The following is a 144,179-nucleotide window of genomic DNA, read 5'->3' as shown; positions in this document are numbered from 1 at the left end:
TCAGCATCCACACATCTGTGGCAGGCCACCTCATTAGCTCCCAGAAGTAAAATATCTCAGCCTTTTCATCGCCCTTTGCATCAGCATTAGTCACTACCACTTCCAGCTACCACAGCCTACTTACTGGGCCCACAAACATGTAGAAAACTCCTACCTCAGACTCTTACGAACACCCAGAGTATCCACAGATCTCTCCATCTGTCTCATTTCTTTCCATTGTCAAAGCTAAATAGTATCTCATTGCTTTTCACTCACATCAGGTGTCTTAATGGGACTCCCTGCCTCTGAAGTGATATAAGCCCTTTATGATCTACCCTTTTAGCTGGGATGGCCTCATCTCTAAGCTCTCTTACTGCAGCAAAATCAAACCTTGTTCTATTCTCAAAGCCCTTTGATGCTGTCCTTCTGCCTGGAATTACCCTTCACCACCTTTGTCTGCCTCATTCTTTAAGGTTTAGCTCCAGAGCAGAGTGCCCACTGCAGCATTGGCAGGCAAGATGCCAAGTGGTTGATTGGATATCTGAGATTCCAAAAAGATGATGAATAAATGCATGAATGGATGGCCTTTTGACAGCTACACTTCAAATGCAGCTTGTTCTACTCTTTCTTTACTCATCAGAACACACTTCCCCCGAAGCACTCTGGGAGCTCAGCAGCTCCCTTCAGAGAACAGGTCTCTGGGCAGTAGCGGAGGGCAGAAGGTCTATAAGCAGTTGCTGGGCAGAGTGCCCCCCACGCCAGAAGGCAGACGGTGTCCTGTGAGGAAACAGCCCGGCTCTCTACTCACATCACCAGAACTCTTCCAGATTCTAGTTTACTTCCTTGAGAAAGAAAGATAGATGTTTCTGCCATTTGTCACTTCCAGATATTTAACAAAATACTGAAGTTAGAGTTCAGTCATTTTTTCAGCACAATCCATGTGAGGTCTCATAGGTTGTGCAGTCTGAGACCCAAGGTCTGGGTGTAGCTGGTAAAAGTTGGAGAAAGAGATGTTTCGGTGAAGAGCAGTGTATTGTTCAGTGGTTAAAAATGTGGTCTTTTCAGTAAGAGAAGGATTCTAGTTCTGCTCCTGTCACTTACCAGGTGGGTGATCATGGATGTACAAGTAGCAGGTGTCTTTGAGCTTATTTTTCTCATCTGTAAATCAAAAACTACCTCTCGTTATGCTTTGGCTATAGGATGGAGTCTATCCCTCTTGAAACTCCTACTTTTCTTGACATAGCCCTTGAGCATCTGTACTGTTTTTTCTTCTATACCCTCAGTCCCATGAACAGGAGTGCTGGTGTGTGATCTGCATTCCTGTCAGGGTCCTTTCCCAAAAAGGGTGAATATTTGGTCCCATTCATCTCTGTATGATGGAGATGTGGTCTCTCCTCCCACCTAACTAAGGATAATTTTGTCTTTGCCTACTCAGATTTTCCCTTTTCCATATCCCCCAGAAAGAATTTAGGCTTTACTGGCCAAGTTATAAAATGCATATGATAACACTTGGAAACATGAGTAGAGAGAAACAGGCCCTGAACTGTAGGAAGAAACTGGGCACCAGGAAGAGTTTGGAGGCAATTCAACAAATGAGATGTCCTGGGGCATCTTCTATCTGCTGAAAAGAGACAAAAAGATTTAGAAGGGCTTGAGGAGTTATAAATTTGTTCCCATTAATATTCCTTAATTTCTTTCATAAGCAAAAAAGTATAATTTGATTTTAATTAAGGACTGTGTTTTAACCTGTGTTTCAGTACATAAACTGAGCTATATACAGCCCCAAAATGTATCTGGGCTACACCCATACCTTCAGAGCATAGGATGGTATCTGACACATACCAGGTATTTCAACCAGTGATTGATATGACTCCCTGGTCCCTGGCGGCGGGGGATATGTTTTAATGCCATTTCTTGTTGTCTGAACCCCATCATTGCAGCCACACTGATGGTGTAGAAAGGTGCAGAAAGTTGGAAGGACATGCTCAATTTGATCATAAATAACTTTAGGGGTGTATTTTCAGTTCTCAGTAATCTGCCAGAGCTGTCTTTCTACTCCGTGACAGTGACCTCCCCAGCCACAGTTTATATCAATGAAGACAATCAGATTCTCTCTCTTTGGAGTTTGGAATTGGGACTAATGCATTCACCTCAGCCTGGGCCATTTAGCTCAGACAAAGCAGGAGAAACCTGTCTGTAGAGAGAGAAAGAAAGAATGAAGAAATGAAAGAAGGAGCAGTAAGGAGGCCCGTGTACCAGGTGCTCTGAAATTGCTTTCCAATAAATGTCCATTTTGGCAGAAGCTAGTCTGAGATGGTTTTCTCTTATCTGCAACAAAATAACCTTGACAGAGGCAAAGACATTAGGTGTCTTGAGTTACAGTACTGAACACTGCTGTTTGTTCCGTCAGCCTTGTCCCTATAGCCTTGAGAAGTACAGGAAAACATGGGGAAGCACCACAGACTCTCATGCCTCACAGACAGCTCAAGTGCCTCCTGCCTTAACTCAGTCAATCTTGCCTGGCAGATGTGGGGGAGGAGGTAAGAGTGCTCACCGCTTCCATCTCCTCTTAATGCCAGTGAAAAGAAAAACACCTTCTTACAAACAGCAAGCCAGCAGAAAAAAACAGAGGAGCAAGTAATGCTTTTTCCAGGCAGCTGACAAACACATTTGACAAGTGTTTAAGATAACCAGACACAAAATAAGACCTAAGTCAGCACTTGCCTGGCCCTCAGGGAAACTGAACCCAAAGATGCAAATGCATAGGTGTTGAAGAGAAAGCTTTCTTGGGAATCAATAAAAGAAGCCTGTGTTATCTGATGGGCATTTTTTCAAAGTCAAGAAAACAATCCAGTTTTTCCTAATACATTTTTTTTCTTTTCTTTTCTTTTTATTAAGGTATCATTAATATACACTCTTATGAAGGTTTCATAAGAAAAACAATGTGGTTATTACATTCACCCTTATTATCGAGTACCCCCGCATACCCTGTTGCAGTCACTGTCTATCAGTGTAGTAAGATGCCACAGAGTCCCTATTTGTCTTGTCTGAGCTACACTGTCTTCCCCGTGACCCCATACACACCATGTGCACCAATCATGATGCCCTACAATCCCCTTCTCCTTCCTTCCCCACCAGCCCTCCCCGACCCCTCCCCTTTGGTAACCACTAGTCCCTTCTTGGAGTCTGTGAGTCTGCCACTATTTTGTTCCTTCAGCCTAATACATTTTTATTCTTACCTGATATCAAAAGAAAAAACACTGCCCACTCATAACTCTGCACACCCATGGTCTGTTACCCTTAAAGGCCTGGGAAGTGAAAACACAATACACAGAATGGGAGGAAATATTTGCAAGTTAGGGGACTTCTATCTAGAATATGCAAAGAACATTTACAACTCAAGAATTTAAAAAATGAAACGGCCCAGTTGAAAAAAAGATGAACAAAAGATCTGAATAGACATTTCTCCAAAGAGGGTATACAATTGACCAACAAACACATGAAAAGATGCTCAACATCATTAGCCACCAAGGACATGAATATCAAACCACAATGAGATACCACTTCATACTCAATATGAAGTGGCTAAAATAAAAGACAGACAGTAACAATTGCTGCAAAGATATTGAGAAATGGGACCTCATACCTTGCTGGTGGGAATATAAAATGGTACAACCATTTTGGAAAAACTATACAGGCCCAAATAGGGGATTAGTAAAATATTCTGTAATTAGTAAAACTGTTCTACAAATTACTTTGCAGCCTGTAATGTAGAACAGAACTGGAGAAATGTTCCCACGTACAGACGTCCTGAAGCAGGCTGGCCAGAGGGCCATGATCAGAGGGGTTCTGAGGCCTTCTCTGGGTTGGAGCGCTGCCATAATTTATGGCTTACATTCCAGCCCTGTGGTAGAAGGACCCATAGTGATATGGAAAGATGCTATATTTTTGTCAACTAAAATTGTATGAATATATACATTAACAAAGACGAAAAGACCCCTTGTGGTGATGCAATAAGAAAGGCCCTTCGCCTTTTTTATTTTCTTCCCCAAAATCCATACCCAAATCTGTTTGTGATAAAAACATCAGACAAACCCAAACTGATGGACATCTTACAAAACCCCTGGTTAATATTCTTCCAAAGTGTCAAGGTCATGAAAAAGAAGGAACAATTGAGAAATTTTCATAGGTTTGAGAAGAATAAGGACACATAAAAACTGAATACAACATAGTATACTGGCTGTGGTCCTGTGACCAAAGAAGAACATTAATGGACAAACTGATAAAACCCAAATAAAATCTGTAGTTTAGTTAATAGTACCTCAGCAGTATAAATTCCTTACTTTTGACAAACGTACCATGGCTAGTACATTAGTACCAAGATGTTAATGTTACAGGAAGCTGGGTGAAGGGTAAATGGGAACTATTTGTAGGTTTTTTCTTTTAATGATCAAAAAGTGATCAGATTGAAAAAACAGAAAATGATGTATCTATAGGAAAATGCTAATGGATGTAAGTAAGTGTTGAGGTAGGGCAGGGACATGGGACAAGTGTCATGATTAATTTTTTCTGTCTATGAAGAAAAATGCTGAGATATAAATAGCATAGCAAGATGAGGAGGGACTCCATCTTGAGGCTAACATTTCATTTTAAAACCCAGGGACTTAGGAGGTAAGATTTCTAAACAAATTTTATGGTAATTAGTCAACAGTCAACCCCACTACTTGCAGGGCAAGTAGTCCTAAACAATATGTCCCTACTGCTTGAGGGTAACCACTATCTTGGAGAAGAACAGGGTCAAAAAATTCCTTGCGTTAAGTTTATCTTACAGAATATCTAGAGGACTAACTATGGATGATGACATAATGTCTTTCACTGGAGATGGACATCATGAGACCACAAGTGAAGCCTACACCCCTGGCCCTTTGCCCAATTCTTGAAACCCTTAAAAGACAGAATCCTAAGCCTTTAAGTTCACCTCCTTTCTGAGGTTGCCCACACTCCCCTTTCTTCAAGTACTTTGCCTTAAATAAAGAATTCTCAATGCTCAACTTACTGCATTTTTTCTCTGTGCATTTCCAAGCCACTTAGGAGGTTAACATTCAATTTTCTAGACTTAGCATTAGTCTTCACTCTCTTTGTTCTACTTCAGACAAGTAGGGAAGAGCTGCTAAGATCTCTGATTTGGTCTTCCAAGTTCCCATCTCCTGGGTGACCTGGACAGGACTGCAACTGTATGATCATGCTCTTTAGTAGCCTGCCAGAAAATCTCCTTTCTTTGCCTTTGGGAAGTTCTCAGAACATAATCTCACTCTATCCAGTGGCCCGCAGCTCCCCCAAATCCTGGAGTTGTAGGGCCTTAGTTCCCATTCTATGCATATTCAAGCAGATACTGGATGCCAGGTGACCCTGGCCTTAGGAGTTGGCAAGAGATCTGCCCTATGCCAAGCAGGAGTTCAATAAGCTTCCCTTTCCTCCCTCTGTTCTTCCTTGCTCTCTGCTGCCTACATGGCTGCTGCCATTTGCTGCTACTCTCACTTTAATTAATTCTTTCCTTATCTACACTCTTCTGACCGGTTAAAGTGAAGAACCCTCCCCTATCCAGGCAGAGCTTCCACCCCTGTCCAGATGGAGGTTTCACCTAGAGCACAGGGAGAGACCTTCCCAGACACAGATGCCCGACAACAGTGTGAGGTAGGAATAGCTGAATTTACTTTTGTTCCCTGTATTTCTCAACTTCCCTCCATGAATATATAGATATGTCTTTGTTATAATTGTTTTAAAAAGTAAACCTTATTTAAAAATCATATGGAGAAGAAATGACCTAAGCTTTGGTTTTGAATCAGAGAAGGGCTTTGAGGCCAGAAGATTGCACACATTGTTACCCTGTCTGGAGCTGAAAAGGAAATGAGATGCAGTACTGGGGAGAAAGCAGAGAGCTTTCCAGGAAAGTGGAACATTGTAATGCAAAGTGCGTTTAGGCTCTGACTGCACAGGAGGATACAAAGGGCCTCAGAACTTTTGGCAGTGAGAGCATTCCCTGCGTGAGCAAGAAAAGCATCTCAGCTGGGTCAGCCACTTCTCTGTGTCCTCCCTGCAGACAGCCAGGAGGCAGGACAAGTCTTCCAGGCTCAGGTGGCCTGTTGCCAATCACTGAAACAGGAGGAGCAGAAACATGTTCTGTCCTGCCCAGAGCAGGGCAAATGGGAAGGAGGGTGGGAGTCGGGGCAGGATGGCACTCTGCCTGCTGGGGACAATGACATGCCAGCTTCCATAACAGTGATAAGTACAGCATACACAGCAGCAAGCATAAGAAGCATGTCTGCCCTTACACAGCAGGGAAATATGTGGGTGAGTTTAGAAGCAATTAGACCATGGAAGGCACACTCAGTTGGCAAAGCACAAGTAGTTAAGCTTCTCCACCTTCCAAAGGTGTTGATAAGTTCATTAGACCAAGGGGAAGCTTTACACAACCAGTCACCTCCAATGTTTAATCAGAGAGGGAACAGATGGATTCGATTTCCTGGCAGTCATCCAGGAACTTGTAGCAAGGAGATTTGGCAAAATGTAGCATTTTAGTCTTGGTGAGAGTGATGTTGAGTCATTGCTTGGTTCAATTAATGCATGAACATTCTTAAAGCCAGTGTTTATTGAGCACCTATTATGTACTACATTACAACAATCCCACAGGGTCCTCCAGAGGCAAGCTACGAGATGGAGAGAGACAGACGACAGTGGAGTTCTAGAAGAAATGGACTCTGTCGAAGGAACATTACAGCAAAAAGCATGCTGAGTTTCTGGCTTGGAGAGAGCTTAAGGCAAACCAACAGCATCAAATTAATATGGCCTCAGTTTTTCCAGATTCATTAATCTCATCTCTTAAAAGGAAAAAAAAAATTATAGCAAAAGAAGAGGTCTTTTCAGAGTCAAAAGGAAAATTCAGATGATTTCACTGTAGCTTCAGAGCCTTCTCTTACTGCTATGGAATCATGGACTAAGGGCAAAGTCAAAGACAGAAGCTTTGTTGACTGTAGTGACTATTTAGGATGCTTGAAAGCGAATATCAGCCAAATTTAGGTGGCAGAGCCCCCGAGAGTCATGAGACTTGGAGTAAGCTTTCTCCCTTCCCCGAGTCCCAGCTTCCTCTTCCATATAAAGGGGTTATAGTACCTACCTCATTGGGTCACTGCAAGGATGAAACAGAGGACGTTTACAATTTATACATTTAGCACTTGACTGGCACATATTAGAACTTAACAAATGTTAGATATTAATTTAATACTGGAGCACCATGACATGTTGAAATGTTAAATTCCATATCATAAACTATATAAATAATTTTGCCAATTGAAAATAGGACCATCTTACAGGTATTGAGGAATTTTCACCTCATAAAACCGATATGTTATTAAATACTTTCTTGAATTTTAAAAAATTCATATTCCTTTAGCATTTGTGTATTTGTTTATCTGCCAGCTGACAAGCAGGATCAGCTAACAAAGGTGTATTAAAACTTGTTGAAAAGGAAACTGAGCAAGTTCATTTTACCCAATGACTTATAATTTCTTTATGACATGGGACACAGCCACCATTACTGAACATACTCCTTCAGGACTCTGTCTTCAGTGTCCTTTGGAAGCATACATAATCTGAGAGCCACGAGCTTGAACAGATTATTTATAACCACTTTCTTGGATTTTAAAGAGAGCCAATTAGGATTTGTAGTAAGGATATGAAAATCCCCATTTTTTGCCAACTTTTCTGGGAATACAGTAAATCTGTGAATTGCCAGAACTCAAGAAAAACAGTGTAAATGTTCCAGGCTGATGAGCTCAGAAGCAAGACAGAAGTTTCTGCTGTATAGAGGCCCACATCGTTTATCTAATCAAATGACAGGACACTTTTGAGAGTGAGGGGCCTATTATAGTCATTCCCGGACAGCAGACACACACCCAGCTTGCCCCAGGCAAACCAGGACATGTGGTCACTCTCCTCCACAGGCAGTTGAGCTCCCTGGATTCTGGCAGCAGGCACACACGTGCTTGTCTACCCAGCCTTCTCCATGTAGTTGGTGGGGCTAAAGGTGTGGGGGAGTCTCTACGTACAGGAGGATAGCACAGAAGTTGGGAATGCTAGCGCAGATCAAGACTACACCCAGCCCGCACTTCAACTGAAGCAACTGACCCTTCAGAGCAAGTGCTGTACTTTTCCAGAAGAAACTAGAGTTTGGGGGTAAATAACAGAGGAGGTCTCCAAAGTCTTCCTCCCACAATTACTGTAATGATAGAATCCATTTTATGAGCCAGTCCCTAAATGGCATTCCTGTAGCAGGTGCAGTGGCCAGTGGCTGGGGACGCAGAGAAGAATAAGGTGCCATAAATGGGAGAGATGCTGCTTTCCACCCATAACTGCAGTTTAGAGTGACCAGTCCCAGACCAGAGGCAGTAGATAAGCAACAGTATGGGGGGCATGGAAGAGAGAGGAGATGATTCCACTCAGGAAGGCAAGGGACCTTTTGCTGAGGACAGCATGCCTGCACTGAGCCTGGGCAGGACACCAGCAGGCAGAGACAATGAGGGGACAGTGCTGACAGAGAGAGTGGGGCATACAGGCTCAAGGCCATACCATGAGGAGCAATTTAGAGAACACAGTTAATGCATTCAAGGTGATACAGGCAGTGTAGTTTAGGAAAAGAGCCAGGCCCTGGGTGAGTCAAGAAAAGCTGAGGCCAGTTCTTGTGGCCAGCTGGCAGAACAGGTTCATTGAAAACAAACCAGCTAGATTTTAGGAAAACAATTGATGGCAAAACAGAATTCAGTTTTTAACCTGTTCAAACCAACTAGATTCAGGATGGGGAACAAAGGTAACCTACAGTTACTCCAAAGCTCATTATGTGCTCATTAGCATACTAAAAATTACATCCCTTGAGGCCATGAGAGTTCTGAGGCTGACCATATCAGAGCAAAAAGGGCGTAGTCTCTTTCCCCTGAAATCCCTTCTCTATCCCCAAAACACCACAACTATCCCAATGAGTATTCAACCCCCTGCTTAAATACCAGCTGTAAGAACACCCAACCCAAACCTCATGGCACTGCTCACCTCTCCAGCGTGCCTGCACTCCCTTCTTGAGTGTGTACTTTCATTTAATGAATGGTTGCTCACCTCTGAGCATGCCCGCGTTCTTCCATGAGTGTGTGCTTTTACTTCACTGACCTACTCTTTGCTTGCACCTGCTCTCAGTTAGAGTCAAGAACCCTCTCCCAGGTTGAGGTCTTACCTAGCCAGCAGCGAGGCCCCTGGACAGGACAGCCCAGCAACAAAGGGAAGAGCTGTGTAGGAGAACCAAGATTCGGGGCATATGCTGACCTGTGCCCAGTAACTGTGGGGATTGGAGCAAGAATACAAATGACAGTCCCTAGCCCTTGGCCCACCCCAGTCCCCCACCTCCCATCTGTGATACTGCACTGCAGTTCTGTGAATGCAACCTTGGGAAAACTGAGTAAAGGATATAGGGACCTCTCTCTATGATTTCTCTCTTTCTCTGTATTATTTCTTTCAATTGCATGTGAATCTATAATTATATCAAAATAAAAAAATATTTTTTAAAAGGGCCACATTTGTTATGATTTCACTTATATGGCATTCTTGGAACAAGAACAAAAACAAAAACAAAAAAAATGGGACAGAAAAAGATCTCTGGCAGGAGCTAGGAGTGGAGTTGACTTGTGGTTAACTGACTATAAGGGGACAGCAGGAAATTTTTTTGGAGTGACAGACTGTTCTAGATCTTGATTGTGGTGGTAGTCCTGTCACTACATGTGATTATCAAAACTCAGAACTATACACTAAAAAGAATGAAGTATACTGTATGTAAAGTATAACTCCATATGGCTGTTTTAAAAAAAAATCATGTGCCCAAAGCAGTGATTTTCCCCATCTTTTTAGCCTCTGGAACTTCTCTTGAATGGAACTCTTACATGGATTTTTTAATCTGCAAATAATATAAAATTGGAGTTTGTACTTGAATTGAGTAGGGGATGCTCCGCTGAATCCTTTGCCCACCATCTCGGGCCCCAACTCCCTAGGAGGACTTGAAGACCACTGCTCTAAGTCACAAGAGGTAAGCTTGTCAAATCCCTGGCTCTGTGAGTACTGGGCCTGACGGGTGACAGGAGGAAATGGCCCCAGTTCGTGAGCTGGGTTACCTAGTCAGCCACATGTAAACTCTGAAGGTGGCTCCACCCTCCAGTGTGTGAGGCTGAAGTGAGGGGCCTTCACCATGAGCTTAGAGCAGTGCAGCCTGGTGCCCAAAAGGATGTGGAGGGAGCAGCATTATTAAAAGCCCAGTGGTCATATTAAGAGGAGGCCCAGAGGCACTTAACTGAAAATCAAGGGACCCCAAGCAAGGCTGCCCTGGTGATCATGGCAGGGAAGGCCGTGTGAGTGAGTCCAGGGAAAGCAAGCTAGAGTCACTGCAAGGGGGACAACCCCTGCCAGCTGCCCACACCCACCTGCTGTCCATCTGTCCCTCACTCTAAATGGCCCTTACATTAAAGGAACCTTAGGGGGAATTGCTTATCTCCCAGTTTCTTTAGAAGCAAGAAGCTCTCTTGAGGCACCTACATTTTTTGCTCCATCCTAAAGAGAATCTCCCAAAAAGTGGATTCTTGCAAGTGCTTCTTGGATTTGTTCTATCACCACCAAGCCTATACCTTCTGGATGACCCCGGTGAATCCTACATCCTCTTAGTTACTCCAGATGTCACCTTTAGAGTCTCCTTCTCTTGGGTGCTTTTTCCCTGTATTAGTTTTAGGTGCTGGAAATGTGAGTTTGGTGTTGACAAGAGGTTTCCAAAGAATTGCCTTTCTATAGTCAAAGGGCAGAGAATTGGCCACTCAATTCTAACAATCAGAGATTTGAGGGTGGGACCACCTTCCATTGCCAGACTCAAAGCTTCCCCGGATCCCTTCTGTCCCTGGTAGACCTGGCTGCAAAGGAATGTGTTTGGAGACTGAAGTTCCAGATCACCATGGTGATAAAGACGTGCTACTTGCATAGTACAGGTTGTCTGATATATTTAGCAACAGCAGTTAGAAGACTACAGATGCATTACTGGCTGGTATGAGCATCCTAAAGAAGATGCTGTCTCCAGAAAAGAGCCTGGATGAGATTTTGGTGAGGTCTGAAGGCCTCCTTGTGGCTTAGTCCAGTCTTTCCAACAAGCCTGCTTTGCAGGAGACAGAATGGCTGAGCAAGCCTCTGTGGACCCAGAACCAAAAGTCTGATAGGCAGGCCTCATCATATGGAAGCTGGAGTGGATATTAATTTAGGAGTTCTCATGTATTAGGCACTATGCCATGGTATGCACACCTCCATTGGGTCCTCATAACAACACCAAAATGTAGGTCTTATTGTCCCTGTTTTACAGATAAGATCTAGGGCTCAGAGAGGGTAAGCACAATGCCTGGTATATGGCAAAGCTGAGATAAGAATGCATCTGTCTTACTTAAAGATCTAACTGTACCCTCTCCAACTCTCTTTTTTAAATCTGCAAAGTGGATATAACAAAAGTTTTGAACTTACCATGCTTCTTGGTAAGTTCAAAAACTTACGAGTAGACAAGAGACAGAGGTGGATGGGGCTGGCTGTGGCTGCTGATACTTAGGGGGATGGAAGAGACAGAGGAGGGAGGAACTGAGGCCAGATGGCTGAGCTCCAGGCATCAAAGGACATGGAGATTTCCCAGGCCAGAGGTGAGCAAACCCTCGTGCTCTGATGAGCTGGCCCAGACAGGCCGACAGAATAGTTGAGTCCAGAAGTAAAACAGAGCCCTTAGGAATCTACTGTATGGTTTCCTTTACCACATGGAATTTCACATCTGTGGAAAGAAAGTGAATTTTCCCAGCAGTGGTGCTAGAACAACAAGCTAGCTATAAAAAATGACAAAATATCTGAAACTGAGGGATTACCCTAGGCACTTCACTTTACACCCATCATTTTATTTATTTCTGACTTCACACCCACCAAATCCATTCTGTGGTCATTCCCATTTTACAGAAGAAGGAACCAGAACAAAGAGGGTGTAACTTGACAAAAGTCATCCAGTTTATATCGACACTCAGTTGTCCTTGGGTTCCCAAAGCCAGGCTCTTAGCCACTGTTATAAAATATGGCTGGAGAACCATATTTTATTAAAATAAGTATCTCCTTCCTCACATCAGCATAAACACCCAGAGGAGAGAAAGTTAAACCATTTAAGTTTCAGAGGAAACCACGGGTGAATATTTTTATAATCTTCAAGTGGGAAAGATCTTGCAAGAGTGACATGAAAGCTAGAAACCACAAAGGAAAAGACTGATAAATCGGACTACAAAAAAGTTTAAACTTCTGTCAACAATAGAAAAGCATAATGAAGGCAAGGAATTAACTACAACCTGAGAAAGCACACATCACATATTACAGACAAAGTTCTAATATGCTAAATAAATAATAAGTTCTTACAAATCAATATGAAAGAAACAAACCAAGAGTGAAAAGGACATAGATATTTTGTGAAACAGGAAATATAGTATACAATATGAAAATATGTATAATTCACTAATTAAAAAATTACAATTAAAACAATGACATTTTCATCTATAAGAATGGTAAATATTTTTAAGTGACTAATACCTGATGTTGATGAGGGTGTGGGCAACAGCTATTCGTGTCCACTCATATACCACTAATGGGCAGCTTGGCAATATCCTAAAATGTATATTCTTCAATGCAGAAGTCTTGCTTTTAGGAATATATGCTGCAAAAATTTTTTGACAATTTCATCAAGATATATGTGCTAGGGTTTTTAACTGAAGCAGTTTGAATAGTGAAAACCCAGAAATAATCCAAAAATCAATAAATTAACAATATTATTATAAATTAATTAATCCATGAAATGGAATGATGAGTAATTTGTAAACTGACATTGAAAATGACCAAGATGCACTATTTGCTTAAAAAAAATTACAGAAAAGTACTTATAGTATGCTCTCATTTCTGCTGAAAATCTTGTATTGATAATATTTTAAAATTATATGTAAATATAAGTAATCAGAAGACTGTTTCTGGTGATTATCTCAGGGGAACTTACAAGAGACTTTCACATTCTATGTAATTCAGCTCTGCATGTTCAAAATGTTTTGAAGTAGTAGTTATAGTTGCAATAATAAATAATAATAGAGATATAAATACTATGGATTACTAATAGCCTACTAACATCTCACTAACACCTCTGTGCCATGATTGGAAGACTAGGCGTTACTTCTTAAAGAGATGAAGCTCTTACTGGTAATTGTATTTTCAATTAAAATCATAAATAATTATTAACTAAGACATTTAAAAAAACTCAATACTTCAACCAATTAAGTAATTAATTTTAAAGCAGTGAAACTAAATTTTTGAAACGGTGAAATTTTTCTTTGTTGAGTTGTTTAGACTTTTTATAATAGAATGTTTATTAAGCAGATTGTTTATCAGCACTTAATCAAGCTTTTCTTTCCCTGAGGCCAGCCCTAGCTCCCAAACTGCAGTCATCCTGCAGGTCTGAAGCAGAAATAAAGATCCTCTTGAGGTTCAAGCCAAGATTTGGAACACAGTGATGACTGTCTGCAGGGAACCCTGAAACTGCTCCATATCTGAACAAGACACAGTGGTTAGGATATTCCAAAGTGGGGGTGCCAGTCCAAGAGGCAAATATGCACAGGAAACAGCAAACACTGATTCTGTGACCCTTAAGCTCTTCATCAGCATCAAGTGAAAAGGGCCTATGCTAAGAGAATAATCATGAGGATGCAAAGAAGGGTGTAGGTACCAGAGATACTTAAACAATGGAATAGTTTCCCAGCTTTCAATTCCCAGAAGCACGTTAATGAGACTAGGGATCCTAAGAACTACCAATTCTGCTCCATGATCCAAGTTCCCATTTGTTCTCCCTGCAACAGGATGAAAGTATTATCTTAGCAGTTGTATAATGGGGAGGCCTCAGGAAAATTTTTCCATGGGGCCTAAGGCTCCCTCACACTGCCTGCTATTTAACTGTTTTTTCCTTGTTTTGAAAACAGCTAAGATTAACAGTCTATGCCAGCCAGAGGGAGTGATGGGTAGTAATCATATTTTGATTATTTGCTAGACACTAGGAACCACAAAAGGCTTTACATTTCTTTAAGGTGAAATTCACATGTCATACACTTAACTACTTTCAAATGTGCAATTCAGTGTCATTTAGCACTTTCACTATGTTGAACAACCACCACCTCTCTGTAGTTTCAAAACTTTTTCATCACCCCAAAACACCCCACTAGCCACTCCCCATTGCCCTTCCCCATCTCTCCTGGGAGCCATTAATCTGATTTCTGTCTCTATGGATTTGCCTATTCAGGATATATCTTATAAAAACAACACACAATGGAAAAATTATATGCTAATAAATTGGATAACCTAGAAGAAATGGACAACTTTCTAGGAAAATACAACCTCCCAAGACTGACCCAGGAAGAAACAGAAAATCTGAACAGACCAATTACCAGCAAAGAAATTGAATTGATAATTTTAAAAAAACTGCACAAGTACAAAACCCCTAGACCAGATGGCTTCACTGCTGAATAATATCAAAGACTTAGAGAAAACCTAATACCCATCCTCCTTAAGGTTTTCCTAAAAGTAGAAGATGAGTTTCCAAACTTATTCTATGAAGCCAGCTCCAAACTCATTCTATAAGGCCAGCATTACTCTAATACCAAAACCAGGCAAAGACACCACAAAAAAAGAAAATTATAGACCAATATCCCTGATGAGCATAGACGCAAAAATACTCAACAAAATATTAGCAAACCAAATTCAAAAATACATCAGAAAGATCATCCATTATGATCAAGTAGTATTTATTCCAGGGTTGCAGGGATGGTACAATATTCTAAAATCCATCAACATTATATACTACATCAACATCTCCATAGATGCTGAAAAAACATTTGACAAAATTCAACATCCATTCATGATAAAAACTCTCAACAAAATGGGTATACAGGACAAGTGCCTCAACATAATAAAGGCCATATATGACAAACCCACAGCCAACATCATACTTAACAGTGAAAAGATGAAAGTTTTATTTCTAAGACCAGGAACAAGACAAGGATGCCCACCCTCCCACTTTTATTCAGCATAGTACTGAAGGTCCTAGCCATGGCAATCAGATAACACAAAGAAATAAAAGGCATCCAGATTGGCAAGGAAGAAGTTAAATTGTCACTGTTTGCAGATGACATGATATTGTACACAAAAAAACCTAAAGAATCCACCCTAAAACTACTAGAACTGATAACTGAATTCAGCAAAGTTGCAGGATACAAAATTAATACACAGAAATCTGTTGCATTCCTATATACTAACAATGAACTGGAAGAAAGAGAAATCAGAAAAATAATTCCATTTACAATTGCATCAGGAAAAATAAAATGCCTAGGAATAAACCTAACTAAGGAGGCGAAAAATCTATACCCTGAAAACTACAAAACACTCATGAGAGAAATTAAAGAAGACACCAACAAATGACCATCCTGCCTAAAGCAAACTACAAATTCAATGCAATCTCTACCAAAATACCAACAGTATTCTTCAACAAACTAGAACAAATAGTTCTATAATTCATATGGAACCACAAAAGACCCCAAATAGCCAAAACGATCCTCAGAAGGAAGAGTAAAGCTGGGGGTATTATGCCCCCCAACTTCAAGCTTTACTACAAAGCCACAGTAATCAAAACAATTTGGTACTGGTACAGGAACAGACCCAAAGGTCAATGGAACAGACTAGAGAGCCCAGATAAAAACCCACACACATATGGCCAATTAACATATGATAAAAGAGCCATGGATATACAATGGGGAAATGTCAGCCTCTTCAACAAATGGTGTTGGCAAAACTGGACAACTACATGTAAGAGAATGAAACAGGATTATTGTCTAACTGCATACACAAAAGTAAATTCAAAATGGATCAAAGACCTGAATGTAAGTCATGAAACCATAAAACTCTCAGAAGCACAGACAAAAATCTCTTGAATATAAGCATGAGCAACTTTTTCCTGAACATATCTCCTCAGACACAGGAAACAAAAGCAAAAATGAACAGACAGGACTACATAAAACTGAAAAGCTTCTGTACAGCAAAGGACACCATCAGCAGAACAAAAAGGCATTCTACACTATGGAAGAAAATATTCATAAATGACATATCTGATAAGGGGTTAACATCCAAAATATATAAAGAGCTCACAAGCTTCAACACCCAAAAAGCAAATAACCCAATTAAAAAATGGGTGGAGGATCTTCTCCAAAGAAATTCAGATGGCCAAGAGGAACATGAAAAGATGCTCCACATCACTAAACATTAGGGAAATACAAATTAAAACCACAGTCAGATATCACCTCACACCAGTTAGTATGGCCAAAATCCAAAAGACAAGGAACAACAAATGCTGGTGAGGATGTGGAAAAAGGGGAACCCTCCTACACTGACCTGGGAAATTCCACCCCTAGGAATTTACCCAAAGAAAGCAAGATCCCTGATTCAGAAAGACATATGCACCCCTATGTTTATGACAGCACTATTTACAATAGCCAAGATATGGAAGTAACCTCAGTGTCCATCAGTAGATGAATGGATAAAGAAGATGTGGTACATATACACAATGGAATATTATTCAGCCATAAGAAGAAAACAAATCCTACCATCTGCAACAACATGGTTGGAGCTAGAGGGTATTATGCTCAGTGAAATTAGCCAGGCAGAGAAAGACAAGTATCAAATGATTTCACTCATTTGTGGAGTATAACAACAAAGCAAAACTGAAGGAATAAAACAGCAGCAGACTTGCAGACTTCAAGAAGGGACTAGCGGTTACCAAAGGGAAAGGATTGGGGCAGGTGGGTAAGAAGGGAGGGAGAAGAGGATTAAGGGGCATTAGGATTAGCATACATAATGTAAGGGGTGGACACAGGGAAGGCAGTATAGCACAGAGAAGACTAGTAATGACTCCATATCATCTTACTATGCTGATGGACAGTGACTGTGATGCGGTGTGGGGGAGAACTTGATAATATGCATGAATGTTGTAACACAATGTTGCTCATGTGAAACCTTCATAAGATTGTATATCCATGATACTTAATAATAATAATAAAAAGAATCACACAATGTTACCTTTTGTGTCTGGCTTCTTTCACTGAGGGTCATTCAAATTAAGGTGGACATCAGTGCTGCATTTCTTTTTTTTGAGATATAATTGGCATATTATATCAGTTTCAAGTGTACAACATAATGATTTGCCATATATATGTATGGTAAAATGACCATCACAGCCTAGATAACATCCATCACCATGCAGTATTTTTTGTCTTGTGATGAGAACTTTTAAGATCTACTCTCTTAGCAACTTCCAAATGTACAATACAATAATATAGTCACCACACCTGCATTCCTTTATGGCTGAGTAAGATTCCATTGTATAGATAAACTACAGTTTGTTTATCCATTCATTCACTGATGGCACATTATTACTAACTCATTCAATCGTCTTTACAATACTGTAAGGACATTTTGTTTGTTTTTACAGAACAGGAGGTTGAGGCACAGAGCAGTGAGGTCACTTTCCCAGCATCTCACATGGAGGATGAGGTGGTTCAGGGACTGGAACCCAAGGGATTTGTGTGCCGCCAGAGCTATGCTTCCCCACAAAAAAGCTGTCTCTGTTGAGGTCAGAAAGTGAGACTCTAAAGACACATGCAGAAAGTTTTTAAGAAGGTGAGTGAAGCTGTTGTAAATATTGGTTATTTGTTTCTGAGAAGGAGAGAAGCAAATAGAGAGAGCAGAGGGAAGGGCAAGCAGTCAGCAAGGGAGAAAGGGCTGGGGCTAGGGGTGCTGTGGTTGGAGAAAGTGCCTGGGTACAGATGGGGATTTCCCAGGGTAGTGGCCAAAGCTCAGCTCCACGCAACCACTTGTTTTCACTGTTGCATTGTAGGAACTGAGAATGCAGGAGAAAGCACTGGGCCCCTGGTTCGGGTCAAAGGAACTGCAGAGATGATGAACAGACACAAGAGCAGAGAGAACAAAATTAAACAAAGAAACTAATTCAGTGGGAAGTTGATCATGAAAAAAATTCCAGGAATTCAGAGGAATCTTGCCAAGGCTTGATGTCTACAATCTATAGGAGAAGGTTTGAATAAATTTTAGCTGTATCTCAAGAGGTCCTGAGGCTCCACTCCAATTGGCATTTGGGTTATACTATATAACTAAACACATACCTTTCCGGTGAGGAGCTGCCTGGCACATCTTTTCACGAGGCACTATTCAGATGACATCTGCTACCTCATAAATATATCATATGTTAGGCCCCCTTCCACCATCTGGTGGGGATAATGGAGTTGGCGTTAACTTAGCCAAGTCTGTAAGGAAGCTGTGGAACCAGGGCTGATGGAGAAAAATCTCACAACTCCTGTGGTAGAGGCCACCAAAACCCACAGAGCCCAAAGAACCAGAGACGAAGTCCGTTAGCCACAGTAAGTCCAAGGCAGTCACCAAAACCAGGCCACCAACCAGATATTTAAAGGCAGAGTATGGATTCAGGAGTCTTTGAGCCTCCTGGGAAGTACTGTCAATGCAGAAGCAGGCCTGGGAACCCCCTGGAACAGACACGGCTCTGAGCAGGGGACTGGCCATGTTCAAACAGTCAAGCAGTGATGAGTGAATTATTAAAACTGAACCAAAAACAACTAAACCACAATCATTAATACTGCCATAGACTAACTCCTGGCTCATTCATATGGACCATTAGCCACCCCTGGTGCATACTGTCAGAAACAATCATCTTTCTAGACTGCCAAGATTTAAGACTGGAGCTACTTCAGCATCTTCTGCCAGAATGGGGGATCTGAATAATAATAATAACAATTGACATTCATAGATAACAGCCGGTGATTTCAGTCCCCTTATCTTACCCAATGCTTGCAGAAGGTAATGCTTGTAACATTTACACAATTTTTTAATCTTTTCTCCTTTCTTCTACATTGATGGCTATGTTAAGCAGACTAACCAAAACAAAGAGATAGAAAGAGGGCAGAAAAATAATCATTCAAACAGGATAACCAGCTGCCAAGTAACCAATAGTTACCTGTCCTGGGTAGTGTTAAGACCCTTTATGTTTGTTTCTAAGCCACATGCCGTGATTTAAGTAGGACATTGTTGATATCAGACCCAGCAGTAATGGAACTCATGTTCTTAAACTACACATCCAGAAGAGGTAGAAAAAATAAACTATTCTTTATTTTTTGTATATATACTTCCTTATGATACATTTATTTAAAACTTCCATTATAAAAATCTTAAAGGAATGAAAAACTATTAATGATCAATTCATCAACTGTAGCATGGAACAACCACTACTGACATGATCTACTATTACAGAACAGGGCAGAGCGTGACCTTTTGGAACATTCAGATCCCTTTGCTGAGTACCTGGAGTCAGAAAGAGAAAGGAAACGTGCCAGACAGATGCTGTTTCCTTCCGTGTCTGTGTCTCCTGCCCCCATGATTTGATATAAAAGTCCCAAGCCCTAAGATGAAATCCCAGCACTAGTGGGATCAGAGCTGGGACTTAAAGCTTTCAACTTCACAGCAGGAGTAATTTAGCAGCACCTTGAACTTGCTTGGGGCATAGAACTGAACATTTACAGAATGGGGAAAACGCAAAGCATGTCACTTATTTGGTTTCACTGTCTGGTTTGATCTTTTCATCATCCCTGTAAAGCAGGCAGATCTGTTATATTATCCCTGTTCTACAAAGGAGTACTGAAGCTTACAAAGTTTCCAGTAATTAGTTCGAGCACACAGCCTAAATTCAGAACCATGATTTAAATCTAAGTTTTGTAATTGCAAGTCCAATGTTATACCTATGGCCTTTCTTCCTGATTTGCTCTTGTCCCAAAAAGGACTAAAGGTGGCCGGCCCCCTGTCAGATGTCATCTCACCATTTTTCCCCTGCTACCCTGACTCTTTGCCTAACTGTGAATTTCTGGGTTTTCTTTAAACCTATTTTTAAAAAATTGTTTTTAATTGTGGTAAAATACACAGGACTTAAAATTTACCACCTTAATCATCTTAGGCATATGCTTGGGTGGTATTAAGTACACTGCATTGCGGTGTGATCAGTCTCCAGAAATCTTTTCATCTTGTAAAACACTTTTAATTGATCAGTGGATTTTAAATAAGAACAACCCAAAAATGCTGGGCGTTTGACTTGTCATCTCTCCTTTCCACAAAATGAATGTTGGAAATCATTATTTTCATATTCATATGGCAAAAATCCCTGGTCTAAACTGTCCCCTCTGGACAGCTCTAATGGCTTCTTGAGTGGCCTCTGCCTCCAGGCCCCACTGTCCCAGTCCACCCTGCTGGGTCCAGTTCCTACAGTCCTGTCTTAAGCACATTGGTTCCTGGGCCAAAAACTTCAATGAATCATCATATTCTGTGGAACAATGTCTATGCAGCTTGAGTTAGTGTCTATGTATCTTTATAAAGTGACTCCAATGTTGCCACTACTGCTCTTGCTGCTGTGCCAGGGAACTGGATGGCTGTGGTGCCCCAGAACCAGACTGCTGTGGTGCCATGACACTGGATGGCTGCAGTGCCACAGAACCGGGAACCGGACAGCTGTGGTGCCACAGAATCAGATGGCTGTGGTGCTGCCACAGAACCAGACTGCTGTGGTGCCATGGAACCGGATGGCTGCAGTGCCAGGGAACTGGACGGTTGTGGTGCCATGGAACTGGTGCTTGGGACTGGACGGCTGAGGTGCCATGACACAGGACTGTTGTGGTGCCACAGAACTGGATTTTGTCTATAGCTACTAATGCCTGCTGCCACGAACAAGTCCTTGCTATGTGCTAAACCCTGTAGGAAGACACTTAGCATTCTCATTTCATCCTCTTATCAAATTTAAGAGTTGCAGCTGTCAAAATCATTTCACAGGTCAAAAAATTAAGATGCAGGGAAGTCAAGTCCTTTACTCAAGGCTTCATCACCAGTTACATAGTACAGTTGGTCTGGGCTTCTCTTTAAGCCCAGCTCCTGTCATAAAATGGGGCACTCATGTTTTTATCAGCTGCTTTATTCAGATCATTCCAGGAGGGCACCCCTTACTCTCAAAGGAGAAGCCAGTTCCAAAACCAGACTCACTGGGAGTGCAAGTATCTTCTAATAGCCTAGAACAGATATAAATTGGTAAAGGTATTAGAAACCTATACAGACAAACAGAAAAGTCACATACTCTGTTGCCCAGATGCTCTACAACTAAAAAGATCAGTGGTTGCCAGAAGTTGGGACGGTTGGTGGGGACGGATGAACAGGTGGAGCACAGTTGTTAGGGCAGCGGAAATACTCTGTGTAATACTGTAAAGATGGATACATGCCACTGTGCATTTGCTGAAACCCAGAGAATGCACAACACCAAGAGGGAACTGTAACGTAAACTATGGACAATTGGGTGATGATCAGTGTAGGTTCATCAGCTGTAACAAGTGTTCCCCTCTGGTGGGGATGTGCAAATGTGGGAGGCTGTGCATGCATGGGGGTAGCGGTATCTGGGAACTCTCTGTACCTTCTCCTTAATTTTTTAGAGTAAACCTTAAATTACTCTAAAAAAATAGTTAATAATAATTTTCAAAAAACTGTATAGGTACAAAAGAACAGCAATTAGGTCTGAGAACTGGAATTATTGTTTGCATTTTCTTCTTTGTAATTGGGGGAATAGTCCAAAATAACAATCATTTATTTCTTTTTAAAAAATTTATTTAGTAATAGTCAGGGTATTAGACTGCCTGTTGACCTGATGCCTAGAGTAGCATCAGCCCTGCACCAGGTGGGCTTACTAATAAACAACTAGGAGAGTAAGCCTAGGTGACACCATGGCCAGGGGGCAGTGACCCCTGGGACTAACCATGGGAGCCCTCAGCAAAGTACCTAATCAGGCCCCTCTCTGCAGTGAGCCCCACCTACTGCCCTATTTGCTCAGAATTTCCACTGCTGCAAGGTCCTGGCAATGGGTCACCAGGGAGGAATCCAGTCATTATGGCCAGCACTAAAAATAGAGTTCTAGGGGCTGACACTCTCAGGACCAAGATCATAAGCCTTATTACAGCTTTAAGGGACCTTAAATGTCTGGTTCCAGCTGACATTTTGGACTTGGTTTCTGCAACTCTCCATCACAGAGCCTCCAGAAAGAACATTTCCTCCTCACTGCCCTGAACTCTCATGCACTTTCCTCCTTCTGCACATTTTCCAAACTTTCCTTTCCTGTCCTCTGCTCTAAAAATATCCTTTCTTTGTTTCAAGCCTATGGATGATGGTTTATGAAACATGATAGTGTTGATGCAACTGCTCTAAACTTGGGTATAACAGCAGTAATAGCAATGATAATAGCTACCATTTATTTAGCACTCACTATGTGTTAACTAATGGAATCCTTACAGCTCATCTGTGAGCAGGTACTAGTATTCTTTTTAACAGATAAGGTATTAAAGGCTCAGTGAGGTTAGGTAACTTGTCCAAGGTCCTATTGTCAATAAATGGTGGAAACAAACTTCGAACCCAGGTATGTCTGTGCAACTCACAAAGCTCTTCTATAGCCATGACTGTATTTAATCCTCTCTAAATCTGTGAGGATGGCTGGGCAGGTATGATTACCCCCATAATACAGGTGATGAAACAGAGTCTCAGATTGCCAGTAAGTGATCACGGGGGATTGAGTATAACAATCCAAGTCCTTTCAGCTGAACATTGATTATGCTAATGGACTTGTCATGGCTGCCTTAATCTGGATTCAGATCAATCCAGGATTCAGAATTTCACGCACTCACAAAAGTGCTATTCTGCATTCACCAGTGTTCAGAGGAAGCACCGGTGGAAAAGACACCCTGTGAATAGAATATCAGATATGTGTGCTATATGTGAATATATAAAATAGTCTCACGGAAAAGCATCTGCCAAAAAGCCAGGATTAAAGAAGAGTTTTAAGACTAAATTTGAGGAGAAATGAACAATTTTGCTCCTTTTTCTAAAAAAACAAACAAGCAAAACCTACCCAGGTCCTATGGATGGGGAAAGAAGTATCCCTGTCATAAGGTGTGCCTTTTGACCCATTATCTGGAACTAAAACTGCATCCAGGAGGAGCCCTGTGTTCCAGAGTGGATATGCTGATAAGCCAGGGAACAGTGATTACTTAGTTTGAATGGCTTGTCCCCTGCTCCTACTAGTTTGAATCCTTGTTCTGGAACATCATACAAAATATTTCTTCCTTATAAAACACTCCTGGGCCATGAATTTGTTGTTTTGGACTCCCAAGACAGATCCAATCATGTAGTTCACCTCTTCCCTACATTTCTGTACAAATATATTCAGCTCATTGTTTACTCAGACTTGGCAACTTTTAGGCAATGTCTCAAGGGAGGCATCAGGTGGCCTGAGAGTGGAATGAATGTTCAGGAAACCCTCAGGGCCGGTCACTTGTCTGATTTCACCTGTCCCCAGTGGCCCTGGGCTCAGCCAGGCCCCTGTGGCCTGCTCCAGGCTTGGCAGAGAGGGAGAATACTGCAGGACTGTGGATCCCACATGACGAACTGCCCTGAAAAGATCACTAGAAATAGTTTCTTTACATACACACTAACCTCTTGAAATTATTTTCTTAGAAGACATGGCATTCTTCTTAGGAGATGGCATTTATGAAAGAGTATATTACTATACTTTTTTGGTTTATTTTGTTTTCATACATAGGAGTTGACTGAATTCAAGAACTGACACCTTTTTCACTGGTGCTCCGGATACAGATGGTGAATTTAGTCCAGACACGTATTCCACACTTCTTAAGGCAATGCATGCCTTAAATTTGGGTGAATTGAACCATATTTTAAAATGCACCTATTAAGTTTGATAGTTAAAGGAATTTTACTATGAATTATTTTTGAACTAGGGACTCTTTCTTAAATAATTAGCAACTCAGTTTTTTTTTGTCACAACCTTACCGAGATATAATTCACATACTTACAATTCACCCATTTAAAATGTACAATTCAAGGGTTTTTAGCATATTCACAGAATTGTGCCACCATCAATACAATTAACTTAAGAACACTTCGAAAAGAAACCCATATACTTTAGCTATCACTGTCTTCTCATCTGCCATTCCTACCCGGGCATCCACCTCCCAGACCTAGGCAACTACTGAGCTACTTTCTCTCTATATAGAGTTACATCTTCTGGGTATAGAATAATACAATACACTGATCTTTTGTGACTGGCTTCTTTCATTTAGCATAATGTTTTCAAGGTTCATCCATATTGTAGCTTACGTCAGTACTTCATTTCTATTTATAACAAAATTCCACTGAATGAATATATTTTGTTATCTATCAGCTGATGGACTTTTGGGTTCTTTCTGCCTTTGGCTATTATGACTAATTCCACTATAAACATGCATCATCAAATTTTTGGGTGAACATATATATGGATATATACCTAGGAGTGGATTATTGCATGAAATGTTTAACTTCTGGAAGGACTGCCAGGCTATTTTCTGAAGTGGATGCACCATTTTACATTCTTACCAGCAGTGTATGAGAGTTTTGCTTTCTCCACATCCTCACCAACACTTGTTATTATCCAGCTTCTTAATAATAGCCATCCTAGTGGTATGAATTGGTATCTGGTTGTGGTTTTGATTTATATTTCCCTGATGGCTAGTGATGTTGAGCATCTTTTCCTGTGCTTACTATGTATTTGTATATTTTCTTTGGACAAATGTCTATTAAGATTCTTTGTCCATTTTTAAATTGAATTATTTATCTTTTTATTATTAAGCTGTAAGAGTTCTTATGCTTCCAGCTGGCCAAGTTCCTTATCAGATATATGATTTGCAATGATTTTTTTCCATTCTGTGGGTTGTCTTTTTACTTTCTGGATAGCGTACTTTAAAACACAAACATTTAAAATTTTGATGAAGTTCAACTTATTTTTTCTTTTATTGTTTATGCTTTTGGTGTCATATCTAAGAAACCATTGCCAAATCCAAGGTCATGATTTATTCCTAAGTTTTCTTCTAAGACTCTTCTGGTTTTAGCTCTTACATTTAGGTCTTTGATCCATTTTGAGTTAGAGATCAAAGTTCATTCTTTTGCATGTGGATATCCAATTGTTCCAACACTATTTGTTGAAAAGACTATTCTTCCTTTTGTTTTCATACATAGGAGTTGACTGAATTCAAGAACTGACACCTTTTTCACTGGTGCTCTGGATACAGATGGTGAATTTAGTCCAGACACGTATCCCACACTTCCCTACATTTCTGTACATATCACACATCCTTGGTCCCCATTGAATTGTTTTGTCAGTTGTTAAAACACAATTAAATGTAAATGCGAAGGTTTACTTCTGGTTTCTCATTTCAGTCATCTATATGGCTATCGTTATGCCAGTACCCATCTCTATATCCACTGTCTGTCTTTGTCTCTGGTTTTCAAGTTCCTTTATTATTTCAGCAGGACACTTGGTGTTAGCCGGGCATGAAAATTGCTGAATCTTTCAAGGACTTAGAAAGCTTATTCTTTCCACTTGGTCAGTAATGTCACCAGCAGTGCCTCTTTTGGGTTGGTTACCTGCTGTAATGCCTCCCACTTTGAGTTCCTGTCACTGAGATCAAAATGGGCTCAAAGCTTCAACTGTGCTGGGAGGGGAGCAGAGGAGCCCAACCTAGGTAGTCGGGGGTGGGGTGCTGCCTTTGGCCTGTTTCCCTTGCTTCCCCACACCTTTCCTCCAGGGAGCGGGTGGAAATACAGGTCTTGGGGGCCACCTGGATTTCTTGGGGTTTTTCAAATGTCCAAATACCCAAAGCTTTTCGAGCCTGTGCATGGCCTTAGGACCCAGCATGAGAAAGCAGGAAGCCCCCACTCCCATGCAGCCTGCCAGGGAACCACCTCGGACCCCTGCATTCCCAGACCCCATCTGGGTGGTATCAGCGGTTTGCTAGGCCGAGGCTCTCTTCCACTGTGCTTGGGACTTGCTGAGCTCCAGCAATTATAAAATTCATGATCCTGAGACCATCTCCTGTGGCTCATGAAGTCTGAAAAGCAGACCCATTAGCTATGGAATGGAAAATAGTTTTTTCTGCCTAAAAGAGTTATTACCAGTAGATTCATATATGGCTTGTTTGTGCTTCTGCTCCTCTCTTTAATCAGCTGGCATTCTGCTGCAGAGAGACTGGCTAAGTATTATTTGAATGGATGTGACATTAACATTTCCCTATATCGATAAGAATGCTTCAAAAGTAGGATTTTCCATAGGTGCAAAATATTACATTGTCTGGTTATATCATAATTAACTTAACCATTTCCTCCAGAAAGAGACTGGGATGTCCTAGGGGAACATAGGCATTAAGTTCCTAATGTATGTCTTCAGACAAAGCTGTGTTCCCAGCACTGGTGATTAGCAATACAGTCACACCCCATCCCTCCAAAAAGGACAACCACAGACAATTCCCATCACTTAAGGCTCAGCAGCCAGGACATGGCCAGGATGGTCCAGAGTGTGGCCCGGCCCTCAGTTCTGTTTCTTCAATAAAACCCACAAAGCCTGATTGGCTTTGGGCCATAGAAAAAGAGTTTTCCCAATGGGGTGTGTTAGGATTCAATGCTTTTAGTAGAACAACTTACTTTTAATATTAATCTTGAAAGAAATAAAAGAGGAAATTCCTGCAGGCCACAGGCTGTTCATGTTTATATGGGAACCTGAGAAATGGCCAGGTGACCCCACATGAATCGACCCAGGTCCCAGTGTATGAATGCATTCAATACTGGACACTCAAAATGGACAGTAGGGCAGACACAGGCTTGGAATGCTCTCTGTGCACCCAGAGAACTCCCTAAAACCTGATGGCATTGCCTACAGGTTTGGTAGCATCTATGACAGAACCTCCAGGGACAAAGCCCATCGTTTGTGCCTGTCTCTCATCTCTGGTCGGCCTCTGCAGAGGCATTTTCCCAGCCTCAGCACTCAGGCATCAACGCCAGGGCATGTGGTCTTAACTTGTCCTTTTTTTTACTTATGGATTCCCGCTTGTCCCCATACCCATCTTCCTTGCTGGTGTGCAACATATCCTTGAATGTATGAGTGTCCTTATAAATACACAGATTATTGTGTGTTCACATGTATTTTAATTAATATGAATGCTATTCGGCTTTAGAGCCAATTCTATTTCTTACCTTTCTCCCTCAGCCCTAGGCTGTTGCTGTGTGTGTGTATGTTTTGTTGGTCCTCAAGTTTCTATCATTTGATGTCAAGAAAACCAAAACCACCAGATAAAAAACACACTTCAGCAATTTTGTCTGGTGCTGACTTGCAAATGTTATCCATGCTATCTTTGTATTTCATTCACAAGGAATCACTCTCTTCAAGATGCAAATAATGTCATATTTTCCCCCTCTGATTTATTATAAACCAACCACTAAGACCAGGAGGTATTTAAAATCAGACATTTTAGAACTTCTCGTTCGGATCCCACAAAATCTCTGGTGGCGGAGGTGTCACACAGCCCTGAAAAGGTCCTCCAGGAGCCCAGGTCAGAGTGGCTGCCCCATATGAGTAGCGCTGTGGCCTTGCCCCATATCACACATTCCTTGGCCTCTGCCCTCCATCTGGCCGCCCAGCCAACAAGGGTTCCTTCAGGACAACTTGACACCCTCCTCACTTGGCCTGCCCAGGGCCCTCCACACAGGCCCTACAGCGCCCTGCAGCCATCTCCCCTAAGGTGGACTCACGGCTTACTCTTCCCAGTCCCCGGGAGACAGACGGCAGGCTCAGACCATTGTCCCCTTTTCAAGCCTCCAAAACACAACATTCATTCTGCCTCTTTGTGCTATGACACGGCATCAATCTTAAACCCACAAAGGTTTTCTGGATACAAGGAAGGTCAAGAACTTCAGAATAGTAAATTCTGGTGCTCTCTCTGGGAGAAGAAAAATGCCTTTCATTTTTTTCCTAATCAGCCATAAGCCCACTCTGTCCCCAGCCCACAAGGATGAGCAGAATTATGTAAACAAGACATCCACAAAATTAAACCAACAGAATTTCTCAGTCTCTCCCCCAGCATCCTGCTACACAGATATTTATTGAGCACTTACTGTGTTCTGGATGCTTTGCCAGGCAAGACAGAAGGAATTTCATTTTATCTTCACAATGATGCTGTGAGGTAGAGAGATAATAGTCTCCATTCTTCAAAGGGGGAATATGAGCCTTAAAAAAAGAAGTCAGGGGACTTGCTCAGGGTCAAGTAGCAGAGCCAGAACTGGCACCTATATGATGCATGTGGTTGAGATTTGTGTAAATACTCAGGACTTTTATAACCCAGTGCTTTTAAACTGCATACCATCTGCAAAGCCTTCCTTTGGTTGAAGCTAAGGATGACTCAGTTAGCAAGCTTGGCCTTGCTGGATTATTCTAGCATATTTTGCCTGCCTCTCACCAGGGATATGTTCAAAGCTCAAGAAATTCATCCTGTCCTTCTTGTGCTGCACTGGCCCCATGGCCCTCCTGGGGATGAGCAGGGCCATGCTCTTTCAGGAAAGGTTGACAAAATGTTTAGCTATAAGGAAACCAGTATCCTACTTCTCCCTTCCCTCACTTGCAGGTGTTGTTTCTCTTTAGTGATAGAACCAGCTAGCTAAGGAAGGCCCTGGAACTTGACACCCAAGACTGGGTACCACAGACCGCTTGCACCCCCCCTCCCCCCACCACATACAGCCAGGAGAGGCCCAGGTGCCGTGAGGCCTGCTGGTGGGTTTGACTTTGAGTTTATGGGTTCTCACTTCTTTTTTGGCCCAGCTAGTTTGTTGCTCTGCCCACCTACCCATAGCCCCTTGGCTGTGTTAAGCTGTAGAAGCAGGAATCATCACTTATTATCCACATTTCCATTTCTGAAAAATTAATTCCAAAGGATGTACTTATGAATCCATTTGTAAAGGTTCAACATTGGCACATTTCTTCAAAATAGGAATGCCAGTGACCATGAGCCAACTGCCTTGAATACGGGAAAAATGTTGCACATCAACTGACCCTTTTAGTATAAGAGTTCCCTAATCTGTAGGTGGAAAAGAGATTGTTCCAGATGGACAGATGGAGAAACTGAGGCAAAGAAAGAATGAAAGACTTACTTCTCACAAGAGAGTTTGAGAGCAGAACTTGGTCTCATGCTTTTTCCCTCCAGACCAAAATTTTCTGCCTGTTGGAATAGGCCCCACACTAAGTTCATGGCCCTTTTACTTTCTGAAATCCCCAGGAACTAGCACTGCTGCCACTGCTGATGCCAGGGAGGCTTATACTCTGTGGAAGGAACCTGACCACTGGGGCAGTGCTGTCCCCAGCGCCCAGTGGGAGCTATGTTCCCAGCTCTCCCAAGGCAGGCACTTGCCCCACCCTACCTCCACCCCACTGCATCTTCTTCAGAGAAATGGGCAGGGCACAGGATGGGGGCAGAGGTCTCCACCCACATGCCTGTTCCCACAACCAGACCACTGCCAGGCAATGTCAGCAGGCTTTTCAAGTGGCCAAAATTACCCAACGAGGGCCCACTGTGTAGCATGACAACTCCAGGAGGAACACATGAGTGTCTGTCAAACCCTTTTCCCAGAGAGGATCCCAGGTCCACTGAGAACATGATCAAGTCACCAGGGATGCCTAATCCTGTTGCCCCACTTCCAGCTGGTCAGGCTGATATCCTAAGGAAAAGATAGTGTCTCCCCATCCCTAGCCACCAGGGAACTGATGCCCTGTTGTCCTTGATCACTGCACATAATGAGTACTGCTAGAGTGATCATCCTTCCCTATACGCCATCCTGAACCTTAGCTTCCCCCTGACCCAGGAACGTTCCTCCTAAGCATTTCTACCAGGCTCTCAGGCTGCCACACATACACTGTACAGTGAACAAACTTCCCTAGTGCAGGCTGAAGTTTCTCTCCACTTCTTGTTCTTCCTGCTTTTCCCAGGCCCGGCCTCCCTCTAGTGTTCAGGCCCCCCATGAGAGTGAGAAGCTGGTGGGAGAAGACCCACTATCAGGAAGGCTGAGCAGGGCTAGAACATGATGTGTAAAGGCTATAAACCCTTAAAGACTAGCACCCTCCCACTAGCCATCCATCTGATTCAAAATAAAAACAAAGTAAAAGTTTAAACAGGTACAACATAAATAATCCAGGAATCCAATGAAACCATGGTTTCCCATGATAAGTAATTTGGTATCTTTTTTTTTTGAAATATCAAACTTCAAATTTTTCCTCTCCCCAGTTTTTGGAGACACAAATGGAAGTCTGATGTGTCTACTGTGCAATGCACACAGGGTGAGGTGGGAGGGAGCTGAGGCAGAGTGTCAGAGGGATGGCCCAGAGGGCTTGGAGCCTCTGAGGTACAACAGGAGTGGGTGGCCACAGTGGTGGGATGGGAAGGGAGAGCTCAAGCTTTCAGAGGGGCAGGGCATGGGGAGGGGCTGATGCGGAGGGGAAGGTCCCTGGGGATGAGGTAGCCATGGTGGCCTCAGCTATACCTGAGGAGGAGAAAAGGCCTGCCTCCTGTTGTGCTAACCTGGGCTTTGAACCTGCTGCACTGGGTTCTAAAGCAGTCACTGTCACTCTGTGTCTCGGGGAAGCTTGGGGCCAGCATAACTAAAGCCCAGACAGACCCAGACCAAATTCAGATCCTTAGAGGAAAGGAAAGGAAGAAGTGATGACTCACAAAAAGGTGCTCCCAGGGAGATGTGTGGCTGCTGGCTGCTTAGAGGGAGGCTGTGCATCGTGATCTTTCATGGGTTTGCAGTCAGCTCAGATCCTACACCACTCCAGATTCGAGTTAAGTTACTCCATTGCCCCTGGCCTCAGGGAGGTAGAGAGTTAAAGTAAACTCAAATTTTTCTTTTTTTTCCCACTATTTAAAAAATTATGGCAAAAATAAATATAAATATTAAATTTCCCTTTTTATGTGTGCAATTCAATAACATTAATTATATTCACAACTTGCAGCCATCACCACAATCCATTTTCAAATTTTTTCAAACCCCCAAACAGAAACTCTATGCCCATCAAGCAATAACTTTCCAGTTTCTCTCCCCCAGGACCTAGTAAACTCTATTCTACTTTCTGTTGCTATCAATTTGATTATGCTAGACATTTCATGTCAAGTGGAATCCTGCATTTGTCCTTTTGTGTGGCTTTCTGCACTTAGCATAATGTTCATTTAATTGTATCAGGTGTCAGAATTTCCTTTTTAAGGCTGAATAATAGTCTGTGTGTATATACCAAATTTTGTTTATCCATTCATCTATCCATGGACACTTGGGTTGCTCCCACCTTTTGGCTATTGTAAACAATGCTGCTATGAACACAGATGTGCACATATCTGCTGGAATCCTTGCTTTTGCTTCTTTTGGGTATATTCCCAGAAATGTACTTGCTGGGTCTTATGGTAATCCTATTTTAACTTTTTGAGGAATCGCCAAATTGTTAATGTTTTCTTTATGTTTGTTTGTAATGTTCTCTTTCAAAAAATCTTAGTCACTTTTGTAGCATTCTTAAAACTCTTTACTACATTAAAAAAAAAAAAAGAGTAAGTCCTAAAGTATATCTGAAACAAAATAAGATCTGACTGTTGAGTGACATGTAATCCAGGGATGGCCGGAGCTCAGGAAAGCCGCCTCCAGGGGTCACAGCCTGCAGGAGGATGCTGCCACCTTCTGTCCCAACGACCATCGCCTGTGCTGCTCACGTTTGAATGGCGGCCCGTGGGAGTTAAGGCAGGAGCTGTGCCCTCAGATCTGAGCCCCAGCTTCACCTCGAGACCGGGGCTGGAGGGGGAAGGGGCTGGATGCGCGCTGGGCAGCGGCCCTGGGGAAGATGGCCTTCACCAATACCAGTGGGGCCAGTGATGGGGCCACCACTTTCCGCTCCCTTACTCCTCCAAACCCTTTGGGAGGTGGCAGTGGGATCCCCAGTCTTACCTGTCTGCAAGCTGGAGTCCCAGCACAGGGCTGGGGTAACCTAGCGTGGAGCGGTCCTGTGCTGCCTAGGACGTGGGAGGGGCGGAGCCTGAGGGTCTCGGCCATTACCCGACCTTCGGATGGTAACAAATGTTGACCACGCCCATTTTTCTAAGATTGCAGTCCTGCACCAAGAGTTCCCTTCAACGGGCTCGATGCCTATTTCTCTTAAAGGACTCGGGCTCCTGTAAGGAGCAAGAGGCACCTGTGCACAGGCAGGGCATGTGCGCCCATTACCTCCAACAGTCGCATGTGTTAAGACCCCGGTCTCAGAGAAGGTAGGATGACATGACTGAACGCATGGGAAAGAATGAGTCTGCCCCATATGGCAGAGAGTGGACGCTAGACTCTGCTGACAGCCTCGTCACGGATTCTATCCAGTCAGTCCACAGGGTTTATTGACACCAAAGAGATCCAGGCCCAGGGAAGATGAGGGGATCCCCTTTAAGTTTATATGAAGGAAAATACAAGCCCCAACAGCCAGAATTGGGGGCTTTGGGTCACAATGCAAAATGCAATGTAAGTAAATATGAATACATAAATATGTATTTGAATATAAGGTAGCAGAGAATGTTTTATTTAAAAGCTCAATTTCATCAGATTTTGACTACTGTAGTATTTTAAGAGAATTTCCTTGTTTCTAGTAAATACATACCTAGGTATTTAATATGGGGAGCATGAGGCTGCAATAACTAAAAAATGGTTCAGGAAAAAAGTGTTTTTTGCCAAAATTTAAAGTTAGAAAAAAGTTCATTAAAATCAATAAATGGGAAGGGGATATTTGACAACCTTTTGGTGGTACCAGTAGAAAGCCTGCAGAGAGAGAAAGAGGGTCAGAGGGCCAAGCTCAAGGGCTGTCTGAATATAGGGAAGAAGGTTGTAGGCTAGGCAGAGCTCACAACAGCCAACCACCGAGGACAGCCCACCCATTAGCCTGGAGCTGGAGCATGAGATATGGGTGACTTGGGCTGATTCAAAGGCCCAGGCTGGCTACAGAACTGGCACCTCATTTATCTATAATCCTCATTTATCCATAAACTTGTTGCCCCAAGTTTCCATAAACAAGTTTCCTCTGCAGGGGGCAGGGGGTGCTGTCTGACTCATAGTGGTTCTCTCAGTGACCACCCACCACACTGGGCCTATTGCAGTTCTTGCCTGAGGTTTTTCAAACTCTCAGGCAGCGGGAGAGATGCCAGTCTCTTCTCTGGTCAAGAGACTGAAAATAGGTAAGCCTGGACTTAACTGAAGCTGTGGGGACATCTGGCTTGAGTGGGGAAGGGGCAGGGTGATTCTGCATGGTGCCACCAGAAACTGTGACAGTGGCTTAAGAACCTAAAAGCCACCGACCGATTGTCTAGCTTTGTTCCCATTGATACACAAGCCTATAGAAACTCTTGGGTATTTGGACAAGATGTGTACAGAATGTTCATTCACTGCAGGGTAATTTTTAAATGAACTATATTAACCAAAAAATGGGTAAAATGTTGTGATAGCAGCCTCCTGGTTCTTCAGCTCTTACACAGACACCTCCCAAACTGAACAGGGATGAGCTGCATAAGCAATAAATATATTGTGGAAATGATATTGTGTGACTTTGAAGGCGAGGTCATAAACGACATTGCGGCTTGCGATTTGCCCTCTCTTGGATCACTTGTTCTGGGAAAATGCTACCATGTCACAAGGACACTCAAGCAGTCCTACAGAGGTCCATGTAGCAAGGAACTGAGGCTTCTTGACATCAATTTACCAGTGATCTGAGTTAGCCATCTTGAAAGCAGGCCCTCCAGCCCATCAAGACTTCAGGTAACTGTAGCCCTAAACCACCATCTTTAATGCCATCACCCAGCTAATCCCTGACTTGCAGTAACTAAGATAACAAATGTTAATATTGCAGTTTAAATGTTATTGTTACTAAGGTCAGGGGGCATTTATTGCTTTGCATGCAGCAATGGATAACAAACACAAATTTTATAGAATTATACAGTAAAATCTTGGTCTACTTTTTAAAAAGGGTTAAAATGGCCATGCTATACACTGATGGACAGTGACTGTAATGGGGTGTGCAGGGGGGACTTGGTGAAGGGGGGAGCCTAGTAAACATAATGTTCTTCATGTAATTGTAGATTAATGATAACAAAAAATGGTAAATAGCATAAAGGATGCAAAAAAAAATGTCCATGCTATAGAATTCTACTGAGCTTTAACTGAGGGTCTATGTGAACTCTATGTATTGGGCACATAGCAGGTACTCAAGAGGGGCTTGTTGGTGCACTTTTCATTTTTTGTTCCCTTCCCTCATGTTTCCAAGTAAATTTTTTCTCCCCTGATAAATGGGTATTCTTCCCAGTTAGAATATTGTAAAAATGTTCACATTTGGTAGGATGAGTCCATCAGTTCTCTCAGTACAAATTGGACAGAAAGCCATCTCCTCTTCAGGAGCCACAGCGGGGCTAATCCCACCTGAAAGGAGAGATCACAGGAGGTAAGTTTGCCTCAGTGGCCTCTTCCCCATCTTCTAAGCAGCTATGAGGGATGAGGTCCAGTCAAACACCAGTGAAGTAGAGGTTAGGGAGAGAAAATGCCAGCTCGAGTACCTGGTCCCTACCCAGCAACCTGAAGGTCTAAGAAGGAGTTTATTTTCGGGTATCAGTGAAAGAACTGTGTTGCTGAAATGTTAATTACAATACTGGAAAAGTAAGCCACACTAAGCCACAGTCTTGTATAATCACATAGGATATTTATCCCTAGGGAAAAAACCTGACAGCTGCCCCAACTACCACCCAGGTAAAATACATATATTCCTTGACCTCTGAAAAGGGGAAAAGGTTCACATTAACACCAGCATCTGTGACATGGCACCCAATACTTTACCCACCATTTGCCAAGTTGCTTAAATTACTGGCTTATCCAAGACACAAGGAACTTTCTGTGCCTGCAGTGATTGGAGCATATATTTAAATATGAAAGAGACCAGTGAAATTCAAAATACAATGGAATTAAATGAGGAAAGAACAGTTGTAAGCCCCAGCTACACCAAGTTAGTTCAGTACTCCACACTTGGATGAGAGGCAGCCCCTTACCCATGAGAATTCAGTGGTCTTGTTTTCTTATAAATATCCAGTAACACTGCTCTTTGCACACCTGAAAGCTAGGAAGCAATCAGGGTCAACTCTAAAGAGGGAGAGAACAAAAAAATCGACATTTGTTAGCAGTGTCTTACCATCCTATTAGCCCCCATCTCATGCCACATCTTCTCAGAGGTGTCAACTACTCTTTGCTCCTCCCACAGGATTTCAGAAAACCTGAATGGCATTAGATTTCAGCAGGTCCACCATCACTGAATGTCAAACAGTGGTTCTGTGTGGCCAGCTGGGTTTCAGGCTACCCTTTGAGAGTCTGGCACAAAACAAGCTCTCCTTTCACTTGACCCTCCTTTGCTAATACTAGGCTGTTTGGCTGGGCCCAGCACCCCACGAGGCAAACGGTAATGCCAAGAATAGTCTTCATTCTTCCTGTGAAGCTTTGAAGGGCTTCTGAAGAACACAGGATATTGGCAGCCCCTATTTTCTGCTGAAAACGGCTGCCAATAAACTTTGAACATTCTATGGATTAATCTCAGATCAGGGGAACAGAGTTGCTTGAAAAGCAGCAATGCTTCCATCAGAGAGGAGATACTCTGATAAATCTTCTCAGCATTACATGTAAAGAATATTTTATAACTCCTATTACTAGCATTGTAAAAAAAAAACAACACCCCACTCTTTACCAAATTACCTTATTTCCATGGCATACCCTGTTGTTGAAACATACTTCATTCAGTAACTCCCAAAGGCTCTGTGTCACAGGATAGGGACCTATCATGGCACCATGCAGACTTAACTGAAAATGAGCCATCACCTAAAACGGGAAAAAACAAATGCTCTTGGTCTGCTATGGCTCCAACATTACCACTATCATCAACATTCAGGGATAATTTCTCAAGGTCCAGACACCGTCACAAGTGCAATCAGAATGTTATCTTCACTCTGAACCATCCAGGGAGGTAAGGGACTAATTCATAGCTGCAGAAACAAATGTTTACAACAGGAAAAGTAACAGGCCCCATTCACAGAGCCGAGATTTGAACATAGATGATTCATGGGCAGTTTTCTAGTACACACCAGGTAGTCATTCAGCCTAAGACAGGAGCACACAGACCCTGGTGTCACCAAGACTGGTTCAAACTCCAGCTCTGCCAGCTATTACCTATCTATTGGGTAAGTCACTAAACTATCTCCAAACCTTTTTCCACATCTGTAAAGGATGATGTTGGTATATATTAAGGAGTAAAAGAAGATAATGCACACTATGTAGCTTACTGTGTGGAACATAGCTAAGTGTTCAATAGTTGTTATTACAAAAGGGGCAAGGAAAATTTCTGTCAGGATACCTGAAAGATCTCTATTGCTTTTCAAATACATACATTTAAAATACAAAGTACACACACCTTTGTTTATATTTGCAAGCTTTCTATCAGGAAGGATTTCAATTTACTGTAGTAGCAGACAATTTTTTCTTTCACATCAAGTAGGATACCACAGTAGTCTTCACTAAGACTTCTTGGGGCTTCAACAAAACTGAGTATTAACAATCTACATACTGCAGATATCAACGGCTTCCAAAGTGGGCCTTGCTAGGTACCGCCATGGAGCTTGAGTGCTAAATATTTGCACATTTTTATTTCATCATGTTCACAATAACTAGTCCACATACACAATTTATGAATCTGTGGATACATGCTCAAATGGAGATGGTGAATGAACACTTTGCCTCTGCTGAATTATCAGGCCATCTTACCCTCTTTCTTTTTTCTCACCAGACCACCACATTCCTAGGTCAGTTTCTCCAAGACAATAAAAGGCATGAAAAGTATGGGGAGCCAAAATGTGCAGGTGGTAGAGTGACACCAAGCTAATGAGTCTGAAAAGCGGTATCATTTCCTCAGTTTTCAACATCAAAACCTGGGCTACACAGAAATAAGCCCAATTCATTATCGACTCCCCCAGTTATTTATGAACTTAATAACAATTACATCTCATTCCACCAGGTGGCAGTAAAGCTCTACCACACAATACCCAAACTGTTCTCCGGATTATTTACTTGGTCAGTCCTGCTTAATTAGAAAGATAGGGGTTAATGAGTTACTTCAGTTATATAATGTCTCTAACAATGATGACTAGGCATTGCCCTTTTTGTTATTTACAAACTGGCCTTTCCCTTATGCCTTCCTGAATGGAATGATACATGCATTGCGAAGGATCACATAGGTCTCAGAAAATCCACAGGCCATATAGCAAAAACTGCCCTCAATATGACTGAAGAGCCTGGTGCCAACAATCAAAAGACCTAGCAAAGTTGGACAGATCCCGTATCAGACTCAAGTAAAACCTTAGGCATAGCATGGATAAAGACTTGTGAAAGTTTTAATGAGGGTGGTAGAATAAAGGTGACTTACAAACTTGTAACAATATAAAGAATTTTCAAACAGTAACTACGAGAACCTGTTTCTAGCAGTAGTAGTTCAACAGTTAGGCAGGCAGTCTATACCAACTTTGTCATTTTGCATTACCCAAATTCAAGAGGTTGTTCTTAACTCCTTAAAACCAAACCTTTCTGGTTAGAGGAGTTAGCCCACTCTCAACACGAGAACCAAAACAAACCAAAAATCCTTCCATATTTACTTAATAGCTATTCTTGAATGTCTGATTCTGGTCTTACAATAGCCAATTTATTTCTAATAAGCCGTTTGTACCATATTATATTCTCCACTAGCAGAGAGGCATTTTAGGATTAACAAAACTTTTCCAACACAATTTGGCCATCAAATACAGATAAATGTTTACTGCAGTATTCTAAATTCTATTTTTAATGCCCAGTGGGATCAGCTTTAAAAATAGTACCTTGGGGTGAACTTTTAATACGTAAACTCACGATTCTATAATGTGAATAATCTTCCTATTATATGTCTTGGTCTATTTTTGAAGAGCAATAAGGATAGTTTAAGCATACAGATTTGTTTAAATAATTCTGTCTCTATAGAAAAAATATTGGCTAATCAGAATTATCAGTTATTTCCTTCTGCTTGTATCATTAATTTTAAAAAGTAACAAATATGGTGATGTTTTTTAAGGTAATAAACTGGGTTTATTTTTAAATGCCTTAAAAAATGTCATTTGGCCCTAGTAAAAAGAAATTAAACAACCCTCTTTCCAGTTAAAAAATGTCAGTTTCCACAGGGACTTGAGAATTTAATTAATGTAAATGAGTTGGGATGTGTTCTCAGAGAAATGACATAGTAATGAGTATGGAGATACTGTATCTCATAAATTAGAAAGCCAGACATACACATTTTAAATGAATCAAACATACAAGAGGAAGGATAAGAGTTACTACAATGGAGGAGGCAAATTCAAGTAAAAAAGTTTCTTTCCAAACATATTTTAGTCTTCTATGTCAACTGTAGAATATTTAAGGCTCCACACTCCATTTACATCACAACATTGTTTATTATGTGAATTTTTTACAATACAAACAAAAAAATACAGAAATGCATATATGAATACAGCTAAATGCAGAATGGTGACTTTTTTTTTCCTTTTTGAGGTCATGATTCCCAATTCTAGTAAAATAAAGAGACTGCACATAGGTAGAAATAGGTTGGTCGTTAGCTTCACAATTTTGCCTAGAAATGAACTATAAATGCATTTTCCCCCTGCTACTTACCATGAAGTGTAAAAAGGGAATTAAAGGAAAGTTTTCTTTTTGGTTCCTAACATATGAAAGATGCTATATTCTATTTTAGCAGGACCAATATATGGAAAATACCTAAATTAAATGTTATTACAAAAATGAAGGAGTAATGAGATTCTGACTAAAGAGGGTACTAAATGAGAATATATATTTAAAGAATCCAAAACAAACACACAAACAAAAGGTTGTTATAAAAAAGCTCTAGGTGCATTGTAAGCATATAGGGTTTTTTTTCCATGTGTATTTTCAAACAATGGAAGTGTCAAAAAATAGGGTCAACTGTGTTAGACTAAATTACATTATTGTAAACGCTGCATTGAATGGAACCTTTATATTTTATTTATTATAGAGAAGCATAGTTTGCATCATATTATGGCAATTTATCCTCAATGAAAACCTTCCAGAGTCCTTTTATTTTGGAATATCCTGTAAACAATCAAACCACCAGAACATGATTGTACAACAGTAAAATGTTTTCTTGCATTAAATTGAAGATATCTGTTTAATAAAAAAGAAAAGAGAATGTAGGAAAGGTACTTAGAGCTGTTAGTTTCTAAGTACACAACACCCTAGACAATTCAAGGCATCTTAATCTCCATCAAGAATAAAAAATAATAATTTTGTCATGCTGTTAAATCCATCATTAAGGATTAAACTGGTGCAGATTGGTCAAATGGATCCAACAAACACTGATGTCCAAGCTGGCATACTGGCAACTAATACATAACTGGTGGTCAATTGAGGGTTTAAAAGATCTTCCCCTTCTTCTTGTTCTTTTCCAAGGTCCTAAATGATTAAAGAAAAGTAATCAAAAAGAATAACCACATTATAAACATTATAGATAACATATGGTAACAATAGCTAACCCAACTACAACTGGGTTGGATTTTTCAAATACTTTTTTTCACTTAAAAATTTTTAAGATTTAGAAATAATGAGGACAATGCTAATCTATAATTAGTATTTTCTTAGACAATCACATATTTGACAAAATTATAGGACAAGCAGTTTTTTGTCATGTTTTTACATGACAAAAATCCCTTTTTAATATATGAGAACAATTCCTCCCAAATGAAACTGTACAAATTAAAAAAGATCAAGTGACACCAAATATGGTATATATCCTTTTCTCCTACTGCCACTGCATTCTGAAATGCATCTGCTTTTACAAATCTATTTTCCTCTTCCTTGGGGAAAATGTTAATAGGACAGCACTACAGAACAAATGTCTAATCTTGAAAATGTTTAACAGTGAGGGTAAATTGTAGAATCCTTACTGGGATACAACTTTGAAGTTTTAAATGGACTCATAAAGACAAGACAAAAACCAACGTACAAATATTACTAAGTTTTATGTAAATTAAGAGTAATTGATTAACTATATTAAGAATTAGATATCCCACATTTTATCTTAAGGATTTTATCCTAAAGAAATAATTCAACACAATTAAAACATACTCCTAAATGTATGAAAGATCTTTATAGCAGGGTACTCCATGCTTGCCAAAAGCTGAACACAACCATTATGTCCAACAGTGGGGTGGGGGCAGAGGATAAGCATTTGATTATGGTGAGTCAACTGGGGAGACTGTAATAAGACTAAATTATAATTATGAAGGTTGTTAGGCCATGGAAAATGTTTGTAATGAGAAAAAAACATTGTTTTAGTAGATAGACGGCATCCATCCATATCACCTATATAAAAAAATATTCATCCATGAAAATGTCTGTGCTTAGAATGCATAATGGGTGATGTCTTATGTTATTTTAATGTCTTTAAAATAAATAGGAAAACAATTCTTTAAAATGTTAATACACACATTTCTTGGGAACCTGATACTAGTTACCTTGAAGAGTTCTGTTGTTCTAAAATACGTTGTTGGGCTTCCCAGTTTGCTTTCTCATCTTCAAATTGACGACGTTTTTCCTCTAATTCTTTGTGCTGGGCTTCCAAATTCTTTTTCATTTGCTCATGGCGCCTTTGGAGCTAAATCACATAATGATATATAAAATAAAACTACTTAGGAAATAAGGAGTTAAAGTACCTTTCATCCAGGTATCCTATGTTAAAATTATAAGCACTGAGCTCTTGTGCTGTAAATTCAGAGTACCACCTGGAAAGCACTGTTGAGGATTCTTCTTCCTCTTGTACAACTTGCCATCCAAACAGCCAAGTAACTCAAGAGAGTAATTTGGGAAATGGAAAAAAAAGTGCAACAAGTTTACAGTTGCGTAGCACTTTCTAATAGATATATCCTATCTCATCTCATTGTTCATTACTCGCAAACATGTAGGACGCTAGGTGAGGAAGTCACCATGTCTACCACTGTGTAGATGAGCAAACAGTTGTGGAGATTAAGTCACTTGCCCAAGTTCACTAACCAGAAAGGAGCAGAACCAGAATTTGAACCTGTCTTCTAATTCCAAGTTCAGAGAGCTGAGATAAATGGAAAAGAAGTAACTGGAAAAGAACCTAAAAGTTCAAGATCACAGTAAAGTCCCCTGCTTCTTACAAAGCAGTGGTTCTCAAATGTTAGTCAATACAAATCACCTAGAAAGCTTATTAAAAACAGAGATTCCTGGATTTCACCCTGACATACTGAATTAGAATCTCTGGGTGTTAAGTCTAGAAATCTGCATTCTCAACAAGCCTGTCTTTCTAATGTAAGTGTGGTTTTTCCTACACTGAGAATTAACGCTTAAAAAATACTGGCTGAAAGGTGGGAAACACTCCTACAAAGTAACCTGCAGAAACAAAGAGCTTATCTAATGGTTAACTAAAAAAATTTCATTTAGATACTAGTCAATCTATTTTGAAGAAAACAGTCATCCAAATTTTAAAAAATCAGTTTACATCTAACTGCACTGAATACCTAAGAATCATTCAAAATCTTCAGATGTCCAGGAATTATCTTCTATTAAAGACACTACATCAGTGAGTTAGCATATTGAATTTGGATTATAATTTTGTATATAATTTGTTTTATTTTGTAAACGCACAAAAAGTGACTTTATATTCATTCCTACTACAAATAGTTCAAGCAATTCCTACAAAACAAAACTGTCTTAGATATGTTTAAGCAAACAAGTTACTCAGAAAATAGAACACAGGTAAATGCCTCTAGCTATCAAAAAAACCCCAAGGGAATTATACACTCACAATTCAGCATAGTTACCTCTGGGAACTAGAGAAAGGTACACATATACACTAGAGGAGAGGCACACTGGGCCTCAAATGAGTTAATGATGTCTTATTTTTTAAGCTGGGCAGTAGGTTCACTAGTGTTCTTCATTTTTCATCTAGATTTCTGATATATGTAAGTATCTTTTGTGTTAACTGCATGTAGGTAGAAAGTACAGGTCACAAACCTTCACTCTCAAGAAACCCTTGGGGTTAGAAGTGCTTCAAAGTTCAGAATTTTTCAAAATGTAGAAAGGCAATACTACTTAGAAAGGTACATACAATATCTGTAATACATCTGGGCTGTCTAAGGTAGCAAGTATAAACACACTACTATTTATTTGCAGTATAATATATAAATAATCACATCAAGTGGAATAAAACTATTAGTTCTATGTCTGGTTTTGCAGTTTTTAGAGCTGTTTAGGATTTGAAATTGTGGATACATGAATGTGGACTTGTCTGGTGATTAAGAACAAATTTAGAGTTAAGTAGGTTCACATAATGGCTTACAATTATGCAGCACTGACCAAGTTAATTTATCCCTTCTTTCATACAAAAAGGGGAGATGTACAGTAATATCTGCCTCAGTTTGGTGTGAGCTAAACATAATACATGAGAGATGCTTAGTGCTGTGCCTGATGCCCTGTGCTGCTGCATACTAGCAGCTGTGCCCCCAAAATTCACTGGTACAAAATGAACTTGAAAAGAAACTATATTAAACAAGGTTCAATTGGTTTCTTCACCTATATTTTTATACACTTATATGGCTTAGAGTATTAGGAGAAATTTGGCTCATACTTCATAGGTTCTTTCAATGTTAAAATTCTATCCTTTCAATAGTAATTAAGTTTCTCATAACTCTTTTCACCATTCATAAATCATACACTCTTGAAGCATTCTTGAGCTACAGTTTCATAATTATTTGTTTATAACATTTATTCTTAGAAGCAGGTCCTAAAATACGTCTGTACAAAATATAAATTCAACTCCTTTTAGATGTTCAATGGAATCAAAATGTGAAAATTATGCAAACTTTAATTCCTCTTCTGGTAAGAACTTTTCAGATTATTTACTAATTAGTGAAGGGATAAAGTCTCAAATGGACAGATTTAATAAAAGGCTGAAATAAAGACTAAACCTAACCTCCAAAATGTCATCTTAATTACAGGTGCCAGGGATAGTAGTTTGGCAGGCAGACTCAAACCAGAATTATTTCACATCCTGACTGAATTAAGCCTATGACAAATATAAAAATAGTGCTGGCTTTTTCTGGTATAACAGAGTACATGAAAAGCCTAGTAATTTAAGGGAAATATAATATGGAATAAAAATATTTCTTCAAATTTACTGAATCCTTTACTTCATGCATTATGTCTCTTCAGTGGATTATAGCACTTCTGGTCATATATTTAGTCAGAGTGTTTCTAGTGTGTATGCAGTAACTATAAAAGCAAGCTCAACTCTAAGGATGTAACAGAAAAGACCAAATTTCTTTTTAATATATCTAGATACAAATAATATTAGTGGAGCAACCTACAAACACAGGAATCTCACTGAATTTTATCATTAAAGGTCATTTTGAAAACATAGTCATCCCAAATATTTTAAAATAATTTTTAGCACAATGATAAATCTATGCTGAGAAAACTTAATACTAAAATCATTGATTTAATTTGTTTAGCTATAGTTTCTTCTACTGCTCTCAGACATAAATTGAACCAACTACCTATTCCATAGATTCTTCTGTTGATGTTCTTTTCTCCATATTTCATTTCTTGCCACTTATTGAAGAAAATGCCGTCAAAATCTTTTGAATAAATAGAAACTAAATGTATGCCTTGACATCTAGAGGGATTCCAAGATAGCAAATAAGCTTGCTGGGATGCTTTGTCACTATGCTACCCAATTTTGTAACACTGGGAATTATTTGACAGTGTATTACAAATAAGGCCCAATTTAATAACAAGAATATGACATTCCTCCATTTTCTCCCCCTTTGTAATCTATCCTGTCCTGGCAAGTCCTTTAATTAAGGTTTGTTCTTTTTTTCTCATTCATATGCAACTAAGTCTGGTCTATTATTAATTATTATTATTATCATCATCTTAACACTGGTTTTTATTTTTATGCCCACCCAAAACTCTGATCTTTACTTTTTTTATACTGAATATATATAGGAATGGCTTATAATTTTATTTCTTATAACTTGCTAATTTTAACTAATAATTCATTATAAGCAGTCTTCCTACCAAGTAACTTGTGTTGTGTCCACTAACATATTCAAGTGTATACTATTTTATGATAAACATAGTGCTTGCTTTTATTGGCTACTTTAATACACTACAGTATTATATTAAATTTAAAAAAATATGTGTGAAAAGGTTACATTACCTATAAATTTTACAAAAGTTGTTTATTATTTTAAAAGGAAATATTATGTTTATACGAGGTAGGAATATTAGGCTGAGTACCTCAGCTTCAGAGTCCTTCAGCTTTTGAACTTTTTCTTTGACCTTCATCTCAAACACTTGCTCCATTTCCATCTCCATTTTCTTCATCTTAGCTACATGCTCCCTTCTTTCTTCTTCCATTTGTGCAAGAGGGCTCCTGTTATGATATTAAGGATACTCATTTAACATCTAAAATATAAAAGTGTTAATATAAAACTCTGAAACAGTGATGAAAACAGAAGAGATGCTATATATGCAATTACTAAATTCTCTGCTTTGTTTTTTGAAAGTTTCAAAGTAATTTTTCAATTATGCTGATACCACCTTAAATAGTACAGAACATGGATTTGAAGTTTTATGTAAGAATGCATTAAAAATTCTTTAGAAACTCTAAAATTTGTAAATATAATCTATAATTTCCTGCCATCAAGTTTGATATATAAATTTGCATCTCTAGTTAATAATTATTATGCAAATAGATCTAAACAAAGGCAATTGTTAGTAGGATGTTTCTCTAAATCTGGTACATAACATATTTAAAGATGACACATAAGATAAGCTGTAGAAGGAAAATGGCAAGGAAAAATTAAACAAAACTTCAATGTGAAAAAGGGAACTGAGTTTGTGAAGTTAATACATGTAGAATATTTTTAGTCCCACAGATTTCCAAATGTTACACTCTTCTTCCAAGACAATGACTGACATGACAATTATATTAATTAACAATAATTCAAATTTATTTTGGTAACTGAGTTGATATCCTGGAAATGACTACCAGTTAATACCTAGAACACACTTTATTTAGGCATGCAGAATACTTCTAGGCCACTTTACATTAACTTCAATGCTCCTGAAAATTCATTCAACCTGATTCAAGTATTTCTTTGTCTTAATTTTTAAAGATGGTTGGTGATAAAACACACAGGGTTGGGAAGAGATCAGAAGCAAATAAGTATCTTGGTAAGTATTTTTGAAATGCCAGAAAATAGACAAAAGCAGTTAAATAAAGGTTGTTTACTCCATTGACATTCAAGTCCAAGGGTTCAAATCTCTTTGCACAATTTTGCCTCAAAATTTTCATGTTGAAAAACAATACAAATGAGCATTTACGTTAAGGCTAGTACTCTTATAGACATGAGAAAATGCCAAAGTACCAGTAACCTACAATAGCCCCAGGAAGGAAAGAAAAGTGGATTCTATGACTTTGAGAATCTCTGAATAATATTCAATTATTGGGAACAACTTTTAAAAGATGCAGGCCCTTTTCTGACTTTCTGATAAAACGTTTATTTTGCTTCCACAGAAACAGGCTTTGACCACTGAATTGTATATTTTAAATTGGTGACAATAAAGTGGTTAAAAAATTACATCATGGCTTAAAAGTAAAAACAAAATAAGGCCTTTGGATTATGTCTCTAACTTCAAGGGCTAGTAACTTTAATCTTGATTTGACATACACTGATCATGGTGACTTCTCTGCTTATGAGGCTATTTCTGACTATTACAGCACTCTGCTTCCCTACCAAAGGAAAATAGAGCCAAGATGGAAAATATTAAACAAGAGCAACAAGACAAAAACATCAGTTACTGATTTTTCTTAACAAAACGGAAAGACAAATACATTACATGTATGCTGCAGTGATCAAGATCTGTTTTTACAATTAATGTAAATTAGGATGCTTTTAATTTAAGAAAATTACAAACCTGCAGTATATTTTAACAATCAGGCAATTAGGAAGTTCTGAAAATGAAAACTAAATGAAACATTAACTTGTAACAAGAACTTGAATTCAAAATGTGAGGTCAACTAAAATAACAAATTTTTAAGTGTTAATATCATTATTTCATTAAAAGCTGATAAGGCCCAATAGAGTTCTCATCTTTATGGCAAGTGTTTTTAAAACAGAGGTCTCAGATCTCTTGGGCAGTGTCAATGAAGGTACTGAAATAACATACCAAATGTTTGTGCACACGAGAGCATTTTCCATGAAAAGGACAAAAGCTTTTGTTAGACTGTCAAAGGGTCTTTAAACCTCACTTCTTCCACCCCCAAAATTTTTTTATACTGTAGTAAATAAATAAACTTGTACTTTGAAAACTGTAAGACACTGATAAAAAAACTGAAGACACAAATAAATGGAAAATAATTTTATGCTCATGGACAGCAAGAATATTGTTAAAATGTCCATACTGCCCAAAGTAATCCATAGATTCAATACAATCCCCATCAAAAATACTAGTGACACTTTTCATGGAACTAGGGCAAATAATCCTATAATTTGCATGTAATCCCATAAACCCCTGAATAGGCGAAGCAATAATGAGGAAGAAGAACAAAGCTGGGGCTATCACACGCCCTAATTTCAAACTATACTACACAGTTACAGTAATCAAAACAGTGTGGTGTTGACATGAGAACAGATACGCAGACCAATGGAAGAGTGGAGAGCCCAGAATAGAGAGCTTATATGGTCTATTACTATGTGACAAAGGAGGCAAGAATATACAATGGAGAAAAGACAGTCTCTTCAATAAGTGGTGTTGGGAAAATCAGACAGGTACATGCAAGAGAATGAAACTAGACTACTGTCTAACATCATACACAAAAGTAAACCCAAAATAGATTAAAGACTTAAATGTAAAGACATGAAACTCTTAGAAGAAAACAAAGGCAGGAATCTCTTTAAATCAGCACTAGCAAATTTTTTCTGGGTACATATTCATAGGCAAGGGAAACAAAAGCAAAAAAAAAACCCAAAACAAGTGGGACTACATTGAAATAAAAAGCTACTGTGCAGAGCAGGAGCCAAGATGGCGGAATGAGTAGAGCAGCAGAAATCTCCTCCCAAAATGATATGTGTTTTTGAAAACACAACAAATACAACTATCCCAAAAAGAGAGACCAGAAGATACAGGACAACAGCCAGGCTACATCTACACCTGTGAGAACCCAGCACTTCACGAAGGGGCTAAGATACAAGCCGCAGCCCGGCGGAACCCAAGTGCCCATCACCCCAGCTCCCGGCGGGAGGAGAGGATTAGGAGCAGGGAGGGAGAGGGAGCCCAGGGCTGCTAAATACCCAGCCTTAGCCATCTGCACTGGGAGTGCAGACACACAGTGTGTGGTGTGCTAGATACTAGGGAAATGGAACACTAAAACCTGCGAGTGGGTCCCCGCAGCCGGCGCCCCTGGGACAAAGAAAAGCAAATGTTTTTTGAAAGTCTTAAAGGGACAGGGACCCCATAGCTGGAGAGAAGCGTCCCGAGACACTCAGCCCAGCAGCTGGGGATCCCGGGGAACTCGAGGTGCTCTAATCCCCTGGGTGGCAGCGCAGCTCTGAGGCCACTCACGGCCATAAACAGCCTCCCGCCCGTTCCCCCTCCGACGCAGCTCCACCATAGTGGAGTAGCAGCCTAAGAGCACCCACGCCAACAGCAACCGCGGAGCTTACTACACAGAGGCCGGGCAACAATCAGAGACCTCGTCTACACACAGCTGTCCAGCACAAGCCTCTAGGGGTCACCATTCTCCCAGGAGAGGAAGGCCACAAACTAGCAAGAAGGGACATTCTCCCAGCCGACACACACGCCAGCTCCCCATAATTACCTCTATCGCCATGAAAATGCAGAAGAATTTGATCCAGACCAAAATCACAGAGACAACCCCTGAGAAGGAGCTTGGAGAGATAGACCTAACCAATCTCCCTGAAAAAGAATTCAAAATAAAGGTCATAACCATGATGATGGAACTTCAGAGAAAAATGCAAGACCTAACGGACAAAGTAGGGAGGGAGAATACAGAAATAAAACAATCTCTGGAAGGATTTAAAAGCAGAATGGATAAGATGCAAGAGGCCATTGATGGACTAGAAACCAGAGAACAGGAACACCTAGAAGCTGATGCAGAGAGAGATAAAAGGATCTCCAGGAATGAAACAATATTAAGAGAACTGTGTGACCAATCCAAAAGGAAGAATATCTGCATTATAGGGGTACCAGAAGAAGAAGAAGAGAGAAAAAGGGATAGAAGGTGTCTTTGAAGAAATAATGGCTGAAAACTTCCCCAAACTGGGGGAGGAAATAGTCGCTCAGACCACAGAAGTACAGAGAAATCCCAACAGAACGGACCCACGGAGGACAACACCAAGACACATAATAATTAAAATGGCAAAGATCAAGGACAATGACAGAGTTTTAAAGGCAGCTAGAGAGAGGAAAAAGGTCACCTACAAAGGAAAACCCATCAGGCTATTATCAGACTTCTCAACAGAAACCTTACAGGCCAGAAGAGAATGGCATGATATATTTAATGCAATGAAAGAGAAGGGCCTTGAACCAAGGATAATGTATCCAGCATGATTATCATTTAAATATGAAGGAGGGATTAAACAATTCCCAGACAAGCAAGAGTTGAGGGAATTTGCCTCCCACAAACCACCTCTACAGGGTATTTTAGATGGACTGCTCCAGATGGAAGCACTCCTAAGGCTAAATAGATGTCACTACAGAAAATAAAATCACACCAAAGAAAGCAGAGCAACCAAATACTAACTAAAGGCAAAAAATAAAATCAACTACCCACAAAAGCAGTCAAAGGAAACATAAAAGAGCACAGAATAAAACACCCAACATATAAAGAATGGAGGAGGAGGAATAAGAAGGGAGAGAAATAAAGAATCATCAGACAGGGTTTATAATAGCTCAATAAGCGAGTTAAGTTAGACAGTAAGATAGTAAAGAAGCTAACCTTGAACCTTCGGTAACCACGAATCTAAAGCCTGTAATGGCAATAAGTACATATCTTTCAATAATCACCCTAAATGTAAATGGACTGAATGCACCAATCGAAAGACACAAAGTAAAAGAATGGATAAAAAAGCAAGACCCATCTATATGCTGCCTACAAGAAACTCACCTCAAACCCAAAGACATACAGAGACTAAAAGTCAAGGGATGGAAAAGATATTTCATGCAAACAACAAGGAGAAAAAAGCAGGTGTTGCAGTACTAGTATCACATTAAGTAGACTTCAAAACAAAGAAAGCAACAAGATAAAGAAGGACATTACATAATGATAAAGGGCTCAGTCCAACAAGAGGAGATAACTGTTATAAATATATATGCACCTAACACAGGAGCACCAGCATATGTGAAACAAATACTAACAGAACTAAAGGAGGAAACAGAATGCAATGCATTCATTTTAGGAGACTTCAACACACCACTCACTCCAAAGGATAGATCCACCAGACAGAAAATAAGTAAGGACACAGAGGCACTGAACAACACACTAGAACAGATGGACCTAATAGACACCTATAGAACTCTACATCCAAAAGCAACAGGATACACATTCTTCTCAAGTGAACATGGAACATTCTCCAGAATAGGCCACAAAAAGAGCTTCAGTAAATTCAAACAGATTGAAATTCTACCAACAACTTTTCAGACCACAAAGGTATAAAACTAGAAATAAATTGTACAAAGAAAGTAAAAAGGCTCACAAACACATGGAGGCTTAGAAACATGCTCCTAAATAATCAATGGATCAACGACCAAGTTAAAATAGAGATCAAGCAATCTATGGAAACAAATGACAACAACACAAAGACCCAACTTCTGTGGGACACAGCGAAAGCAGTCTTAAGAGGAAAGTATATAGTGATCCAGGCACACTTGAAGAAGGAAGAACAATCCCAAATTAATAGTCTAACGTCACAATTATCAAAACTGGAAAAAGAAGAACAAATGGGGCCTAAAGTAAGCAGAAGGAGGGACATAATAAAGATCAGAGAAGAATTAAATAAAATTGAGAAGAAAAAAACAATAGAAAAAATCAATGAAACCAAGAGCTGGTTCTATGAGAAAATAAACAAAATAGATAGGCTCCTAGCCAGACTTATTAAGAGAAAAAGAGAATCAACACACATCAACAGAATCGGAAACGAGAAAGGAAAAATCACAACGGAACCACAGATACACAAAGAATTATTAGAGAATACTATGAAAACCTATATGCTAACAAGCGGGAAAACCTAGAAGAAATGGACAACTTCTTAGAGAAGTACAACCTTCCAAGACTGACCAAGGAAGAAATAGAAAAATCTAAACAAACCAATTACCAGCAAAGAAATTGAATCAGAAATCAAAAAACTACCCAAGAACAAAACCCCTGGGCCAGATGGATTTACCTCGGAATTTTATCAGACATACAGAGAAGACAGAATACCCATTCTCCTTAAAGTTTTCCAAAAAATAGAAGAGGAGGGAATACTCCCAAACTCATTCTATGAAGCCAACATCACCCTAATACCAAAATCAGGCAAAGAACCCACCAGAAAAGAAAATTACAGACCAATTTCCCTGATGAACATAGATGCGAAAATACTCAACAAAATATTAGCAAACCGAATTCAAAAATACATCAAGAGGATCATACACCATGACCAAGTGGGATTCATTCCAAGGATGCAAGGATGGTACAACATTCGAAAATCCATCAACATCATCCACCACATAAATAAAAAGAAAGGAAAAAAAACCACATGACCATCTCCATAGATACTGAAAAAGCATTTGACAAAATTCAACATCCATTCATGATAAAAACTCTCAACAGAACGGGCAAAGAGGGCAAGTACCTCAACATAATAAAGGCCAAATATGATAAACCCACAGCCAACATCATACTTAACAGCGTGAAGCTGAAAGCTTTTCCTCTGAGATCAGGTACAAGACAGGATGCCCACTCGCCCCACTGTTATTCAACATAGTACTGGAGGTCCTAGCCATGGCAATTAGACAAAACAAAGAAACACAAGGAATCCAGATTGGTAAAGAAGAAGTTAAACAGTCACTATTTGCAGATGACATGATATTGTATATAAAAAACCCTAAAGACTCCACTCCAAAACTACTAGAACTAATATCGGAATTCAGCAAAGTTGCAGGATACATAATTCACACATGGAAATCTGTGGCTTTCCTATACACTAACAATGAACTAACAGAAAGAGAAATCAGGAGAACAATTCCATTCACAATTGCATCAAAAAGAATAAAATACCTAGGAATAAACCTAAGCAAGGAAGTGAAAGACCTATACCCTGAAAACAATAAGACACTCTTAAGAGAAATTAAAGAGGACACTAACAAATGGAAACTCATCCCATGCTCTTGGCTAGGAAGAATTAATATCATCAAAATGGCCATCCTGCCCAAAGCAATATACGGATTTGATGCAATCCCTATCAAACTACCAACATCATTCTTCAATGAACTGGAACAAATAGTTAAAAAATTCATATGGAAACACCAAAGACCCTGAATAACCAAAGCCATCCTGAGAAGGAAGAATAAAATAGGGGAGATCTCACTCCCCAACTTCAAGATCTACTACAAAGTCACAGTAATTAAGACAATTTGGTACTGGCACAAGAACAGAGCCACAGACCAGTGGAACAGAATAGAGACTCCAGACATTAACCCAAACATATATGATTAATATACAATAAAGGAGCTATAGACATACAATGGGGAAATGACAGTCTCTTCAACAGATGGTGCTGGCAGAACTGGACAGCTACATGTAAGAGAATGAAACTGGATCACTGTCTAACCCCATACACAAAAGTAAATTTGAAATGGATCAAAGAAATGAATGTAAGTGATGAAACCATAAAACTCTTAGAAAAAAACATTGGCAAAAATCTCTTGGACATAAACTTGAGCGACTTCTTCTGAACATATCTCCCCGGGCAAGGGAAACAAAAGCAAAAATGAACAAGTGGGACTACGTCAAGCCGAAAAGCTTCTGTACAGCAAAGGACACCATCAATAGAACAAAAAGGCATCCTGCAGTATGGGAGAATATATTCATACATGACAGATCCGATAAATGGTTGACATCCAAAATATATAAATAGCTCATGCATCTCAACAAACAAAATCAAATAATCCAGCTAAAAAATGGGCAGAGGAACTGAACAGACAGTTATCCAAAGAAGAAATTCAGATGGCCAACAGACACATGAAAAGATGTTCCACATCGCTTGTGATCAGAGAAATGCAAATTAAAACCACAATGAGATATCATCTCACACCAGTAAGGATTGCCACCATCCAAAAGACAAACAACAACAAATGTTGGTGAGGTTGTGGAGAAAGGGAACCCTCCTACACTGCTGGTGGGAATGTAAATTAGTTCAACCATTGTGGAAAGCAGTATGGAGGTTCCTCAAAAAGCTCAAAATAGAAATACCATTTGACCCAGGAATCCCACTTCTAGGAATTTACCCTAAGAATGCAGCAGCCCAGTTTGAAAAAAACAGATGCACCCTTATGTTTACCACAGCACTATTTACAATAGCCAAGAAATGGAAGCAACCTAAGTGTCCATCAGTAGATGAATGGATAAAGAAGATGTGGTACCTATACACAATGGAATATTACTCAGCCATAAGAAGAAAACAAATCCTACCATTTGCAACAACATGGATGGAGCTAGAGGGTATTATGCTCAGTGAAATAAGCCAGGCAGAGAAAGACAAGTACCAAATGATTTCACTCATATGTGAAGTATAAGAACAAAGAAAAACTGAAGGAACAAAACAGCAGCAGAATCACAGAACCCAAGAATGGACTAACAGTTACCAAAGGGAAAGAGACAGAGGAGGGTGGGTGGGAAGGGAAGGATAAGGGCAGGGAAAAAGAAAGGGGTCATTACGTTTAGCATGTATAATGTGGAGGGAAGGGGCATGGGGAGGGCTATGCAACACAGAGAAGAAAAGTAGTGATTCTACAGCATCTTACTATGCTGATGGGCAGTGACTGTAATGGGGTTTTTGGGGGGGACTTGGTGAAGGGAGGAGTCTAGTAAACATAATGTTCTTCATGTAATTGTAGATTAATAACAACAAAAGAAAAAAAAAGCTGCTGTGCAGCAAAGGAATCCAACAAAATTAAAAGACAACCTAGTGAACAGGATATTTGCTGATAATGTATCTGATAAGGGGCTAATATCCAAAATAAATAAAGAACTCATGTAACTCAACATGAAAAAAATTGATCCAATTTTTAAAATGGGCAGAGCATCTGAATTGACATTTTTTCAAAGAAGACCATGAAAAAGCCAACAGACATAAGAAAATATGCTCAATCAACATCATTAATCATCACGGAAATACAAACCAGAACCACAATGAGGTATCACTTCACACTAGTCAGCATAGCTAATATCAACAATACCAGAAATAACAAGTGTTGGTGAGGACATGGAGAAAAGGGAATCCTTGTACATTGTTGGGGGGGTTGCAAATTGTTGCAGTCATCATGAAAAGCAGTATGGAGGTTTCTCAAAAAACTAAAAATAGAAATACCAAATGACCCAGAAATTCCGCTTCTGGGAATTTGTTGGAAGAAAACAAAATTATTAATTCAAAAAGATACACACTCTTATGCTTATCATAGCATTATTTACAATAGCCAAGATATGGAAGCAACCTAAATGTCCACTGATAGATGAATGAATTAAAAAAGATGTGAATCATACATACAATGAACTATTACTGAGCCATAAAAAAGAAGAAAATTTTGCTATTTATCACAACATGGGTGGACCTAGAGGCTATTACATGCTAAGTGAAATAAAAAACATAAAACAAACAAACAAAATAGAAATAGACTCATAAACACAGAGAACAGACTGCTGGTTGCCATAATGGAGGGCTGTGGGGGGATAGTGAAATAGGTGAAGGGAAAAAACTTAATGAGAATGTTGATATCTTGATCTGGGTGATGGTTACATGACTGTATGCAAATGTCAAAATTCATCAAGCTGTACACTAAGATTTGAGTACTTTATTGTATATACCTCAATAATAATAATAATAATAATATTGAAATAATCTAGTAACTACTTTTGAATTGACAGTCCTAAATAACTGAGCATGTGTATTCAAGCAACTTAGATTATCCAGCAATACTGTTATGAAATGATCCAACAATACTGTTATGAATTGAAAACAAACAGTTCAAAGTTGTAAATATATTAATTAGAATTCAGAATTTTTATTTTAAGGTTAAATATATATATATTCCTACTTATAATAATATATATAAAATGCTAATTTAATTTCATCCTTGGGAGGAATAAGGCAATTAATGTAAATTTAAGGAATTCATAGTAAAATTTACACATGAAAAGGCTACCAGCTTTCTAAAAGGAAACACTGTCATCTAGATTATATTTAAATAACTTTTGGGGAAATTAGAAGACTGCACAGAAACATGCTATGATGTTTGGAAATTTGCTTTTGAATTCAAAATTTAAGTATTAAAAATTTCCACATCCTAAAACTGCTCATGTCTTTGATAAAACAAATATCCATATGCCTTCAACTGTGTCTATATTTAAAACAAAAAATAGAGACTTAGCACACTTAATGTAAACTACACTGAAAATAAAAATTAAAAGCAAATTCACAGATTTCACAAATAAGTTATATGACCTAAAACAGTTTATGCAAAAATTTTTAAAGCTACTTTCTTCTCGCAGTATAGCACAGAGAAGACAAGTAGTGACTCGGTGGCATCTTACTATGCTGATGGACAATGACTGCAATGGGGTATGGGAGGGGACTTGTTAATATGGGTGAATGTGGTAATCACAGTGTTTTTCATATGAAACCTTTATAAGAGTGTGTTTCAATGATACCTTAATAAAAAAAAAGTTACTTTCTTCTCTAAAAATCTGTTAGTAATTACTACACCAAATTCATTATGAAAATAAGTATCTGTGAACTTTTCTGACAACCTGCTCAAATTCCTAAGCCTATTTATATTTAAATAAGTGTATTTTCAAAAGAAACTGACAGTATTTCCCATTTGAGATAACTAAGTTTTTTCAGTCTTGTGAAAATGCTGGACTCATAACCAAATGAACTGATACTCCAGTATTGTTAGAAAATGATCACAAATTATGATCACAAAAAATGAATTTTTTGAAGTCTCTCACCAAATTAATTAGCACCCCACTTCTAGTTGGTGATATTTAGAAAACCATAATATAAAATTGTGCTGATAATGTAGAAAGTACATGAAAAATCACTTTTTGTCATCTTATCTAATTTTTTCTCTCAAATAAAATTTTTTAGTTAAATATTTGGAGAAACATTTAAGTTGCCTCCCTGATTTGTAATGGGAAACTCTTCTTCACACATATTATAAAGCTTATAATTTAAAACTTGTCAGGGAAATTTAAAGCAACTTAGCCAAAGAAATGAAAAGAGGCCTGGTAAAAGATTTTTTAAAAAGGGGTGAGGGTACTAACATGAACTGAATAGCACTAAGTCCCCAAACAAAAAAATACTTAGTTCCTTCTAGGGATCTCTTTAAGGGGTTGTAGTAAAACTGTTCCTTGATGACTCACCTTTCAGTGACAAGTAAATAACAGAATCACAGCAAGAACCACAGAAGGCTGACCTTGTAATGTTCTACTGTGTTTGTGTGACATGACCCACATTTTGAGTGTTGTAGAAGATAACCACATTTCATTTAAATTATGTGTGGTCTTTCCTGAAGAACATATTAAGCAAGTAAATTTACATAATTTTGCTCCAATAGTTGGTAGGCCAGTATGTATACAGACATTTAGCAACTTTCATACAAAATTTTTCAAAAGAAATTCATTTAAATGGATTTCAAAAGAGCAATAAAAATTTTCAAACATTCCCAACATTTTATTCTGGCCAGTGAGAGCATTAAAACCAAATACAAACAAAACAATATTATGATTATATTTTCATGAAAGGACATATGAACAAAGAATAAAGGATATAACTTTTTTAATTTTTTGGAAAAACCTGGGAATCTTCAGAACTGTCTTTACTTCTCTAGATCAGTTAACTTTGTCATGTACCAAAAAATTTTGGGGATTAGCCTTGGAAACCTGTGTTTTTCATCATTTCTAGGAATTCAGTTATCCATAAAGTTTTCCAGAGACTAGATGGAGGAGGCTATAGAAAACAGAAAATAAATGAACATATGGGAAAGAGGTAACAGGGTATGTCCTAATTTGGAGCAAGATACCAATTGTCATAACTGGTGCCAATGGTAGACAATAATAGCTCAGAAAAGAGTTGCCAATCAAATGTTATTTTAAGTAAATGGTACAAGAAGACCAACGATGGAAGAAGCAGGTTTAGCAAACAAGGATGGAACCTCCCCTTACTGAGAAGCACCTTCCTTTTTAAGAGATCTGTAATCTAGATGTGGCTAATTCCTCTCCCCTACCTTCACAACCCTTTACTGAGTCTTCCTTTATCTGGAACATGACCTCCCTGTTACTTCCAACTACCGTCAACCCTCAAGACGGCAGGTAGGCACAATACACTTTCCCCGAGGATTTAAAAAGTACTTAAAATAGATAACTTGGTATTTTCTTTGCCAGACACAAGTAGTACTTGAATAGCTGCTAAGAATAGTGCCCACTTTGCTAGACTCTGGCCTTGAGACAAATCAGCATTTGATGAGATAAGCTTAACTGTTTAGATTTTAACCACCTAATCTGAATCGTTTTTCCCAGCTTTACTGAGATATAACTGACAAAGAATATTTGTAAGCTTAAAGTATACAATGTGATATCTAAATCTTAAGTCCTTTCAAAATCAAGTGTTCTAGGACATTAACAGAAAGGCACATTTTTAGACATACAAATAAACCAAATATTTTTATTTCTAACCAATGGTTCAGTTCACTCTAAAATCTATCCAAAACTGCATCAGAAAATTAAGCTGAATTAATCTACTTTACACTCAATGTGCTTAACAGTATAAAAAAATAAGCTTATATTTTAACTAAAGTGTGATTAGCACTTTGGGGAATGCACATTGCCATACAAAGGTTAAGATAAGTGAATTTTTAATAGATTCACAGATGTAGGTATATGTACATACTGTACAAGGGCAATGAAAAAAACACAGGTCCATCAGCAACCAGCAGATGAATCAATGACCTTACTGTCACTTTTATTTTTTTCAAGTTACCTTGCAGACTATTTAGAGACTATATGAAGTAATAAAGTAATAAAATGACCACACTTTTTTGTTTAAAAAAACCAGATTGTCAAGTGAAGTGGTCTTCAAGCTGGAGTCTCTATTTATATGAAGACTTTCAAGAATTACTCGAGTCTGTGCAGTTTTAAAACAATTTCCAGATCCTCAACTTCCATGCAAAAGTCTTGCCTAAAGTGATATGCCTGTAAAGTTACAAAATTCCAGGTTATAGATTCAGCTCTCACTTTACAGAATACTTACTCCCTCATAGCCACCCTTACCTAAGGTACATTGTCTCAGGTATTCCTAGAGGTGTGGAAACCCCCAGGTGACAAAAGAGAAGTCTCCTTCAATGAAAAAATCAAAACACTGTAACATAAACCCAGAGTGCCTGTATCTCCAAGTACTAACCATCTTTCTATCAAGGGCAAAGTGTGATGTTCGGTGTTAAGAATATGGTGTTTGCTCTCTGTTGGGATGCTAAGTTCAGTTATATAGTACAAGGAGGTGGTTTTGAGAACTGGCAATTTTTGTTTAATGACTACCTCTTCTACTCCAAGCACCCTGCAACCTCAGCTTCTTCCTGCCACCATTATCAAAGGATGCACTGCTTTGGAGGAAAGAGTCCCATGAAAGCAATACAAACAGAACATCAGTAGAAGCCTAAACTTACATTTGCTTAAATCACATATTTAAATATTGACCATTCTTTTCAGATGGGTCCTTAGCAATAAAGAAAAGCACCTTACCATTAGCTAAAGCTTAAGTTGCTAATAATGGTTGTTTTTTTTTTTTTATACATTCAGCTGGATTGTTTTCTGAATCTGCTAATATTTTCAAGATGATGTAAGATACAACCAATGGAGAGAACTTTCAAGTGACTTCTAGATTTTATATGTTATTCAATATAGTGGTAAAAAACTAATTTAATAAATCTTATCAATACCTGTACTAATTACAGCCATTCCCGTTGGTTCACTCTTGAAAAATATTTTTCTAATTACTATTACATAAAATAAAATAATGTACTAATCCCTGGGGTAATTTGCTTTTTGGCAGTACAACTCTGTTATTTTCATAGGTATTGGACATATTTTGGACATGACTAATTTCATTAAGAAATACATTTCCAATACCATTCTACTTTTTATGTTTTCACTTGGGTTATAGTTTCACTCAAGTAATTCACACTCCAATTCTGTACATGTAGAATTTTTAACAATAATGCAAGATTTACTATTTTTCTCTTAATCACCTTACCTGAGTCTAACAGCAGAAATATCTCAACAGCACTATTTTAAAAGCCTTATATTCAAATTATGGAAACAAGCAATTCCTTATTTCTAGGACATGAACAAATATTTAAAAGAAAAGGATTGAACATTAAGGGCATACATTTAATGAAAAATATGTATGAGAGGTTCGTAATATGTTTAAGGGAAATGTACTATAAGTGGCTTTTTTTGAACAGTGAAAATGTCCATAAGCTGGTGAAATGCTTTAAAATGGATTAGGATTTTATGAACAATATTCCCTGTGATGGAAGCTTATATTTTTGTACTAAATAAAGTTGTTTGATACAAATTTTGCTAAAAGGAATTAGATAAAAAGTCTCCACATTTCTCTCATGCAATGAACCATAATCAAATAGAATCTGGTGTTCTAATATAAAAAAAATTGTTGAAGTATTAACCAAATCAATTTTTAGAACAGCAGTAGTAAATGCCTAGAGATCAGTGTTTTGCAAAGCATGCATTACTAATCACTTGTGTCAGAACCATCTAGCATGCTTATTAAAAATACAAATCCTCAGGCCCACCTTACACCTAATGAATCAGAATCTTTTGCCAATGATTAAGCCTAGATATTTGCCTTTTTCACAATCACTCTCAGGAGAACCTTGAAACCAGAAAACTTAGGAATTGACCAATAAAGTTCCTCAAATAAACATATTAATAGCATAAGAAAGTCAATGTTAAGAGAAAGATAAGGGGCTATGACCCATTTAGAAAATATGATAGAAAATAAACACAGAGTTAGGTCTAAGGTCAGTTTTAAAAGAGAACTGCTTAAAACTCTGACAATGACTGTTAATGCTTTATGTGCTTTCTTCTGACACTTAGGACCTTTGTGGAGATATAACTGAATTTTCTTTGCCCTATTTTTCCTTTATTTGGGACTGCTGAAGATAAGCAAAAACCATTTTAACAATGTATGCACATTTGTGGCCAGGTGTTACCTACCATTAGAGGGTAATCCTGAAGGATTATCTATATAAATAACCAGAAGGCAAGTTCTCAAAGTAGCAATTTAGTGCTATGTTTTATAATGGTCAACATTCCTTATAATAGCATTGCTACCAAGAACGATACCAGCTAATTCACTAGTCTCACACATTTGTTTTCTCCACTCCATCATAAAACCACCACAGCTCCCTGGAAATACACAAGAGGAACAGAGAAAGTAACCAATACTAATTCATCTAAATATTCTTTTTGTTTAGTCCTGTCCCTTGTTCCTACATAATCTGAAATCTCTGTGATCAAAATGATTTAAAAAAGACATAAAAAAAGGTAAAAGCTCTATAGTTCAATCTCCTTAAAGAGACTATGGGACGTTTGTCTTAAAATATGGGTTAAGAGATCTGGGTAGCAACTGTTCTCTTCCCTTAAAAAAAAAATGCATTTTCTAAGAGCTGTTTGACTTCTAATTGGGGATCAATTAAGTGTGTGGTATATGGATTATAAAGATGATGACTAATGACTCAAAGAGAATGCACTGTTCTTTCACTTAAGGAACGAGGTAATAAAACACTTTTTCCAACAATTAAACAGTAAAATATAAAACTGCCAAAACAAAGCTTAATTAAGTATCTACTGTTGTGCATAAACAACACTGTCACAATTTTCTATTGAGTAGCCAAGAAGAATTTGACAGAATTTAAATATGATTATTTGCAACATAAATAATACCTTTTTTGGGAGAAAATGATATATACTTACTTAGTAAGCTGCCCTTTATTCTTGTTATTATCAACTCCATTGTAAGTCACAGCTGCCAGTTTTCTGCTCCGGTAGTTTTCATAGTGTACATTATTAGTGACATCTTTCAAGTCCTGCATGTGTGTTCTGTCATAAATAGATAACATATCAAGAGTTTGCTTCTTAAGCTTTAATGTAAATTCAAAACTTTACCTGAACAAAGATTTCAGATGCAAAAAAACAAGCAAAAATCTATTAATGAATATGGCATTCATCTGTCTTCATTTACACTCAAGGCAGAGCAAGATACAATTCATTAAACCTGATACGGATTTAGGTTCCAAATGAGAATTTGAAAACCATAAATCTCCTCAGTTACTAAAGGATGACATTTCTACAGAAGTCTATGCACCTTTATAACGTGTTTTTACCAGAAAGAGAAATAAGATTAGCTCCTACTAAAGCTCATAAAACCAAAAGGAAATTGCTTTCTTTTAGCATTATTAACATTTGAATTTTTACTTAGGTAATACAATACGGACACTTCAGATCACATACTAAGTAGGATTCAAACTGAGAAATTTTAATTTAGAGTTAATTCCTGTTTATTCAAACTGTCAAATGACTTTAGTACTTTGGTTAAGTGAAATTTTGCTTACAGCATTTCTATCATATGTAAAATCAATACATATGAAATAAACCATATAATACATGGGGCAATTTCATCATTCCATAATGATTTAAGATGCTGAAGACACATTAGATGCTCTATGATATCCTTGACCAACACTGTCCTTGGACACACACGATGTGGACACATTTTTTAAAAATCACATATATACATTTTTTCTATTTTTTTAAACATTTTTTTATTAAGTTATCATTGATATAAACTCTTAGGAAGGTTTCACATGAAAAACCGTGTGGTTACTACATTCACCCATATTATCAAGCCGCCTAAGATGCCAGAGGCACTACTTGTCTTCTCTATGCTACACTGTCTTCCCTGTACCCACCCCCACACAATGTGTTCCACTCCTAATACCCGTCAAACCCCTTCTCCCTCCCTCCCTACATACCCTTTCCTGCACCCGTTTGGTGACCACTAGTTCCTTCTTGGAGTCTGTGAGTCTGCTGTTGTTTTGTTGTTTTGCTTCGTTGTTATACTCCACAAATCAGGGAAATCATTTGGTACTTGTCTTTCTCCACTAGGCTTACTTCACTGAGCATAATACCCTCCTGCTCCAACCATGCTGTGCAAATGGTAGGATCTGTTTTCTTCTTATGGCTGAATAGTATTCCATTGTGTATATGTACCTCCTGCTCCAACCATGCTGTGCAAATGGTAGGATCTGTTTTCTTCTTATGCCTGAATAGTATTCCATTGTGTATATGCACCACATCTTCTTTATGCATTCATTTACTGAAAGACACTTAGGTTGCTTCCATATCTGGGCTATTGTAAACAGTACTACAGTAAACATAGGGGTGCATATGTCTTTTTGAATCTGAGAAATTATATTCTTTGGGTAAATTCCTAGGAGTGGAATTCCTGGGTCAAACGATAATTATATTTTTAGTTTTTTGCCAAACCTCCATATTGCTTTCCACAGTGGTTGAACTAATTTATATTCCCACCAGCAGTGTAGGAGGATTCCCCTTTCTCTGCATCCTTGCCAGTATTTGTTGTTCCTAGTCTTTTCAAAGTTGGCCATCTTAATTGGTGTGAAGTGATACCTCATTCTGGTTTTAATTTGCATTTCCCTGATAATTAGCAATGTGGAGCATCTTTTCATGTGCCTGTTGGCCTTCTGAATTTCTTCTTTGGAGAAGAGTCTGTTCAGATCCTCCACCCACTTTTTAATTGGGTTATTTGTTTTTTGGATGTTGAGATGTGTGACTTCTTTATATATTTTGGATGTTAACCTCTTGTCGGATATGTAATTTACAAATATAGTTTCCCATATGTTTAGATGCCTTTTTTTTTTGACTGATGACGTTCTTTGCTGTTCAGAAGCTTTTTAGCTTGATGTAGTCCCATTTGTTCATTTATGCTTTTGTTTCCCTTGCCCAAGGAGATACATTCAGGAAAAAGTTGCTCATGTTTATATTCAGATTTTTGCCTATGTTTTCTTCTAAGAGTTTTATGGTTTTATGACTTACATTCAGGTCTTTGATCCATTTCGAGTTTACTTTTGTGTATGGAGTTAGACAATAATCCAGTTTCTTTCTCTTACATGTAGCTATCCAGTTTTGCCATCACCAGTTGTTGAAGAAGCTGCCATTTCCCCATTATATATCCATGGCTCCTTTATCATACATTAATTGACCATATATGCTTAGATTTATATTTGGACCCTCTTTTCTGTTCCATTGATCTATGGGTCTGTTCTTGTGGCAGTACCAAATTGTCTTGATTACTTTGGTTTTGCAGTAGAGCTTGAAGTCGGGAAGCGTAATCCTCCCAGCTTTATTCTTCCTTTTCAGGATTGTTTTGGCTATTCGGGATCTTTTGTGGTTTCATATGAATTTTAGAACTATTTGCTCTACTTCGTTAAAAGAATGCCATTGGTATTTTAGTAGGGATTATGCTGAATCTGTATATTGCTTTAGGCAGGATGGCCATTTTGACAATATTAATTTTTCCTACCCATGAGCACAGGATATATTTCCATTTATTGGTGTCTAATTTCTCTCATGAGTGTCTTGTAGTTTTAAGGGTATGTCTTTCACTTCCTTGGTTAGGTTTATTCCTATGTATTTTATTCTTTTTGATTCAATTGCAAATGGAATTCTGCTAGTTCGTTGTTAGTATATAGGAATGAAACAGATTTCTGTGTACTGACTGTATCCTGAAACTTTGCTGAAGTTATTAGTTCTAGTAGTTTCAGGGTGGATTCTTTAGGATTTTTTATGTACAATATCATGTCATCTGCAAACAGTGAAAGTTTAACTTTTTCCTTACCAATCTGGATGCCTTTTATTTTTTTGTGTTGTCTGATTACTGTGGCTAGGACCTCCAGAACTATATTGAATAAATGTTGGGATAGAGGGCATTCTTGTTTTGTTTCCAATCTTAACGGAAAAGCTTTCAGTGTCTTGCTTTTAAGTATGTCGGCGGCTGTAGGTTTGTCATATATGGCCTTTATTATGTTGACGTATTTCCCCTCTATACTCATTTTGTTGAGAATTTTTATCAAGAATGGATGAATTTTACCAAATGCTTTTTCCACGTCTATAGCGATGATCGTGTGGCTTTCATCCTTCTTTTTGTTGATGTGGAATATAAAGTTGATGGATTTTCGAATATTGTATGATCCTGGTATCCCTAGAATGAATCCCACTTGATCATGATGATCTTTTCTGATATATTTTTGACTTTAGTTTGCTAATATTTTTCTAAGCATTTTTGCATCTATGCTCATCAGGGATATTAGTCTTTAATTTTCTTTTTTTTTTGTGGTGTCTTTGCCTGGTTTTGATACTACAGTAATGCCTCATAGAATGAGTTTGGAAGTATTCCCTCCTCTTCTACTTTTTGGAAAACTATGAGAAGGATGGGTGTTAGGTCTTTACTAAATATCTGATAAAATTCAGCAGTGCAGCCATCTGGTCCAAGGGTTTTGTTCTTAGGTAGTTTTTTAATTACTCATTAATTTTGTTGCTGGTAATTGGTCTGTTCAGATTTTCTGTTTCTTCCTGGGTCAGCCTTGGAAGTTGTCCATTTCTTCTAGGTTATCCAGTTTGTTAGCATATAATTTTTCAGAGCATTCTCTAATAAAATTCTTTGTATTTCTGTGGTGTCCATAGTGATTTTTCCCTTCTCATTTCTGATTCTGTTTATGTGTGCAGACTCTCTTTTCTTCTTGATAAGTCTAGCTAATGGTTTATCTATTTTGTTTCTCAAAGAACCAGCTCCTACTTTCTTTGATTCTATTGTTTTATTCTTCTTGATTTCATTTATTTATGCTCTAATCTCTATTATGTCCTTCCTTCGACTGACTTTGGGCCTCATTTGTTCTTCTTTTTCTAGTTTCATTAATTGTGAGTTTAGACTGTTCATTTGGGATTGTTCATCCTTCCTGAGGAAGACCTGTATTGCAATGTACTTCCCTCTTAGCACGGCCTTCACTGCATCCCACAGAATTTGTGGTGTTGAATTATTGTTGTCATTTGTCTCCATATATTGCTTGATACCTGTTAGTTTTTATTTGGTCATTGATCCATTGGTTATTTAGAAGCATGCTGTTAAGCGTCCATGTGTTTATGGTTCTTTTTGTTTCCTTTGCACAATTTTTTTCTAGTGTCATACCTTTGTGATCTGAGAAGCTGGTTCAGTACAATTTCAATCTTTCGAAATTTACTGAGGCTCTTTTGATGGCCTAGTATGTGACTGATTCTGGAAAATGTTCCATGTGCACTTGAGAAGAATGTGTATCCTCTTACTTTTGGGTAGAGTGTTCTGTAGATGCCTGTTAGGTCTATCTATTCTAATGTGTTGTTCAGTGTCTCTGCCTCCTTACTTATTTTGTCTGGTTGATCTGTTCTTTGGAGTAAGTTTTTGTGTTGAAGTCTCCTAAAGTGAATGCATTGCATTCTACTTCCTCCTTTTATTCTGTCTGAATTTTTGGACATATTTGGGTACTCTTGTGTTGGGTGCATAGATATTTTTATGACAGTTTATCCTCTTGTTGGACTGACCCCTTTATTATATAATGTCCTTTTTCTCTCATTACTTTGTTTTGAAGTCTATTTTATCTGATACAAGTATTGCAACTCCTGCTTTTTTCTCCCTATTGTTTGCATGAAGTATCTTTTTCCATCCCTCCACTTTTCATCTGGTATTGTCCTTGGTTTTGAAGTCACTTGTAGGCAGCATACAGATGGGTCTTGTTTTTTTTATCAATTCAGTGACTCTATGTCTTTTGATTGGTGCACTCAGTCCATTTACATTTAGGGGATTATCGATAGATATGTACTTATTGCCATGCAGGCTTTGGAATCGTGGTTACCAAATTTTCAAGGGCAGCTTCTTTACTATCTAACAGCCTAACTTAACTCGCTTATTACACTATTATAAACACAATCTGAAGATTCTTTTATTTCCTCCCTTCTCCACTCTATATATGTTAGGTGTCATATTCTGTACTTTTTGTCTAGCCCTTGACTTTGTGGATAGCTGATTTAATTTTGCATTTGGTTAGTAATTCCTTTACTGTGGTTGTATTTTCTCTGGCGACAGCTATTTAGCCTTAGGAACTTCCATCCAGAGCAGTACCTTTAAAATACACTGTAGAGATGGTTTGTGGGAGGTAAATTCCATCAACTTTTGCTTACCTGGTAATTGTTTAATACCTCTTTCCAATTTAAAAGATAATCTTGCTGGGTAGAGCATTATTGGTTCAGACTATTCTGTTTCATTGCTTTGAATACATTATGTCACTCCCTTCTGGCCTGTAAGGTTTCTGTTGAGAAGTCTGACGACAGCCTGATGGGTTTTCCTTTGTAGGTGACCTTTTTTCTCTCTCTGGCGACTTTTAATACTCTGCACTTGTTCTTAATGTTTGTCATTTTAGTTATTATATGTCTTGGTGTTGTCTTCCTTGGGTCACTTGTGTTGGGATATCTGTGCACTTCCATCACCTGAGAGACTATCTCCTTCCCCAGACTGGGGGAGTTTTCAGCAATTATTTCTTCAAAGACACTTTTTATCCGATTTTTCTCTTTCTTCTTCTTCTGATACCCCTATAATGTGAATATTTTTCCATTTGTACTGGTCGCACAGTTCTTAATGTTCTTTCATTCCTAGGGGTCTTTTCTCTCTCCTTACCTCAGCTTCTTTGCATTCCTGTTCTCTAATTTCTATTCCATTTACCATCTTCTCCACTTCATCTAATCTGCTTTTAAATCCCTCCATTGTATGTTTCCTTTCCATTATTGTATTTTTTAAGGTGTCTCCCTCCCTCCTGAATTCGCCCCTTAGCTCTTGAATATTCTTCTGTAGGTCCACTAGCATGCTTATGATTTTTATTTTGAATTCTTTTTAGGAAGATTGGTGATTTCAGTCTCACTGAGCCCTCTTTCTGGTGTTTGAGGGATTTTGGATTGAACAAGGTTATTCTGCCTTTCCATAATCCTATTGGATACGGAGAAATATTAATTTGTGTAGGCAGTGCCCTCTAGTGCCCAGAAGCTCTGATCTTTTGAGCTTCCCTGTACCTGTAGTGATGGTAGTGGTCACAGGCAAGCGGTGCCAGTGCCTACCCTAAAGAGTAAGCCCTTTTCTGCTTCTTGGCCTCAGTGCCTGCATCCACTGTCAGAGACAGTGAGCCGTATGCAGGGTGCACCCTCTGCATTAACCTCCTAAACTGCCATGCACGGGGCTGCCCTCTGGCTGGCCTGGAGCAATGGTGGGAGTCACATGCAAGCAGGGCCGGTGTCTGCTGGGAGGACAGAGATCTTTCCTGTTTCCCAGCCACAGTGCCTGCCACCACTGTCAAGATCAGTGAACAATGCGCAGGGAGCAACCTCTGCGTTAAGTGGTGCAGTTGCTGTATGTGGGGCTCCTTTCTAGCTGGCCTGGAGCAATGGCAGAAGCAGCAGGTTTGAGGCAGGTGCTGGCAGGGAGAAAGAAGGAGCAGGCTGCTTACTGAGGTGGTGGTCTCAGGGCTGCGTTGCCAGCCTGGAGGCTGTAGCACCTGAAGCTCCTGAAAGTTCCCAACCTGCTGAGCTGAGTGTGCTGGGACAATTTTGTCCACCTCTTCCTTCTCCTGAATCCTTACCCCTTTAGCAGCCCTCTCAGTTGGGAAGACTTTCAAAGCGCCTGTTTCTTTTGTCCCAGGGCAGCTGGTGGTGGGAACCTGTTTGTTATCTGTCTCTGACTTTGGTTTTCAACCCCTCTAGTCTTCAGAGTACCATGCAATGTGGGTTTGTGCTCCTGGAGTAGATTTCTAGGGCTGGGTATTTAGCAGTCCTGGGCTTCCACTCCCTCCGTGCTGATTCTCTTCCCCCCACCAGTGGGCTGGGGTGGGGAGCACTCGGGTCCCACTGGGTCACAGCTTTATTACTCTACCCTTTGCCATGAGATGTTCTCTTTTCCAGATGTAGACTGGCTGGTGTAATCTTATTTCTGGTCGCTCTTTTAGGAATAATTGTATTTGCTGTTATATGTTTTCATATTATATGTGGTTTTGGGAGGAGATTTCCACCTCACTTCTCATGCCACCACCTTTTGTCTTCCTCTATGTGTGGACACTTTTTATTACTTGACTCTCCCTTTGTTCATCATCCATTTCGGCACCTACCATTTCCCATCTTTCTTCCCCACCACTTTACCAAAACTCTCCTCAGGGAGATAAACATAATAAAGGTGTATCTGTTTTTATTCTTCCTGATACCCAGAAAACATGTACTATTACTTTACTTTTGTGAACAGAATGTGATTTTCAGTTATCCTGATTAGTCGCCTATTATGACATTCCCGTGCAGTTCTTTGATAATTTACTCCTCCTAGTTCTAAGTCTGGGTTTTCCCACAGTCTCATCTCCCTCTACACTCTAATTGATGACTTACCTTCTGTATGGCCACTACACACCTAAAGCTCTACCCCCCTTCTACTTAAATCAAGTCAGGCAGTTCCTAATTCCTGAGATACCCAGTGGTTGAGATTGAATAGCTCGTGCTAGTTTGTCATTGACTCTCCAATCTTAAGAGTTATACTGTTTGGGAATTCTCTTTCCAGCCCTGAAATCAAGCCACTCTAGACCATGACAACTTTCTCATTGGTTGTCACTCATTTCTTGATACCAATATATGTTATAGGTGACAGCATACTACCTACCTCTTCGACTATATTGTAAGCTCCCCTTTATATAATTAACATGCTATTATGTTTTGTACTCACCCTATAAAGTGTATCACATAATAGGTCCTTTAAAAAAATTGGTAACTAAATATTAAAGCTGAAATATGATAAACACTGTTGATTCTCTGGAATTATTATTACCAGTTTTTCTAAGTAGAGAACAACAAAAATGAATACACTTCGAATATAAAATAACTTTTTGTAACTTTAAATATAAATTACTTCATTGCTGCATCAATGAAAAAATTAAAGGTCCTGAATGTTTAAGTAGTTAAAATGTAAGATGTGCAAAATAAAAATTAGGTGGACTTATTGTTAGGCTATTTTTGTTAATGTTCATCTAACATTTTAGATAATGAAAGATTTTTCCTTTCACTAAAATAACCTTCTTTATGATTACCTAAGTTCTAATTTTTTTCAGGATAAAAAAGTCTCTATTTCTACTTAATTAAATATGCTTCAGTTTATTCTTTTAAGATTGAACCCCTTCCTCTTAAAATAATGAAATCATTAATTTATGTGGTTTTCTCGAGAGTTTCAGGGATGTATTAATTTTTCCATTTCTCAATGCTGCTATCATAGCACTCTCTTCTCTCCTTTTGTTTTCCTTCTCTATTTCTCCACTTGTCCACTGCCGTACCCTGAAAATACCTATATTAAGTTTTCCTCCTTTTCCACTTCTTCCTTGGTTTTCCTGCAACACCAATTCTCTTAATTAGCAAAATGACACTTCTTTTAATCTGGATCTTTCTTAGAAGCAACCACTATTCCTAACTTTAACCTGCAAGATTTCAATTATTTATAATTTACAGACATCTGAAATACCGGTATTGATATTACCTTCAAGTATTTATTAAATATATGCTAGGTGTTTTTATTTTAAAGACATGAGCTACATTAAATATATCTTTTTCATCTCTACTCAAATTTAAAAGGAAAACCAATTAAAATGTTCCTAAGCTTTTCATTTACAAAGTATACTTTTCAAAGATGTTTTATACATTTAAATGTAAAACCCACAAATGAAAAATTTTAATAAAAATATTTATGCCTTAGGAAAGAAAATCAAATGTGCTACAGCAAATTTAACAAAGTAGTTTTAATTAAGTAAATCACCTCATCATCTACCTCAAAGAGCTGAAACCACCATCTTCATCCTATTCATTGATAAAAATGTTAAACAGGACCACTCCCAATGTCACAAATAAACATCACTGTATTTATACCAATCTGTGTTAGGACACGTATTTCCATGAATCCTACACCTGAACCATTCCAAATTTTACCACTTACCCTGAATTCCTTAAATATATCTAAGTGTATCAGCAACAGATCATATCATATATCTGCTTAAATTTTATATAACTTTAGAATTTTTAGTATTTTCATACATAGCTCATTGTCTTGCTGCTTTCCTAAGCAGTATAAATCTTCCTGCAGAAATTAGTATTTGCTCTGTGATGCTGTGACACCAGTGAGTCCCTTTCACCCGCTGCCAGTCTATGCACCTTCTAATGTGCAAAGTGAAGTCTGACTATCTTCTGGCTCAAAGTAACCAGCCTTCCCTTTTATAGTATTTTAGGTTTGTAGGCAATTACTGAGTATGTATTTTAAAAATGCACAAGACAAAGTTATAGAATACCCTCATGTTAAGCACTAGACAAATAGTTTAAGAGATTTAAAACTGAGGAAAAGAATAGGAGGGAATGCACTGACAATTAATATTTATGAAATACTCTCCACTAACAATGTAAGAGATTTTACTATTAGTTCTTTTGAATTCTATTTTAAGAATGGAAGAGAAAGGGAACAGTTTGCAGTAGAAATGAAATGCTGTATTCTGAAAACTAAGATGACCATCCTCTCATAAGCGTTTGCTTTTCTCCACTATGTTAAGGCCTGACAACCCCAACTGCTGAAACACCCCTATTATTTACTTCCTACCCAAAACACTTGGTCATGTGCTCCTTTGAGAAAAGCAATTACAAAGCAACTTGATTTCAAAAGTCACTCTCACTTCTAGAGGACTTCATGAGATAGCAGTTTGACTCAATTTCCCCCCTCACTTGTAAGAATGACCTTGCTGTTCCTTCATTTCTAATAATCAATTACTACTTCCATGTAGCTAAATAGATTCCAGTGTATTAGGAAAGTGGGTAGTATAAAAAAAAAAGATATCAACTTAAGATGGCCATCTAAAACTGGGATATGTGGTGAGGACCTGGAGAAGCAAGCAGGATGAGAGAGAAGTGGGAAAGTGTGTAGGTAGCAGAAAGAAGAAAATGTTCTGAACATGAAAACACTGAGGCTCATTTTGATCCCCATCCTGTTTCTTGCCCACTAATGTCTCAGTTATAGTAAATTTTTTCTTTATGATTTCCTCTTTGCTGTTGCTTTTCTAATTTGAGTCCTGGTCCTGTAATCAGGATTACCTCAATGACCTACTCTCACAGGCTTTCCTTCTCTGTCAACAGGTGCACAAGGTACAATTTAGGAGTAATGTTTACTTGCTTGGGAGGAAGATGAGTTTTGTTCACTGTCCTCCAAAGAACGACCCACTCACCAGCTACCAAGGCTGTGTACTTTTTAACATTCCAAGTTTTACTCAAAACCTAGCCTTCCCTCCTACCATTTTCCAAAACTTTTCACATTAAAAAAGAGCAAAAAGCCTTTTTCTTTCCCCTTTCTATACCTCCTTCAGTATTAAGCCTCAACACAAAGTATAATGACAGAGACTCATTTTCCTAGCTACACAGCCTTATTTTATATTTTAGCTCACTTTAAAACCTTGGCAATATAACCGAAGTTGTCTTTACTTCAGTGCTAGAATGTAGATACCAAATACCTACTTAAATTAGCTACATTTATAGATACAGATGCATACATTGTAAATCTGTCCAACTCTTAACCTAAACTTACATTATTTTCATCACTGCTCACACTTACCTTATCAACATATTTCTTAGAATTGTAAAATCACAATGTTCACCATTTTCAACTATAAAAAACAAAACCGACAACATACATTATTTCCACTAAACCCAGTCTTTTCAAAGGAAATTTCACAGGAAATGAAGGTAACAATAATGAAAGAATATGCAAAATAGTTTAGATCAATACTTCATTAAGGCTTAACACTGTAACACAGTACCTAATTTAAGGACATGCCAGATAAATATACTATAACATCAGTTTATTGCAGTTTAATCATCAGTGACAAAATATATAAACCTAACAAAGGAGATTTCCAGAAGCAAACAATTTTGAAATTTTAAAAGGGGAGATAATGCATTTCTCTTTTTTTGTAGAGAACATATTTATTCCATAATAAAATGCATTTTAAAAGTTAAGTGTTGGGGAAGAGGGGAAGAATCACTTTAGAAAAATCTCTTTCAAGAAAACAAAGGTGAGCCTAGAACTTTAATGTTCTCTATTTTTTAAAAACATATCACTAATAGAAACACACTTAGGGAGAACTAAAATTAGAGCTACAAAGCAACTTATTCAGTTCTAATGGCTGTACAAGTTTTAAAGCCACAGCTCACTAACTAAAGGTTACCTGGGGATGATCAAGAGCTGGGAATTAGCAATCAGGTAGCACCAATAAGGACAGTAACCCAGAAAAATATCCTAAAAATTACACAACTTTTCAAAGTAATGCCAACAAATAGATAAAACAATCATGACTCAGTCTTGATTAAAAGTTATTATAACACACAAGATTAAATATTAAGTTAAACCAATACAATAAACATAAATTTTGGGAAACAGACTTCTGAGCCTTGATGCTATGCCTACGATTTTTTTGGTGTTTAAAACTCCTTACAAAAGTGGTAGAGGATCTCTTAATAAGGAAATTTTTTTACTCTGAAGATGTGAATGCCAAAAAAGGTGGCTTTCTTCCTGAGTAAAGGAAAATTGTGAATGTTTTAATTTGGCTTATGAAAACTGTTATCATTCTTGAGGGCCCCAGACCCATCTGAGACTCAGATAAAAGAGGCCTTTTCTCCAAAATTGTTATCAATTTCAGCAAGTTTATTAGATTTCTTTGGAAGTAATCTTTGGGCCTCAGGTAAAGAACCTCTGCATTTTTAAAGTACATTTTCATACAAAAAAACAGGAATAGACTTAATGATAGGGCAGAGGTGGGAAGCTGGAGCACAGACAAGTATTATGTCGGGATTTAACACTTTCTTGCCAGACTCAGTAGGACATAAAGTCTGAGAAACTGGAATGTACCTATGAAGAAATGAGACTAAATGAAACTGAATTCAGAACTACCTTTGAAAATCTAGAATATACCAGTGCAATATATGTGCTGTACTACTTATTACAAATTTTATCACATTTGAGATCTTACAGAAAGCCACTCACTGAAGAAAACCTTACCTTCAGCTACACCCCAAGGATACTGTCTTCCTCTGATCCTTTTGCCATTAAATTCAATGATAGTATTACTACCTACCACAGCAAGAGGTAAACGGTCCTGTAAAACAAAGTATTCTTGTTCAAATACATCTCTTCGGTCTTCACAAATTCAAGAATAAAGACGTTACATTATTCAACACATTAGCAAAAAAAATTTAACTTGATAGTTTCTGCATTCACTTTTATAGGCCATTCAATCACTATTTAGTAATTTGGCACTACATGGTATTATCACCAATGTAAACAATGAAAATTATATTTTCTCTAAAAATTTAACAATACTAAGGCACACAGCTGATTAAATTCCTTGTTTAAAAATCAGTCCAAAAATAAGCTGTCCCATATTGGGAAGATTAAAAAGGATAAAAAAGTAGATTGGTAGCTAGAGGGTTAAAAACGAGGTTATGATTAGCCTGCCTACTTGATTAAAAAACACTTGGAAACGGAATATTACACTTGCTAAACTCTCCCTTTGGAACTCCAGATCTGGGGGGTTGCAACAATTTGCATTTATCCAGACTAACTCAGAGGATCGTCTTTCAAAATCCTTGCAGTTCCCAGAAATATATAAGAATATATAAAAATACATGGCTATTTTATGAAACCTCAGAAATTTTTCACTGGTCAGGTATAAGCACTTCATTATTCCAAGATAATTATCTGCTCACATAATGCCATTGAATCAATATACTGTTTTTAGGTCCAGAGTACTTAGGAAATCACTGTAAATTAAAAACACAGTTATGTTGGTATAGATTTTTGGTTGGCTTTTATACAAGAACAAAAGAAAACATTTTTGTGTAGCTCTTAAAACAAAGATTAAGCATAACAATGCTAAAGAACAAATCCTCTCCCTTCCTCTCCTTTCCTGTTTTTTTAAGGGGGAAAATTATATAATACAAACCAGTTAATTACAAACCACATGAAGACAGGGATTATGGTATTCATCTCTGTATTCCACACAATCCCTTATTTATTACATATAATAATAGCCAACCAACAAAGTTAACTGCAAAGCTAAATTCAACAATGAATAATCTCAATAAATAAGATATTCATTTTGTAAACCAATTACTTAAAAACACTGATATTTTTAGTCTTTCAGTGGGTTTTAGAGTATTTTTAAGGCTCCAATACATTTTAGTATATGGAGGGAATGAACCTACCTTTATCTTTTTAACAAGCTTATTCTCTTCTTCATCATCTGTCTCTGGAAACTCATATATTTTAATTTTATGTTCTTGGATTTCTTTCATTATCTAAAATCAAAGAGGAAGTTAGCAACGATTAACACACATAATTAGTAGATCAACTGTATTATTATAACACTTTTCTTAAGTTCCTGGAGTCCTCTGCTCCAGGTCATTTACTATTTTTCAGCAATGAAAAGCTATACTCCAAAATCAAAGTACTATGCTGGTCTTTTGAATTTTTTCAAACTATGAAGTTAATATATAAACACCATTCCTGAAATCCAGTTACTAGAGAACAAAGTCATTTGGTTGTAATACTGAAAGAGTTCTAAAAATGATGTAAGATTCCAGAAAGAGCTTTCTCTAATTAATTTCTACCATAATAACTTTAGGTCACTTATTTACAATGACTGAGGTTCTTTCTCTAGATATAACTAACTCTCACCAACTATTTTATTCGGCTAATTCAACAGAGCTTAAATGCAACTAAAACTTTTTGTAGAATTTGACAAAGGTAAGTAAAAGTAAGTATGGTATTGGCTTCAGGAGAAAAATCTGCACACTGATCAGAAAATATAATTACATACACATGTGCGTACACACAAATCAAGGAGCAACAGATACAAGATTAGGTAAGCACACAGGGATGAAACATGCTCTGGAAATTGAGAAGCTAAGTTAATAAGGAGAATGTAGAAAAAAGAAAGACAAATTATTATTAATATCAGAAATTATCTAGTTCAAATTAAAATTATCTTGTCTAAATCACTCCAAATTCTAAAAAGAATACAGACAACGAAATAACTTTCAACTACCAACCCTATTAAAACTCTTTAACAAACTGATGGCTAATATACCTAAAACTAACTCTCTGCCTAAACTGGTATTTCAGCTCTACCCTCACATGTCCCACCAGCACTAAAGGGACACTAAACAAAATACATCACATGGTTACTAAATTAGCTAGAAGTAAATCTGTCATGGAGAAAACAGGACCACACATCTTTTACAATTAGGGCATTTATCTCTAACAGAAAAAAATAAGAATAATTTATGAGAAGTCAAATATATGACTGGAAGAAAAAAAGAAACACTAGTGGTTAGCTCTAAGAGCAGTAGTTCTTAGTCAGAGGTGGTATATTAAAATGGCCTGAGTGACCATCTTCAAAATAACATATACCAAAGCCCCATTTTAGTCTACAGAACCAACTGGTAGAGATACGGTTCAACAACTTATTTTATAAATGTTCTCCTGATGATTCTGATAGGCACCCCTGGAGAAGAACTAATTCTTTAAAAATATGAAAAAGACAATTGTATAACCACTATAAAGTAACTGATTGTAAACAGTGACTACTGTTTATCCATCTCTTCTATCTTTAAATTCTTAGTACAATTCTAAGTCAAGATACATACAAATCAAGGAAGAATGGAAGAAATGTATTATATGATTTATATTTGAACTTAGATGCAGCATATCACAAAATAAAAATGGAACAGAACAAATATAAAATAAACAAACATATATCCCTGGGAGAAATACCAAATATAATAAAAATGATGTACTAAACACTCTAAAAATTTATATGGGTTATATGGATTTAAATTTCAAAAGGTATTCATTTTGTAACAAATTTCAAGGTATTCTGAAATTCATAATAAAAAAAGGTAAAAAAGCAAAGTATCCTATTACAAAAGGGACCACAAAGGCAATAAGAGATAACTCTGATCAATTTAAAAATATTACACAAAGTCTAAAAAATATAAAAGTGGCCTAAAATAAAGAATAGGCTACTGGACTAGGAGAGCAGTTCTGGAAATTGATCTTACATTTCATAAAATTTAACAAATAATGAACCAAACAAAAAAATGAGGACAAAATAAACCCCTGCTTTAGGTGTTCAGCCTTCTGGAAAATTAAATTAGAAGTTAAGGAAATGATTTGGTACCCCTTTATTGTAAAAAAGAGTTTTAGAAATAAAAATGACAAAGCTGGCAAGGCACTGAAAACAAATACACCCATTATAAAAGAAATGTTTTATTGGGAAAGTGCCATGACAAAATGGGGCAGGTGGAAAGAATCATAAAATAATCATATCCTTTCAAAAAGTAACCCTCTTCTGGGGAATTCTAAGAAAATAATTCTTTAGTATGTGGGAAGGGTGCAGTGGAAAGTATACAGAAACATCTAGATAGCCTTATTTAAACTGAGAAAGGATAAGGGCACTATGATAACAGATAAGAGCTTTGAGGAGAAAACTAAGGCAGATCATTTTCAAGAGTTATTTTTAATACATTGTAAATGACACATAGTAAAGTAGCAAGAGAAATACACTGTAACACATTATACTGAAAATACAAAAATCTGCAAACTACATGAACGGTATGAAAAACCCAAGAGTTGGAGCTCATTCTGCTCACCTGTTTTTTAAACTGTTGGCATTCCTCTGGTGTGAGTGTGTCTGCTTTGGCAATAAGTGGAATGATATTCACTTTTTCATGCAAACGCTTCATAAACTCAATATCCAATGGTTTAAGTCTGAAATATACAATATTTAATATGACTGAACTGATAATTTGGGAGAATAGATTCTTCACATCCCCAATGCTAAATCAAATACATTGGAACTACTGTACTTACTTATCAGAAACACTTTCTGAAGATCTATTGGGCCAGCCCCAGTTAGATAGACAGGACTTCAAGAAGCACTGGAGTGGCTAAGAAGGCTTTGATTCCTGCCCTTGAACACCCTGGTCATACGGTTTGGGCCCTAAAGAGGAATTAGAAAAACCAGAAAGGCTCCTAATAGGCTTTCCTACAATAGCCTCTATACTTAATAAAAATTTGGGAAATCTTTGTTTTTAAATAAAAATGGTAGTCCTCTTTGAATCTCACATTCAGTTCTTGCCAGCAACTATATATTTCTCAGAGAAAAGGCTCAAAAGAGAATCTGGTCATCCTTTTTAACAATTACAACTTGGCTGCTGCCTCTACTTGGCTGCTGCATTTTCAAGGTTACCAAACACTTCTATGTTGCAAGCATAATTAGCAGAGGCTAGCCCATAAATATCATGGTGTTTATTATTACTTTTTAATTTCCCCATTATGTAGCATTTGGCATTACTCCCTCACAAGCTGTTCCCTTAGGGTACTTTTCAGGACATTTTTTGTAAGCTAGACCCTTACAGGGTATGTTCCTCAGAATTCTCTACTGGGCCCTCCTCTTAGTTTACATTTTGTATCCTTATCATTGACTACAATGACTTATATTGTCTTCTATGGGTTAGTGACTCCCAAATCTTCACACCTGACTCACTCCTGTATGCCAGACTTGTGTTGACCCAGTGGAAATACTATTTGGACATCCCATTTTGGCTCCTCAGTATGAAAAGGTCATCTGAACCCCCAAATTTTCCTTCACCTTCTGTCCTATTTCAGTGAATAGCACTACAATCTACCCAATTACTCAAGCCTGAAATCCAAGATGCCTCCCTCCTCTAATTCTTACTTCCAAAGACTCACCAACACCTGCTGAACAAATAAGTGTATTTATATATTTATCTCCATTTCCATTACTTTGGGTCAGGCACCAAGACCTTTGGAATAGATAATGACAAGAATCTATGTGGTTTCCCCCAAATTACGCACCTAAGTCAGAATGGTCTTTCTAAAATCCAAATCTGATTGACTCATTCCCTGAATGAAAACCTTACTAAAGGCCAGATTCCTTAGCTAGTGCAGCCTACAAGGCCTGTGAAGACATGGCCTTTCCAGCTGTCCTTGTCTCTCAGCATCCTTTAGCATCTTTTGCCACCTCCTACTTGCAACATGTCAGCCTTTTTGAACTTCCTACAATTTCAAAAGCACCGTACTTGGACCTCTGGCCAGAGGCTACTGATTCTTCCTGGAACACACTCCATTCCCACCCCCTTTCTACCTGGCCTGCCTAATTCTTTTTTTTTTTTTTTTTTTAATGGTATCATTAATACACAATCACATGAGCAACACTATGGTTACTAGATACCCTCCATTATTAAGTCCCCACCACATACCCCATTACAGTCACTGTCCATGAGTATAATAAGATGCTAGAGAGTCACTACTTGTCTTCTCTACTGGCCTGCCTAATTCTTACTGGTCTTTAGGACTTGGCTTACAATTCATATTTCCTCTGAGGTTTTCTCTAACATAAGACTAGGCATCTTTCCAAGGGTTCACAACACACACTTAATTTGCCATAGAGTAACTGCATATAGTAATTTGTATTAGTTTTTCCCATCTTCTCACTATAAGATCCTCAAGAGCAAGGGCTTTGCCTCATTCATCTCTATCTCCAACACCTAGTACAGCGTCAACATGTGAGAAGCTGCCCAAATGTTAGTTGACGAAAAAAGTAAGCTATGATTTTCCTTAGGTCCCTGAGTAAATGAACCAAAGAAAACATCTAGAATATATTGTAGAATTTATTATATGTAAAATTTAACATCCTACTGAAAATAGGTGGGGAGAGGGAACATTTTGCATAGAAATATCATTCTAAATTGATATTCCTTAGCTTTTTAAAAGCATGAAAAAAATGTACTAAAGGTCTAATTTTGTTATGAAACTTTGACTCATATTTTAAAATGAAGAGAAAGTCTGTTAGAGTAATCATAGAGGACTATGGTTTAATATATGTATGTAAAATTGGGGGGAATTGGGGCCAGAGACTAATGAGGTATTCCTTCTTACTAACAAATAATACTATACCTCTTTGTGTGAGTGAAGCTGACTGACAGATAGGGTTAAGCAGTGGGGAGGTAGATAGGGAGAATCAAGCTATTAATTAAAATATCTTACACTAATCCTCCTTATCTTGAATCCATTGGAATTTTATATTGGCATTCTGAGACCTAGGAAAATTATAGAAAAGAATGTGGCTGGAATAACATTGTCATCTGTAAATAGTCACTAGTACTAACTGAAAGGACATATCCATCTTTGAAAAAAATTTAAACTTTGCTTCTTTTCATTAATCACTATACACAACAGTAAATGTAAGCGCCATGGCCATTCACAACCAATCTCAGATTTGTAAATTTTATGGTTTACTTTCCAGATTATACTCATGATAAATTTAATTTACCATCATCACCACCTCATTAACCTAGTGACAAACATTCAGTTAATCTAAAATTTTAATAAATCTTAAAAGCATCTACTATAAAATATTAAAACCAAAGTCCAAGTTAACAAATTTACACTTAAAGGTAAAACACTTGATGAATATTTATTATCTCAACTTTTAAAGAGAAAAACACTTAAAAATTACCATGACAAGCAAATTGGGGGGAAGTCAACTTCTTAAATATAAACAACAGGGCCAAAGAACAATTTAAATTAGTTTAGAAATTAAACAGGAAAAAAAAGGCAAAACCTTTCTTTATAGAAGCCCCAATATAATCCTCTTGCCCTTTTAAATTAGAATACAAATGCCAGGGGCTTACAAAATGTCAACGGCAGAAAACATTTAGTCCACATGTCGGTTACATTCTGGTTGAAATTTTTCTTCTGTACATTTACTTTTATTTCAGGTCATCTTTTCCAACAAATTTAGTTTTTAAATGTTATTTTAAACAATGGAAAACCCTTTAAAGAATTTCTAGAAGATAAACCCACACTAGAAGGAAAAGACTACTTAACCTCAAAGCCCACAGCAAAATAAATCAAATGACTACAGAGTGAATGGCAAATGTTTATAATATCACATATATATTCCTAAGGGGAAAAACTTTTATATAAAACTCACTGAATCCACTGATGTTTTTAAGTGGCAATAAATATTCAAAATGGTAAAAATATCCTTTTAAAATTCAAATTTCAAGTCAGTTTTTAATTTTAATAGCAATTACCCGCCACTCAATGAAGAAAAATGAAACAACAATAGCTGAAATCATAAATTAGCCTTGTGTTCAGTGATGACACTTAGTGGCATATGGTGGGGGACACCGAAAATGTATTGTTGGGCCTATTTATAATTACTCCACTAACAGGATTCCTCTAAAAAGGGAGTCCACAGGGACTACTCATATAAGATAGAAAGGCCCTGATTCATCTAAACTGCCTTCCCTGTAAGTGGTGAGCAGGGGATTTGAACTCTCTACCTAAAATTCAATGTCATATTCTTTCACTTAATCTACAGTAGCAGATACCACTGGACAAAATTTTCTTTCCTATCTAAAAATAGTTGAAAAACTATTCAAAAGCACATTTTTATATGTAGGAAATAAAAATTTTGAACTCCCATCCCTTGTGACAAATAAGAAATGACCCACAGCCACTAAGCTTCATCTGAATCATGTAAATTTTTCTTCTTACAGAAAAACCTTTCTTCCCAGGCAATTTTAAGAAATATACTTACTTTCCCCTGGAGGACAAGAGGAATGTGATTTCATGAGAATTACTAAATCTTGGAAAGAATCCAAAAGATCTAAAATAATAAAACTGGATATAAACTAACAAATTTCTATTGACTTAGCTGAAGAGTAAGATTCTACTCTGCTGGCTTCCAGGAAAAAGCCCTAACAAGTTAACCTAGAATGATAAAATGTATATATATTAATTCAGGAAAAAGCTAACAAGTACTCATAAAAGGCTATAAAGTGTGTTGTATTTTTTAGATTACTTTTTGTGGACCGTTTAAGTAGATGAGTCAATTCTGTTGCTTTAAATATATAAACTTCTCAGAACACTGAAGAAGAATATTAGAAATAAAATAAGAAACATTTGTCCTACTACCATCTGACATTATAAAAATGATAAACTACATAATTAAGGTTTTCTGTTCAACCAAGACAGAGATAATGTGCACTAACCTGTGTAGAAATGTGATGGAGAAAGCAGAGAACAGAAAAGAAAGGTACTTATGAAGGAACCCATATACACCACTGTAATATGGGTGTTAGATGACTTGATGCTCTATAGTCTGATGCTATATAATAAATAGTCCAGTTCCTTTAGGTGGAGAGATAGTGGAATTATAATTATTAGATGGCTGAGTTATGCTGAGTTATTTACCCAAAGAAAAAAGCTGAAGAGTAATTACAAATATTTGCAGTTGACAATGACAGGTACATCTACTCCAGGAAGCACAAACAACAAAAAAGGGAGTACAAGTTAGCCATACTAACAAACAAAATAATCTGATCAGATGACTGAATAGATACTTAGATGTTAACTCCAAATAAGCAGAAGGTTAGTACTGAGAATATGATACTTAAGGTTACTGTGATAGCTAAGGTAAAACAGGCAAAACAGATTTAGTGAAGAAAGAAATGGCACATGAGAACTTTGGTATGTAAGTTTTTTGTAATCTTCTCTATCAGATCTATAGTAAATAACATCTTTGGAGTTTCTTAGGATATGTCTAAGCTAATGGTTATGGCTGCTTCTTATTTAGTGGTTCAATTAGTGGAAGAGTGGTCAAGAAGAAACTAAATAAGCCACATGGAGACATCAAACTATGATGGTAACACTGTTCCTTTCCATGAAACAGGTAAAAGCTTTTTACATGAAAAAAAAAGGAAAATCATTATTAATTTATCTAGGACTTAAAAAGTTTTTTTATAAGCCATGTTTATGTGGAATTTGAAACTTTACAATTGGTATAATTAAATATACTTCACAGAGATAAGGATTGCTAAAATACGCACCCGAAGTTGAGTAATAAAAACAACAACAAAAAGGTAATCAAAGCATCAAGGTACTGACCCATGTCCTGAAGGAGCAATGAAGTATAAACAACACTGCACCCTGTTATCAGGCATCTGCCGTCTGTTCACTCGAGATTCTGCATTTAGGTAGTCCTCAAATTTACTATCAATGTAGTCAATAACAGGCTGCCAGCTATAGAATGCAAATAAATTAAATAATTAAGTTATAATTCCACATATAAATGTATAACTGATGACTGAAAATGGCAATAATGAATACTTTTAAATAGGCAAAACCAATCTAATCTCAAATTATTCAACATATATTGATTCAAAAACAGGTATAAATTACATTGAATAAATCTTGATTCATTATTTCTAAACTGCCCAAATAAAAGAAATTGTTGAGTCAAACCACAATTAAATTATTACCATCATACTATTTGCATTGGTAAGCTTATCAATGATAAGTCACTTTACAGTATGAAAAATTATATCCAAAGAGGTTTACATTTCATATGAAAAGTTAATACAAAAACTTCATGATGAACTACTTTAGTTTAAAAGTTGACAGAGATTTAACTTCAAGAACAATGTGGAACTCAAAAATTAAAATATTGTTTATAAGATACTAAGACATTATTTCTAACTAGAATGTCACTGATGTTTCACTTGAGACTGATGGAAAAACTGAAAGTCTAAAATCAGATTTAAATTAGGATGTGATTGAAAATAATGTATACAAATGGCTAAAATGTAGAGAATTAAAAGCTTTAAATTTCTCAATAACAATAATTTTTACATATATGTTGTTTTAGAATTTGTCTTCCAAATAATTTTATGATGGGTATGACCTCCACTGTAGTTCAAAGAAATTAAGCAATGCTGTCAAGTAAGTAGTGAAGTTGGTATGTGAACCCAAGCCATACTTAAAGTTCAGTGAACTTTGCTAAAATGAGAAGTTTTAAGCAAAAATACTCTAACCACCTCCATACCCCAAATGCAATGGGAAACAGTGATGACAAACCCTTCTTACCAATTACTATTATCCACTGCATCTCCAAATCCTGGGGTATCAACTATTGTGAGCAGCAACTGAACACCACCTTCTTTGATTAAAACTTTGGATTGTTCCACCTGTAAGAGTCATTGGTGTAGTTATTAATACCACACATTACACCTGTGGTTTCCTACAAGCTAAGAGGGATGTATCAATCAAAACCAACTGGGAAGTTTTTTGCAAACTAAATATACCTACTCCACCCCTACATTTTTCTTAGACTCAGTCACTGTGGGCAATTCTAGAAGTCCTGGTTATTGAACAACAAAAAAATATATATGTAAACAAATGGTTTACTTCTCATAGTTGGTATAAGGAAGGAAAATGAGAACTGATAAAATAGTAATAATCACTAAAGCCATATAATACTTAATAACTTAAATGCACATCTAATGACACAAATAAGACAACGTGCTTGAATGATTGAGTAATCCATAAAAATCAAATATGATTAATCAATCAGACAAGTACATTTAATGTACCATTTACAACAGTCTTCCTAGACTAGGTCCATCTAGTTTGGTCCAAATCAATTACTCAAGTGAACTTATTACCATCCCCCAATTTTTCTCAGTATGGCTGTAATTATTAACACTTGTGTTTATATTATGACTAAGATTCAGTTCTCAAATGTGATATTGCACATTTAGGCCAAAGTTATCAGCAAAGGTCCAAGTATTGAAAAAAAATGTATTCTGGTAGGGTAAAACCCTACTAATTAAAATCTTTAGAGCTTTTCAGAATTTATGAAAATGTTCTACTTGAGAAAGGATATTGTACTAACAAATAACAGTTCCTCCTACAATCTAAAATGTTCTTAACTCTAAGCTCTATGTCAGAATGTATAAACCATCTTGGGCATGTGCTGCTGCTAGGTAAGACGACACACTGATTCCAACAGAAAAGGAGAATAAATGTCCCAGAAAAAGATAGGCTTTCACTCGATGTATATTTATATCAAGTTCTTACTAAGACTAGAGGCTCCAGGTATGTTGATAGGGTAACTTAAGAGGCAAGAATTAAACTTTGACTATTAAGTGCCATTAAGATGGCACAAATTAAGTACTACTGTATTTAAAGAGAAAATGTAATCATTGACACATAAACAACTTCAACTACTTGTTGATTAACAGAGTTTGGAAAGAAAAGTGATCAATTTCTGGAAAGTTTAGTGCACCTTTAGATTACAGAAATAACGATGACTTTCCACTTCCCTTTCATATTTTCTTAGAGATGCTATCTGATGCACCAAGAGACAAGAAACTGAGACTAAAACTGCTGAGCAAGAAAGTCTGTAGCAGCTGTTTCCAGTAAAACCTTCTGAGATGAAGGGTATGTTCTGTATCTGCACTGTCCAATATGGTAGTTGCTTCCCTGAGTGGTCACTTAGCCCTTGAGATGTGACTAGTGGAACTGAGGAGCTTAATTTTTAATTTTATATAATTTGAATTAACTTAAATAGCCACATGTGGCTTAGTGACTACTGAATTAGTGGTCTATAGCAATCATAAGTTATTTTCTTAAAGAAATATTATTAATAAAGAAACCTGTTAAAACTGAAAACACTGCCTGAGATTTGAACATGGATGCCCATGGAAGGGCTTCTAATCTTTTAGACAAATAAGAAGCAAAGGTCTTATCTTTTAGACAAACAGTCTTCAGACTAAACTTGGTGTATGTACTTCTGGCAAAAATTCCCAATATCCCATATAAGCAAGTATCTTATTTATATGCCAAATATATACAACTGGCAATCTGAACATTAAATATTAGTATTAATTTCTCTGCAGATTAAAAAACTAATACATATCAATAAATAAACATTCTAATATTTTCTGACCATCTTCATTATCAAGGATGGATACACAGTGCTTGGAAGACCACTGTTTCACACTATATAGCTAAGATAATACAGCTTGTCTGATACCAGGTTACTCTTATAAGGCAGGCAAAATAACTGAGGAAATAAACAGACTTATGGTGTTAGATTATCAAAACTAAAAAAAACTTTGTTATCTTCCCTTGTGACTCAAGAAGTTCACATTTTATTAATCTGGTGGTCCTCTAGTTAAAGAACAATCTGGTTATACATCAATTACATATCAATTTCCACACACACACACACACAAAGGGAAAATCTGGTCATATCTAATATCTCAGCAAATATTGAAGTTGCCTCCATCTTTCATAGAAAGAGGTTGTGCATTTATAGTAACTGCCACGGAAGCGGAAATATTCAAAGTAATCATATCACCCTTTAACTTAGTAATTCTTTTAAATGACAGACTATTGTGTATCAGAAACTGATGCAAAAATATAATTGTTCTACATTAATCATCTCCCATTTTACTCCAAATCATTTCTGGTTTCCTTATTACTAAACAAAACTCATTTCTACCTTCAGAAATAGGTTTTTGTTTACTAATCAATCATACATTGTAACAGCGTCAATTTTAAGATCTTTGTTTCCTTAAAACTAAGAAAAAAAGCAATTCGTAAACTTATATGTCCACTGACCTAAGAAAAATGAAGATTTGTATTTTATATACTTTAAAGAGTCTATTTATAAAGCTGCTTTTCTGGCCTATGAAATTTTTGTGTGTCCATACATGGTCAAATACAAAGAAAATGGCAACATATGGAAGAGATCCAGAAAACATAACTAAACTAGTGTCATTCACAGAATCCAACTGTATCCTATCATTTGGTTTTGCAAGTATCCTCATGGGATCCATGGAAAACAAATTAGTTCAAGTCCAGGAATTTCAAACTTTTCTTAAGAAATCTATTCCAAATGGCCACTTTCCCATGCACTTTACTTAAGCAGGTCACATCAGCGAATTTTATGGTATCACTCAGAGTTCTCTAAATGCATAATTTAAAACTGAAAGAATGAATCAAGGGCATTTTCAACTGTTTCCCTCTGAAAAATAGAACTAAAGCCCATTATATTGTTTATGCAAAATTAATTTATTAAGGCATCTTTGGATTCCTAGATTCCAGAAATCCAAGCCTCTCTTTTTTCTAACACTGTTCAGTTTTTCAATCTGAGGGGAAAAAGTCAAACCTTCCATGTTTCTACAGCTTCATTTCTTTCATGTTCGAAAGACTGTTAAATACATTACACTTTAATACATTTAAGAGCCATTTAAGGTTTTAAAAAAGTGTTAAGTTAACCACATTAAATCTTAAGGAGAAAGTTAAAATTTTCTGACAAGTTATCTCTACCAACACTTGGCTCAAGAAGTAGCACTATAGTCAAATCTCTGCAGAGACTTAAACAGTAGAGATCTGAACAGCCTGAAGTATACTGCTTAGCTCAAAACACAGAAGCTATTTTGATTATTTAATGGGTTGAAAGGCAAGCATTACCTTAAATACTTATGTTCCACAAGAAACTAAAGAGACAATGACCAACAGTTGAACAATTTTGCCTAAAGACTACTTTCTTCTCAAGATCTAATTTATTGAAAAGAAAGTTGATTCAAAGATTCTAATTCTGCCTTCTTCTGTGAACCACTATACCTCATTTCCTTGTCTCCTTACACTGAGGCCTTAAGTTTCTTGACCCTTTCATTTTCTATTAGCACGTCTGCTCTCAAACCCTTCATTTCTTTTTCTTTCCAGCTGAGATATCTTTCTGTTCCATAAAATTGATGAACTTCAACCAACAGGAATTTCTCAGCTTTCTGATAATCCTGTTTGGTGCTACTTAGTCTCATGCCTCTCCCATTTCCCAGAATGGCTCTTTCCAAACTCTACCCTACTGCCACCATGTCCAGCACAGTGTCTTACTTACTTGAAGATGACAGCACATCCCCAATTTGTCTGAAGCAACACTCAGTCTTCCCTCTTCTTCAGTGGAACAGATTGCTGTCTTCCTAAGGCTAATTCTTAATCTATGCTGGAGATCTGATCATTTTCTATTTTAAGAGTCATCTTGACAACTGCTGAGACTATTTTTCTTATATCTTCAAATCCTCATATCTTAGGGACTGATTCCCCAAAGAATAAAAGCATTCTCAGGTCTTTTTTGGAAATAAAAACCCAAGTCGCTTTTTCAGTCTTCTACACTCAACCTCATCCCTTCCTTCATTAGCTATTTCATCTACACTGCTTCACTTCCACCACTCATTTCTTAACTCACTGTCATCCTCCCTCTATTCCTACTACTTCACTAAAATCCATCTTGCCAAGGTCACCTCTATACCTTAGAGCAGCACATTTCTCACTAAATCATAACTGTTGTATCCTTCCCTTGATGGTGAGATCCTTGAGAACTGTGTCCATCATCACTGTAGCTCCAAAACCTGGTGTAAGTATTGTCTAGTCTGTGAATGACTGGTTCAAAAAACTATCAAAATTGAACCAACATCAACAGAAGAGTTTCTTGAAAGTTTCTTGAGCAGGCTCTAGAAAAATGTTTCAAGGAATCTATACATGTTATCCTAGAGAGATAGAATTCACATGGCTTTGAACTTTCCTCACCTCCATAATTTTTGTATACATTTAATCTACCATAGTGACTTACAGGACTTCACAGACCAAGAAAGAAGTTTTCAAAGGGACCAATATAAGGCTGCCAATTAAGAAATTAAAAAGAAAAAATCCAATCCTGTTATTTCACAAAAGAAACTGAAATGGATTTAGTCTCAAAATAAAGGACAATCTTTCCCTTAGTGATAGTTGGCAACTTTACACTGACTTGAAATACACTTGAAAAATTTCCAAATGCAACAAAACTATAAAATGTGCTACCACACAACACTGTATGCACTATTTTTCTTTAAAAATGTTTTAATCTGAGGATCTATATTTGACACTGGAACATAAAGCACAGCTCAAGTATTCAATATTTTTCATCACTTCATTTTAATCAGTTTACTGGAAAATATATTATACATATATATGAATAAAATGGATGGTGCCTTTCCATTCAATTTGAAATATTCTTAAAGAATTAAGGAAAAATGTTCTCTCTCTTCCCTTCTTCCCACAGGTATTGAATGAAACCAGTTTGCAGCAGGCCAGAAACACTACAGAGCAGTGGTTCTCAAAGTAGAGTACCCAGACTAGAAACTGCATAGCTTGGGAACTTATTAGAAATGCAAATTCTTTGGGCCCTGCCTCAAACCTACTAAATAGCAAACTATGGGAAAGGTGACTCAAGCCATCTGTTTTAACAAGCTTCCAAGTGATTGTGATGCACAATTAAACTTGAGAATCACGGGGATAACTCCAGAACTCCAGGAATGTCAGATCACATTTGGAACTACACGGTCCTGACAAGACAGGAGGTCAGGAATTAATCTCAGAAAACTTCTAATACTGAAACTTCATTGAAACCAGAATCACTGATATAGAGGAAGCTTAGAATCATCACATCACTACTCAGTGCAGCCACCTTCTCCTTCCTTCTAAGACTGAATGTGAAGGAATTTCTTCTGTTAAGATAAAAGTCCTGTTAATAAGTAATGTCCAGGGAGGAGATTATGAGATCATGATCCTTATTAAAATTTCACTCCCTATTTGGCCATATCACAGGACTTATTTCTTCTTCTTTTTCTCTTGACAGTTGGAAATGTTCCAGAAAGCTTTCAGGTCAAGAAAATTGCAGACATTTGCCTTATAAGCAGGATTCTATGTTTTTCTTGGTCTAATATATCTGGGTTGAGATATAATGCTTCTGACTACTCTTCACTGACAGAATTTATGAGTTTCTAAGAGCAGATTATCTTCTAGATTACTGGGCTCGAAAAGCCAGTCAAAAGCAACAGAATATTACATTCTATTCTTTAACTACACGGAATGACAAAGAACATGTCATTTTTCTCTCCTGGGCAAGAAGGGAAAAGAGTTTCGATAATCTTTGTTTCCAGTCTATCAAAGAACACCTCCATTACAGTGAGGAAAAAAACACTTCTCTGGAATTCTAGTCATAATCAAACCAGTTCTCAGGTCTTACTTTTGGTAAAAAGGGGAGATAAAACAGATTAAACAGGTCTTCCTCTTAAAAACCCTACTAGAGATCCTCTCAGCCCTAATTACTCCTTTGTATTCAAAAAAGGGGGAGTTGGGAAGATATTCACAATAAATGAGTATTCTTCTGAAGTGTTTGTTATTTTAAAGGAAGGTAAAGTGAGTTTAGATAGGATTATTTTGGAGATAGGCCAATGTAAAAAATTTATAACAAACTGAGAGCGTCTCCCATCTTCTTTAACAGATGCTAGCTTGGGAGAAATTATCTACAATGTCTAAAATATAAGGGACTATTATCTAGATCAGGAACTCCAAATGAAGGAGGAAACAATAGGAAATACTAAGATGGTCAGAGCACTTCAATGAAATCTGAACAGTTAAAGTGTATAAAAGACATGCTCAATCTCACAAGAAATCAAAAAAAATAAACCAAACAATGAAATACATCTTTATGCACATATACACACACAACAGAAATGAGTGCCTATGTCCATCAAAAGATATGTGTAAGAATATTCATATTAGTCAAAAACTCAAAACACAAATGTTTAAAAAAGAAGAGATATGTTCTGATATAGTAACATAATGGAATATTATACAACAATGAAAAAACTACTGCTATACAACATGGACAAATACCACAGACATACCCTTACAATAAAAGAAATCAGACACAAAAGAGTATATATCTAAATGAAGTTCAGTAACAGGCAAAATTAATCTGTGGAGAAATAAGCCAGAAAGTTGTTTGTATCTGAGGGTGGGTGTTAACACTAAGTGAGAGGAAGCACAAGGAAGCCTTCTGGGGTACTAGAAATGTACTGTTTCTTGATCTAGATGGTAGTTATTTGGATCTGTGAATACAAACACAAAAATTCATCAAGCTGTATACTTAAAATTTGTGTCCTTTTACTATACAAGCTACATGTCATTTAAAGAGCTCTGCTTAAGACAAAATGAAAATAATCATGGAACTTCAAAAAAGATCCTCAAATTTAAAAGTATCCTACTTAACCTGTAATAGTGATTTATAAAATTACACACACCAAGAAAAAAGATCAACAAAACTTCAAAGACATCACATTTAAAAATTACCCAACTAAACACTAGTTGTTAATTTTTAAAATTATTTGTCCAATCACTCAACAAATACTGAATGATAGATAACATGTAAGGGATGCAGTTCTGGTAATAGCTTACAGCAGTGAATAAAATGGAGTCCCTACACTCCTGGAGCTTACACATTTGGAGCCAGGGGTAGGGACTGGAAGGAGTTCATAAAGTGGTCAGGGAGGGCCTCAATGAAAACACAACTTTCAAGCTTTTTGATGAAATTAGGCAGGAGCAAACCATGAGGATAGTAAAGGGAAGAACAGTGCAGGCGGAGTAAGATTAAGTGGAAAGACTCTGAAGCAGAAACAAGATTAGGCTGTTCAAAGAACAGTAAGAAGCTTGGTTTCACCAAAGCAGAATAACACAAAAGTGGAAAAATGTAGGAACTAGGTTCAGGGAGAGTGAGGCATAGCAGGAGGAGGCAGATCTTATAGGGTTCCCTTGATATTATAACAACTCTGGCCTTGCTCTGAGATAGAAAGCTACTGAACAGTTTTGAACAGAGATGCAACATGATCTGATTTACACTGTAAAAGGAGGCTCCCCACTGTTTTGTTAAAAAGATTGGGGTGGTGGCCAAGGATCAAATTTGGGAGGCAAGTTAGGAGGCTACTGTAATAATCCAGGAAGAGAGATGATGGAGGAGCAGTGGATACTAGTAGTACCATGGAAATGGAAAGAAATGTTTGGGTCTGGATATATAGTGAAAGCAGAGGTAACAGGATTTGCTGATGGGCTGTATGTAGAATTAGAGGAAGAAAGGAGTTAAGGATGACTCAAAGTGTTTTGGTCGGAGCAACTGAAAAAGCAGAGTTGAGATTAAGATAGGGAAACCTGCGGGGGGGGGGGCAGCTTATTTAGAATAGATAGTACCATATGGTCTACCAGTGTTTTTGATAACTCTGTTGATGTCTGGCAAATTTATTTTTGGCATAAAGATATTTGCGGTATAGTTTTGAACTGACCTAGAGCCAATTCTTAGTATAAATCTTAGTCAATAGCTACTTATTATTTTTGGCATTATATATATTTTTTTAATTCTTTTTTTAAAAAAATTCTAAAAGATGCTCACTTTTGGATCATACACCATGATCAAGTGGGATTCATCTCAGGGATACAGGGATGGTACAACATTTGAAGATTCATCAACATCATCCACCACATCAACAAAAAGAAGGACAAAAAACACATGATCATCTCCATAGATGCTGAAAAAACATTCAACAAAATTCAACATCCACTCATAATAAAAACTCTCAATAAAATGGGTATAGAGGGCAAGTACCTCAACATAATAAAGGCCATATATGACAAACCCACAGCCAACATCATACTTAACAGAGAGAAGCTGAAAGCTTTTCCTCTAAGATCGGGAACAAGACAGGGATGCCCGCTCTCCCCATTGTTATTCAACATAGTACTGGAGGTCCTAGCCATGGCAATCAGACAAAACAAATAAATACAAGGCATCCAAATTGGCAGAGAAGAAGTCAAACTGTCACTATTTGCAGATGACATGATATTGTATATAAAAAACCCTAAAGACTCCACTCCAAAACTACTAGAACTAATATCTGAATTCAGCAAAGTTGCAGGATACAAAATCAATGTACAGAAATCTGTTGCATTCCTTTACACTAATGAAGAACTAGAAGAAAGAGAAATCAGCAAAACAATTCCATTCACTATTGCATCAAAAAGAATAAAATACCTAGGAATAAACCTAACCAAGGAAGTGAAAGACCTATACCCTGAAAACTACAAGACACACTTAAAGAGAAATTAAAGAGGACACTAAACAAATGGAAACTCATCCCATGCTCTTGGCTAGGAAGAATTAATATTGTCAAAATGGCCATCCTGCCTAAAGCAATCTACAGATTTAATGCAATCCCTATCAAAATACCAACAGCATTCTTGAACAAACTGGAACAAATAGTTCTAAAATTCATATGGAACCACAAAAGACCCTGAATAACCAAAGCAATCCTGAGAAGGAAGAATAAAGTAGGAGGGATCTTGCTTCCCAACTTCAAGCTTTACTACAAAGCCACAGTAATTAAGACTATTTGGTACTGTCACAAGAACAGACCCACAGACCAGTGGAACAGAATAGAGAGTCCAGACATTAACCCAAACATATATGGTCAATTAATATACGACAAAGGAGCCATGGATATACAATGGGGAAATGACAGCTTCTTCAACAGTTGGTGTTGGCAAAACTGGACAGCTACATGTAAGAGAATGAAACTGGATCATTGTCTAACACCATACACAAAAGTAAATTCAAAATGGATGAAAGACCTGAATGTAAGTCATGAAACCATGAAACGCTTAGAAAAAAACATAGGCAAAAATCTCTTGGACATAAACATGAGCAACTTCTTCATGAATATATCTCCCCAGGCAAGGGAAATAAAAGCAAAATGAACAAGTGGGACTATATCAAGCTGAAAAGCTTCTGTACAGCAAAGGACACCACCAACAGAACAAAAAGGCATCCTACAGTACAGGAGAATATATTCATAAATGACAGATCCAATAAAGGGTTAACATCCAAAATATATAAAGAGCTCACGCACCTCAACAAACAAAAAGCAAATTAGCCAATGAAAAATTGGCACAGGATCTGAACAGACACTTCTCCAAAGAAGAAATTCAGATGGCCAGCAGACACATGAAAAGATTATCCATATCGCTAATCATTAGAGAAATGCAAATTAAAACCAAAATGAGATATCATCTCACACCAGTAAGGATGGCCTCCATCCAAAAGACAAATGTTGGCGAGGTTGTGGAGAAAGGGGAAACCTCCTACACTGCTGGTGGGAATGTAAACTAGTTCAACCACTGTGGAAAGCAGTATGGAGGTTCCTCAAAAACTCAAAATAGAAATACCATTTGACCCAGGAATTCCACTCCTAGGAATTTACCCTAAGAATGCAGCAGCCCAGTTTGAAAAAGACATATGCACCCCTATGCTTATCACAGCACTATTTACAATAGCCAAGAAATGGAAGCAACCTAAGTGTCCATCAGTAGATGAATGAATAAAGAAGATGTGGTACATATACACAATGGAATATTATTCAGCCCTAAGAAGAAAACAAATCCTACCATTTGCAACAACATGGATGGAGCTAGAGGGTATTATGGCTCAGTGAAATAAGCCACGCAGAGAAAGACAAGTTATCCAATGATTTCACTCATCTGTGGAGTATAAGAACAAAGAAAAAACTGAAGGACCAAAACAGCATCAGACTCACAGAACCCAAGAATGGACTAACAGTTACCAAAGGGAAAGGGACTGGGGAGGATGGGTGGGAAGGGACAAGGGGGAAAAAGGGGCATTACAATCATCACACATAATGTAGGGGGGGTGGGCATGGGGAGGGCTGTACAACACATAAAAGTAGTGATTCTATAGCATCTTACTACGCTGATGAACGGTGTCTGTAATGGGGTATGTGGGGGGGACTTGATGATGGGGGAATCTAGTAACCATAATGTTGCTCATGTAATTGTAGATTAATGATACCAAAATAAAAAAATAAATAAAAAGATCCTCACTTTATAAAATTGAGAAGATATAATTAAAAGGAAAAAGGAAAACAATTTAGTCACAGAGTATGGAGAATCACTGACAAGTTGGTATGAATCCTATTCAATATATTTTTTGCAATATGTGGACTATGACAGAATAAGCACAGTTTATTCAAGCAACCTCTCATTGTTCAAGTAAATACTCTGGTGCAGAGTGTGTCAAACTAGATTTCTCTGTGTTGGATTTCTGAGATTACACATGACAATACTTTCATCTGTTCAGACACCAGCAAAAATCACTATATGGGTGAAATCAAGAAAGCTAGAAATATTGTCATCACTAAAGTAAAATAAAACATGGTAAGGTACAAAACTTTCATGAGTTAACTGCCTTCCATCATCCACTCAGCAGTAGTTTACTAGTATTTCAAGCCTAGTATTTAAAGGGAAGTCAATACCTTCTGAGTCCAGCCTGCAAATTCAAGCCTAATAAGCAACAGCAAACATCATGCATATAGCATTTGAAAATTAAAAAGTAAAACAGAAAACCACTATTCTTAAGTAACCCTGATAAGCAAACGTCAGACAGATAACTGAATGGCCTAGAGAGGTATTTTCTGTTATTTTAACTACTTTCACATTACATAACTATAACGAAGAGATGCCTTCACTGATGAATCATTTTATCTTCATTTTGTCTAAATTTCCTAATTGGGAAAATTATCTCCCTATTTTTAAAGAAAAAGGGAAATAAACACAAACTGACAATTGTGAAAACTGACTATTTCTTGGACCAAACATAATTAAAAAAGGAGATTATTTAGTAAAGAAAAACTAATCCACCTATTAAGAACTGATTATCTATTAAACAAATGTTTATTAGCTATCTACAACATACATAGTATAGCCTGATAGAATACAGATTTAACTGGACTGCTTAGATTTGTATCCTAGCTCTGTCACTCTACATGATTTCAGGCATATCTTCATGTCCAAGCCTCAATATTCACATTTATGAAATGAGAATGCTACTACAACTAACCTCATAAAATTGTTGTAAGGAATAAGTTAATGCACCTAAAGTGTTTGAAATAGTAGCTGGATGATGTTAATGACTAAATGTTTTATTATTAATGTAAACTTGGCATTATGCTATGTACTAGAACTACAAAGAGGATTCAGAAAATTTCCTCACTGGCACTAATTATAAAGAACACTACTGATGGGTATATGACCATTAAGATCTAAAAGATATTTTACACTAAATATTCCTGAATTTAGGAATCTACACTGTGGGGTTTCCATAACATTTTTAAATACCTAGTTTACTTATCTTGAGTTTAAATATGTAAGTTAAGAAAGAGAAAAGTTTATTTCCTTGCTTAGGGTTAAAATAGCCAATAGTGATCACAAAATAAATAAGCAACTTAGTATCAAGTTTTTAGAAATCATTTTTTACAAGTAATTGGAAATCTCAAGCTCTATGAAGGATATAAAAAAAAAAATCCCAGAACAAAGAAAAACTTTAAAAAGGAGAAATTACTCATTTCACAGAATTACTTCTTAGGATCTAATTACTGAACTGCATTTTGTCGTTTGATACCTATGAGTTTCTGTCCAGAACTTCCAGACTGTCTTTGTGCACTGGGATAGTCACTACCAATCCTTCAAACCCAGCTCCAGCAATCATTACTTCAATAAAGTCTGTTTCAGCCAGAAGTGTTTACTTCCCTCCTCTATGTTTATGTGCTACTGCATCAATCCACAAATGATTTTTCAATCAGTAGTTTAGAGAAGTACAGCCCAACAAATATTTAATGTGAACCACCTAAGTAATTTAAATTTTTTCAGTAACTACTTAAAAAGTAACAGACTGGTGAAATCAATGTATTTTACTTAATCCAATAAAACCGAATATTATCACTATAAAATATAAGCAGTATTTTAAGAGTTATTAATAGGATACTTTACATCCTTTTTACATACTAAGTCTCTAGAATCTGCAATAGTGTTATATATTTGCATAATATCTCAATTAGGACTACTCACATTTTAAGAGCTAAAAAGCCACATGTGGCTACTGGCTACTGTGCTACATACTGCAGATCTAGGGTCCAGCACTTTGCTTTATGAAGTGCGGTCTATGGGCACTGGCATCACCATAATTTTTGTTAGAAATGCAGAGTTTCAGCCCATCTCACACTTACTACAACAGGAAGGAACTAAATTTAACAATCTCCTTAGGTAATCAGAATGTGTATTGGAGATTGAGAATAAATAAGATCATACACAGCTAAGGAGCCTTAAAGAATTGCTATTGCCATTTAACTATCATCTGTTGTTATGCCACTGACAAATATAGAACACTGTATTTAAATGATCGCTTTTCTACAAAGCATGTTTTCTCTGTACTGTCAATTAAACTTTCTGCAATAGCGGAATGTATCTACACTTCCCAAAAGGGTGCCACTTGTCACATATGGTATTTGAGCTCTTGAAATGTGATGGATGTAATTCAAAAACTGAATTTTTAATTTTATTTACTTTTAACTCATTCAAACTTAAGTAAGTAGCCACATATAGCAGGTAGCTACCATACTGGACAGCAAACTCCAGGGGTTTTAATTACTACACCACAGTATAATCTATAGAAAGGTCCTCAAGACAAATTTAGAAGGTTCTAATTAAGATAATTCCCCTATTAGTTGCATTTGTCTCTTTTTTAAATCAACAATCATGTTTACCATTTTACAGTGGCTGAGGCCAAATCTGAAACCTACCTATAGAGAAGCACAGTAAAAGTTACAGATGTTTTGTATACGTTAACATTATTCCAGCTTTTCATCAATTAACAATACTAATATCCATACCTGTACAGTCTTTTTTATTCTATGAGAAGGACCTGGATACTCTGGAGAATACAAATCTGTGAGGAATAATGAGTTGATTAATGTTGACTTTCCCAGTCCAGATTCACCTGAAAAAAAAAGGGGAGGAAATCTGTTAAATCCAGCCACTTTACTGACCAACACTATAATCAAGTCGCTTTATGCAAGTCGTTCTTGGTGGGACATCGAAGTGACATTAGAAAATATACTATATAGATTCCCTATAAGAATAAACTCTTTGTCCTCATTTTTTAACTTAGCAAATTAAACTCATGTTTCTAAGAATTCGTTTTAGCTTTTCATTCTATAATCTGTATTCTTTAAAAGTAATGTATCTGGCACAACTGTATCCATTTTTAACAGTAGCATATTCCTAGAAACCTAAATTAGTCATGAAGAAAACATCCCACTTGGATTATACTTTGCTGCTTCAGTGAAATTAAACATAAACAACGTTAAGTATAAATGTTTATTACAGACAATAATTAATGAATGACCAATGCAAGAAATCATGCTGCTGTAAGTAGAAATCTGCTGACAAAAAAGAAAAATGAATCACAATGCACCTTAGTATAAAAGTGAACCACAAAAAAATACCTGCAATTTATTCACACATATACCAATCATTTTAAGTACACAAGGTATCTCTCCATAAACTAGACTTCAAAAAATCATAGGTAATTATTTTTTATACTACTTCTGATTGAGATAGGAGGCAGGAATGGAGAAAGGCAGGTCACAATTTCCACCATGATTCACATAGTCTTTTGACCTTCCATGTCAAGTCTAGTATAACACACCAAATTATTTTTTACTAAAATTCAGCATATATGTATACATATAGTACAGGGTTAAAATAAATTATAATCATATTCTAATTACCAAATAATATGGACAGGGTTAAGAATCTAGTTATTGTTAATACTTCAGTTAGTTTAATAGCCATCTTGAGTCTAAATAACTCATGTCACAATATTAACCTTACTATTTCTATGTCTAGATTGAGTTCTTTTTATATTCCATCTATAAAGAAAGGTTAAGATCCATTCTAGGTGATCTTAGCTTACCCTCTTTGAATGAGGGATACCACTTCTTTCTAGATATAAAAATATTTCCCAAATTTCTAAGTCAAGGGAAAATAAGATATAGGTTCTCCATACCTGCTTCTTGCTTAACTCTTAAAACTTGAATAAATGAGTAAAGACTAGAATAACACCCAAGCATTTGGGAATAATCAGAAATATCTACAATATTTTCATTTAAGACCATTATAAATGAAAAGGCTGGGTACTCATAAAAATATTTTTGGATGTTAAATGTAAAAAATACACTCTGAAAAAGTTAACATTGACTAAATTTATGTTTAGGCCTTATTTTATATATTTAATTTTTCCTTTTTTTGTTTTGGTGACGAGGGGTGGGGGAATAAGACAAAGCAGACAAAATGAAAGGGAAAGATAAAGGGACTGGGGGGGAAGCCAGAAAGGTAACACATCAAAATGTTAACAATGCCTACTATGGAGTAGCAGAATCATAGGTAAGACTTTTTTTCTTAGTTCTGTACATTTCTGTGTGCTGTAAAATTACTTCACTTATAAATACTTTTGAAAGTATTTTCTGAGTAATGTCAGCAAAATGGCAAATTAAGATGTCCTAAGCCCTCACAGAAACATAAAAAACAACTAGAAACTGACTAAATTAACCTTCTTGGAGTCCTGGAATAACAAATAGTCAAAGGTCTACAGCAACCAAGCACATGCCAGTGAAGAAAATGCCATGAGCAAAACAACAGGAAATTACATGTCCTTTTCATTTGCTCTGGCCCTACTCTCTGTGGTATATCTGTGTGTCTCTGTGGTATATCTGTGTGTCTCAAGGAGGTGACAGCCCAGTTCTCAATCCTTCCCTCAAACCAGAAAGAACAGAATTGACTTTACTTAAAACATTCTCATCTCTCTAGGGGCTGCCTGAAGGAATGGTCCTTGTCTTGCTTAACTAGGATTTCAGGTGGAAGAAGCACTGGGTACCACTAGGGAGAGCTGCAGGGAGACTCCAAATCCACAGAAAACCTAGAGCAAAAGATTAAGGGTGGATAGATACAACAGACCATCTGTGGTCCTAGAAGCTAAGGTGAAGCTCTTTGGAGAATTAAAACCCTCAAAAGCAGCCATGTATCCAGGAGGAACTGAGAAGCTACACACTGGCCCAGGCAATATGCATGCTCAGAAAAGTCCAGACAGGCCTTAAACTTTCACTTCAGGCTGATGTCTGGACTCAGAGCACATGCACAGCTAATTATCAGATGACTGCCCTGACATAGAGCCAATCAACAAAAACTGGGAAGGTTGACTGTTTTTCAAATGCACATTATAAAAAAAGAAAATCACAATGTATGCAAAGAAATAGGAAAATATAGCTTATAGAACAGAGCAAAACAAATTCCCAGAAACCATCCCTGAAGTAGCACAAATGTTGGACTTACTAAAAGAGGACTTTAAAATAGCTATCTTAAATATGTTAAAGAACTAAGGGAAAAAATGGAAAAAGAATTAATGGAAATCAGGAAAACTATACAAGAATACCAAAGAGAGATTGTAAAAAGAAACTAAACAAAAATTCTGGAGCTGAAAAATATAATAATTGAACTGAAAAATTCACTAGAGAGGTTCAACAGCAGAATTGATCAGGCTGAAGAAAATCAGAAAATTTGAAAACAGGATAATTAAAATACTGAGTCTAAGGACCAGAAAGAAAAAAGAATGAAGAAAAGTAAACAGAGCCTCCAGGGACCTGGCACATCAACTGGACCAATATATTATGGGAGTTTCAGAAAGAGAAGGGTCCTAAAGAAAAGAATGACCAAAATATTTTTTACAAATTTAAAGAAAAACACAAATCTACAAATCCAAGAATCTCAACAAGCTCCTAGTAGAGTAAACCCATGGTGACTCACACAGAGACACATCATGACCAAACTGATGAAAGACAAAGACAGAGACAATCTTGAAAGCAGCAGGAGAGAAGCAACTTATCACACAGAAGGAATCCTCAATAAGATTACATGACAATTTCTCAGTAAAATCCTTTAGAGGCAGAAGGCAGTGTGATGATACAACTGTCAAATGAGAATTCTGTATCGGGCAAAATTGTGCTTAAAAACTGAGGCAGAAATTAAGATACTCTCTGATAAAAACTGAAAGAATTTATTATCATTCTCAGTGCTTTACAAGAAATGATGAGGGGAGTCCTTTAATTTGAAATGAAAGGACCCTAGACACTAACTCAAATCCATAAGAAGACTTAAAGCTCTCCAATAAAGGTATATACCTGGACAAACATAAAACACCACTATTTTTATAATTTTGGTTTATAACTTTGTATTTTCTGTAAAGTTTAAAAGAAAATGAGTAAGAATTATACATCTATGTTAAAAAGTACACAATGTTTAAAGATACAATTTGACATCAATAACAAATGGGAAGCATATGAATAGTTTGTGTATTAAATGGTATTTAGTTCATTATTAGATTATAATAATTTAGGATGTCATATGTAATCTCTAACAACCACAAAGAAAATATCTATAGAATATACAAAACAGGAAATGAGAACAGGAATCAAAATGTGATGCTACAAAAACTCAACTGAACACAAAAGGAAAAACTAGTAAATGAAGTATAGAAAAGCTGTAACACATACAGAAAACAAAATAACAAAAGTTTTAATTATCAGTAGTTATTCTATGTGTAAATGATTAAATTCCCCAACCAAAGGCACAGTTGGCCAGAATGGCTAAAAAAACCATGATCCAACAATATACTACCTTTAAGAGACTCACTTTAGATCTAAGGACATACACAGGTTGAAAGCAAAAGGATAGAAAAGGTGTTCCATGCAAGCAGTAACCGAAAGAGATGAGGTGGATAGACTAATACAGACAAACAAGGCTTAAGTCAAAAACTGTTACAAGATACAAAGAAGGCTATTAACCCAAACATATACAGTCAATTAATATATGATAAAGGAGCCATGGATATACAGTGGGGAAATGACAGCCTCTTCAACAGTTGGTGTTGGCAAAACTGGACAGCTACATATAAGAGAATGAAACTGGATCACTGTCTAACACCATACACAAAAGTAAATTCGAAATGAATCAAACACCTGAATGTAAGTCATGAAACCATAAAACTCTTAGAAAAAAACAAAGGCAAAAATCTCTTGGACATAAACATGAGCAACTTCTTCATGAACATATCTCCCCGGGCAAGGGAAATAAAAGCAAAAATGAGCAAGTGGGACTATATCAGGCTGAAAAGCTTCTGTACAGCGAAGGAAACTTCCAATAGAACAAAAAGGCATCCCACAGGATGGAGAATATATTCACAAATGAGATTCAATAAAGGGTTGACATCCAAAATATATGAAGAGCTCAAGCACCTCAACAAACAAAAAGCAAACACTCCAATTAAAAAATGGGCACAGGATCTGAACAGACACTTCTCCAAAGAAGAAATTCAGATGGCCAACAGACACATGAAAAGATGCTCCACATCGCTAATCATTAGAGAAATGCAAATTAAAACCAAAATGAGATATCACCTCACACCAGTTAGGATGGCCTCCATCCAAAAGACAAACAACAACAAATGTTGGCAAGGATGCAGAGAAAGGGGAACCCTCCTACACTGCTGGTGGGAATGTAAATTAGTTCAACCATTGTGGAAAGCAGTATGGAGGTTCCTCAAAAAACCCAAAATAGTAATAGCACTTGACCCAGGAATTCCACTCCTAGGAATTTACCCTAAGAATGCAGCAGCCCAGTTTGAAAAAGACATATGCACCCCTATGCTTATCGCAGCACTATTTACAATAGCCAAGAAATGGAAGCAATCTAAGTGTCCATCAGTAGATGAATGCATAAAGAAGATGTGGTACATATACACAATGGAATATTATTCAGCCATAAGAAGAAAACAAATCCTACCATCTGCAACAACCTGGATGGAGCTAGAGGGTATTATGATCAGTGAAATAAGCCAGGCGGAAAAAGATAAGAATCAAATTATTTCACTCATCTGTGGAGTGTAAGAGCAAAGAAAAAACTGAAGGAACAAAACAGCATCAGACTCACAGAACCCAAGAATGGACTAACAGTTACCAAAGGGAAAGGGACTGGAGAGGATGGGTGGGAAGGGAGGGATAAGGGGAAAAAAGGGGGCATTACTATTAGCAGACATAATGTGGGGTCGGTGGGGTGGCACAGGGAGGGCTACACAACACAGAAGACACGTAGTGATTCTATAGCATCTTACTATGCTGATGGACAGTGACTGTAATGGGGTCTGTGGGGGGGACTTGATGATGGGGGGAGTCTAGTAAACATAATGTTGCTCATGTAGTTGTAGATTAATGATTCCAAATATTAAAAAGAATAAAATATAAAAAATAATAGGATAGTAGCTACTCTCTGGAGAGGGAAAAAGGAAATGTGATTGAGGAGAAAGGATACATAGGGGTCCATTGTATCCGTAATGTTTATCCCTTAATCTGGTGTTTATGTGAGTATTGTATTCTCTTTTTTCTATCCCTGAAATAGTTCATTAAACAAACTGTACATTAAAAAAAAAAAGATACAAAGAAGGGCATTTTATATCAATTAAAGGGTCAATTCATGCAACAGACATTAGAATTATGGTTGACCCTTGAACAACATGGATTTGAACTACACAGGTCCACTTACACACAAATTTTTTTCGATAAATACACTGGAAAATTTTTTGGAGATCTGCAACAATTTGAAGAACATTTTCTTTTCTCTGTATTACTTTACCATAAAGAATATAGTATATAATACAAATAATGTACAAAATGTGCGTTAACTGTTCATGTTATGTTATAAATTATGTTATAATTTACAATAAGTAAATTCTGGCAGTAGTCAAGTTTTGTGGGAATTATATGTGAATTTTCAACTGTGTGAGGAGTTGATGCCCCTAACCCTTGCCTTGTTTAGAGGTCAACTGTATAAATATATATATATACACCACAATCAAAAGAGTTCCAAATATATGAAGCAAACACTGACAGAACTAAAGGGGAAAATAGACAGTTTTACAATAATAAGCTAGACTTCAATACTTCACTTTCAATAATGGATAGAAGAACCAAAAGGAAGGTACATAAGGAAATAGAGGACTTGAAAACTACAAACTAATTGGACCTAACACAGACAAAACACCATGGAACCTCAGATTAAAAATTTCTCTCATGTGCACAGGAAGAATTTTCCAAGACTGACCATAAAAGATAGAAATCATACAAAGTATCTTTTCCCATCACAATGGAATGAAACTAAAGTCAGTAACAGAAGGAAAAATTAACATGTTTTTTATGGAAATGTATGGAAATTAAGCAGCACTCTTTACCAATAAATCAAATAAGAAATCACAAGGGAAATTAGAAAATACTATGGAAAAACAAAATGAAAACATAACATGCTAAAATTCATGGGATACAGAAAAACCAGTGCAGAAAGGGAAATTTGTAATTACAGATTTTTACATAAGAATGAAAATCTGAACTCCTCAACCTAAGTGTACAACTCCAGCTAAAAAATGAAGAGCAAACTAAACAAAAAGCTAGCAAAAGAAAGGAGATATTAAAGTCAGAAAGAAGATAATAAAATAGAGAACAGAAAAAAGAACAAGACCAAAAGCTGGTTCTTGGAGAAGATAAAATTAAACCTTTAGCTAGACTGAGAATAAAATAGGATTCAAATGACTACATCAGAAAGTGTGGATGTTACTCCTGATTTTTCACAAATGAAAAGGATTATAAGGAATACTATGAATAACTATATGCCAATAAACTGCCAGCACCACTTATTGCAAAGACTGTCCTGTCTTCAGTCTACAATTTTGGCATCCTTCGTCAATAATCATTTGACCACTGATGCAAGGGTTTATTTATGAACTCTCGATTCTGTGTCATTGTTTTTGTATGTCTGTCTTTATGCCACCAGCATGCTTTTTGATTACTATAGTTTTCTAGTAAATTCTGAAATCAGGAAGTGAGTCCTTCAACTTTTTTCTTTTATAAGACTGTTTTGACTATTTGGGGTCCCTTGATATTCTATATGATTTTTAGGGTGGGTGTTTCTATTTCTGTAAAAAAAAAAAATCATTGGGATTTTGACAGGGAACAAAATCAATCTGTAGGTAGTATTGACCTTATAGCAATACCAAGACTTTTACTCTGTGAACACAGGGTATGTTTCCATTTATTGAGGTCATCTTTAATTTCTTCCAGTGATGTTTTATAGTTTTCAGTATGTAAGTCTTTAGCCTCGTTGGTTAGGTTCATTACTAAAATCATAATCATAAGTGATTATCATAAAATCAAACCATAAATAAGGGATTAATATTCACAATAAGCAAAGGACGCCTACAACTCAAAAAGCAAACCACCCAATTTAAAAATGGGCAAAGGACCAAATATTTCTCCAAAGACAATATACTAATTGCCAATAAGCACATTAAAATATGCTCAGCATCACTAGTCATTAGGAAAATGCAAATCAAAACCCTAATGCATATCCATTTGTATGGCTATTACCAAAAAAACCCAGAAAACAAGTGTTGGTGAGGATGGACAAATAGAAGCACTTGGGCATTACTGGTGGGAATATTAAACTGGTGTGTTATCAATTGTTATTGGAAAATGGTATGACAAGTCCTCAAAAACTTAAACAGGATGATATGATCCAGCAATTCTACTTCTGGTATATACCTGAAAGAATTGAAAACAGGTAATCAAACAGGTATTTGTACACAAATGTTCATACTGGCATTACTCACTATACCAAAAGGTAAAAACAAGCCAAATGACCACAGACAGACGCTCGGGATAAACAAAAGGTGGAAGCAACTCAAATGCCATTAACAGATGAGTAAACAAAATGTGATATATACATACAATGGAATATTACTCAGCCTTGAAAAACAGTGAAATTCTGATATATACTACAACATGGATGAACCTTGACCATATTATACTAAGTGAAATTAGTCAGGCACAAAAGGATAAAATATTGTATGATTCTACTTACATTATGAGATACCTAGAATTGCCAAATTTGTGGAGACAGAAAGTACATTAGTGCTTACCAAGGTCTGAGAAAATGGAGAGTTATTGTTTAATGGGTATGGAGTTTCAGTTTGGGCTAATGAAAAAGTTCTGGAGATGGGGAGTGGTGTTAGTTACACAGTAGTGTCGAAGAATTTAATGTTACTGAATTATATACTTAAAAAGGGTTAAAAGAGTAAATATTCTGTTATGTACATTTTGCCACATACACAAAAACTAGGGGCAAAGGGGGGGTGGGGAAATTTAGAGTTCATAATCGTTGAGCTCTACTTCTATGTTTAAAATTTTCAAGATTAAAAGTAATTTGCATGTGTGTGTGTGTGTGTGTGTGTGTATATATAGTCTAATCTATTTTATAGTTCAACTATTATATTTTAAAAGCTATAGAAGCTTGTAAAATTCAATAATAAATGCTATTTTTCCTTCTTTATCTTCCAAAGAGTTCCTTCAATTCTCAAAATAACCTCAGTTACCAGTTTGGTGTGTATCTTCCCACACTTGCTCTTACACATATAATTATAAATGCATGTATATGGATTAAGCACAAGTGCACACAAAAACTGATTCATTTCATAGATTTTATACTGTAACTTCCTTTTATAAGAATGCAACATATCATGGCCACCTTTTCAAATCAAAACATGTTTATCTGCCTTATTAATAATAGGAGTCTAATACCCAATGTTATAGATACAACTTAATCATCCCTTCCTTGTTAATGAACATGCAAGACGTTTGCATTTTTTGCTCCTATGAATGCTATAATAAAGACAACTGTGTATATGTCTTTACTGTTATCTTGTATGTATCTTTATATATTGTTATTTCTATTTTCTACATAAATTTCCAGAAATGAGAATTTGTATTCAAAGAATATGTGAAAGGGTATCTTGCTGTGACCCTCCTTACCCAGAACGACTCAGGAGACACAGGCCCACTCAAGAGACTTTATTATCTGAAGGAGAGAGTGGCTGCCCCAGAAGGGGGTGTGGAAAAATAGAGAGAGGGAGCAGCGGCACAGAGAGCAGAGAGCAGAGAGAGAGAGAGCAGGGAGAACAGGGAGAGCAGAGAGAGCAGGGGGACAGAGAGACAGAGACAAAGAGAGGTCAGCAGAGAGACAGACAGAGACAGAGAGAGAGAGAGAGGGCAGCAGCGTGGTGCGTTTTATTGTGGCGGATCCGCTCGGCCTGTTGCCTTGGGGGAGGGTCGGGATGTTTAGAGATAAGGCGGGGTAAACCCAGGCAAATCCCAGGTGTAATTCTCACCGGCTTATGTGCTTGGGACCATGGGGCAAATGGAGGACAAATTACTATTTTCTTACAATATGTACATTTTCAACTTTGATAAACAGTTAGATACTGTCTCCAAAAAGTTGTAGCAATTAACTTTGAAAAAAAACTGTATATATGAGAATCTCGTATGAGATTCATGTAGAACTACATGAAAATGTGTAAGATCCTTTAGATGGGCTGAATTTAAGTTATAAACACAGAAGAAAAAATTATGAAGAGTGTTGATAGAAAAATTTTTTAAAAAGAGATGAATGAGGATATGGGACCTGTTTTAGAAAGAGAAAAGAGGAAAAACTCGGTGAGAGAATGCAGGATAAACATGAAGAAACAATATTCTCAAATGCAGGGCTCAGAGGATTTTGGCAGTATTTCTGGGTTTAGTCACTACTAGTAAAAACATGTGAAAGCGTGGGAAAGTGTAAGATTAAGATGAGCCTTCTGACCCTCCCCCAGAGAAAAATGGGTATGCTTTCTTTGAATACAGTAAATGAGTAAATATTCCGATTTCCCCCTATTTGTTTACAGTATCTTTCCTTAGGGCAGCCTTTTTCATTGTCCCTGCAAAACAACCTTTTGAGATAGTTAACCTACCATGGAGGAAAAAACCTCAGGGACTCAGGGATGTTAAATGACTTGCCCAAGGTAAGGTAGCATTTGGTGTTTTAACTTAAGACTAAGCCCACCCAATATTCTCACTTCTAAGTTCACGAATTCATTCACCCTGCCAGCACCATAAAGATGGTTTAAGTATTTGGGGAAAAAAATTTACAAAATTTTTCACAGAAAGCTGGTATTAAATTTCAAACATTTTTATCTACTGATTAAGGTACAGAAAGTTCCCTAGAGTTTAAATTAGGATAAACTTCAAAAAACTTTAGAAACACTACAGCTAGGTTTAGAGTTGTGAAGCTAGGTTCAAAACCACAGCTTTTCCACTTAGTATATGTACAACCTTCACCATATGCAACCTCTTTGCTTCAGCTTCCTTACCAGCAAAAGTAAAAGAACACTAATTATTGGGTAATGAGTACTAAAAGAAATGAAAATTAGCATTTAGTAGGTACAGTTTTTAAATTCAGAAAATTCCCATCCAGTAAGTCCAAATTAAGGTTTTATATCTCTTCTCATAAAAACATGATTTGTCAATAAAACTGATGCCCTAAAAAAACGGCTATTTGAAACTGTCCCACAAACACCAACTGAAAGCAACTTTTAAGCTCCTAGAAATTGCTAGCATTTCAATTTTAGGTTGCTTACTTCCTACTTTTATCATTATTGTAGAAAGGAATTTGATCAATTTCCTCAGATAAGTTTAAAAAGGAGGTGGGTGTAAATTTCACCTATATAATAGGAATTACATGGTCAGAGCTGATTTAGTACCTCTAAGTGTCTTTCCTCCTGTACTACCATAGGGGGATAAAGAATGATATAGAGATTATTTATATATCTCTGTGTTTACAGGTTTACCTTCAATCCTTAAACAACTAAGTGTGTGAGGCACAGAAGCCTTAATTCCTACAACTTCTTAAAGAAAGGTTGGGGAGGTGGACACTCTCATTGGCGACATAGAAGGAAACCCCAGAGCTGTGTTTTGGAACCAGGCTTTCTTTCCTTATACCAGTATTTTCTACAACAAACATGTTATTTTCCTTGTTGTGAATAACCAAAGTAACCAAAAACCATATTGCGAAATAGGTAAAATTATAGAAAAATAAAGTTCTAAGAGGTTAATTTCTAGTCACTGGAAAACTAGGCAAGTTACCATTTTTGCTCTTAGATTTAACATCCTAATCATGCACAAGATCACAGTAAATCACAAGTCAGGTCTCATGTGGAGCAGAAATCCATTAAAGTTTGATTTAGGATTTCTTCTAGTAATATTTCTTCTTTTACTTGCCCTGATAAAGACTGTAAGATCATACTGAAAACTGAAAACAATGCCAAATTCTGAATATAAAATATCCTCAGAGAGCAATGTGACATACTGCTATGCATGAAATATAATTCGGTAAATATTTACTAGTCACTTACTATGCACAAGGAAGGCACAGGGATTAAAAGGGCAAATAAGACATAACTTCAATTCTAATTGAACTTCCTAGCTGGGGTAACAGACAAGTAAGTAAATGTATACGAGCTCTATATTTGGATATGTTTAGGATGGTAGAAAACACAGAACAATAACTTCTAAATCAGATGGCAGTTAAAAGATTTCCAGAAAGAGGTGATAACAAAACTGGAGCTTGAAAGATAAACACAAACCAAAGAAAGGTTACAGAAAAGGAAGAACTCTCAGACACAAAACAGTTTGAATCAAGGCAATTTATTTGGGTAAAATACATACGCCTGGGCTTCAGGCTCACAACTACTAAATCAATCTCCAGGGACAAGGCTTGAGAATCACAAGCAATGCTGATTTGCAGCCAGAGGTGGAGAACCACTGACCTGCATACTGACAGAGAGGAAGGGTTTAAAAAAAGAAAAAGAAAAAGAGAGAGAAAAAAGAATTAAGACATATTTAGGGATTAACTGAGGGGGTGGATGGAAGCCAGGGAAAAGTGAAAGGGAAAAATCTTAAAATGACTTGCAGCATTTTATCTGGACAACTAGACAAGCATATCATAGTGTTATGAGCTTAGTTATTATTAACTTCAGGCTTTCTGGATGAGAATCTTACCCTTTAAGAGCCTATTATAGTGAGCAAGATAGTAGAATTTTTCTCTTTTCTCACATATCAAATTAACAAAATACATTAATTATGTAGATACATAACTAGATAATACATGTGAAACCTGAGCACAGTACCTGGTAAACAGTAGCATTCAATAAATAGTATTATTGCTATGATATTTAAGGAGATTAGGTAATAACATACCATTTCATTCAAACATGGCATAATGAACATATCCACAAAATACTACAAGAGCGAGCACGTAAGAGAGGCAAGAAAAAGACTGTTATGGACCAAAAAAGTTTCCCAGTGAAATGAAAGATAAATTTTGAAGGATGAGTAGGAGCTGGTCAGTACTCCCAACACTGCCAACATGGATAATTCCTAACAACATGGGTAATTCCGACTTTCTTAAATTAGAAATATGGCACCTTGCTTTGTCTACTTAACATATGTGCAATTCTTAGCTGCACATCACCACACCAAAACTGTTGTGAATGGTTGTTGCCACAAAGGCCCTAAGCAGAATATCCAAATAGGCTAGGTTGGTATCCAGACCTGCTGTATATCCTCATGCTAACCTGATTACGTAAAACTACAACAGTAGTATTTTCCCTAAAGCGAAGAGAATTTGAACTTATGACAGTTTTGAACATGGCTCCAGAGTCTGAGCCATGGGACAGCTTCTTGGAATATTCTCTAAAAGCAGTACACTCCTCTTTTCTTTTCTCCATATTACTGACTGGAATGTAACCAGTGCACTCAGAGCTGAATTTGCCATCTTAGACTATAAAGCACCTAAGTAAGAGAGAACGTTTCTAGTGAGGCAACAAAAAAGAAAGCACCTAGAACACTGAGAACTTAAAGCACAGTTAGCTATCATTTCAGTCCAGGACTATTCAACTACACATTTTGAAATAGAGGAAGAATAAATTTCTATCTTGTTCAGATACTGTTATTTTAAAGTTCCAAAATTTACAGTCAAATTTAATCCAAACAATAATATTACTAAGCAAAATAAGTAAATGTAAACAAAAACCATAAGTCTCATTTTAGTAAGGCGAAGAATTAAAAGCCACAAACTAGACAATATAAAAGATATGCATGTTATGAATAGTAATGCACCAAATAACATAATATTATTACATATGAATTCACCCAAGGAGAGAATTGGGAATTTAATGTTAAGTTTTTGCTGTGTTTCCTTAATTCTACTTACAGTCTCTAATTTACAAACTTTACTTTAGAGTTTCCTATGATAGAGGGAAAAAAATAGCAACAAAACTTAAAAAAAAGCAGAAGGCAAAAACTTTAAAACAGTGAGGAGTTAACAAACATCCATAGTGAAAGACTAACAGGCTTCTCAGATACTGACAAACCACATGATTAAAGTATGTAAATGATCTGAATAATCATTATGCTTGTTAAAATAAATGCAAAATTTCCTACCCAGAGAATAAATATATTTTTCACACACCTGCAGAATACTTATGTAATCTTATCATATATTTGGCTACAAAGCAAACTGACCAATATTAAAAACACAGAAATCTACATACTGTACTTTCTTACTACAATGCAGTGAAATTAGAAATTAACAAGAGTAACACAATCCATCTGCTCACTCAGATATAAAACAATAGCTCACCTCAACTCCTCTTACCTGAAAAACTACTCAGATACAAACTAAATATACACATGAAAACCTAAGGGATAATGACTAAAGTGGCATTCATAGAAAATACATATGCTGAAATAAGCCTTCAAAAAAAAACCAGATCAACCGTCAGAGTGGCTCTTGGTGAAACTATAAACTAGTACAGCTTTTCTGAACAACTGGTGAGTCTATTAAAATTTAAATATGCATGCTTTTGATTGAGCGATTTCACTTTTAAAAATGTACATTACACAAGCATTCATATGAATGCCTAAAAATCCATGCAACTTAATTAAGCACTGTTTGGAACTATGAACGTCCGTGTCCATCAATAACAGCTTGGATAAATCATGATAAATTTAGACTATGGAATACCACATAACTCCAAAGAATAAGGCAGCTTTTTATGTATCGACATGAATATACAACTAAGTGATAGGGAAAAACATTCACAGAACAGTATTTATAGCATGATAGCACTTAATGTAAAAAAGAAATCTACATGGAAATAATTGGTGTGTATGAAATTATAGAAAAATGCTAGAAGACTGACTTTGAACAATGCTGTCGCTAGAGAAGAGAATGGGACTGAAGGAGGGAGAAAAAGGAACTTCACTTTTTTACTAAATGTCTTTAGAATTTACAGATTTTAGATAATAAAGTGTTTATTTTATAAACTTTTCTTTTTTGAGAGAAATAAACATATGAGACATATGAGAATGGAGTAGAAGGGTAAGGTTGGCAAAATAATGACTGAAAGGTACTAGCCTCAAAATCAACATAAAGGAATGTTGAATGCAGTGAAGCTATACCTGAGTTTGGACATAAATTTATTTATTCCTACTTACATTTAGTAGAGTAGTATTTACCTTCATACCAAAATGTCAGATATCCTATAACCATAAGACAAAATATTGCAGCCTTGTCCTAATACTGTCAAGGTAACTTACAACTACAGCTGATTCTTGCTCATTGGCTTTACTAAAGGGAAAGGAATAGGGCAGCTAATGTAAAATAATAGAGAACTATACAATTAGTCCCATTTAGCTCAAACTCTAGTTTGTGGGAAAAAACCTCAATCAGGTTTCTCTATATTATTTAGGAAACATTTACAAATAACAAAATTCAGAATTATATATCCTAGTTTAAGAAAACAAAATTGTTCAATAAAATATAAATAGAAGGCCCATCTGTAACATTGTATATTTCTTTATAGCTTATGTTTTACATTATTTCTTTATATATAAAAATATGCGTAATATTTTCTATATCTTTATAACTAATAGTCTAAGATGTATGAAGTGATCCAAATATATTTACTTGATTTTGAAATACACTATATACATTCTGCAACAAAGTCATTACCTTTTCCCTCCTTTTACTGGACTTTAGGGGAAATAATTGGACTCAAATTTTTTTCTGTTTTTGTTCAAACAAAATATTATAATACTGACCATTTAGGCTGTTAAATACTTCAGGAAATTATAAAATAAGAATAACTAGAGTCTATAACATTGCACCTATGCTTTAACACTATTAGCAGATCAAAGTAACCCATATCCTCTTTCTCTTTGAGGTCTAGCTCATGAAAACCATGCATTTTCCATCACCATTCAAGAATACTACATTTCAAGCCTAAGAATAAAACATTCATGATATGTTTGCTTATAGGTTTTTAAGAAAGTCCTACCAATTATTATATATAATAGTTACGGTCACGTTCCTTTGGGTCTCTGGGATTATAAAGGCTCTGACAAGACCCACCCTTAAAGATACCACTTGTCTTTGTTTTATCCAGCATCTCCTCAACTTTGCAGCCTTAGATCAGTTTCCACTAATCCCCGAAAGTATCTATTAACCTCCAACACATAAAACTGCATAATCTGAGATATTTGCTGCATAATTTTTTGTAAATTATTTTTCTTTAATCATACATAGTCATAGCAATATAAACAGTATTATATTAAAGTAGAAAATTCATAGTTGGCTTAAACCTTGAGGATTTTTCATTTGTATATTGAAATGTTTACTGAAACATAAAGTTAACTGAAGATGCTCCTCAAGTTTATCATTAGCAGTTTGGAAAAACCCATTTCATTACACAAGCTGTGTAGTGAACACACATAATGTGGTTACTATCAATATCATTTCACTAAGTTATGCAGCATCTCAGAACATTAGAACCAGAATAGTCCTTAAAGATACAATCAAATTATTTTAAACAGTAGAAAACTAAGCCAAAGAGGAGTTAGCTAATACCAAAAGCACAGCTAGCTAAAAGACAGGGCAAGAATCAGAACATAAGTGTTCCAGTCCCCAGCCCTGGGATTCTGTCTCTGTGTAATTATGCTTCTAAATCAAATCTATGAGATTCTCCATGGAACTTACCCACTGAGTCATGGTTTTTAAACTTATTTTATCATAATTCACAGTAAAAAAAAAAAAAAAAAAAAAACACAAATTCACTTCTGCACATATTTTTGCATCAAAACCCAATATACACACACATACAGGTGTATTTATCTGTATTGTAAAATTGAGTGTGTATAAATTTAAAAGATTCATGAAACAATACTCTGGGAAAGTATTATAGAGTATGCTTTGTTTTTTAATCATTTCTATTACTTATTTTTTTAAATAACTCACTAAATTGATTTAATGATGCAGTCTGAGGCGGGGGGGGGAACCTTCCAAGGAACATCAAGGCTTCATTCAGAAGAATAATCTCACTCCCAACATCCTACTACTTCTCTATCAAACAGCTATCCTCTGATGGACTGTTACAGTTGACAGAAAACACAGGCACAAATAAATTCATTTTATGATTATTTGCTTAACAGCTGCTAAATGCTAGAACTGGGAACATTTCTGCCCTCAAAAAGCTTAATTTTGTTGAGAAACAAGCTACAACAAAAAGTACAGTAGGAACACCTAAGCATAGCTGGAATAATCATGAAAGACCTCACAGAGCAAGCAACGTTTCACTGAGACATGCTTGGGAACCAATAAAGCAAATCAGTGAGCATCTAAGTAATACTTAGAAATGTAATGACTTAAGAAAGGTGGAATCTCCAGCATCCAGTGTAGCAGTTGAAGAGAAAAGAAAGAAGGATAAGCTATTTAGGAGTAAGGATGATATTATTAGTTTTAGAGAAATAAAAGGCACCTAGAAGAGCTACTAGGCAACCGACTGTAGTTTTAACTGGAGAGAAACTATTTTTAAAAAAGAGAGAGAAGTTTACACAGACTGTTTCACCAGCATTAAGGTTTTTCACTTCTCTTAACCTGAAACTGGAAGTCACAAGCAATAAAGTACAGGTATAGCTTTATTAAAGAATGAGGACACAGAATGCCACTGAGTAAATACATAATCAAGAGAAAGGTTTACATTTTCTTACATTAAAGGATTAGCCGATTTCTGTTAAAATTAAAAATTTGAAATTCAAATTTCACTTGTCACATAAGTAAAAATAAAATAGGGTATCATTTTTTATTCCCTGCTCTTGACAGTTTTCATTAACTGACCAACTACACTGTCAGGTAAGAGGGATTAATTATGCTGCATTATGCTATAATAAATACAAGCACAGCTGGATCCTAATTCCTTCTCTGTCACGAGGAGCTTAATGACAAGGACTCTCTGTCTTGTCATCTCTAGATTCTCAGGGACTGTAATAGCACCTGGCACTTTATAGGTTGTCATTAAACTGTACTGAATAAATGAATGGGGAGATAAGATGTAGTCCTTGCTCTCAAAAATCTTAAGTATGGTAGAAGAGGTAGGATAGCAAACAAATAACCATAATACAAGGCAGAATTTGATCAAGACCATGAATGAGATACCCAAAAGAAAAAGGATTTCAGAGAACTGAGAAATCACACCAGCCCAGAAAGGAGGTCACATTTCAATGAAGTTTTGAAAGATGGAATAGCATTTCAATTGCCTGAAATATTTGTAGGTATAAGAGGCCACTTTTACCATCTTGCAGCAGTAGTGTGGGAAAGAAAGCAAAAGATTTTTATAAACAGAATCTTTAAGTCCTTTCAGGATGTCTAACCATGTTGGAGTTTAAGCAAGAGGAAAGCCTGGTGCTTGAGAGAGGCTGCAGACCACATTGTAGAGCTTTTCTACCTTGTTCTTGCCTCTATACTCTCATTTTCCTAGGGTTTGAAACCAGTTTTATTCAAATTCAAATCCTAGTCAACTACAATATAAATATCTGGCCTCAATCAAGACACTTATTTTATTAGCACAGTGCTAATAAGCTAACTTTATTAGCTATTTTAATAAAATGTATTTATTAGCATAGTGCGTGACATAAAAAAGTATCTCAAATGTTACCTGCTATTAAGTATAGGTGTTAATTTCAGCTGTTGTAGAGATCAGATAGTATCAAACTACATAGCTCTTAACCAGAATGCATTATTAGTGTCATTTAAAGACCTACCTCAAAAGAGATTATTTCCCACCCCAGAAAATACAAGCAAGTTATTTCCAGACATATACTGAAGATGCTTCCAAAAATGACTTGAAAGGCAGATGAAAGTAAAAAACGCTAGCAAGTAGAAGATGACAGGGCAAAATGCCAAACTACACCAACATTTAAAGATAGCCAGTGGGAAGGATCCCAAACAAGATAAACCAGGAGGCAGTTATTACAAAAAGTGAGAGTATTGCAAGGAAAAAACTCTCAACAATACCAAATAAGAGATTACAGAAGAAGTGACAGAGGGATGAGAAGGCATTTTATTGACCTTTAATAAAAGCAGTTTTGTATTAAGGAATGAAGCCAAATCGTGAGAAGTAATGGATGGGAAATTTAAACTATAGATTAGATTTATTCTTTCTTTTTGTCTGGCGATAAAATGAACAGAGAATACCACCTATGAGGTAGATAAAAATGTTATCAAAAGAGAGACCTATTCTTTGTTTTGCTTAATAAGCTTACCTCTGAAGATTTAATCAATCAAAAACAGTCTAGACCACCTTAGATACTGATTATATCCAAAGTATTACATACATATGTGATCTGGGATTTGCTGTAATACTATTACATCTCCTCAGAATCTATCAGCATATCCTTTGACAAAAAGACTGATGTGCATGCTAATCCTAAAATGTAAGCAAAGCATGTTCCCTATGACCTGGCTCTGCAATTATCTAAACAAAGTTTACTTACCCTAATTACAGCAATTGACCACTAGCACTAAAAGCTAAGTAATAATTCTGCTGTATAACTAGTAGCAAACCTTCCAACCAGCCACTCAATAATTACCTCACTCACCAAGTCAAAGGCTTTCATTTACTGTGTGTAACACTGGGAGGCATAAAGAAGGATGTTTATGATACTCCTTGTTACACCCAGAGATAAAATACTCCTTATATAGCCCAGTTCAAGTGGTTAACTACCTTTTTTGTTTTATCCCCATGTTACCAGAAAAATCTAAATATCTGCTTGTAAATTTTTCCTGTCATTAATTATTCCAAAAATAGAATACCGTAATTTTATGGTTAAAATGTATTGCCCTACTCAGGCTAGGATCTGCAACCTTTCCTAGGCTGTATACAAAGTTTCTGTAAGTTCTTCTGCTAAACTGAAAAAAGAGCTGACATAGATAAATACAATTTATACTACTTATGAGCTCTCCTCACAAGTTCCCATAAATTCTTCACATTATTGTCTAAAATTCTAATTGATCATTCAATAAACAGTCCCTCTTAAAAATCAAGTATTCTTGTGAATACCATTAATCTTTTGTATCTTGGCAGGGGGGAATCAGACTTTTCCTCTAATTTCTAGTTGTGGTCAGCATTCACTAAAGAAATAAGAGTTAATTTGGAGGGAACTAGAGCTAGATTTGAAATGTGTGAATCAGATAAAGATTTTGTGGAACTATAAGAGTAGACATCTCTAGGAAACTAGAGGGCATTTTAAGGTCAAATTCAAACTTAAGAGGTTGAGGAGTAAGTAAAAGAAATACCAGGAAAGGAAATAAAGGCATACCAGAGAAATTATTTTACCTGGATATTTAATACATGGAAGGGAAGCAAGGAATTGAGATTTATTCTTGAGCAGGAAGCACATTCTACAAATTAGTGCTGAGGAGACGCTTTCAAAGCCAAAGTGGACAGACCTTAATTGTTTGAACTAGAGGACTAATAGATTGTTTAAAGTTCTGTAAATCTCAAATAGCAAAATTTATACCCTAAGGACCAGCAATGGGTTGAGCTAATAACTGATGACTGTGTGAATGTCTCACCAATATTTATTCAAACACATACACTCACACACGTAGGTAACTATGCACAGTTATTCACAATAAATAAAACAAAGAAACTGTTTTAAAGGCATGAATACTTAATAGAAAAGTAGACAAAAAAATTTCAGCTCAACAAAGGTATGCAAATTACAACATGGAACCTTTGTAAAACTATATTAGCAACATCATTTTCCTTTTCCTTTATTTGGCATTTTAAAAAATTCCTATTCAATACTGGCAAGGATGAAATAAACAAGAGTATTCTCACATCTATGGTAATTATATAAGTTGGTGTAACATTCTCAGTTCACATTCTTTACCATGTCTTCAACTTCTGGGAATCAAACATGCAGGGAAAAACGTTACAATAGTATTTTTAACAGTAAAGAAGGTGGGGGCATGTCTTACCACATGGAGACACGCTTAAGTATACTATGATACACCCATAAAAATAATATTAATCAGCCATTGAAGATTCGTTTGAAAAAACCCATTTGACATGGGAAAATGCTTGACCTAGCACTAGGTGAAGAAAGTATATAGACACAAACATGATATTACAGCTTTGCCTAAGAGAAGGAAAATACACCAAAATTAACAATGGAGATCTTTCTCTTTTAAAAAATTTCAGTGACTCCTCTCTACTACATTTCTAATGGAAAACCATTTTATATCAAGTGGTAGTTTGTACAGGAAGAGTATTTTACAACTACATCTTAGTATCTTTATTATGTAAAAAAATAAGTTGTCAAAAAATATAAACTACATTTCAAAGAAATATATAATTTATTTCTTTCTCTGAAGATTAAAGCATACTTAAACCAGAGCTCCATAAACTTTAAGATGGGGAATAAGAGGCGGCTCTTGTCAAAATGAACATTCCCACATTTCCAAGAATAAGAATCTTGAACAGGAGGCCCAGATGATTTTGGTAAAAGGATTCAGGGAAATACAGACTTAAAACAATCAAAATGTAGTTCATTTAATTTCTTCCCTCGAGCCTTTTAGATGACAGGTTAAATGACCAAATTTCCTTAGACCAAAATTATCTATAATGATGGCCTAAACCAAGAAGTACTACTAACAGCTAAATGATATTAAATCTGATTTTATTAAAGTATGATTTAACAACAACAAAAGCAAACAACAACCTATATGAAAAATTTAATTTTGAGACGTAAATTAAAATCTAGTGTCAACCTCTAATAAAAACAATCTCTAAGATTCTCCATATCACTTAAGCATAGTACCTGACACACTCAGGGAAAAAAGGTACACAAAAGGTTTGCAAGGGACAGCATTAATACTGTAGCACCTATAAACAAAGTGCACCCTGCAGACTAATTAGTGATGTCACATAAGCAACTTGATCAAAACACTTAAACTATACATATCTTTACTGAAATCCACAGAATAGGCAAGTACAAAAATCCTAATTTGTTAACAAGAATGCAAGCTACCAGCTAAACCTTGCTTAGGACAAATTCTCAATCATCTTTCAAATAAGCTAAATATGACTCACCAGAAAACAACTTTGCCCAGCTAACTAACTATACTGAACTACAAAGTAAGAGCACAACATATGTACTCTGAATGTTTATAATCAAGAGTTCAATCAAAGCAAGGATTACTGAAGTACCTATCCTATTAGGTCCAAGCGTCTCTACTTCACCTCTATCCCACACCTTCAGATTCTTAAGGGATATGGCTGTTTTTTTTTTTTTAATCTCAGTGCAGTGCCTGGCTTACAAGACTAGGTAAATGTAGAGATAAGGAAATTAAAATTCAAAGTGATCTGTCCAAGGTCAGAAAACTCATTTGTGGCAAAAACTGGAGTTCATAAATAGGCAAAGTACAATATTCTTTTTAGTAAAACAGCTGCTCTACTAAGTATTACAAGGTGGATTTAAGTTAAATATAGAAGACTGATTTTTCATGTTACATTAAAAACAAATAAAAAGCATCAGAAACAACTAGCTTTTTACAAAACTGCCAAAATAAATTATACATTTGAATTTAAGGCAAAAAAGAAGTTATCTCCATTAAACTCAATAACTCCCTCGACTCTATATGGCACTGTAAATACATACTACTAAAGCATTTATAAAATTAAATTGTAATTAGTAATGCACATTTCCCTGGAAACTCCTTTGAGGGGGAAGTGGTCATTTTCATTTTTATACCATCAGCTTAGTCCATAATTCCTAGAACTTTACTGCTGATCAATGTATATCGGTTGAATTACTGATCACTCAATTAAAAAATTATGCTCAGGACCAGGACAAGAATGTTATGGAAATCTCACTATCATGTTATTACTGTAATTAATACCACTATAGCAAATAAACAATTCATAGTCTTCTATGAATAAACCACAAATGTTTCACATCTGATTCTTTAATATGCATAATTACCTTGGATTTATCATCTGCTTACTTGAGAGTTCTAGGCAGTGCAAAAACAAGCCTCAAAGTCTAAAGCTTTCTTCCTTCTAAATATTAACCTATTTGCCTCAACTGTTCATTTGGAGGCCATCCAAAAATACTCAATTTCAGTTTGTCAAAATATATGTAAAGGGTACCAATGTTACCTATATAACACTACATGTACCTGCAAATAACTTTCATTTTCAAGCTAAATTTCTCAAGTTTTATCTTTAGTCACTTTTTTCTATGACAGTACAAAATTACAATTTTACCAGTTTTTCTATTTTCTTTTTACATAAGCAAAAAAACACCCAAATTACTTTTCCTATTCCTAGGCCTGTTAATTCTATAACACAGTTAAATATTAAATATTACTTTTTAAACTCCTCAAAATTATTTGAGCTCTATTCTACTTTCTTCCTGAAAATTCAGTCCAAAAATCATTATCTAGGTCTGAGGAAGGCAGGTAAACATCCCTCCCTTGGAGGGAGAATCCCAGTGGCCCAGAGCAGGGTGTCAGAGCCTGCAAGATGAAGATGGCTTCCAAAGGTGCCCGGGAGAAGGCCTGATTCCCAAAGGATGAGGATATCTGCATGAGAAGAGTAACGGGCAAGGGGTGTCATAGCACTTGATGGTTGAGCACAGGTCACTTCCTCAGTGAGGGAAGGGGAAGAGCCTGGGGAATATGGCAGAAGATGAGTTATTTAGAGGGGGTCTGATCAAGTAAGTAATATATAAAGGATAATGGTTTCTACCATCAGAAGGACATTATAAGAAAAAGATGCAAAGTAGAATGACCCCTGTGATACTAAACTGAAACTGAAAATATTGGTGTGAATTTAACCATTTTCAATATATTATACAGATTTAATAGAGATGTAAATGTATATATATATATGAGTGTATACCTATGTATATATACATGTATACAACATACATTTGTTATTTTCTGATTTTGATGGTATATTACGGTTTTGTAGGAGAATATCCTCGAGGAAGGAAAACATACAAGTATTTAGAAGCAATGAGGGATCGTGTCTGTAAAATGTTTCAGGAGAAAAGAGCTGTATAATGTACTTGTAACTTTTATGTTTAGAACTGTTTCAAAATTAATTAAAACATTTCAGCACAAGTATCAATACAAATAGATGCCACATGCTTCCAATCAGAAGAAATACTTTCTACCTATAGGTCTCAATTTTTTAGATGAATAACAACCCCTCTGAGAATCTAAATATGTAATCTCTCTCCAGAAAATAAATATCTGATAAAAATCTAAATTATATTTCAGGAAATTTAGTCAGTGAACCCATTTAGTACCCTCCCTTCCCTTAAAAAATCTGGTCTATAGTCTTCAGTAGGTTAGCCACTGCTCTAAATTTTCACTCCTGAATATAGTAAAATGTTATCAAAAGGACTAAAATATAAGTGCATGAAAATTATATACTTGAAATGTGTTCCTGCTTATTCAAAGATAAAATGTAGAAAGAATAAACAAGGCTGGTAACTTTGACCACCTTTGTAAAGGTATTTCATGGGAAGCAGGTTATACCTTTCCAACATTTAAAATTACACTGAAATTCTGTATAATGGTGAAACAAGTATGATATATTGGCATAAAACTTATCTTTCCAACAAAAACCACCTGCTGTGTACCAAAAATGTAATTATAGAGTACTTGCTTTGGACAGTAAACCTGGTTCCTAATACAAAAGCCACTTAATCTACAAATGCTCTGGAGGAAAAGATGAACTAAATGTATGAAGGGAAAATTCTGACCTCCTGTAGTACTGGGCTGTCTACCGTCGTATCTAGGAAGAAAAGGCAGTAAGACTAATTTTATATTTTAAAACGGTATTTCAGAGACTCATTGACCAACCATGGTATTTGATCTCCATGCCCTAGATTAAGGAAGACCTAGAAATTGCCCCTAAGGATCAAAATATGTCAGTCTGCCGTGCCAAAAGGAACACTACACACGAAATGAATGTCCTGTGTTGAGAATTCTATTTCCATACATAAAGAAGTTGCTCTCTTCATTATCTTGTCTTTCAAGTCTTAAGCACCTTTTCTTAAAAATGTATTATCAGTAGACTGTGTAACTTTCTCACTGATGTCCCAAAGTCTAGCTAATTAAAACCAACCAATGTTTCATGACTTTTATTTCAGTCCACCTATCCAATGAATCTTGAATATATTCACTATCAAGAGAACAATTTCCTTATGGCTGAAAACTATCAGTATTCTCACCTCTCTTCTTTAATTTAGCCTATATACTATGAAGTTTATCATTGGGCCCTCAAAAGGCTGTGAAAAGAATGGGTGTGTTTTCCAACATTAGACTATCTTAAATTACCTATTTTCAAAGACTGTCTTAGGACAAAACATGTAAGAGAAGCAAAAATAATTAGATTGGTTTATATAATTTAAGGATTAATCTATACACATTTTAAAAATCACATTGAATGACCTTTCTTAAAAGCCTACTAAATAAAACTGGGATATTATCCAGACTACAAGTTTTTATAAATGTCAATCCAGGTACTGCCCCTTAAAAAAAAAAAAAAAAAAAGACTCCATCTATAAAATTATTTTTTAAGTGTTTAAGTTATAATTTTTCCATGATTCAGTCACTGAAATTTAAGAATTAAGTATATAAAACATCAATATAACTACTGAAAAAAATTATGCACCATTTTTCCATGAAATAGTAGTGTATGCTTTAAAATAGTAGTACGCTTTTAACCTATGTCTTATTTCTCTATCCTTCCACAGCATTTGATTTATAAATTTCTTATACCATCTATATTACACAATGATTCAGGACACAGTCAACTTGTATACTTTTGTCTTCCTCTACTATTCCCTTATAGTGTCTTCATCTGCCTTTACATTCTCCCCTCAAGCATCTAAAACAGTTACAGCATCCAAGGAGTGAATAGCCTCAGTTTTAAACATGCCATAAAGCTCCTCAAATTCAGGCAAAAAAAAAAAAAAAATTTTTTTTTTAATATAAAACTTGGCAGTAGAAACTTTTAAGAAAACAATTTGCCTATATGTGTCAAGAGTCACAAAATGTTCAAATGCTTTGTATTGCTACAGTAATCCTACTTCAAGGACTATAACCAAATAAATGATTCTGCCCTCTGCTCCCCAACATAAATACACAAACCCTGTGTCTAAAAATCTTCATTACCATGTTATTTGTAGGGGTAAAAACAAATCTTATGTCCATTAGCAGAGAAATAAATTACAAAATACATGATAAATGCAGCAACAGATTAGACAACTATGCACAAATTAAACATCACAGTTAAAATGACCAGAATCTTCATTCCTTAAAATTTTTACTGCACCATTATTACAAGATCAAACACAGAAAATCATTCAATTGTCAAATGAGAAGTGATGGCTAAAAATTGAGACAGCCACATTTCAAAGTATTATACAGTTGTCAAAAATAAAATACTGAGGATAAAGACAGCAAAATGTTAATAATAAGTGTCTCTGGTAAGCCATTTTTAATTCTTTTTTTTTTCTTCCAGTATTTCTTAATTTTCACATTTTCCAGGTATTACGATGGAACGGTCACCTAATCAGAGGCATGTCCTTGATAACTCTAAATAAATCCCATGTTTATTTCCTTCCTAGAAAATAATACAATCTGTAATTACATATTATTTACTTGTTTACCTATTTCCCTAAGTTAACATAAACTCCAGTGATCTTCCTACACAAGAAACAACATAATTACTGTAATTTATAACTGAAATTATGTGGTATTTATATAGGAAGAGCAATAGAATAAACTTACACCAAAGGTGGAGAAAAGAACCAACCAAGCACCTATACTTTTAGAACTAAAACTTTTCATAAAGATGACTAACCATTTAAAAAATAAACACCAGATTCCTGGCCCACATATCACATTATAAAAATCCACATGGATTTAAGAGTACAAAATAAAAAATTATACTTTTATTTAAAAAATAAAAAATTGAAATCTACATAAATACAATGGAATCCTTAATAACCTTAAATCAGGCAGGAGGACATCAAGGACAAGAGCCACAAGAAAAAAGATTGCATGGAGAATATAAAATCAAGTAAATACAAAACAACACAGGGACACTTACAGAAAAAAAGGCCACGAGATTGGATTAAAGATGGCACCGTAGAGGTGAGACAGAAACTTCCTCCAAAAACCACATATAAGACAGCAAAAGAGCAAATTCATCTAATTCTGAAAGAGCCACAGGAAGGGAGGCTGCAGCAGACTGCCTACACCTGGGGAAACCAGCCAACCTCAAGGAAAAGGGTAAAGTACTAAAGCCGTGACCCAGGGGGAACCAAGCCCTTCCCCTACCCCAGTTCACCGGAGGGAGGAAGAGAAATGGAGCAGGAAAGGGGTGGAGGCCTAGGATTGCTGAACACCCAGCCCTAGAGATCTGCTCTGGGTGTAGGAACCTATATTACATGGTGCTCTGGAGATTAATGGGGTTGGAAAGCTAAGAGAGGTGTAATATTTGGAGAGACTGAGATTCTAGCCATTCCTGGAAAACACGTATCCACAACCAGCTGCTCTGGGACAAAAGAAAAGCACCTTTTAAAACATGGAGATGAAAAACCTAGAGAGAATACAAAAAATTAAAATAGTGGCTATGTGGAATTATGTGATTCCCCGACCCCCTAAACTTTCTCTGCTTTGGTTAAATTACTTCCTTTAAGTGAAATAAAATTCATATAACATAAATTTCAGCATTTAAAAATGTACAATTCTATAGTTTTTCTATATTCACTAGGTTATACAATAGTAATTGGTCAAGTTACTTTTATTACTAAAAGTAAAATTAAAATACAAAATGCAAGGAAGAATTTTTAAAAATATTACTCAAAGAATTTCAAGTATCCAACATAGCTTAACCTCAGAATTAAACATCAATACCAATGAATGCCCTAAAGCCTGGGTACAAAATGTGCCAATTATTACCTTTCAAATTCTAGTGGATGTTATTACAATTCAAACACCAAAAATAAGGAGAAAAACAACAACTATGATAGATATTGTATATCCTATTACCAACTAAATTAAGTATTTCCTAAGCTTTTGCTAATAAGTCATCTACAAAAAACATATTATGATAAACTTTGAATTCCAAAAAAGGATTCATCACATTATAAGCTCCCTGCCACTGAAATAAACAGAAACACCATTCTGCTACTTAAAAACATTTGGTACAGGTCAAATACATTATTATAAGTCATTAAATAAAGAAAACATTTACCAAAATAATTTTGAAAGCTCAGGATAGCAAAAATGATTGACTTGTGGATTTTATCTTCAAACAATTCAAAATAATAGATTTAATATCATTATTTTTTAAAACATTTTCTGCTCCAATAAAGCAATCTACAATGAGTTCTATTTCCTTGAAGGATTCTAATAAAATGAAAATTTTATTACCATTTCAGAGCATAGTGAAGTCTAATTAAGGAAAGACAAATTCCTAGCCCAAATAGGTTTGACACTTTGCTGCCTTAGAGAACCATTATTTGATAGGCTTGACATTGGGTTTTAAACTCGATTTTTAAATAAAGATGCAAAATCAAGAATTCCAATCTCATTTCCTGTTGACAATCAAGGTCTTCAAAATCTAGGCTAGCCTACCTTTCCAGCCTCAATGCCAACTATTATAAAGTTAAATCCTAGGAGTCCAATCCTAAAGTCAATGTGAAGTGCAAATTAATCTTTAAAACCCCTATATATCACCCATAAAGCACAATTACATATAAACTGAAAACCTGTTTTTCTTCCTGCACTAAAATAGATACCTATTTCTTTGAGCACATAAAACTAGTTTATATCAAAGCACTAGGCTAAGTTTGGCAAGGTGAGCTCACACTATGAAGGTATATGGAGGCTGAATATGATGGGGAAATAAATAATCTCACCTCTCCCACTTCACACTCACCCTAAGGCCAGATACTCAGTTCAGTGGAATGGAAGAAAAAAATTGCTTGCACTAGTACTTTAGTCTCATTCATTCATTTCCTCTCTGTCTCTTCCATTTTTTTTTTTTTTTTTTTAGGAAAACAGAACATCTAGTTGAAATCATGTAAGTTCAAGGCTTGCTGGGTACACTCTACTGAACTCTGCACTACATCCAGTATCCCCAAATGGGACTCTGCATAGTGCTCAAGAACACCAGACTGAGGAACAGACTGGGTTTGGTTCTACCATCTGCTACCAATGTGACCATGGGTAAGTAATCTGATTTCTCCATGCCTGGTATTTTATCTCTAAAGTGGGGATAACAATAATACCTACTTCACAGGACTGTTGTTAAGGATTGTAAGTTAAGAATGATATCAGTACTCAAAGTATTTTACATCCTTAGAACATTGTGTGGCACAAAACAAGTTATGCTGGCTATTATTTCCTTACCTTGATTGCCCTTCTCAATGCCCTTCCTAATTCTAATCTTTAAAAAATCTGACCTAATACCTCCTCTTCAAATAAGGCAATAATAATCTCCAACCAGGAACAAGGTCTCCTACGCTCTTAAACTTCTATAGCTCTTAATTTTTGTATGACTCTACTGACTCATATTTACTTCCTGGATAAGTTACTTGTCTTTTCATGTGTATTTTATGTTTTCATGTAAATTATAAGCTCTTTTAAGGGAGAAAGTATAGGAATACGCATTTATGCATCGTGGATTAAAAAAAGTCATTTAAGTAAGTACTAATAAATACTGCTTATAAAACAAGGTTATTAAAGTTTTTTCCATCAAAGGACAAAGAGTTTCATTAGGAATCAGCTGTTAAATACAGATTCTGAGTTTGTATCAATGTATAAATCTTAATCAAAGTATTGTTATAAGAGCCAAAACTGCCCTGAGTTTAAGTCTCAAAAACGAGCACTTAGTGCATAAGAAATAGCTTGCAGTCTCTAGGGTAAGCATATTAAAGAAAGGTTAGCTTTAGCTTTCTGTAATTTGCAAACAATAAAAGGTGGCTATGTATCAGACACTACAACTATGTAGTTGAGAAGACTTAGTCCTTGCATTCAGCAAGGCTATTCAAAGATAGCTAATTAAACAATAATGTTAAAAGTGCAATGGGAAAAACAAAGTACGGATATTTAACACTCATTCTCCTTTATCTTCAGTTGAAGTCTTGCCAAGGTAGGGAAAAAAAACAAAAGCTGTACTTCACAAAAGAACTAGCCAGAAAAACTGATAAATAAGATACAGAGATTGAATATTTCCTCTAAAAATCATGGTCAGTGGATTATTAATTTTTTCTCATCTGGAAAAATGTCAAATATTTTGATCCAAATATCTGGCCTTAATCCCCAAATATTACTCTGGTAAGTGTATGTTCAAGAAGTCACTCTTGAAAATTTTAATATAAAAAAATTTTTGAAAATAGTTATAATTCTCCTAAGGGACTTGGGGAGTTTAATTAAAAACAAAAAATTGACATCTACAGAACTCTACACCCAAAAGCAGCAAGAAACAGATTCTTCTCAAGTGCACACGGAACATTTACCAGAATACACTAGGTCACAAAAGGGCCTCAGTAAATTCAAAAAGATTGAAATCGTACCAACCAACCTCTCAGATCACAAAGGTATAAAACTAGAAATAAATTGTACAAAGAAAACAAAAAGGCTCACAAACACATGGAGGCTTAAAAACATGCTCCTAAATAATCAATGGATCAATGACCAAATTAAAACAGAGATCAAGAAATATATGGAGACAAATGAAAGCAGCACAATGACACAACTTCTGTGGGATGCAGCAAAGGCAGGTCTAACAGGAAAGTATACAGCCATCCACACCAATTTCAAGTAGGAAAACAATCCCAAATGAATAGTCTAAATTCACAATTATTGAACTGGAAAAGAGAACAAATGTGGCCTAAAGTCAGCAAAAGGAGGAACATAATCAAGACCAGAGAAGAGATAAATAAAATTGGGAAGAAAAAAACAATAGAAAAAATTAATTAAACCAAGAACTGCTTCTTTAAGAAAATAAAATAGATAAACTCATGGCCGGACTTATTAAGAAAAAAAGAAAATCTACACACATAAACAGAATCAGAAATGAGAAAGAAAAAATCACAACAGACACCAGAGAAATACAAAGAATTATTAGAGAATACTATGAAAAACTATAGCTAACAAACTAGACAACCTAGAAGAAATGGACAACTTTCTGGAAAAATACAACCTTCCAAGACTGACCCAGAAAGAAACAGAAAATCTAAACAAGACTAATTACCAGCAATTAAATTGAATCAGTAATCAAAAAACTACCAGAGAACAAAACTCTCATCCCAGATGGATTCACTGCTGAATTTTATCAGACATTTAGAGAAGACTATAATACCCATTCTCCTTAAAGTTTTCCAGAAAATAGAAGAGGGAATACTTCCAAACTCATTCTATGAAGCCAGCCAGCATCACTCTAATACCAAAACCAGGCAAAGACCCCACCAAAAAAGAAAACTACAGACCAATATCCCTGATGAACACAGATGCAAAAATACTCAACAAAATATTAGCAAACCGAATTTAAAAATACATCAAGAGGAACATACACCATGATCAAGTGAGATTCATCCCAGGGATGCAAGGATGGTACAACATTCGAAAATCCATTAACATCATCCACCACATAAACAAAAAGGACAAAACCACATGATCTTCTCCATAGATACTGAAAAAGCATTTGACGAAATTCAACATCCATTCATGACAAAAACTCTCAACAAAATGGGTATAGAGGGCAAGTACCTCAACATAATAAAGGCCATATATGACAAACCCACAGCCAACATCATACTTCACAGCGAGAAGTTGAAAGCTTTTCCTTTAAGATCGGGAACAAGACAAGAATGCCCACTCAACCTGCTTTTATTCAACATGGTTCTGGAGGTCCTAGCCATGGCAATCAGACAACACAAAGCAATAAAAGGCATCCAGATTAGTAAGGAAGAAACTAAACTGTCACTGTTTGCAGATGACCTGATATTATACATAAAAAACCCTAAAGAATCCACTCTAAAACTACTAGAACTGATATTTGAATTCAGCAAAGTTGCAGGATACAAAATCAACACACAGAAATCTGTTGCATTCCTATATACTAATGATTAACTAGCAGACAGAGAAATCAGGAAAGCAATTCCATCCACAATTGTGTCAAAAAGAATAAAATACCTAGGAATAAACCTAACCAAAGAGGAGAAAGACCTATACCCTGAAAACTACAAGACATTCTTAAGATAAATTAAAGAGGACACTAATAAATGGAAATTCATCCCATGCTCTTGGCTAGGAAGAATTAATACTGTCAAAATGGCCATCCTGCCTAAAGCAATCCACAGATTCAATATAATCCCTATGAAAATACCAACAGCATTCATTAACAAACTGGAACAAATAGTTCTAAAATTCATATGGAACCACAAAAGACCCCGAATAACCAAAGCAATCCTGAGAAGGAAGAATAAAGTGGGGGGAATCTCACTCCCCAACTTCAAGCTCTACTACAAAGCCACAGTAATCAAGACAATTTGGTACTGGCACAAGAACAGACCCACAGACCAGTGGAACAGAATAGAGAGCCCAATTATTAGCCCAAGCATAAATGGTCAATTAATATACAATAAAGGAGCCATGGGTATACAATGGGGAAATGACAGCCTCTTCAACAGCTAGTGTTGGCAAACTCGACAGCTACATGTAAGAGAATGTAACTGCATCATTGTCTAACCCCATACACAAAAGTAAATTCAAAATGGATCAAAGACCTGAATGTAAGTCATGAAACCATAAAACTCTTAGAAGAAAATATAGGCAAAACTCTCCTCAGTATAAACATGAGCAACTTCTTCATGAACATATCTCCCCGGGCAAGGGAAACAAAAGCAAAAATGAACAAGTGGAACTGTATCAAACTGAAAAGCTTCTGTACAGCAAAGGACACCATCAGCAGAACAAAAAGGCATCCTACAACATGGGAGAATATATTCATAAATGACATATCCAATAAGGGGTTAACACCCAAAATACACAAAGAGCTCACACACCTCAACAAACAAAAAGCAAACATTCCAATTAAAAAATGGGTAGAGGATCTGAACAAACACTTCTCCAAAGAAGAAATTCAGATGGCCAACAGACACATGAAAAATGCTCCACATCACTAATCATGAGAGAAATGCAAATTAAAACCACAATGAGATATCACCTCACACCAGTTAAGGATGGCCAACATCCAAAAGACAAACAACAACAAATGTTGGCGAGGATGTGGAACCCTCCTACACTCCTGGTGGGAATGTAAATTAGTTCAACCACTGTGGAAAGCAGTATGGAGGTTCCTCAAAAAACGAAAAATATAAATACCATTTGACCCGGGAATTCTACTCCTAGGAATTTACCCTAAGAATGAAGGAGCCCAGTTTCAAAAAGACATATGCACCCCTATGTTTATCGCAGCACTATTTACAATAGCCCAGAAATGAAAGTAACCTAAGTGTCCATCAGTAGATGAATGGGTAAAGAATATGTGGTATATGTACACAATGGAATATTACTCAGCCATAAGAAGAAAACAAATTCTACCACTTGCAACAACATGGATGGAGCTAGAGGGTATTATGCTCAGTGAAATAAGCCAGGCAGAGAAAGACAAGTATCAAATGATTTCACTCCTCTGTGGAGTATAAGAATAAAGAAAAAACTGAAGGAACAAAACAGCAGCAGACGCACAGAACCCAATAAGGGACTAACAGTTACAAAAGGGAAAGGGACTGCAGAGGATTGGTGAGAAGGGAGGGTCACGGGGAAAAAGGGGCACTATGATTAGCACACATAATGTGGGGCAGAGGGGCACGGGGAAGGCAGTATAGCACAGAGAAGACAAGTAGTGATTCTATAACATCTTACTACGCTGATGGACAGTGTCTGTAATGGGGTATGTGGTGGGGACTTGATAATGGGGTAATCTAGTAACCACAACATTGTTCATGTAATTGTGTATTAATGATACCAAAATTTTAAAAAAAAATTTTTAATTGATCCTATATTTGTCTAGAGTTTGTCATTTAAGATCATTAACCTTACATATGTAAAGGTAAGATATAGTACTCATATTATAATGATCATGCAATTTACAGAAGAAAGGAATGTTCTGTATCTTTTATACCCTCTACCCCACCTCTGCTCTACAACAGCAATTTGCAAGCTATGTACTACTATGCTTCTACTCAACCTGAGACAGACTTAACCAACAAGAATTAAGTTCACAGATTTGTACCAAGTTTTAACTATAATTACAATGCAAATATTTCCAAACAGCCACAAACTGATCATTAGGTAAAATATTATGTTCAAATGATAAAATATTCGAGGAAGGAGTATTTTATAGCTAATTCAATCAAATTAAACACCAAAATAAAAAATACCAGAAATTGAATATAATTTGTAAAAATTAATGCACACTATATAAAAGCCCAGCACCAATTCAATTTTCTTTGTCAAGGATAGTCAATCCAGTATTCTCCCTTTCAACTTCTTGAAACATATAGAAAAATACAACAAAGTTGCATCATACTTAGAATTTAGGTTCTCAAGTCAGCCTATATAATGCAAAAATATTATAGTCATTTAATTTAAGAATGTCATTTAAGATTACTCATCTTATATAATGATGATATGACCAACCTACAGTCAAAATAACCTTTGACAATATCTTAAAATAGATTCAAGGAAGGGTAGGCCAGACACAGGATAAAATACATATAAAAAAATGAGACTGAATTAGAAAACACAAAGAATCATATTTCACTCACTCCAGGGTTTATATTTAATGAATGAATTCCCAGGGTAATCATTTGTACAATTAAGATCCTCTTATCCCATCTTTTTTTTCCAGAAAATAAAAGAAAACATAACACACGATCCTTAGAGTTATTTGGGCTATCTTTTTAAAAATTCATTCAGATCTGAGTTGTTTAAAACTTAGGATCAAAATCCAATTTTAATGAGAAGTTATATCTTACCCACAACCATAAGTGTGAATTCAAACCCTCTCTTCACTGATTTTCTGTATACTTGATTTGGGAGATTTGCAAACCCCACATAGCCTTCAAGGTTCTTCTGTTGCTGAGAAAAGCAAAAAGGGTCAAGTTATTCAATTATGAACAAAACTGTCACACATTTCAAATTCTCTTCATTAATGCTACTTAGAAAACTACACAAAATATTATTCATGGCAAATCAAACTAATTTCATATTATCACCAATAAAAGTGCTAGTTAATTGCAGCAATAGACAAAATAAGGTGAGTTGACTAACGATATAATGGTTAATTTCAAAAACCCAAGGGAATAAAATAAAAACTAAATAACTTTTCTTGAGAGCAAAGATTTCCATCTGCAGTAAGTTAGTAAGATTCTGACCAATCAACTAAAAAAAACATAACCATAGATTTTTCTAGGAAAAAAACTCAAATTCCCTTAAAATTATATAAAGAACTCTTTTAATTATCCCATTTGCTCATACTGAATAACTACTACAGATATAAATTTCTTTAAATTTGTTTTCTTATTCATGAAATGAAATTAAAATTTTGAGTTTAAAGCAATTTTTCACAAATTCTTGAAGGCTTTCATGATCAACATCAACAAGTAAACAATATCTTTCAAGCTTTTATACCAAGTCCAATTATGTCACTTCATAATTGGCGTAATAACTGCTTCTACCATCAGGGAGATCAGATATACTTGGGTTTTAAGTAAATTATAATTCAATTTTCTACATAGTTTTTGGCTCTTTGACTATCTCAACAATAGTTTCATGAGTAATTCAAAGAAACCTACTTTTAGATTGGTATGGTAAATAATTCTGATTTTTTTTTTTCTTTTAACTTACACATTGTTGAGAAAATCTGTCCATAGTTCAGACCATCTGAGTAGAGTCTTACTGGTTAATTTCCTTAGAGGTAGGTCTTATTCATCATTAAAATACAATGGCAAAACATTCCTAAGAGGTACACATTTCTCTTAAAAGTTTTTGCCACATTCAAATTTTCATTAAAAAAACTCAAAGATCAAAGCATTAAGTCAACATGTTTGGAATGAACAAAGAACAGCATTCTGCATTCCTCACTAGAATTACATATGTAACTAAACATTCCATACATACATAACCTTTCACCCTTTTTTTTTTCACTAACTTTTTTTATAAACTAACTTTTCAGCCAAAAGATGCTGAGAAGATAAGCAAATTAAATTGAAAGCCTGATCTTAAATATACTATTAGGCTACAGGTCAGAATATAGTATTTTAAAATCAAGTTATTTGGAAGTCTACTATGTGCAGAGCTAAAAACATACATTAGATTTAAGATTTTGTTGGCTCATATTTCATCCAACTGTAAGTAAAATTTAAGTTAACTCTGACTGAAAAAAATTTCTACATAAATTATCTAGTATACTCACAGCTACTTTGTAAAGAATACATTTCCATCATTCCAGCGTTCCAGATTCCAACAAAACAGATCCACAGAGGAATAGTAAATGAGGAATTCCAAGAATTGTACATGACACAGTCAGTCCAAACAGGAGAGGCAAATCCATAAGAACACAGCAAAAGACAGAGGGGAAAAAAGAAAGTTACTTACGTGTAACACAACAAATTAGAGGTAAATTACAAATAAATTGAGGGTACTTTTTTCTATAGATGTCAAAGTAATATTTTTTTGTGGACTATAGTGCTCAGTGAGTTATAATCCATTTTCAGCAGCTCTCCCGATGAGATACATAACAAAAAGACCTCCTATCTCTTCATATCACAATACCCTGCATCTTACAAAAAATAGGGAAAAAGTTGCAAAGTGTAAAGTTTCAGGAAGGTATACAGAAACCAAGTTTAAATACTGAGGAAAAAAATGTAAATTTTATACAATTTTGCTTTGTCAGTCACTGGATTAAGACAGCTCAGAACAGATAAATGTAAATGTTTTAGCTAAAATATTTACAGTGACGTATTCTAAGTTTTATTAATTAAAGTTCACAATTTGAAGACAGGCAGACTTGTGGATACAGGATAGGGAAGGAAGCTACTAAAGATGGTGGGCAGTAACAAATGGAAAGATTAAATGTGAGCTATGAAAACTGAAAGGCAACTAACAAAGTACAAAGAAGAAAACAGACTACTCTTGGACAAATGAAAAAAGGTACTTTAGTCTGTATTAACACAAATCTATGAGTAATATCACAACCTAGAACAACTGCTGATGATAATGCTGATTATTCAAATGTCACCTTCCCAGAGAGGGCTGCCTGACTACCCTATCTAAAATTACAACCCTCCTCATCACTTCAGCACTTTGACACTTTGTTTTTCTCCTTAGCACTAATCACCATCTAACATATTTAACTCACCTTAGTTACAGCATTTTCCACATCACCCCGCCTCCATCTAGAATGTAAACTCCATCAAGGTAGAGAGTAAATGAATTACATAAATGTGGCATCAAAAAGAGGAAGTCGTCTGGGAGAACTGAAGAAGTTTCAGAGAAAATACTTCAGGTTGCATATTCAATGAACCCACCCGACAAAAGGCATTAAGAAAAATGCCTCGACATCTGCTCCTGTGTCTTATTCATTGCTTTATCCTCAATCTTAGAACAGTCGTTGGCATTCAGTATGACTTTGAGATTGAATTAAGAAATAAGTGAAAAGCATTCTAGGAGAAGGGTGGGCCCTAAAGTGAGATGAACTTTGTACTTTCAGGAACAAAAAGAGGGCATGTGGACTACAATGAAGTGAGGTAGTGGATAAGGAGGTAAGTAACAGAAAATGAAGTCAGGAAGGCAAGCAGGGGCCTGATTATGTGTGACCCAGCCAAAGAAATTTGGATGTTATTTTAAGTATGATGGGAAGCCACTAAAGGGATTTACACAGGCAAGTGACCTGACCTGATTTATGTTTTAAAGATAGCTCTCATTGCTAAGAGAAGTAGAAATAAGAAAACTAGTAAAGGGTCTATTGCAATAGTCCAAGAAACAGTATACTGAATTTAGATGGTATGGAAGCAAGCACAGGTAAGGACTCAGAGTATGTTTTGAAGGTAAGAGTTGTCAGGACATTGCAGATGGATTAGATGTGATTGGTGAAAGAAAAAGGGACCAAAGATAACTGCTAGGTTTAGGGCTTGAACAACTCAATAACTAGTCATCTTTCTTGGGGAAACAGGGAACAATAGGGGAGGAAAAGATTGAGCAGTGAGGGCCAAAATGGCCAAAATCAGAAACAGCTTTAACATGTTAAGTTTAGGTATCTATTATATATTCAAGAAGAGATGTTCAGTAGACAGTTAAATACATGAATCCAGAAATCCAAGGGTTGGTTGGTGTTAAAGATACAGATTTAGGAATCATAAGCATATAAACAGTATTGGAGGAGGAATGGATTCCTAGAGACACTATGGATAAAAGGGAACCTAGACAAGAGTCCCAGAGCAAGAAGACTCCGACACTGAGATGTCAGGCAGAGAAAGAGTAAGAAAAATCAGTCAGTGAGGAAGACGGAAAACCAGGACTGGTGCAAGGTCACTCAACTGTGTTAAATGCTACTGGAAGGTCAAATGAAACACCACAGACCACAAAGTGACCATTAACTTGGAAACAAGATTACTGGTAATTTTGGATATGAACAGGCTCAGTAAATAATGAGAAGACGACTAACTAGGTTGAGAGCAGACAATTCTTTGCACATAACTATTATAACATTTTAATTTTACATTAAGTTACATTTTAATTTAAATTATTTTAAACATGTTACTTGTCAGTCCTTCCACCCACCCGCAAACATGACTGATTTTCCAGACAGAGAGAACCATGTCATACTCATCTCTTTTCCTAGCAAAATACTGATACACAGAGGTTATTTTTTAAAAGTTGAATGATGAAAATACACATTCAGAAAAATTTCTTCTGAGGAAGAAACTGAGTCCAAAGACAAAAGACAGACTTAGGGAATATACTGTACTAATAATGTAACACTAGTTGACTAAAACATAGACTTTTCACATTTCATAAGAATTTTTGCTTATCCCAAATTCTAAAATCAACCACAGTTTATAATTCAAAAGGTTTAACCACCCACTTATTCTTTTCATGGACAAATAAAATGTTCACAATGCCAGTGTAAAATATAACTGCTATATAAAGAAATGTTATTTATAGACATCGATGATATAACCACTGACACACGCATGTGAATATAGATAAAAGTATACTCACTACCAAAATACCTGTAGATCTTTAGAGTATTACTTGATTTCAAACATCAGTTACATAACAGGAAGCAATTATCAGGCCACCTTTTCTAAAAGTATATATTCATAAAATAGTTTAATGACTATGCCAAATTTCTATGTCAGAATTCATATTTAAGAAAATCAAACTTCAACAATTCTAGTGCTTGTTGCTGCACTGCCAATGGTAAAATCAACTTCAATACAATATCCAGTGGTTTTAGTGTTTAACTTATTTAACTTTATTTCTATATATCAATTATATTCAAAGAACAAGAAGCTTCAAACGAGTTGCAACAGATAAATTATTGGAACCCTTAAGAATTCTTTATATTCTCTTGCTATGTTCCTATTCCAAAGAATAAAGTTAACTGAATTTTGGCATCGGAAATCCATTACCATTTTTAAAGATTTAAAGATTAATATTTGCTTTAATAAATTTTCCAGAACAATAAGCAGCAATTTATTTCAAAAATTGCTGAATATGTTTTTCAGTAACAACAACAAAACCAATCAAGGCAAGTTGTATTAGATGGGAAGCCTAACAAAAATCAGAATTCAAGGAAAACTAAAACATAGTCTTGGTAGAATCTACTACAAATCTTCACTCAACTCACCCTGTCTTTACAAAATAAGATGTTCAGCCCCAAATTACCTTAATATGACCAGAATTCTATATCTCCCTTAATAACTATAATTTTTTTTAAATCAGGCTACAAAGATCCAAGGTTTACATCAATATCTTTAAATTTCAAAGATAAACATTTGGTCTTTCCTAAATAAATTCATTGTCAATGTATACACTATGGATTTTAAAATGTTATATATTGAGTTAAATACTGACAAAAATAAATTTCTTTTTCTTAAAGTTTAGGTAATTCTAAATGTAAAAAAGCAATTAAACACTACAAAAGGAAATGAGATCGATACATGTATTTGTCTACTCCTTAGTATTCCTAACAAAAACTTTTCATCACACACATAGATACAACTGTCTAGGCACTTGTTTCGTCAATCCTACAACCTGTTACATAACCCAAGGGAAAAGTTAAAGAACTTCAGACTATGTTTTAAGTATAACTGATGCCATACTAGTGTTAAGCATAACTGGTATAAAAATATCTAGATTCTAGATTTAAGGTAACAATAACATTAAAGTATTTTTCAAGATTACATAGGCATGTCCTCAATATTGGCTTTTATGTCCCCTCCCCTAATCTTTTTAAAGGTTCATATCTTAGTCTGCATGCCCTCACACCTCCCTTTTTACTGAGATGCACAATTGAGTAGTGATGGAAAGTTTTGTTTTCTTAATTCTATTCTGGATTCTTGGTTAATCTGTTTACTCTCATTCATTCAACATAGCTACTGGATCCTTGTACTAGTGATTAGGTATGGAAAAACTAATAAAAACAAGATTTCTGCTCATAAAACTAAAAATCTAAGATCAGGTAAGTTAGAAGGCAATATAGTAACAGTGATAAATACTATAATGTAGGCAAGCACAGAAACATGCCTGTAAGAACAAAAAAGGAAAGGAGCTTTATCCTATCCTGGGGTCAGATGCTTCAGATCCTGAAAGACTAAGGCCTTAGTCTGGTAAGAAATGTGGGAAGGTGCTGAAGAAATTCTGGGTATCAGGCAGGCTAGCTGGTAACTGCAGAGGCTGAAAAGCAAAAGGAGAGAGTGGTTCTTTATGGGAACTACAAACAGTTCAATAAAACTCATTTTCAGAGCTTAGAGTAGGAAAGGTAAGCAAAAGCCAGATCATGGTGAACTCTGTCAGCCATGCTAAGGAACTCAGATTAGACTTCATCTTGAACACTTATGGAGAGCATCAAAGAGTTTGAAGCAGAAGCATGCACAATCACATTAATTCACATACAGAATAACATTCATTTTTAGAAAATTACCTTTAACAAGAATATTGAGGATTAACTAGAGAAGACAATGATAGCAATCCAAGATAGGGAATGAAGAAAAACGTAAGTTAGAACTCTACTGTCCATTAAGGTAGCCACATGTGGCTACTGAATATTTGAAATTTAGCTAGTCTGAATTGAAATGTGCTGTAAGTGTAAAAACATGCCAGACTGTGAAGACTTAATATAAAAAAAGAATGAAAAAAATTTCAATTTTTATATTGATTGCATGCTGAAATGAAAATTTAGACGTACTGGGTTATATAATATAATAACTAAAGTTGATTTCACCTGTTTCTTTTTACTTTTTAATTGTGACTACTAGAAAAGTTTAAATTACTTATGTGGCTTGCATTACTTTCTACTAGACAGTACTTGGTTGGATATTAATCAGATTAACTGACAGGCCTCTGTTACTAACTTGTAGTGGGTAGAGGCTTGTAAGATTCATATATCCGAATTTAGGTTTGAGTAAGTGAATTAATGTGGTACCAACCATTAAAAGCAGGAATCATCTGATTTTAAGAGGCTAACTGAACTTTAGGGAGAGAAGTATGTAGTAGGCAGCTGCATATATAACATAAGTTCTAAAAATGTCTATGTTAGATAAGTCATCAACATTTAAATGGTATGCAAACAAGCCATACATGGTATGGTAAATGGCATGAATCCAAACATAGTATACAAAGTAGAACGCAGGCCAGAACCAACACCAACATACCACCACCACCACCACCCACACAAGCCTATGAAAATGCTGAAAGAGAAAAATAAGAAAAGCAGTTCAAGAAGGCCAATTGTAGTGGCTTTCTTTCAAGTGGTCCTCCATAGCAAATGCTCTGGAATGGTCAAAGATAGAAGAATCTATTTATCATTATCAGAGCAGTGGAAAGAGGGGAAGAAGGCAGATTGGAAGTAAATAAGCAGTGAGTTAACTGCAGGCAGCATGTACATACAATTCTTTCTGAATGCTCATCTCTGAAGAGGAGAGCAATAAAGTAGAAGTTAGGGAATAACAGTAAAGGAATGATTTTAAGAATTTTTTGAAAAGAAGATATTTGTGCTTATTTAAATGCTACTTAAGAAGATCAAATAGGCAAGTAGCTGAAGAAATGACAGTAGTAAGTTAGGAAACACATAATGTCCTGAAGTGAAGGACTGGATTTCTCTAAGCATCAGAGATAAAATTACCTGCTATTTCTAAAAAGGAATGGGGAGACCAGGGAGTTTTAATAGATAAAAGATTTGAATCAGCAACCACAAGAACAGGGAGAAAGGCTATGAATACAATACAGACAGCCAAGCAATTCTCTCCGCTAATTAAGGGTGAAGATCACAAATCTGTGTGAATATATCTCTGAAGCCTTTTTCTCCATTAACAATCTTTAACTTGAGTACAGGCCAACAAGTAGTAGGATTCAATTGAAATGGTTATGTCACAGGAATAGTGCACACAAATACACAGGATCAAGGTAACTGACAAGTGTGGTTGAAGCAATTCAGTGTACTAAAATGGAGAGGGTCAAGGATGGATGGTAGGAAGTAAGGAAGCCAGACAGCTGAAAGAATGTCAAGTTATGGTTAGAATGGGTCAGACAATTAAGATTTTAGAGATGTAACAGAAGTTCCAGATGATGACCTGTTGGGGCCATTAAAATGATAGGCTCAAAGCACAGTCTAGAATTGCATATGATTTAGATAAAAGAACATTCAACAAAGCACTGTTAGTAATAGTGAAAAGTCATAAAAACCAAGTTTCCAAAACAAATGAAACAAGCATTATGGTACTCCAATGTTAAAATAACATGCAACCATTAAAAGTAAAGTTTTAGAAGAACAGACATGACAGATAATAACAGACTGAATGGAAAACCTATCATTAGACAGCATAGCATTACGTACTTTTAAATAATCTCATATTAGACTGGGAAGCAATGAGAAGGATATAAACTGGAGTAGTAACACTACAGAAAATGGCAGGGTAAAGACATCAGAAATGTGCTCCTTCAAAACTGGCAAAAGTGTCAAAATCAACTTCTTTAGAACTCTGGAAACTACCAAGATTCTTGAAACAATCCAGAGTCCTTATTCAAGAAAAAGAAAAAGGTGAATCTCAGTAAGAACAGCAGCTCTTATTGAATTTTGACTTGCCATTCTCATCTCCCCTCCCCAACTCTACAACAGCACAAAATCCCAGCAAAGAAAATTAGCAGCCTGTCAGCAACTGGAGCAGAAGAGACTTCTTTAAAGCCCTATTCCCAAAGAACTATCATTATTTGACCTGTCTGGTGGTTCTCTGGAAGACCCCACAAACAACCACTAAGATAATGAGACTTCAGTGACAACACATGGCAAAGAAAATAAGATTTACAGACTGAGTTCCAAGAAAGTCACTAAACAAGCAGCAAACAGCAATAATAAACCCTGAGAGTGGAGAGTGAATCTGACCAGTTACTATGTTGTATTATTTAAAGTGTTCAGTTTTCAATAAAAAGTTATAGGAAATGCCAAAAAAAGCAAATAAAACATTCCATATACAGAAAAAAAAAAGCAATCAATAGAAACTACTCACAAGAAAACACAGACATCAGGCAAAGGCTTTAATTCTGCTATCTTAAATATGTTCAAAGAACTAAAGGAAACCATGTCCAAAAAACTAAAAAGAAAGTATGAGGATAACGTTCACCAAACAGAATATCAATAAAAAGAAAGAAGTTATTAAAAAGAACCAAATAAAAATTCTCAAGTTGAGAAAAAATTGAAACTTCACTCGAGAGGTTCAGCAACAGATCTGAGCTAGCAGAAGAAAGAAACAGCAAACTTGAAGATAGGTCAAATAACATCAACCAGTCTAAGGGAAAGAAACAAAAAGGAATGAAGAAAAAAATGAACACAAAAACTGACTGTGGAACAAAATCAAGCATACCAACAGATATGTAATAGGAGTCCCCAAAGTAATGGAAGGAAGGAAAGAGGGAGGAAAGAGCAAAAAGTATGTTTGAAGAAGGATTAGCAGAAAACTTCCCAAATTTGAAAAAAGCATTTTTCTACATATCTAAAGCTCAGCAAACTCCAAACAGGATAAAATCAAAGAGATCTACACCTAGACACATCATACTCAAACTATCAAAACCAAAGACAACAATGAGTTATAAAAGCAGCAGGAGTGTCAAATGATCACATACAGAGCACTCTAAGAGTAGCTGACATCCCATCAGAAACACTGGAGGCCAGAAGGTAGCAGGATGACATATTGAAGATGTTAAAACAGAGACTATCATATCAACTAAGAATTTAGTATCTGCCAAAGGTATCTTTTAAAATGAAGAATTTAAGACATTCTTTAATAAAGAAAAGCTGAACAAATTTGTCACAATCAGATCCACCCTACAAGAAATACTTAGGAGTCCCTCAAACTAAAATGGACAGACCTTAGACAATAACTCAAATCATGAAGAAATGATTATCACTGGTAAATTTAAGAAGTAAACATAAAAGACAGTATAAATATAATTTTTGTTTGCAACTCTTCTTTTACCTGATTTAAAGACAACTTGATGAAGCACAATAATAAAATTGTGTTGATGGCCTTATAATGTATAAAAATTAACTTGTATGATACTAATAGCACAAAGGAGGTAGGAAGAAATGAAGCTGTATGGGAGCAAAATTATTATATTCTTTTGAAACTAAGATGGTAATAAACCAAATTACAATACTGTAAAATATTAACTGTAATTTCCAGGGCACTCCCCCTCCCACACCCCGTACACACACACACACACACACACACAATCTCAAAAGATATAGTAAGAGGAAAAAAAAAAAACCCCAAGAGAATTTAAATCATTTATTAGGAAATATCTATTTGACAACAACAACAAAAAAAGGAATTAATTCAGGACTAGAGGAAGAAACAATAATTGAAAGAAAAAAAAAGAACAGATGCAGAGACTGATGAGACAAGATGAAAACAAATGTCAAAATTAAAGATGTAAACCTTACCTTTCAGTACTTAAATATAACAGGGTCAAATCACTCCAATCAAAAGGCAAATATTGGTTGAAGCGATTAAAAAAGAAACATGATCCAAGTATATGGTGACCACAAGAGACACTTTAGAAATAGACACAAGCAGCTTGAAAGAAAAAGGATAGAAAATGTAACAAAAAGACAGTAGTTAGACACAGACGTTAAGACAAAACTGTTACCACAAAGGAGTTTTTATACTGATTAAAGCACCAATTTATCCAAGAAACTATAACAATTATAAACATATATACCCCTAACAAGAGAGTCCAAAAATGCACAAAGCAAAGACTGACAGAATGGAAATTAAAAATGAGACAATTCATCAATATTGGGGCATCAATACCTCACTTTCAAAAATGGATATAACAACTAAACAGAAAACAAACAAGGAAACAGAAGACCTGAACAATACATATCCCAATTAGACCTAACATGTATCTATAGAACATTACACCTGACAATAGCAAAAAACCCTCTTCTCAAGTATACATGGAATGTTCTCCAGGACAGGCCATATGTTAGACCATAAAACAAGTCTCAATTCCAAAAGGCTGAAATCAGTTGTTGTGGATGTTTTTTGTCTACAAAGGAATATTGTAAATGAACAGAAATAAATTCAAAAAATATACACATCTGTGGAGGTTAAACACTATACTCTTTGACCAATGGATCAATAAATCACAAAGGAAACTGGAAAATTTTTTGAGATGGGTGAAAAACAGAACAGCATACCGAAACTTAATGAATACAGCCAACTCAGAGTGTAAAGTTATAGCTGTAAATGCCTCTGTTAAAAATTAGTTCCCTAAATTCCACCTCGAGAAACTAGAAAAAGAGCAAACTAAATGCAAAGTAAACAGATATAACAAAATAATGAAGATTAGAGCCCAAAATAATGAAGATCAGAGAAAAAATAATAGAGAAAGTCAACAAGACCATACATTCGTTCCTTGAAAAGAACAAAAAAAGGACAAACCTTAGAAAGACTAACCAGAAAGAAAACAGAGAACACCCAAATTACTAAAATCAGGAATGAAAAAAGGCAAATCACTACCAACCTTACAAAAACAAAATGATTATAAGGAAACCCACAAACAATTGTATGCCAACAAATTGATTACTTAGAGGACTGCAACAATTCCTAAGAGATACAAATGACCTAAACTAGTTAAAAAATAAAGAGAAAAAAGAACCTGAATAGTCCTATAAGAGATTAAACTAATAATCAAAAATCTTCCCACAAAGAAAATTTCGTGTACAGATGGCTCCAGTGGTGAATTCTACCAAATGCTTAAAGATTTCCCAATCCTTCATAAACTATTCCAAGAAACAGAAGCGAAAAGAACACTGTCCATCTCACTTTACGAGGCTGTTTTACCCTGATACTAAAACCACACAACACACCAAAAGAAAATACTTATGTCCTTTACACAGATGTAAAAAAAATCAACAGAATTTTAGCAAACCAAATCCAGCAATATAAAAAAGATTATACACCATGACCAGTGGGATTTATCCAGGAATGCACATGTTGGTTCTACATACGAAAATTAATCAACATAATATACATATTATTAACCCAATAAAGCAAAAACAAAAAAAACGAAACACACCAGCACCTCAAAAGATATAGAAAAAGCACTTGACAAAAGTCCAAAACACTTTCATGATAAACACACTTAACAAACTAGGACTATAGAGGAACTTCCTCATAAAGCACATCTAAGAAAAACCCACAGCTAACATCGTACTTAGTGGTGAAAGATTAAATGCTTTCCTCATCAGGGCTAAGAGAAGGATGTCTACTCTGCCACTTGTACTCAACAATGTTCTAGAGGGTCAAGCCAAGGAATTTGGCAAAAAAAGAAATAGAAAGTATCCAAATTGTAGAGGAAGAAGAAACTATCTATTCACAGATGACATGACCTTATAGAGTATCTTAGCAAATATATTAAATCCCATATGAACTAATAAAGTTGCAGGAAACAAGACCAATATATAAAAAACAATTTTATTTCTATACATTAGCAAAAGCATTCAAAATGAAATTAAGGAAACAATTCCATTTGTAATAGCATTAAAAATAATTAAAATATTTAGGAATAAATTTAACAAAAAAAGTGTAAAAATTATACACTGAAAATTATGAAACATTGTTCAAAGAAACTCTAGACCTAAATAAATGAAAGCTATCCTGCATTCAGATTGGAACAAAATGTTGTGCAGATGACAATACTCACCAAATAGCTCTACAAATTCAATGCCCCACCTATCATAATCCCAGGGGGCTTCTTTGCAGAAATGGACAAAACTAGCCCTCTAATTCATATGGAAATTCAAGAGACCTAGAATAACCAAAACAATCTTGAAACAGAACAAAGTTGGAAGACTCACAGTTCCTACTTTCAAACTTACTTACAAAGTCACAGTCACTGCAACAGTATGGTACAGCTAAATGGACAGGCACACAAATCAATGGATATAATTGACAATCCAGAAATAATCCCATACAGTTATGGTCAACTGTTCTCCCACAAGGTTGCCAAAACAATTTAATGGAGAAAGAACAGTCTCTTCAACAAACGGTGTAGGAACTACTGCATATGCACAAACAAAACAATGAATTAGGGACCTACCTTACACCATATACTACCTTACACATATATAAAAATTAACCCAAAGTGGATCAAAGACATAAATGTGAGATCTAAAATTATAAAACTCTTAGAAGAAAACAGAGGCATAAATCTTCATGACCTTGGATTAGGAACAGTTTAATTATGACATCAAACACAAGCAATAAAGAAGATAAACTGGGCTTTATCAAAATTAAACACCTCTGTATTTCACAAAACACTGTCAAGAAGGTGAAGACAACCCACTGAATCATAGATAGTATTTGCAAATCATCTGTCTAATAGAAGACTTGTATCTAGAATAAAGATTCCTATAACTGTACAATAAAAAGACAAATAACCTGATTAAAAATTGGGCAAAGCACCTTGATGACATTCCTCTAAAGATATACAAGATGCCAACAGGCACATGGAAAGATGTTTAACACCATTAGCCAT

The 144,179-nt window shown here is 36.3% G+C and overlaps 1 protein-coding gene across 1 annotated transcript; it reads right to left on the bottom strand.

Annotated features, from left to right (window-relative positions):
• Positions 1 to 38,661: 38,661 nt before the first annotated feature.
• Positions 38,662 to 132,349, bottom strand: SEPTIN7 (septin 7). The gene is made up of 13 exons (XM_036897409.2): positions 132,331 to 132,349; positions 130,892 to 130,994; positions 96,338 to 96,444; positions 82,806 to 82,906; positions 81,828 to 81,962; positions 76,499 to 76,616; positions 74,051 to 74,143; positions 72,846 to 72,942; positions 71,403 to 71,454; positions 60,614 to 60,739; positions 44,581 to 44,716; positions 40,773 to 40,912; positions 38,662 to 39,711 (listed from the first exon to the last, which is right to left on the bottom strand). Exons 2-13 carry the CDS (start codon positions 130,899 to 130,901, stop codon positions 39,672 to 39,674), a joined length of 1,155 nt encoding a protein of 384 aa, XP_036753304.2. The 5' UTR covers positions 130,902 to 130,994; positions 132,331 to 132,349; the 3' UTR covers positions 38,662 to 39,671.
• Between the last annotated feature and the right edge of the window lie 11,830 nt (positions 132,350 to 144,179).

This window comes from Manis pentadactyla, chromosome 7, assembly GCF_030020395.1.
Source record: "Manis pentadactyla isolate mManPen7 chromosome 7, mManPen7.hap1, whole genome shotgun sequence".
Lineage (NCBI taxonomy): Eukaryota > Metazoa > Chordata > Mammalia > Pholidota > Manidae > Manis > Manis pentadactyla.
Note: the sequence above shows the minus strand (reverse complement) of the source record. Positions and strands in the feature narration are given on the sequence as shown.

Excerpts from the sequence above, each read along its gene's own strand:
- SEPTIN7 (XM_036897409.2), bottom strand. Across the intron at positions 76,617-81,827 it reads ATTGCTCCTTCAGGACATGG|ACTTAAACCATTGGATATTG; the intron begins GTCAGTACCTTG and ends TGTATATTTCAG. Across the intron at positions 39,712-40,772 it reads GAACAACAGAACTCTTCAAG|GACCTTGGAAAAGAACAAGA; the intron begins GTAACTAGTATC and ends TTAATCATTTAG.